General features: G+C 44.5%; 4 protein-coding genes across 7 annotated transcripts; 1 reads left to right on the forward strand and 3 right to left on the reverse strand.

The window, feature by feature from the left end:
* Positions 1-4,468: 4,468 nt before the first annotated feature.
* Positions 4,469-16,841, reverse strand: LOC138770842 (transmembrane protein 87A-like). 3 transcript variants are annotated; one of them, XM_069950097.1, is made up of 9 exons: positions 16,482-16,841; positions 12,553-12,659; positions 11,954-12,012; positions 11,005-11,108; positions 8,755-8,834; positions 7,804-7,865; positions 6,769-6,821; positions 5,314-5,344; positions 4,469-5,098 (listed from the first exon to the last, which is right to left on the reverse strand). In XM_069950097.1, exons 1-9 carry the CDS (start codon positions 16,538-16,540, stop codon positions 5,057-5,059), a joined length of 597 nt encoding a protein of 198 aa, XP_069806198.1. In that variant the 5' UTR covers positions 16,541-16,841; the 3' UTR covers positions 4,469-5,056. The 3 variants fall into 3 exon arrangements, with proteins under 3 accessions (XP_069806198.1, XP_069806199.1, XP_069806200.1); XM_069950098.1 differs by lacking the exon at positions 16,482-16,841 and adding an exon at positions 14,837-14,971 and having other exon boundaries at positions 12,553-12,650; XM_069950099.1 differs by lacking the exon at positions 16,482-16,841 and adding an exon at positions 14,863-14,968.
* A 2,544-nt stretch (positions 16,842-19,385) lies between these two features.
* LOC138770582 (uncharacterized) lies at positions 19,386-72,082 on the forward strand. Its single transcript, XM_069949686.1, has 4 exons — positions 19,386-19,720; positions 21,003-21,279; positions 71,790-71,889; positions 71,981-72,082. The coding sequence occupies exons 1-4, from the start codon at positions 19,465-19,467 to the stop codon at positions 72,080-72,082; spliced, it is 735 nt and encodes a 244-aa protein (XP_069805787.1). The 5' UTR covers positions 19,386-19,464.
* A 19,886-nt stretch (positions 72,083-91,968) lies between these two features.
* On the reverse strand, positions 91,969-107,499 carry LOC138770583 (ribosome biogenesis protein BOP1 homolog). The gene is made up of 14 exons (XM_069949687.1): positions 107,382-107,499; positions 101,355-101,376; positions 101,248-101,266; positions 101,076-101,117; positions 100,499-100,534; positions 99,364-99,402; positions 98,349-98,399; positions 93,702-93,749; positions 93,455-93,502; positions 93,206-93,253; positions 92,782-92,832; positions 92,500-92,532; positions 92,195-92,222; positions 91,969-92,055 (listed from the first exon to the last, which is right to left on the reverse strand). Exons 1-14 carry the CDS (start codon positions 107,463-107,465, stop codon positions 91,969-91,971), a joined length of 636 nt encoding a protein of 211 aa, XP_069805788.1. The 5' UTR covers positions 107,466-107,499.
* Positions 107,500-114,205: 6,706 nt separating this feature from the next.
* LOC138770996 (transmembrane protein 87A-like) lies at positions 114,206-130,306 on the reverse strand. Of its 2 annotated transcripts, none has more exons than XM_069950378.1 (11): positions 130,095-130,306; positions 127,276-127,369; positions 125,132-125,202; positions 122,911-123,017; positions 122,312-122,370; positions 121,369-121,472; positions 118,498-118,577; positions 117,548-117,609; positions 116,519-116,571; positions 115,069-115,099; positions 114,206-114,850 (listed from the first exon to the last, which is right to left on the reverse strand). In XM_069950378.1, the coding sequence occupies exons 1-11, from the start codon at positions 130,112-130,114 to the stop codon at positions 114,809-114,811; spliced, it is 723 nt and encodes a 240-aa protein (XP_069806479.1). In that variant the 5' UTR covers positions 130,115-130,306; the 3' UTR covers positions 114,206-114,808. The 2 variants fall into 2 exon arrangements, with proteins under 2 accessions (XP_069806479.1, XP_069806478.1); XM_069950377.1 differs by lacking the exon at positions 125,132-125,202 and adding an exon at positions 126,679-126,752 and having other exon boundaries at positions 130,095-130,305.
* Between the last annotated feature and the right edge of the window lie 13,873 nt (positions 130,307-144,179).

Raw genomic sequence — 144,179 nt, forward strand, 5'->3', positions numbered from 1 at the left:
CATTACTAATGGCTACAGGGCTCCATATTACTGGGGAAGGGGCATTACTAATGGCTACAGGGCTCCATATTACTGGGGAACCGGGGCATTACTAATGGCTACAGGGCTCCATATTACTGGGGAATGGGGGCATTACTAATGGCTACAGGGGTCCATATTACTGGGGAATGGGGGCATTACTAATGGCTACAGGGCTCCATATTACTGGGAAATCGGGGCATTACTAATGGCTACAGGGGGCACTATTACTGGGGAAGGGGCATTACTAATGGCTACAGGGGGCACTATTACTGGGGAAGGGGCATTACTAATGGCTACAGGGGTCCATATTACTGGGGAAGGGGCATTACTAATGGCTACAGGGCTCCATATTACTGGGGAAGGGGCATTACTAATGGCTACAGGGGTCCATATTACTGGGGAAGGGGCGTTACTAATGGCTACAGGGCTCCATATTACTGGGGAAGGGGCATTACTAATGGCTACAGGGGTCCATATTACTGGGGAAGGGGCGTTACTAATGGCTACAGGGCTCCATATTACTGGGGAAGGGGCATTACTAATGGCTACAGGGGGCACTTATATTTGAGAAGGATGCATAATAACTGGGACATACAGGTCAGTCACATTGTTATTGTGGGATCTGATCTGGGAAGGAGCTGCTGACAGAGCCTATGGCTGCTGTGGGATCTTAGTCCTTGGGGGTAAATCTTATCACTTGGGGGGTAACTCTTCTTCCTTCTTTAATACCTGACCCTCTGCATTTCTTTCCTTCTGCCTAAATTTCCTGTCTATTCCTATTTTAAGGATTCTCCTTAAAAAACTGTTAGCATCATCTCAAACTATACTGTCTGTAGCTGTATTCCAGTTTTTCTCCTAGCATTCGATGCCAGTATTCAGCAGGACCCTCTTAGATGATTCTATACTGATGTTCCAGTATTTTCTTAAACGGGTTGTCCAGCAAAAATCTTTTTCTTTGATATCATATAGATTTGTAATTTACCTCTATCAAAAAAAATCTCAAGACTTCTCATACTTATTAGCTGCTGTATGTCCTGCAGGAAATGTTTTATTTTCAGACTGACGCAGTGCTCTCTGCTGAACTCTGTGGCCAAGACAGGAACTGTCCAGAGCAGGAGAGGGTTTTCTATGGGGATTCCTAGAAAACCGAGACAGAGTTCCTGTCTTGGCCAGAGAGGACAGTAGAGAGCACTGTGTCAGTCTGAAAACAAAACATTTCCTGCAGGACATACAGCAGCTAATAAGTATGCAAAGACTTGAGATTTTTTAATACAAGTAAATTACATAACTTTATGATATCAGTTGATTTTCGCTGTATAACCCCTTTAAATCTTTAGAAATAGTGCCACACAATTCTGCCTGTCATCAGGGCCCACTTATATACTTATATAGCACATTTCTAATGCTCACCTAGATGGTTGTATGGCCTTACTCTAATATTCCCATAGGCCCAACCAGATGATCACAAAGCACAGCTCCAACAATCACATAGGCCGAAGTAGAGGGCTAAATAGCACAGTTCCAACTTTCATCTCAGCATTCATAGATAGTTATAGTTACTGTTCCAGTGTTAACCTAGACCCACTTTCATGATTATACAGCTCAGCTCCAATATTCGCCCAGGCCCACCCAGGTGAACATATAGCACAGCCCCAACAATCACCTAGACCCCTTCAGATAATTATAAACCACTCTTACAATGTTCACCCAGGCCCACCCAGTGTACTTCTCCTCCCCTGGACCATTTATTTCCCAAATATTGCCCTCTCAAAAGGTGAGAGCTCCCTGCAATACCTTTTTTTCCCACCAGAATAGACACAATTTCTTTCCAATATTTTCTGTTGGGCACATGTCCAGAAGAGATGTAACATATATAATCCGTCTCCCCCCTTGTAGTGTTTGTATTCTAATAATACAGTCACTCTGTGCAACCTCAGGGTACGTTCACACTTCATTAAAATGAACACAGCATCAAATCTGCGGTGGATCCTGTAGGTGTGAACGCACCCTTAGGGTACGTTAACACTTACCGGGTCCGCAGCTGATTTTCTGCTGCGGATCCGCAGCAGATTTAATTTAAATAACTGAGCACAGCATCAAATCTGCTGCAGATCCTGTAGGTGTGAACGCACCATTAAAGAGTCTTTTATCCTCAGTTTTGTCAGCATGTTTCAATTGAAAATATTTTAATCTGTGACCCCAATTTTGATCTTAAATCACTAATTGCTTAAACGGCTTAAAGTTCCTTCCAGAATCCCTGATTTGATCTTTTCCGAAACTCCTGAAAATTGTGATTATTCAAAATTTCTGTGAATTCTAAACTTCCATGAATCCTGCATATTCTTTTTGTTTCCTGCCAGAGTTTGTGAGTAAGGAGACCGGACCAATCCTTCCCCTTCCATATTTTTCTTACTCCTCCTCATTTTAATTTGCCGAAAAACATTTTGTCTCGTTTCTTAGAAAAACTTTTCATCCTTTCTGAATCTTTGCTGGTAATAAAGTAAACTACTTGGCACACTAAGGGTGCTCTCACACATGGGTATTATTGGGCGTTTTTTATGCCCCCCCAACAAAACTTCACAAAAAGCGCCAGTGGCGTTCTTGCCTTTAAGTGTGAAAGTGTCTTTGAGACTTGAACATGGACTTCAATGCTGAAGCTTGTGTTCTGGTCAAAACCCCGCTTGCTGGAGCGGGTGGCAGACACGGCACACAAAGTTGGTGGGGAGGTTGGTTGGGGACCAGGGGATGGTTAACCTACCCCCAGTCTTAACCCATGCTCTAATGATCAGTGGCTGAGCACTGCCTTACCCACTGATTGGCTGAAATGATGCTGGAACATGATAATCTCAGCCAGTCAATGTTCCGGCTGCAGACCCTGTTTTGGTGGCTTAATCTTTGAAGAGGCAGAGCCTACCACAGTTGTATCTCAGTGTGCCGGGCTCTGGTGAAGAAGAGACGAGACATCAGGATGAGCATCAATAGGGCCCCCTTCTTCTCCCAGCACTGAACCCGTCCCAGCAATTAACCCCCTTCCTTGCTGGGGTGGGTACATTATGACATCAATGTGGCCCCCATGGGGTTATGTGAGGGTGGCATGCATCCTCACTTAACCCCCCGGGGGGCCACATATTTTAGTCTGGCACACAAAGGGTTAGGTGTGGATGCCATGCCATAAAATGGTCAAAGAGGGGTGTATGGAAACATCAGAGATTTCAATCAATAAATTACAAGATATACTCAATCTTTTCCCATTAAGAGACTGATAGATATCAATCTACTCAGCTCCTTCTACTCTATAACATGATGCCGATAGCTTGGGTAGCATTTTCATGGTGACTGGTTCCTTTTAAACCCTGATATAGGCAGGGTGTAATAGGTGGTCAGTAATGTGATAGTACACTGCAATACAGTGGTCCTATATCCCCCAAATGGTATAGGTCAGAATAATTATAGTGGATAAAAGACATTCACAATGTACATATTTAAGTTATTTTATATTAATTAAAAAAAAGACAAAAAGCACAAACATATCAAAACAGCAAATGACAAAAAAAAAAAAAAGTTTGAGAATTGTGTGGAAACTGTTTACTCTGTAGGCCATACAGGCTTACATTCTGGAAAACCCCAAGCACTTCATAAATTGGATGTCTCTTGGCCTCCAGTGTATGTGATGTACCTGTAAACTATACTATGACAACCAAAGTATAACGGTAGCATGTTGCATTTAACCATTGTAGGGATGTAAGTGGAGTGCCCTATACCACTGTGACAGAAACTCAACACGGTATCTCAGTATGTGCAGTGTCCGATGTGTGGGTCCTATTTGTTGAAGTCTAAAATGTGCTTTGTGCACATCTGCACAGCATGTTTCTCTGGTACACCATGATCATCATAGGCCAGAACTCTCTCAAACAAAGCATTTCTGCTCATGGCAACCAGAGTGCAAATATAATTTTTAAAAAGTTTGGTTTTGATAGGCAGGGGTCTCAGTGCCTGGACCCCAACTGATCATAACTTTCTTAAAAGTTTTTTTATATTTGCACCGTGACATTGGTTGCTCTGGGTAACAGGGCCATTAAACCAGTCCCTTTAGCAACCAATCATATCACAGCAATTAGTTTTTTTCACCCATGTCAGTGTACCCTGCCGAGCTGCATTATATCTTCATGCACAAACAAGCTTTTGGGGCGGGTTCAGACTACGGAATTCTTGCGGATAAATTCTGCGGAATTCCGGCGGATAAATTCTGCGGAATTCCGCCACTTGAACTCGCTCGTGGCCGCGCGCCTTTCCGCCAGCCCCATAGACACCATTCTATGGGCCGGCTGATTCCGCTATCCGCCGAAAGAATTGACGTGTCAAACGGCCCACAGAATGGTGTCTATGGAACCGGTGGAAAGGCGCGCGGCCGTGACCGTGTACAGGCAACGGTATTCCGCAGAATTTATCCCCGAGAATTCCGTAGTCTGAACCCATCCTTATAGTCCGAGTAAACACCCAGCTGTCAGGATTACAATGATTCTTTGGATGCTGAAGGAAACGGTTAAAAGTAAAATTGTAAGCATGAGTTTTGTAAACTGAATAACCCAGAAAAAGAATAAAAATGTACAAATACCCCACATAAAAGATCACCCAAAAAATCAGCTAGCCGCCTATACACAATGATAGTGCGGCAAGTCTTAGATTTTTTTCTCTCCCTCTTCTTTTAAATTAAATCAAGAACACATGTAACTAAAGTGCAAGTTCTGTAAAGACTTGTCGGTTCCAGTCCAGACATCACTCTTGTCCACACCGGAGATTTTAAAGGATTTTCACTTGCAAGACATTGGGCGAGGATCTTGTTTCTTGCTCCAGAGAACAGTGTTATATAGATGGGGCAGCCGCTTTGACCTTGTTAAAATAATCAGGATTTGAAAGGTGAAGGATTAGTTCCGAGGGAAGTCTTTTCCTTCAATAGTGGCCAGCTATTCTGTAATATCCAGTATGCTGTCCCATCCAGCAACCCGTCTGTTGCGTCTAACATCATTCCATGTCTTCACTCCATCTTAGACCTTTCAAAATGCGTGATCATCCTCTCCTAATAAAAAAAAAAAATAGACTTTGTGAATTTTTTTTAAAAGTTCCTCAAACTTATTTTGAGCCTAACAAGTTGAATATGAATAAGTAGAAATGAGTTACAGGATGATTCGTTTCAGTTCCCTATGGTAAGGGCGGGATGTCTCTCAAAAGCCGAGCACATGACTGCCATGAGTTCTGCTTTTGCAGCCAGATATATAAATGGAAGATACTGACCTCGTCTGAATCCAATAACGCGGGGAGAGCTCTGCAAGTAAAGCACAAAACAGTCATTCACAAGAGGTTACACTGGATTCCTACTGGTACACTTCTGCACAACTATCTGCTTTGTGCATCGGAGTTCGTGAAGCTATCCCCCAGGGAATATGGATCTATTCTACAGTACATTACAAGTCATGCAGATCTCGGTTTGCTTTAAAGGGGTAGTGCGGCGCTAAACAATTATTCACAAAATAACACATTACAAAGTTATACAACTTTGTAATGTATGTTATGTATGTGAATGGCCCCCTTCCCCGTGTTTCCCCCCACCCACGCTAGACCCGGAAGTGTGGTGCATTATACTCACCACATCTCGTGTCGACCCCCGTCCGCCATCTTGGGACAATGACAGTCTTCGGGAGGCCGGCCGAACCGCTCCATCCATCCCTCATGCTGGCCCCCCTATGCTGCGTCATCAGCAGCTCAGCCGCGATTGGCTGAGAATAACTGTGCTCAGCCAATCGCGGCTGAGCACAGTTATGATGCGGCAGAGGGGGGTCGGCATGAGGGACGGATGGAGTGGTTCGGTTGGCCTCTCGAAGATGACATCATTGTCCCAAGATGCCAGACGAGGGTCGACACGAGATGCGGTGAGTATAATACACCACACTCCCGGGTCTCGCGTGGGTGGGGGGGGAAACACGGGGAAGGGGGCCATTCACATACATAACATACATTACAAAGTTGTATAACTTTGTAATGTGTGTTATTTTGTGAATAATTGTTTAGCGCCGCACTATGCCTTTAAAGAGTATTATATAATCCTATAAAATAAACAAACTCAATCAGGATGGCTCCACTGCTTGTAATGTTTAAAGAGGACCTGTCACCCGGGAGGACAACGCCGAGCCCCAGATACCTCCCCTTTCCTGCAAGTCTCGCTCTTGGACCTGGTCCTCGGACGGAGATATCAGCGCCCCAAGCCGTGCACGCGCTGTATGCTAATTACCTGAGATGAGTCCGATGCCCGTAGAGAATGAACGGAGCCGACATACTCTATGGGCATCGGACTCATCTCTGCTGAGCGCACACATGGCTTTTGACGGCGAGATCTCCGTCGCGGGACTGGGTCCAGGAGCAAGACTTGCAGGAAAGGGTAAGTATCTGGGGCTCCACCAGGGGGTCGGGCGGGCTCGGCACAGTCATCCCAGCTGACAGGTTCCCAGTTTTCCAGGACTGGATCCAGCTTTTTCCTGCACACTGTGGTCAATTCTTCATGGGAGTGCCAGAGACAGCAGAGTATTGTACTCAGCTCTCCTACAGAATTAATGGGGCACCAGTGTGCATGCATCACTGCCGCTCTTTTCTTGGGGGGAGGCTCTACAGAATGGATGTTAAAAGTTCATCTAACGCAGGCAAAGCTGGAAACACGTATCAACCTTACATTTATTGTAAACTAGAAATACTCACACATCAGTAACAGATGAAGGTATGTTCTCTTCTACCCACTTCAAATCCTCCTCCTATAGAAAACACAAGGGATTCTTAAACTGAAATATCATTTCACAAGGCAGTGTAAACCCTTTCAGATCATTAAAGTGGCTCTGATACTATGACCACAGGTCATGCTACATCACCCAGCACACTTCCGAAACATATTCAAGTAGCCGTGTCTCTGCCCGGTATAACCTGCAAACTTACATTTATAAAGTCCTGCGCTCTATGTAAATGAGGCCCAACTAGTCATTGGGGTGTCTTCCTTTCAGCAAGTAGTCATGGCCACCAGATGTGTCAGCGCTGTAATCACGCTCCCCTAGGAGTTATTCAAAGAGCTGTAATCTCCATGATGTCACCAAGAGATGAGCCTTCGCGCCTGGGTGACGAGAAAGCCCGCCTTTCAGTGACGTCATGGAGATCACATCGATTTAAATCGTGTCCAGAGGGGCGTGATTACAGCGCTGACACGCCTGGTGACCGTGACTACTTGCTGAAAGGAAGACACCCAGTTGGGCCTTAGTTACATAAAGTGTGGGCCAGTTTACATGGCGCAAAAGCAGCAGAACTCTCCTCTGCGGAATCCCGCCTGCCTCAGTCTCACACAGTGTGTCAATAGGTGAGCTCGCTCGCCTGCCTCCGCTTTTGTAATTTACGCTCAAAAAATTGAAAGGTAAATTCTTTGAGCAAAAAGCAAAGGAATCGGAGATGCGCAAGCTTTCCCATAGGCGCTGCTTTTGCTCTGTGTGAACTGGCAGGGACTTGGGCTACATGATTATGTTTCAGAAGTGTGCTGAGTGATGTAGCAGCACGTTAGCATTATAGGTATTTTTGAATGCTATTTTTGAGTGATCCTTGACTGAACCACACACACACACACACACACACACACACACACACACACAGTACAGCTCCGTGACAAAACCTATGAACATTTTTTACAACTGATCAAAGTTTTTCCTATTTTGGCTCTTGATGGTTTCTCTTGATTCAAGCGTCATGCGTACTTACAGCTTTAGTAACCTTCACATTTCCATTTGTTTCTGGCTTGGAGCTTCTCATTTTCATTCCTTCTATAGAATACAAAAAAAACAACGGTGTCAATGGCAGGGATTTATCTTTGTTCTTGGCTAATCAGAGGCAGTAAATTACTTAGGACCCAAAAAATATGGGAGAGTCTTAAACCGCCACAAAGTCAGTTTATATATTTTAATCTTATGCAATTTATCAAAATAATTTAAAAAAAAGTAAGTTTGCATCTTTTCATTCATACAGAGTAAAGTCAGCAAAAACCTTTATATATCAGACCTCAAAAGTGACATGTAACAGATCTGACATTCATGCGGCAGGTCACTTTATTTTATGTGTCACCCACTTTACTGCATATGGAATTTCCAGGTCTATTGGGCTGATATGGTTCCCTGAACAGCTGTATACAATTCCTGCAGCAGCCACGGCATGCCCCCAAGAAAGAACTTTAATCCCCCGGGCGCGTGACAGGCAGCGGCGGGGAAGTAGTCATCTGGGCTGCTCCCCGTCCGTATCTAGTCACCACTCTCTGCCTGTCAGCACGCTCCGAGGGGATGAATGACAGGCCTTTACTGGCCTCTCTGCCTGTAAATCATCCCTCCGAGCGCCCTGACAAGCAGAGCGGTGGCTAGATATGGGCTGGGAGCCGCCCAGATGACTACTTCCCCACCACTGCCTGTCACGCGTCCGGGGGATTAAAGTCCTTTTTTCGGGTATACAGCTACTGCTGCAGCCGTAAGTACTGCGGCTGCTGCAGGAGCTGTATACAGCAGTTCAGGGAACCATATCATCCTGACTGGACTGATTGGTTCCCTTTAAAGTAGTTCACATTGAGAACAGAAAAAATATGCAAACCAGCAGCTAAGTTAGTGACCATATAAGCAAGAACATATATAGCAAATTATGACTGTTCAGATATACATTAAGTCATACCGAAGCTCTCTTTTAGCATAGGTTCTTTTTGTTCATCATCTTCATCATCATCTTCTTCATTAAGTGGTGAAAAGGCAAACCTTGAGGAAAGGGAAAACAGTCATGAGGAATACAGTCTACTATACAGCCACAGAGAATTTCTAGAAAACACTAAAAACACACCAACTTCTACAAACTGGAAAAAAGTGACTGTGTAGGGGTAAGGAAACTTGGTAAAAGAGAGGATACCCAAACATGGATGATATTAGTCATTGTGGAGGAAGGGGTGTGTTAGCCTTTAAACACCTACAGGTGATATCCAATGTTCAGAATCCAAACTCTTCAGCAACAAAGAAATGCCTATTAGACGAAAACCGCACAGTGCAACTGGTAACACCCAATTAAAGGGGATATTCAGGCTTTAAAAAACATGGCCGCCTTCTTCCAAAAACACCAACTGTCCTGTGCTCAGGTTGGGTGTGGGTTTTGCAGCTCAGTTCCACTGAAGTGAACGTAGCTGAATTGTAATACCACACACAACCTGAGGACAGGGCTGGTGCTGTTTTTACAGGGGTAAAATGCACCTAAGACTTAACTGTATTGAGCAGCCGACAGTGTCTTCTTTGGCTAGTCTCCCTGAGTTCAGTGATATGTTTGCCGTATTGGTCTAATAGGCATTGCTCCCACCTAGCCAGGATCCTACGCCGCACTGATGAGGGGAAACTCCCCGAAACAGCCGTCTGTGGATGGATACCTGGCTTTGATATTTTCCAGGTCATATCATCAGACTAATAACTGAGTTGTACTTTGACTGAAGGGGCCACTTAATATGGTGGTTTGGTGGTCTCCCTACAGGAGCCACCCCTTTGCCAGGTCCTTCCCTGGAGGGATATCTGGCTAGTCCCATGTTTTGAGACTCTTAACTGAGCCTCTGCAGACTATTTTGCATATTGATGTTTCCCAGGGGGCAATGCACCTAGGATTTCACTGTATTGAGTGCTTTAAAACAGCAGTCTCTTAACCCCTTAACGACATCGGGCGTAAATTTACGCCCTGATGCCGGTAAGGGAGTTCAGAGCGGGGCCGCGCGGCGACCCCGCTCTGAACCGCGGCGGTCCCGGGTGCCACTTGTAGCCCGGGACCGCTGGTATTAGCGGGCACGGTCCGATCGCCGTGCCCGCTAATACAGTAAGACCGATAGAAAGAGCACATCATGGCGCAAAAAATGACACCTCACACAGCCCCATAGACCAAAGGATAAAAGCGCTATAAGCCTGGGAATGGAGCGGTTTTAAGTGACGTATAATTGTTGACAATGGTTTAAATTTTTTACAGGCCATCAGATACAAAGTTATACATGTTATATATCGTTTTAATCGTAACGACTTGAGGAACATATATAACAAGTCAGTTTTACCCCAGGGCGAATGGCGTAAAAACACATTTCCCCCAAATAAACGAAATGCGTTTTTTTTTTTTTTCAATTTCACCACACTTTGAATTTTTTTCTGGTTTCGCAGTGCACTTTATGCAAAAATTCAGCCTGTCATTGCAAAGTACAATTAGTGACGCAAAAAATAAGGGCTCATGTGGGTCTCTAGGTGGAAAAATGCAAGTGCTATGGCCTTTTAAGCACAAGGAGGAAAAACCGAAAACACAAAAATCGAAATTGGCTCTGTCCTTAAGGGGTTAAACAGTGTCCTCTTTGGCTGATCTCCCTGAGATCAGTGATCTGTTTGCAGTTTTTGCAAGTAGGTTGCTACATTGTTTTCTAATTCTGGATAACCCCTTTAAAAATGTAAAATCTAGCCATTCTGAGGTTATTGGGAGAATATAAGGATGCAAACATTTATTATTTTAATGACTGAGTACTTTAGTACTTGGAGCAAACCTTCAGCAGATGTGGATGGTAAATTAAAGTGAAAGTAAACCTGCCTAGGATAAACATATTTATTCTTAGATAAAAACTCGATGGACCACAAGGCCTTTTATGCCCAAAATGCAGAAAAGGTGCAAATCCTGCCACTATGCTGAAAGAACGATTCTACATGGATTCAGTGCTCATTCTGCATAGGCGCAAAATATCTCCAGTGTGAACACTACCCTAAAGTTATGCAACATTATGTATGCCCTCAAAGGTAAACAGGCTGAAGAGATTTTTTTTTTTTACTAGAATATTTACTAAAACAGACACCTGATAGGTCTACAAACAGTTCATTTTTTTAACCTCCCGTTTCCTTTTCCTGCAGTCTGTCATTTGGTCATACACACCTCTGATTGTTTGCCGACGGCCTCCACAGAACCATGATAACAAACAAGATCATAGAGAACAACAGGCGCCAAATGGCATCATCCACCCACAGCTCCCGCCAATCCTGCCCAAAAATATATATACACATTACAAATTGCAACTTTAATTATACAATATTTATCCATCTCTACAAACAATGGAGCAAAAGTCACAAAACTATAAATGCTGACATTTGTATTACAGCAGGTTAGTAAGGCTACCTCTGCGTACTATACTTAATAGGGGCCTAGTGATAGTTCATGTATGAACGCTCTATGCCCACTAGAGTGTCTCTCTGATCAGTTACATACAGCGTTGTATTGCAACCCCCATAGGTTTACATCAAACATAAAGTGTCACTGTCATTAGGAAAAAGATGTCAAAAATTCTGATCAGTTAGTGTCTGAGTGGGGAAAGGGCGAGGTTATGCGCTTCACTACATGGCTCATTGTGATTTTGTCTCACTGCATAAGACAAGATTCAAAAGGTTAATAACGGAGTGTGCAGTGAGATGGAGCTCATAGCGAGCTGAAGAGTGAAGCGCACAACCATGTGCTTCTCCCAGCTCATTTCAGAAACTGGTGAGGGTCTGAACACTCATACATCAAGGGACTAACACTTTGATACGTATCTTCGACACGTCAAACGTTTTTTTTTTCTTTAAAGGACAGGGACATTTTAATATTAGATAACATTAGCAAGTTTACCTTACGCAGCATTACGCCTTCAGATCTGATTGCATAGTGCCGGGGTTAAGCGACAACTGACAAGGTGAATAGTAACCCAATAATCAATTTAGTCAAAGAAATAACAGTATCAATTGAGGTCTGCTTCAGCATTGCTACTTAAAGAGGACCTGTCAGCTATTAGTCATACACTACCGAAATTATATAATCCTTTTACACGCCTATCATTAGCATCAAAACTCACCGACTGACAGTCGACAAAGCGGAACTTCATTGTGGTCCAGATGATAAATATGATTGATGCTAAAAGAGAAATAGAAAAAGTTCACTGCTGATCTGAACTCTTGAGCTGCATTCACACGTCCGTGATATATTATATTGTCCGTAAGCTGACTATCCATCACAGACTCACCTCTGGACCTCTTACGGAAGTCTCGGCATCATATATTTATTCTTATCCCGGGAGCTCCAAAACAGTTAAAGCTCCATTCCCCTGTATTGACAGCTGTGTCAGTTCAGCAGCATAGAACTTAAGCTGTTACAGAGCTCCCGGCATCATCATAAATTATGATGCCGAGAGTTCTGTAAGAGGTCAACACTACAACCCCGTCAACAGTTTTCCATGCAAAGTAATGCGGTCAGTTACTAACTGTGCAGGGAATTATAACTAGGCTGCTAATCAGTCCCTTACATTCTGTAGACTTGCAATGGACTGCCATTTATTATAATGCATACAGTAACCAAATGGCCCCCTTTTTCAGTCACGTTTTCAGACACTATGAGCAGGATCTCGGTTCTCTCTGTGGTTCCATACATTAGCAATAAGCAGATGAACACACATACCTACTACAGCCAGGATCAGGGTGTTTGTGAAGTGTCTGTACAGAGACAGCTTGACCACGTTCCTTCTCAGCGTCAGCAGCTTCATGGTCTGAGTTAGGCTTATGAAGATGTGCCAGTAGGTTAAGGAAATGCAGAAACATTTGTGCTAGTGACATTTCTAAAGAGCTGGCTATTCTAACATAAGAGGGCGCTATAGTTTACTTTTGCAAAATTGTCTGGTCAATGTATGAGCAATTAAAGGAGTCTAGCTGTATTCTCCTGCTGGATCTGATGGTGCATAGAGAGACACAACATGCTGGGCAGGAGTATGTAACAGCCCTCGAACATTCATCTCTATAGGCCCAGTGTTAGATCAGGTGGGAGAGTACATAGAGAGAAACCCTTTAAGTTCAGACAATGAGCCAGTAGCACCATAGACAGCAACACTGACATCTGCTGTAGAAGCATGACAATGTTCTTAGTTATTTACTATGTTAAAGGGGTACTCCAGAGAGAAACTTTTTAAAAGCGACTTTGTACCCACAATCTGCCCCCTCCAAACCACTTGTACCATTGGAAAGCTGCTTTTAAGATCTGTCCTGGGGTCCCGTTCGGCAGGTGATGCAGTTATTGTCCAAAAAAAAAACACAACTTTTAAACTTGCAGTCCTGTGTCAAATTGGAGTGGCCTAGAGTGTGTGCGCCCTAGGCCTGTGACACCTCCCCAGCCTCTTCACCATTAGATATGCCCCAGGGCAGGATTTCTCCCATTCATAATTTGACTGAACACTGCACATGTGCTGGATTGTTAAGGGCCATGTGCAGTGTTCAGACAAGTGATGAATAGGAGAAATCCTACCCAGGGGCGTTCCTAATGGGGAGGAGAGACAGAGGCGGTGCAGGTGGAGGGCATGGGCTCTCTAGGCAATGCCAGTTTCCCACAGGGCTGCAAGTTTAAGGATAGCTTACCACATACTGTATCGCAGAATATTTGATGGTGGGGATCCACAGCAGATTTGATCTAAATAACTGAATACAGCATCAAATCTGCTGTGGATCCTGTACATGTAAACTGCACCCTAAAAGTTGTTCTTTAGAATAATAACTGTATCACCTGCCGAACGGACCCCAGGACAGATCTTGGATTAAAAGCAGCTATTTGACGGTACAAGCGATTGGGGAGGGTCAGATTGTGGGTACAGAGTCGCTTTAAAACACTGGTATAATAAATATATATTACTTTGTAACATAACTTCATTAAAATAGGTGTTACTTTTTTGTTTATACATTGACGTCTATTAAGTGGCAGCAGTAAGCGGTGACATTGGCAGTGACAGCGATGGTGACACAGAACAGCACCTCATCCCCCCTGTACACTGTATGTTCGTATCAAAGTATGCAGTACAGGGGGTGGGCATACTGTATACAGCGGGATTTGCTAGGCAGATCGTTATAGTTTTTCATAGTTATTCATGTAAATCTTTGCTAATTCTTGGCCGAGTAGTCAAGTGGGCGGTCCTACTCAGTGACTGACAGCAATCCGTGTGCAAGTTTGCATATAAAAAGAGCTGTCACTCACTCTTTCACCATTATTTAACCTATGATGAATAAATTGACAATAGTGTCTAACCATTCCCCCACTGTCAAAGGGGTGTGTCTTACATGGCCAGCAGCGATTGGATGTCCGAGAGTATGTAGTTATGCATTCGCGCAGATGAATAAGAAAAAGGCTTCTAAGCATGTGCAGTGACCTTTATAGAGATCGCTGTACACGGAGGAGGAGCAGCAGCTATTGTATATAACTATCTATATACAGGTCTTCTCTCACTGTACTCCTGTCTATAATGTCTATATACTGGTGTCACCTCCAGTACTCCAGTCTAAGATATGGAGGGCACTGCTGGGAAATTATCTGTACAGAACAGGAAGTCTCATTAGTTATAGGCCTAGTGGCCAAAATGAAAATTGCAATATTTCAGGATAAAGGGAAAAATGTAAAAAAAATTACCAAAAATTCTTCAAAAACATTTTGAACTTAAAAAAAAATACATCATTTTCTGATGACACGGGTAAAAGTATAAAATACCTGTAACAAAAAAAAAAATAAAAAAAATCTGCAGACGTACATCTAATGCATGGAACTAAAAATAAAGAGATGATATACTGTAAAATATATAAAAGGCGATTTGTCAGATCACCTGCTCATCCATGCTGTGCCCACTGCCTTTATGCTATACTGACCTCAAGGTGCAAAAAAATAAATAAAAATAAATAAATAAAAATAAATAAAAGCAACTTTGGGATACAAAACAAAAACCATCAAAGGAAGGATATCCACCAGCACAAGGCAGTATCAAGAAAAGCCAGAGGAATGAAAGCCAGGGAGGACAGATCAGACTGCGCCTAAACCGGGAGGGGAGGACAGAAGTAAGAACAATGGAGAGACATACAGATACTCTACACTGCTTTATAGCTGGAAAAGAGGGGAAAAAAAAAAAAAAAACAGCAAAACAGCAGCGGATTGTGAAAGTGCAGTCACCCAATGAGCAGAAGTGGTTTATAAAAATATGTGACATAACAGAGCAAATATATAGGTAAAATAGTGAACATGAGGGTAAAATGAGGCACTGAAAACATAACTATACACATACACAAAGCACAAAAGGCAGATGTGTTCTCAAATAGAAGCCTTCTAGTGTGTTGCAGGATGTGTTATATCCCAACATATGTTAATATTCAGTTATCACATGGGAAGATTATTGGCTGAACAGGCCAATATCAGTTTCCCTCCAATTGTTGACAGCTTATACATTATACAGTATATACACACACATATAATATAAAATATATATATATATAAATATATATATATATATATATATTATACATACACACACACTACATATCTACATTCTAGCTATATATACACACACACCCCTACACCTGCCATACCACACTGCTTTAAGAGCAGAGTGGTGGTCGGTAGACTAGATACTGTCAACAATGAGAGGGAAAGCAGTATATCAGGAGTAAAGTAACGTATTTACAAAAATATTTAACTTAATCAGTCCTACAAGCATAACTATACTTGGTGAAATGGGAATAACCCTTTAACTTGGCCTCCAAATCCCCTAGAATTTGATTGATGATCTGGGGCAAGTGCTGGAAAAGCAATTCCAGTCCATGGAGGCCGCATCACCGAGACTTTTACATTGATGGCTTATTGTCAGGACAGGCCACTAAAGGGGGTTATCCAGGATTCTTTCTTGCCTAAACAGCACCACACGTCCTCATGTTGTGTGTGGTCTTACACCTCAGCTCCATTTACGTCAATAGAACTGAGCTGCAAAACCCACAACCAGATTAAAGAGTGGCGCCGATTCTGGAAGAGAGCTGCCATGTTTTTCTATGTCTGGACAACCCATTTAGTGGCTGATAAGCACAGTGTCGACACCCCGGCAAATCAGCCAATCGAACATAGTCAAGGGTGGCGTAAGCAACGGGCTGCTTCCATTATATAAAGACTGTGCAGGGGTTACCTCATAGGCTGTAATCTCTCACTCCTCACGTCTGACTTGATAGTTACATGTTTATGTAGATAACGTCTGATTCTGTCTATGTATGCACCCACAGAAGTGCTATGGAATATGTTGGCGCTATATAAATAGAATTACATTTATCATCACAGCTCAGCTCCCAATGAAGTAAACGGGAACTGAGCTTTAGTAATCCAGAGTGGCCATTCATAATGTACAGCGCAGACTCTTTCCAATAGCGGTTATTGTGTATGCTACCGAACCGGTAATCAGAGGGGGTGCCAGCTGTTAGCAGCCCGCTAGCCAGAAACTGATCAGACATTGCAGAAAAGGCCAGGTTGATGTCTAACAGCAGATGGTGCACATTAATGAAATGGTAAAGCCGCAACACAAGTAATACATCAACTTAAAGGATATCCAAAAAAGAATACAGGCATCAATAAATGACAGGCTGAGATTTGCAATGAGTGCCATTGTATAGAGGTAATGCTGGAGCAGAGAGAGGCAGATGACAATGTGTTAATGTTATGGGCCAGGCTACATGCAGATAGTAGTGATGACACAGCACACGCCACTTATCACACACTAAATGTTAGCAGAAAAGGAGAATGAAAACAGATTATTCAAATTACTGTGTATTTTATCACTCTGCATCTATTCTATTACTGGATCTTCAATGAGGTTCTAGTCTTCCCTTTAGCATATGATGTACACCAGTACTGCTCATTGGTGAAGCATGTCAGTAACACATGAAGTCTTCAGGATTCACTCACAAGCAGATCACAGTGCCACAGCATTCAGCACATTCTTAAAGGGATTATCCAGGATTAGAAAAAAAACACAGCTACTTTCTTGCAAAAACAGCACCACCCCTGTCCTCAAGTTGTGTGTGGTATTACTATTCAGCTCCATTCACTTAAATGAAACTGAGCTACAAAACACCCAAGCTGAGAATAGGTGAGGTGCAGCCATGTTTTTCTAAGCCTGGATAACCCCCTTTCATATACTTACCCCTGTCTGTTACACGTAGAACTCCTTCCATCCCGGAAAAGAGGAGATACAGTGCTCCAGCCATGACAACCTTGTGCAGCGTAGCCCCAAGCCTGGGTCTAAAAGGAAAAAAGTGAAATAATTCAAATTTTAGGATAACCGAAGAACGGCATTGCATCACAAATCAGAATCATGAAACAGACAGGCACAGTTGGGATTCAGCATACCCATTAAAATCAATGCTTTCCATACATAGAACAGAGCCTCCAACACAGATGTGAACAGGGAGAATGAATATATTTACAATATACTGTATATATATACTGAGGATTACACCCAGCATAAAGGGCAGGAGAAGTGGTACTGTGGACTGTATATATATATATATATATATATATATATATACATACACACACACAGTGGTTGCTTGGTTTAAGAGTAACTTGGTTTAAGAGCTCACAGTTTTTCAAAATTGTGAGTTGGTTTAAGAGCATTGCTTTGGTTTAAGAGCTCCCTGTACTGGGTGGGAGGGGGAGTGGGGGAGGGGCATGGTCTGCATAGCGGGGTCTACAGCCCTGTACTCTGACCCAGGAAGTCTCCCTCACCTTCCAAATCATAGCAGATCCACTTCAGGCTGGGGCTCACATCAGGGGACAGGACGGTGGAGGTAATCTCTCCATAGCTGTAACCCCTCTCTCTTCCCAGACATAGAGTGCTGCATGTATGTGCCTGCTCATTCCTTCATGCTCTCTGCAGTCTCTGTCCGCCCTTGTGTTTCCCATCCTCTCCATTACTGCACAGGAACTTATAATATCACAGATTCTGCTGTTTCTGAATGTTTGCTTCATTTGTATTACATGTTATTCACCCAGCATACAGGACAGAAGAAGTGGTACTGTGCACTGTGTGTATATATACTGAGGGTTACACCCAGCATACAGGACAGGAGAAGTGGTACTGTGCACTGTGTGTATATATACTGAGGGTTACACCCAGCATACAGGACAGGAGAAGTGGTACTGTGCACTGTATATATACTGAGGGTTACACCCAGCATACAGGGCAGGAGAAGTGGTACTGTGCACTGTATATATACTGAGGGTTACACCCAGCATACAGGACAGGGGAAGTGGTACTGTGCACTGTGTGTATATATACTGAGGGTTACACCCAGCATAAAGGACAGGAGAAGTGGTACTGTGCACTGTATATATACTGAGGGTTACACCCAGCATACAGGGCAGGAGAAGTGGTACTGTGCACTGTATATATATATAACATCAGTATGTATGCCCTGGGCAGTGGGGGGGGCCCGCTAGGCTGAGGCTCATAGTCTAAGCCTGGCGGGCCCCTGTGTTGCCCGGGGCCCCGGTGCAGCCGTAGCGGCTGCACAAGTGATATGTCCGTCACTGAGTATGAGGGAAGCCAGACGGCCTCTGGTGTGATACACTCAGATTAGTTGCTGTATTTAACTCTCCTATGTAACACACAGCACTACACTATTGTATATTAGTGTGTGGTGTTGGGTGTGGGCACAGTTATTTGGTGTGCGACGATACCAGCAGCCCAGGGGGTTAGTATATGTGATGTTGGGTATTGTGCACAGATGAGGTTAGGAGGGTTATTAGTGTGGTTGTGGTTTGCACATGTGGCTGTTATTACACTGATGTGTATGGGGAGAATGAGGCTGGAGCAGCTAATACCTGGGTGGACTTGTATATACTGTCTATACACCCTACAGCTATACGGTATTTATACTATTGTTGTTATTATAATTGTTGTAATAATTTGTTTGTAAGTAAAAGATTTACAGAAACACACAGCACAGCCCCCCATCATTGTGTATATATAAATAGGGGGTCAGTAAGAAGAACAGTCTCAGTAAAATGGGATTAATTGGCAGAAAAAAATCTTTATATATCTTAATATAAAACTTCTAACAAAAATGCCTGATTTTAATAACTTCATAAAATACATGAGAACAGCGGGTAACCAAATTCTATTGGCCTATTTCTGCTTCGGCCATTTAAACAATAAGATACACAGATTATGTAACATGATACCGAGACAGAACCTCTTTATTTTTATGTAGAACAAATCAATTTTTTTCTTTTCCAATAATAGAATATCTATCTATCTATACACATTATCCACATATTGTATGTGCATTTCTTTCCTCACTCACAAGACTATGGAACTCTGTTGATCACTGACATCACAAAGGAAAGCTGATGACATCACAAAGGAAAGGCTATGACATCACACAGACATTGTACACTTAGCTGCACAGGTAACATTCCATCAGTTGATAACTGCCGCTCAGCAGAGATACATGGGAGGGATCGCTCTCACTTACTGATATCATCACTTGGATTGGATCATCGATATAGATTTGACCACAACTTAAAATGAAGGCAAAAAACAAGAGGAATCATCTAGAAGGAGACACAGAAGAGAAGGAGAAGAATTATGGAGAGGACGAGAGGAGAGACAAGGACAGAGGAGATGATGATGATGATGACGGTCAGGAGCAGCCAACTACAACCAAGAAGCCAAGAAAGAACCGTGTCTTAGCCTGCCTGCAAAGTGCCTGGGCCCGGATGACATGTAAGAAGAGGAAATCTTCCAGCCACAGCATCATCATCCCTCTGATGGACGCCACAGGTAGGACCAACAACTGGAATTGTACATGCATCCTTAGGGCTCCATAGAACACACACAGTGGGGCTGATTAATGGGAATAGCGCCCCCACACAGTAGTTACCCCCTCCAGTAGTGGCTGTAAGCTGCATGGTGTCCTGTGAACCACTCACCTTTGTTGTCCCCACCCCATTAGGTAATTTTAGTATTTGGGGTCTTGTTGATCAGTTTTACTCGTCTTCCTAGGGACGCGTGAGGCAGGCGGCCATCTTTTATATCCCAGGAATATAAACTGAAGCTGCTGTCCATGGGAGTTTATCGTCCTTTTTCACTTTTACTGTGGGATGTGTGGATGTTTTTCATGCCCCACGTTCACCATACAGGATAAAGAACATTGGGGGAGATTTATCAAACATGGTGGAAAGTGATACTGTCTCAGTGGCCCCTAGCAACCAATCAGATTCCACTTTCCATTCCCAACAGACTCAGCTAGTACAATATACTGCAATACTATAATAATATATGTATAATAAAAGTAATGTATTGCAGTGTAAATTCATTGTGGTTTTCTCGGTCACAAAAGGGCATTAAAGCGGCAGTACATGGCATATGGCCAGAAACTAGGGACTGAATTTCACACCCATTTGTAATGTTTTCCGCTTTCCTTCTCTGTAGCATCACTAACCCCATCACCCACTTGTAGACGTAGGAACCTCTGAACCACCTGTGTAGTGTGTGGACCCTCTGTGAGCCTTCTGTAGTATTAGGATTCCCTGTGCTCCATCTACAGTATTAGGACACCCTATCTGCCCCCCCTGTAATATGAGGAGCCATTGTGCCTCCTCTGTAACATAAGAACTTTCTGTAACCCTATACCACTAATATATATCTCTGGGAGGTATAATAACCCCTCTGTGCCCCCTTTATAGCACTGGGACCTGTTTTGCCCCCTCTGTGTTATTAGGATGTACCTGTATTATAACAATGCCTCTGTGTCCCCTCTTTAGTACTAGGGCCCCTCTTTGATATTTGGATCCACTATACCTTCTGTGTAGTAGTAAAGCTGTCTCTGCCCCCTCTGTAATAATAGGATGCTTCGGAGCCCCCTCTGTACTATACAATCTCCTCTGTGCCCCCTTTGTAGTATTATGACATGCTGCGTCCCCTCAGTGGAATTAGGACCCCTCTTTGCCTCCTCTGTAGTATTATTACCTCTCTGTGTCCACTCTGTAATAATAAGCCTGCTATATGCCCTATATGACCTCTTTCTATTAATTCACACATCTATTCTTTTCCTTTGTAACAGATAGCCGTATACAGGAAGCCTTACTGCAGGAGCACCAACTACTGTGTGACCAGTACCACAACCTGGATGACCTGAGGGCCCTATACTACGCTGAACAAGAAGCCACGTTAGAGGACTACCAACGATGGTGTGATCAAACCAACAACATGGATGACATATGTGCCTTGCACTATGTGGGCCAAATAGCCATGGAAGAAGAATATCAGGAATTGTGTGACCGGATTCATAGCGTGGAGTTCCTGTATGCCCAGCACTATATGGCACGATATGAAGAGAAGCATCAACAGGAGACCAAAGAGGAAGGACCGAAGAAGGACCACGACGGACCGAAGAAGGACCACGACGGACCGAAAAAGGACCACGAAGCCAAGAAAAGTGCCAAGATCCCGTTCTTAGCCCAACTGCAAACATGTTGGGAATGGATCATTAATTCAAAATGGAGAGGAACATCTAAACTGAATGAAGAACGTTCCTTTGAAATGCCAGGACCCAGTAACATCAGGAATCCGTCATCCAAAGAAGACCCTGACAACTCTAAAGAGACCACACCTGTTACAGTCCCCCTAACATTGGACTGCTTCACCTTCTACAATTTACTGGGAGAAGGAACCTTCGGTAAAGTCCTCTTGGCAAAAGACATCATCCGCAGTGAATGTGTTGCCATTAAAGTGACAGAGAAGAGGCATGTCAGCTTTAAAGAACGCCATATCCTGCAACTAACTCATGAAAGCCCATACTTGATCCATGGCTTGGCCGCCTTTCACACACCGAACTTTGCCTGTTATGTGATGGAACTGGCCACCGGAGGGGACCTGTTTGAATTTGTCAAAAAGCACTCGCCTCTTGATACCGACACAGTAAAGTTCATCACAGCCGAAGTGGTATGTGGCACAGAGTTCCTGCACAGAAGAAATATTATCCATCGGGACCTGAAGCCAGAAAATATACTTCTCACCAGAGAAGGCCACATAAAAATAACAGATTTCGGCTTTGCTGTGACAAATGCATATAGCCTGACCAGAACTGTGTGCGGAGGTACACCAGGATATGCAGCCCCAGAGATGATAAAACGCCAGCTACATGGGAGAGGAGTCGACTATTTCGCCATTGGCGTCATCCTCTACAATCTCTTGACCTTCAAGCGTCCATTTTATGGAAGAGACCAGACCGAAACAGAAATCTCTGTCCTGTTTCATACTCCAGACTACCCAAAGTCCCTTACTGACGACGCAGTTAACATCTTAAAAAGCCTGCTGCGTAAAGACCAGTTTGAGCGGCTGGGAGTCAAAGAGGACATCAGGAGCCATCCATTCTTCTCGGATATCAATTGGGAGGACGTGGAAGCCGGGAGAATTGTTCCACCAGCAATCATGATGACATCTTCTGTTGACCTCAATGCTGAAGAACCTATGAAATTTGCTGAACCACCAAATGTCATCAAATCTGAAGATCAGCAAATGTTTAATAAGTTCAGCTTTGTGTGCCCGGAGTGGTCAAATCAATATCATCCTGTCATTACTGACAAAGAAGATGCTGATAATGATGATGACGATATCTACATGTAGAGCATCACCTCTACTCATCTCTGCTCCAATCTAAATTTTAAATTAAATTAACTTAACTTAAATCTTAACTGGACTTAAATCTAAATTAGACCAGACTTAAACCAACTAAGCCAACTAGACTTAAACTTAACTAAAATTCTGGTTAAGCACAAGCTACGTAAGACTTTGTAGAGCTTGTGGGAGGGTGGGAGGGCTCCCTCTTTGTGCCTTCACCTTGACGTGGTGAGGGAGCTTGCGTGCCTTAGTGATCCATTGAGCTAAGCTGGCTGGAGTTAATGCTCCTGGTGGGGTCTCCCGTGCTAGAAAGGTCAATGGGGAGAGGCCAGACTAAGTAAGGCACCCAGTACAAAGGGCTCTAAATCTACTTTTCTCTCTCATAAAAACGCAATAGATAGATATCAGAATAACCAGACAAGTGCAGCGCTTGAAGGAGAGCAACTCAGAAGGCGACTAAAGTCTTATCCAGGCTTAGAAAAACATGTCCGCTTTCTTCCAGAAACAGCACCTCTCCTGTCCTCAGTTTGGCTCAGGTTTAGCAGCTCGGTTCTATTGAAGTGAATGGAGCTCAATTGTAGTACCACACACAACCGGAGGACAGGGCTGGTGCTGTTTTTGCAAGAAAGTAGCTGTGTTTATTCTTATCCTGGATAACCCCTAAGTTAGAGTAGGTATGGAACATAGTGTACGGGACTCATCCAGACCTAGGGGTGACTGTTGCCTATCTGACCCGCTTCTTATTATTTTTTGGACTACACATGGTGATCGTTTCATTAATCTACCCTTTGTTCATATTAATTATTTTTCTTGATGTCATATGTCATAGGGATACTGCTTAGGCAGCTTTGTTAAACCCATATGGTCCGGGGTCAGAGTGGTTGTTAGACCTTGCTGGTACGCCGGCGGGTCCTATGTTGACATTTTAAGTGTTTTTAATGTAGGGTAGTGTTTGGGGTTTGTCTCCCTTATTGCTTTACCCCTGCATAGTTTATGGTATTTTTCTGTATATTCTGTTATTGTCTCAATAAAGTTTCATTATGATGTGCTACCTTTTTGTGCATATGCTTTTGTCTTTTTGGGGAGTTGTCTGTTACTTATATGCATTGGTTTAGCACTCCTTACTTTTAGCGGTGCCCACTATTCCTATATAGAAAATACACAATGTCACACAACACCTAGGATGGAGCCAACTATCACTTCTCACATTCATTTGTAAATTACACTATGAACAATACAAGAAAAATAAAATAGCTAGGATTTACCTAATGACATGATCATGTGTGTACTACTACTATATAAGCACATATATGACCAATAATACCGCCATACAGTGGTCAGATACAATGTCTACATAGGATCTGTACAACACTACAACTATACAAGCACTTATATATGCAAAAATATTGCCATACAGTGGTCAGATACCAGCTATAGGATCTGTACACTACCACTATACAAGCACATATATGACCAATAATACCGCCATACAGTTGTCAGATACAATGTCTACACAGGATCTGTACAACACTACCACTATACAAGCACCATATATCCAAAAGTACCGCTATACAGTGGTCAGATACAATGTCTACATAGGATCTGTACACTAAAATTATAATAGCACTCATATAGTCAATAATAGTTAGTGTATGATACCAATGTGGTGATATATCTAAGCTCAACTAAGTAAAATTCTCTAGAGAAAATGTTTTCTTTAAATTTACTAGTGTCAGAAAGTTATATAGATTTGTAATTTACTTCTATTTAAATATTTCCTGTCTTCCAGTACTTAGCAGCTCCTGTATGTCCTGCAGGAAGTGGTATATTGTTTCCAGTCTGTGCTGCCACCTCTGTCCATGTCAGGAACTGTCCAGAGCAGTAGCAAATCCACATAGAAAACCTCTCATGCTCTCTAGGCTTGAAAGAATACACCACTTCCTGCAGGACATACAACAGATGATAAGTACTGAAAGACTTGAGATTTTTTTAGCCTCTTAAAGACAGAACCCAAAATGGCCTTAAGGACCGGACCAAATTTCAGGAATATGACGTGTGTCACTTTATCCATTAATAACTTCAGGATGCTGTTACCTATCTGGCTCATTCGATACTTACAGCCTATCTTTATGAAAACCCCAAAATAACGTGAAAAATTGCATTTTTTCTAACTTAGAAATTTTGTGCTAAGGACAATGGTTATGCCACATAAATTAGATATTAAATAGCATAAGCAATATGTCTACTTTATGTTGGCGGCATTTATTAAACTTACTTTCAATTTTTGAAGACAATAGAAAGCTTCAAAGTTTAGCAGCATTTTCACAAGAGTTTTAAAATCAGATTTTTCAAGGGACCAGTTGACGCTTAAAGTGTATGTGAGGGGACTGTATGTTATGAAGCCCCACATTTCAGAAACTGCACCCCCCCCCCCCCCCAAACTGTGCAAAAGCACATCCAGAAAGTGTCTTAACCCTTTAGGTCACAGAAATAAAGGCTAAGTGTGTAAGAAAATTGAAAATTTAATTATAATCCAATATCTTTCATAATTATAAACCTATTAGCAGAGAAATGCACCCCAATATTTATTGCCGTTTCTGCAGTTTATAGAAATACCCCACATGTGGCCCTATTGCGATATTTGACACAACCACAAGCCTCAGATACAAAGGAGCGCCTAGTGAATTTCAACGCCTCCGTTATATTTCGTCATTTCAAGGATTTCAAGGGCCATGTCGCATTTACAAAGCGCTCGTGCTGCCAAAACACTGGACACCCCCCACAAGTGACCCCATTCTGGGAACTACACCCCTCAAGGAATCTAACAAGGGGTGCAGTGAGGACATGGACCCCACTAGCACAAATGTGGAACAATGTGACGTGTAAGTGAAAAGTTACATTTTTTCACTTTCACTGCACAAATGTGCCCGTCACCAGTGGGGTCCATATCCTCACTGTACCCCTTGTTAGATTCCTTGAGGGGTGTAGTTTCCAGAATGGGGTCACTTGTGGGGGGTTTCTACTGTCTTGGCAACACAGAGCCCTTTTAAATACAACAAGGCCCTTGAAAATCCATTACAGCCAAATCCAGCCTCCAAAAGCACGTCTTGCAGCCGCATGGCGCCTTATGTGCACATGTGGGGTATTTCCATACTCGGGGGAAATTGCTCTACACATTGTGGTTTTTTTTAATCTTTAAACCCCTTGTGAAAATGAAAAAATCAAGACTAAATCAATGATTTAGTGTAAAAATGTAAACATTTTTACACTAAATGTTGGTCTAGCCTTGATTTTTTTCATTACCAAAAGGGGTTAAAAGAGAATACAAATGCAAAACGTGTGGGGTAATTACCCATGGGTAATGTCCACATGTGGATATATTGTGCCTTATTGGCACAGGGCAAGCCACCAAAGGGACAGAGCGCCATTTAGAGGCTGGAATGGAGGAGGGAGGCCATGTCGCAATTACAAAGCTCCTGTACTGCCAGGACACTGGGAACGGCCACAAGTGACCCCATTCTGGAAACTACACCCTTCAAGGAATTTAACAAGGGGTGCAGTGAGAATATGGACCCCACTGGTGATGGGCACATTTGTAGAACATGTGCTGTGAAAGTGTAAAATACAATTTTTTTCCTTTTCACGGCACAAATGTGCCCGTCACCAGGGGGCCATATCCCGGCTGCACCCCTTGTTAGATTCCTTATGGGGTGTAGTTTCCAGAATGGGGTCACTTGTGGGGGGTTTCTACTCTCCTGGCAGCACAAGGACTTTGTAATTGCATCATGGCAAGCTTCTAATGGGAATGGCGGCCATGCCTATTTAGTTGGGGAAAAGGGACAATTTTTAATTTATTTGGGGGTATTAGGCCAATTATTAGTTTATAAGTAGAAAGGCAAATCAGCTCACCATGTGTGCAATAGTCAGTGGTGCTGGTCCTCAATTACGTCTGGAACAGGTGGAAGGAAACAGAGATCCGGGCCATTTTCCGGTGGCAATAGGTAAAAAGTGGAAGTCCACAGCTCCAAGTAAAATGTAAAGTCTTTATTAGAAATCCTCTTAAAATCCAAACATAACAATAAAAAACACGCCGACGCGTTTCAGGACACTGGTCCCTTAATCATGGCAAATTTATACTGAATATTACAAGCTTTTATAAGAGGATATGACCAGTATGTTACAAGCAGGGCCGTATTTACCACTAGGCACCCGTGGTCCGGTGCCTAGGGCGGCGCCCTGTTGGGGGCGGCACCCGCAGGACACATTTCTTTTTTTATTTAATTTTTTTTTTTTTTTTACCCCCTCCTTTTTTCTTATGATCGGTCAGCCGGGGGATCAGTCGGGCGCGGCAGGAACAGAGGCAGGCTGGGAAGGAAGGTCCCCCTATGCAGGGCCGGCGTGAGCTTCCGGCACAGACTGTCACACAGGCCGGAAGCTCACAGTGCAGCCCCGCGATGCCCGAACTTCCCTGCTCAGCAGCGGCGTGATGACGTCACACGCACGCTGCTGAGCAGGGAACTTTGGGCATCGCGGGGCTGCAATGTGAGCTTCTGGCCTGTGTGACTGTCTGTGCCGGAAGCTCACGCCGGCCCTGCATAGGGGGACCTTCCTTCCCAGCCTGCCTCTGTTCCTGCCGGCTGGCTGACCCCCCGCTCCCCCCCCCCCCCCCGGTCGGTCCCTCTGCCTCCCCCCCCGCTGGTCCCTCTGCCTCCCCCCCGCTGGTCCCTCTGCCCCCCCCCCCCGACTGGTCCCTCTGCCCCCCCCCCCGGCTGGTCCCTCTGCCTCCCCCCCCGGCTGGTCCCTCTGCCTCCCCCCCCCCGGCTGGTCCCTCTGCCTCCCCCCCCCGCTGGTCCCTCTGCATCCCCCCCAGCCGGTCCCTCTGCCCTCCCCCCCCCCTCTGGTCCCTCTGCATCCCCCCCAGCTGGTCCCTCTGCATCCCCCCCCGCTGGTCCCTCTGCATCCCCCCCAGCTGGTCCCTCTGCCCCCGCCCCAGCTGGTCCCTCTGCCCCACCCCAGCTGGTCCCTCTGCCCCCGCCCCAGCTGGTCCCTCTGCCGCCCCCCCCCCCCTGCTGGTCCCTCTGCCGCCCCCCCCCCCTGCTGGTCCCTCTGCCGCCCCCCCCCCCCCGGCTGGTCCCTCTTCCCCCCCGGCTGTTCCCTCTGCCCCCCCGGCTGCTCCCCTGCCGCCCCAGCTGCCCTCCCATCTTCTCCCCCTGCTCCCCCTGTTACCTGCCACCCCTAGTTGCTCCCCCTGTCGCCCCAGCTGCTCCCCCTGTTACCCAGCTTCTCCCCCTTTCCCTGCCACCCCTAGTTGCTCCCCCTCCCCGTTGCCCCATCTGCTCCCCCTGTTACCCAGCTTCTCCGCCTTTACCTGCCACCACTAGTTGCTCCCCCTCCCCCTGTCACCCCAGCTTCTCCCCCTGTTACCCAGCTTCTCCGCCTTTCCCTGCCACCCCTAGCTACTCCCCCTCCCCCTGTCGCCCCAGCTTCTCCCCCTGTTCCCCAGCTTCTCCCCCTTCCCCTGTCACCTCAGCTTATCCCCCTCTCCCTGCCACCCCATCTGCCACCCCATCTTCTCCCCCTGTCGCCCCAGCTTCTCCCCATTGCCCCAGCTGCCTTCATCGCCCCAGCTGCTCCCCCTGTTCCCCAGCTTCTCCTGCTCCCCCTGTCACTCCAGCTACTCCCCAGCTTCTCCCCCTCCCCCTATCACCCCAGCTGTTCCTCCTGCCATCCCCAGCTGCCTCCTTTCCCCAGTTACCCCCAGCTGCCTCCCTTCCCCAGTCACCCTGCTCTGCCCGCCTGCAGACGAGTTGTGGTCGGAGAAGTCATCATGATGCTGCACCAGATGGAGAAGAAAGAAAAAAGTGAGCGACGGCAATCGGAGAAGACGTCACCTGTGAGTCATTAGTAACTGCACTGTAATCACTTCTATTGTGTGCAGAGCCTGTGTACCATTGGGGTCTAAATGGGTCAGTGTATGGTTTGCGGTAGTGTACTGACAGCCCTGCGGTCACTACAGTACACTAGCACAAACTTTTAAACTAGAATGCAACTACAACAGCTGCAGGTACTAAAACTCCCAGCATATCCTGAGGGCTGCAGACTTTCAGTACATGCTGGGAGTTGTAGTGCCTGCAGCTGTTGTAGTTGGGTCCTATACACTAGGTGCTTTGTGGGAGATCAGAATACATAGATCTGTGGGGGCTCAGTGCAGGGAAGTTTGGTCTTAAACCCACAAAGGGCCAGCAGCCCAAACAAACCGGGATGACCCCGACTAACTAATAAAACGTAACTTTTATTATATTAAATAATGAAAAAATAATCAGGTGAGAAATAAGGCTTAAAAACACTACTCCACAGTCAGAACTGTATGTATATGAATCCACTGACAGTGGTAATAGTTAGTGTCTATGTTGGCTGCAGTCCAACAAGAACAATGTGACCGTGGTAGTAGCACTTAAAAACTGATCACCGCCTCCACAACTAGTTTCGCTCCTAAACGGAGCGTCTTCAGGTGTAGGGCTAATGGCCTGAAGACGCTCCGTTTAGGAGCGAAACTAGTTGTGGAGGCGGTGATCAGTTTTTAAGTGCTACTACCACGGTCACATTGTTCTTGTTGGACTGCAGCCAACATAGACACTAACTATTACCACTGTGATGTTCTGGGGTCACTTCCCTACACTGAGCCCCCACAGATCTATGTATTCTGATCTCCCACAAAGCATCCAGTGTATGATGCACCTAGGACCCAACTACAACAGCTGCAGGCACTACAACTCCCAGCATGTACTGAGTCTGCAGCCCTCTGGATATGCTGGGAGTTGTAGTGCCTGCAGCTGTTCTAGTTGGGTCCTAGGTGCATTATACGACATATAGGAATACATAGATCTGTGGGGGCTCAGTGCAGGGAAGTGACCCCAGAACATCACTAATAGGGGATAGGGAGTAGATGTTTTTGTTCTATCCCCTATTAGTGATGTTCTGGGGTCACTTCCCTGCACTGAGCCCCCACAGATCTATGTATTCTGATCTTCCACCAAGCCTCCTAGGACCTAACTACAACAGCTGCATGCACTACAACTCCCAGCATGTACTGACAGTCTGCAACCCTCAGGATATGCTAGGAGTTGTATTACAGTGTAGACAGATGTATTGCTGGACCCTCAGGGCTGATGGTTGTCACCCACAGATTGCAGCCACCAGGAGACTCTGCACACAGTGATTTATTAAAGGGTTGTCCTCTCAGAGACTACAACTCCCAGCATACCCTGAGAGCTGTATAAATGGAGGGTGTTCTGAGATTTGTCACAGATACAGATAAATCCAGGAAAGGAGCGGGTCAGCATGTCGCGTTTCACTGGTTCTATATTGGTGGGCCCCGGGTGCCCCAGTCCGACACTGGACAGAAGCGGTCCCCAAATTAAGTCCCCGCCCTCCTTCCTCCATCACGTCTGATGATGAGAAGAGCGGGCATCAAGCAAAAGGGTACCCCAGTACTACTGACAGTCGGGGGGTGCCGCTCAGTAGTACTGGGTGCTGGAGTGCCGGCCTGCCAGCTGTGCCAGGGTATACACCATGCATGTAACCTGCCAGTGCCGAGGGGAAGGGGGCACTAGTTCGCCGGGGGAGGGGGGGGGGGCGCCTCGGCATGCAAAGTGCCTAGGGCAGCATGAACTCTAAATACAGGCCTGTTACAAGGGATACGCCCCCCAAAAGGGAGGAGAAAAACATCACATCACATGATGCTAACAGGTGTGTGCTAATAGTTGAATTAAACACATTTTTACAACTTAACATATACAATATAAAAATATACAAAAGTAAATTACAAATGCAAAAAAAAAAAAAAAAAAAAATTGCAAAAAAAAAAAAAAATTATATAAAAAATAGTCTAATAAATGAAGGAGAGATCATTTCTGTAATTAAGACCCTGGGGAATGCGTGTACATAACGGCAAGATCCAAAACGCCTCTCGCTTTCTCAGTGTGTGAACAAGGTCCCCTCCTCTCAAGGGTGGACGGACTTGCTCGATAGCACACATGGACAGACTACTGCACACGCCCCCATGCACTTCAGCAAAATGCTTGGACAAACCAGACATAGACTTGCTGGATGTGCGGGTACGTACAGAAACCGCATCAGAAAGATGTTCAGCAAATCTGGTTTTGAGCTTACGTTTTGTGGAACCCACATATTGCAATCGACATTGTCTACATTCCGCCAGATAGATCACAAAGGTAGAATTGCAATTGAGAAAGGATTTAATGGGGTAAGAAATGCCGGTTGCAATAGAACAAAAAACAGACTGATTAGTAATAAAACGACATAAGGGACAACGAGATAAAGCACACTTATGGCAGCCTAGAATATGTAACCATGTTTGGCTGACTGGCTTGCTCTCTGGAAGTACACTCGGCGAAAGTACATTGCCCAAAGTAACCCCTCTACGAGCTACACATTTAATCCCTGTATTTAATCTACAGAAATATTATTTATAATATTATTGTGTACCCCTTCTCTATGCCTGCGTTTCAGGCGCCAATGTTTTTTGCTCAACATCTATGCAGATCTACTGGTCTGATTACTTACCATGTTGATACCATATCGTTATCAGTCTAAATATCCATGCAGTCGCACTGGTTTGAGTATTTACCAGGTCGATATCCAGATCGCACTGTTATATGCTTTGGACCTCTGTCCTCGATCCCTTCTCTGATTTCTATCTCATTTTTCTATTTCTATAACTGATTTCTATCTCATTTTAAAATTACCGTACTTCTCTGAACCTTATCCCATTGTATACCACATATCGTCGTTAGTAAGGATTGGACCCATCATCTATGGATATAACAATAATTTATTTACTCATTCTTTATTATTATTATTATTATTTACCATTATTATTACTTATTATTTATTTTTATTATTTATTAGTATTTATTATTTTGTTTGGTCCTACCAATATGCGCCGCACTGCAACATGTTGCTTTCCCTGATATATTGATGGTGGATGTTGATTGGGTTTTAGCATCTTACATCTCCAATATTTCTTTTCTGAGACGTGTAGCTATCATACTATATACCTTGCTGTTTACGCATGATCGATTGATTGCTTTATAATAGCACATCGTGTCGCTTGGTCTTATACCGCACGATTGTTTGCTTTATAATAGCACGCCGTGCCGCTTGGTATTATACCGCATGATTATACCGCACGATTGCCTGCTTTATAATAGCACGCCGTGCTGCTCTGTATTATACCGCACTGTGTGGATGTTGCCATATCTCAGCATTTCCCACCACCGATAATGCTCTATTGTGATTGTACTTCTTACTTGCTTTATAATAGCACGCCGTGTCGCTTTGTATTATACCGCACTGTGTGGATGTTGCCATATCTTACCATTTCCCACCACCGACAATGCTCTATTGTGTTCGCACTTCTTACTTACAGCAATGTCTCTCTGTTTCTCTGAGATCGCAGGTGTCTTACAGCAGGTCTCTCTATATGATATGTGGTATATGCCTATGATATGTGGTATATGCCTATGGGATTTACTATGTGCGATTATTTTATTTATTTATTAATTTTTTATTTATTTATTAATTTTTTATGCATAGCATGTTGTGGGACTTTAATTAATTTTGGTTTCATTTACTTTTTTGTATTGGTTATTCCTATATGTGCACTAACAACGTTATGTGCGCATGCGCGCCTACTTTACTTGGACTATGTATCCTATGAGATTTTAGGTTGTGCGCGTGCGCGAGCACTTTATGGGATTCAAACTACGCATGCGCGTACATTCTATTATGGCACCGTATGTCTCGTTTCTGGTCACGGTCGCCATTTTGTTGAAGCTTCCAATTGACCTCTTGTGATCATCTGTCCATCTCTACTGCGCATGGGCAGCCGTCACAAGATGGCGCCGACCACCGACATGATCTGGATTCTCCTGCACATGGTATGACATGTAATTAGAACTGTAATTATACCCACATGTGTTATATGTATATATAGTATGCCCCTCACTCTACTACTTACATCCCTGAGGAAGCCGCTGGGCGGCGGAACGCGTGGGGTGATTGTTCCCCTCTGACCCACTATTGTATTATATCGGACTGCATTTGGTGATCTATCTCATTATTTTTCGCTCATGTGTATATTATTGTACCTATGTTGCATTTCACAGGGACTCTGCTTAGGCAGCCTTGCTAGACTTCTATACGGCATGTGGGGAGGACACACTGCCCCACTGATGGTGTGATGATGTGGGGAGGACACACTGCCCCCCTGATGGGGTGATGATGTGGGGAGGACACACTGCCCCCCTAATGGGGTGATGATGTGGGGAGGACACACTGCCCCCTTGATGGTGTGATGATGTGGAGAGGACACACTGCCCCCTTGATGGTGTGATGATGTGGGGAGGATACACTGCCCCCCTGATGGTGCGATGATGTAGGAGACATAGGGAAATTCGTACCCGTAGTAGGGATACATGGAACACTAACGGCTCAGTGATATGTACATCCTGCAGCCACATGTGTTGTCTCTCATGGCTTCCAGCTGCCGGATGATGCTCCCCACACACAAAGTTTTAACAGCACCATGTCTTCCAGATTGTGTCACGTGTAGAGGGAGAAAAGTACAAGGAAAACGGTGCCTCGTGTAATTCTGCTGGTGTAATATAGGATATGAGAAAGGTATAGATGGACTCTCACCTTGTTGCCCCTTGGGCTTTATGCATGTAACCCCAGGTAGATGGGGCGGCTTGTATTGTACAGAGAGGGCTGCCGGCCGAACAATCCAAATGACGCAAAGTTACCACAAGTGGGGGCCAATGCCTCGATCAGGAACAAAGAAAAAAAAAGGAATGTGGATATGATCCTGGCGCTGCCACGCCATTCTCCAAGGAAGGTGGTTAGGTAGAAGTCAGTAATAAGGCTTAATTGGAAATCAAGTAGCATTAGTTTAAAGGGAACCTGTCACCCTGGGAAAGCGGGCCCAATCAGTCCCACCCCTAGGGTGTCCCAGAGCCCCCAAACTTACACCCTCCTGCCAGTCTCACACCCGCCGCTGATAAATCTCTGCCGCTCCGCTGCACACTGCTTATACAAATGAGCAGAAAGGGGTCCGGTTTGTGATTTCCTATGGGTATCGGACTCATCTCTGCTCATTTGCAGTGATTTCCCAGTGACCGGACCGGCAGAAGGGGGTAAGTATTGGGGGGGGGGGCTTTGTCCAGAGGTGGGGAGGGTTTGGCCTGTTCTCCCAGGGTGACTGGTTCCCTTTAAGAATGTGAAAACAATAGCAATAACGCGTTTTGGGAGTATAGCTTTCACTTCATCAGATTGCAATCCTAAAGATGGTAACAAACATTTAGAAACAGCTGAATATGTCGTGTTTTATGGTACTGTACAGTATAGCAATCAGCACGTAGAGTATAATGTATAAAATGTGCATAAGAATGAAACTACAGCAGCAGTTTGTAGATACAGGATGGAACTGCAGATCCCAATATTGCAGTAGCGTAGTACAACAGGCTAGAATAGAGAAGCAGGGCTGCTGTCAGAGGTCTGTGTGGTCACATGACAGCAGTGGGGAGAGGGGGGGTGTTAAGCATGGACCAATCAGGAAGTCAGAATCAGAGAGCTGTGCATGAGGACAGTGACAGAAACTTTATATACAGCAGTGTGAATGGCTGAGTGTAAGGGCAGACAGATTATATCAGAAATGGAGAGGATGGGAAACACAAGGGCTGATAGAGCATGCTGGGAACGTAAAGGAATGAGCAGGGCAGATGTGGACAAATCAGTGCAACACTCTCTGTCTGGGGAGAGAGGGGTTACCTCCACAGTGGTAGGCTGTCAGTGGTAGGGTCGACATTAGCCCCCAATAAATCCGAACAACTGGTGGGGCCCCCTTCTCAAGTTTATCCTGCCCTCCCAGATAACACATAACATTTTATATTAGTGTTACCCTCAAGTTTTTCCTCGCCTGAGTGCTGGAGGGTGACTTTTTGTGAGTCGGGGGTCTTTTCTATTGTCATAATCTTAAATAAAATTACGATCATTTTACACCTAATTACAGTGTGTTGTGTCTTTATTTTGCTTCTTTTGTGTCACTTATTTTGCTTTGGAGTTTGAGGTCTATCACATATTGCAAAGTCATAAAACCACACATCTGCCCACTGCAGAAAAACCGCCATGATACCATCTCTGGTTGTAGACCGGTCGATAGGTCTCTATGAGACCACTATGCAAACGGGAAATTCAAAGAAAAGGATCCGGACTTTGAGCCCATTTGCTTTAATACCCTTGTGGACAGTGCCCAATGGAAGAGGCTATATCTGCCATATAGTATTGGTGCAACGGTTAATTTACACTATAGAAGCCAAGTAAGTAACTTCAAATAAAAATGCCCCCTTCCTTAGTTACTGATGCCCCCTGTAGTTAGATACGCCTCCTATAGCTCAAGGGAAAGCTTCTTGTAGCCAAATATGCCCCATGCAACCAAGTATGCTTCCTGTAGACATATACTATGCCCTCTGAAGCCAGACATGGCCCTTATAGCCAGATATGCCACTTGTAGCCAGGTATGTTCACTGTATTCAGATATGCCCACTGCAGCAACAAATAGCCCTTGCAGCCAGGTATACCGCCCGCAGCCAAATATTGCCAATTATAGCAAAGTATGCCCTCCCCTCAGCAACCAGATATAAAGATATGCCCTGATGTAGCCGGATATAAAGATATGCATTACCCCATGTAGCCAGATATGCTTCTAGCCAGGTATACCCCCTGCAGATATACTGTATGCCCCTTGTAACCAGGTGTACCCTCTGCAGACATATTCCCCTTGTGGAAAGGTACAAAGAAAGCACAGGCATCAGGCCTATGTGCATCAAAATTTTAGCCTATATTTAAGTCTTAATAAATATCCCAAAGCAGCAGAGATTAATTTGCAAGACGGAGCGGAGTGGAGTTTGTTATCGGACAGTAAGGTCCTACATAGAGTCAGGCCACTTCTCTGCATAGATGTAGTGGTGAGATCAGGGCAGCTGACCCTGCTGATGCGGTGACTTACCAGTGCAGAATTCCATATACAGCAGAACAGGAGCCAAAATCCCCACACCTGGGCCACAGGACATCACCTGGCAGCTGAATTGTAGCCACTTACACAGATAGACGGACAGGCAGATGGGGCCACAAGGGAAATAAGCTGCCTATTCTCACCTACCACACTTCCATGAGGGTCCTCCGTCACGTCTTCATGCTCTGGCCGTTACTTCTGAGACGTCTATCTCTCAGCTCTGAGCCCTCTCAGCCAATCACTGACTGAGGTGGAACAACACTGCGGCCAGTGATTGGCTGAGTGACCTATCACTACCGAGACAAATCTGTCTGGGAAGTAGCAGCCGGAGCAACAGAAGAAAGACCTGAAGAAGTCACAGGAGGACTGCCGGGGAGCGTGTTGGGTGAGAACACCTTTCCAACACGCTCCTCCAGCAAACAACTGCATGGGGCCACATGAAACCTTGGTGACTGGGGCGGACTGGGGGTGACTGGATCTTTATCTCCTTCAGCATAATCCCCCTCGTGTGGGCACCTCATTATACCACCAGTATATACAGTGCGGTGTGAGACTGGTGGTATAATGAGGAGCCCACATAAGTGATTATCCTGAAGGAGATAACGCTATATACATTGGTATGAGAGGCTAGTATACTGGGAGACTGGTAATCAGAGCTGTGTATACAGTTTATATTAGTCACAGCTCTAATCACTGGCCAACAAATTTTCAAAAGTTGTTTGATTCCGAAACAAAATTAGCCATTTCTTAATGATTTTTATGTGCTGAATTCAAATATGACAAGGAAAAATGTGAATTGGCTCTAGTTTCTATGATATGGAAGAGTTCTCATGTTACTATTTTGTGAATTGTATAGAATACAGTATAATAGCCGACAGATTTATTACTTCTGCAATCATAAGGAAGCAAGTTTACTGGTCATAAACTTTTGAAATATAGTCATAGGAAACTTAGTTCTATCTGAAATCAACTACAATTTACAGGCAGATGTAAGAATTTTTACAAATTAATTATGTTTATTGAACTCTGGAATGTAGGTCCTTATTCAATGGCTTCTCAGTGCATTTACACGTCTTTTGTATTCATACATGGGATTGTCTCTGATAACTGTCCAACAGTAATCTGCAAGCATTGATGGGTTCCATTGAGGCTAGGTTCACACTGCGTTTTTGCAATCTGTTTTTTGCACAAAACAAAAAAACAAAAAACTGATGCATTTGTGTGCATCTGTTTTGATCCATTTTTCCATTGGCAAAAAAAAAAAAAAAGTATACATTTTTATAACGGACACAAAAACGTAGCTGACACTACTTTTCTGTCCGTCAAAAAAAAACTGATCTGTTTTGATCCGATTTTTTTTTTTTTTTTTTTTTTTTTTAATGGAAGAACGGATGCACACCATTGCAAAAAAAAACGATTTAAAAAAAATGCAGTGTGAATCTAGCCTTCCCCTTTTTTCCATATTGGTCATTCTAAGATGATGCAATATACCAGTTGATGATGCAATGCTGATGATGCAAACTTTTCTCAGTATTGTATCACAGGCTGTGAGAAATATAGAAAGTATGTCTATATCTTGAAAATTAAGAGCCAGTTTCAAAATTTGAACATCATTTTCGATTTCGGCACCCCAACATTACGTTAGAATCAACTGTTTTCATATCGGAACCTTTTTGGCCGTTGACCAGTGTTATATATATATTAGTCTCTTAGCCTCTCACACCAATCTATAGCTTTACTTCCTTCACCATAACCCCCCCTCATGTGGGCTCCTCATGATTACCTGGCTCCCTGCAGCACACGGCCATCTTCATTTCCCTCAGGCTCTTCTAGCCTCTTCTTCTAGGAGTGAGCTTCCTGCCAGGCCCTGTAGCTGGGAGGAGAGAGCGGCATCTAGTGGCTGGAGGCCGAATATACAGCCTACAGCCAACACTGTTCACACAATAGTTCCAATAGACAACCAAATCTATAACAAGGTCTCTGCCTTAGGCTGGGTTCACACTGCATTTTTGCAATCCGTTTAATGTATACGTTTTATGGGGAGAAATAAAAAAAATAAAAAAAAAGGGATGCAATTGTATGTTATCCGTCTTTCCATTGACTTCCATTATAAAAAAAACGTATTGAAACGGATGCGTTTTTTTCAACTGATACAAAAGTAGTGTTGACTAAGTTTTTCTATCCATTAAAAAAAAAACACTAAAAACGGATACGTTGAACGGATTGCAAAAACTCAGTGTGAACCCAGCCTCATATTGTTAATAAACCCTCATATCACCTGTCCAAAATATTATAATTACACAAGGCAACAATTTAAGAATATTTAACAGATTTTATTAACATGATTAAAAAAAATCTCCAACTTCATTATCCAGTGCCAAAGGATCCAGTATTACAGACAACCACAAGCCACAGTATCTATGTCATATAGTAACTAAATGGTAACAGTAAGCACATAAGCTGTAATCATGTAGTGTATCTCCATGGCCTCCTAAATCCGGTGAGCATCAATATGTGACCATTGTGAGATAATATATGACATAGATACTGTGGCTTGTGGTTGTCTGTAATACTGGATCCTTTTGCACTGGATAATGAAGTTGGAGATTTATTTTAATCATGTTAATAAAATCTGTTCAATATTCTTGAATTGTAGCCTTGTAGTGTGTAATTCCAGCCAATACTGGCAGGTTTATCTTTAACTAGAAGCCTGTGCTTAGGCTTACAGTTTGCATTGGGGCTCATTACGGGGACAGAGCTTGCTGGAACATACATTGATTTGTCGAGACTGCGCCATCAAATGTGCAACTATGTACTGTGGGAGATGAGCTCTGTAGAGCAGCGCAGACAGCAGGAACATCAGTCAGAGACAGTGACACAAACTAGGATAAAACAGAGACGTCCCTGTTTGTTTATTGAAGCCAAAAGAAATTCAGCCTTATATACAGGCCCAAAATAAGATAAATCCTGCTCGTCTGAGCTCTAACTAACACAGCAAATCCTGGCTATACAGGGGACGTGCTACCAGTCACCCAACATAAAACAACACAAGTTGGTACAATACCGGTGTGGCTGAGAGTCCCAGCAGAAGCTTTAGCAGCCCTGACCCTCCCCACTGCCAGGAGAGACCTCCATGCACAGCCGCACTCTGCGCACTCTGTGCCTCCTCTTATCAGGCAGTGATCAGTGGCCTCCAGCACCTGGGCTGACTTGGGCCAGACACAAAAACCTGGACTGGCCAGAAAGGGAATGACAGGCCCCACTACCAACCTGCCTGTCATTCCATAAATATCCAGGCCCATTTACTGCCACTACAAAGCAGCCAATAGCAAGTAGTTTGCTATGGGTTTTAGCTTTCCTGGATTCCTCCATATCTCACCCAGCTTTCCCTGGATAAGGTATGGACTTTCTGGAACCTAGTGCTCACGTATGATAGGTATCTCGGGGAGGTATAGCGATTCCTAACCACCATCCCTGTCACTGTCTCACATTACTGTATACACTACATACAGCATATACTATATACAGCATATACTATATACACTACATACAGCATACAGTACAGCACATACTATATACACTACATACAGCATACAGTATAGCACATACTATATACACTACATAGAGCATTCAGTACAGCACATACTATACACACTATACACGATATAAACTACTACTAATGGATCAGTGCTCTATTAAATATACAACACTAATCTCTATGAGAGATCAGTGTAGTTGTATTAGAAGTCCTCCAGGGGGACTTCAAATTAATGTGTATGTTTAAAAAAATAAAATAAATTCCCTCTGCTAAATCACCTCCATTTTCCCATTTTATGAATATTTGATATTGTGATTTGTATAACTTTTAGGGGGCAATACAATACTTTAACCCTTTCCCCCACGAGGACATAACTGTACGTCCACACGCTGTGGGCCGCCGCGGTCCTGGGTGCCTCATGTAGCTCGGGGCCACGGCTATTAGCGGGCACGGTCCGATCGCCGTGCCCGCTAATAAGGTAATCAGATGCAGCTGTCAAGATGACAGCTGCATCCGATTACTGGATCCAGCGCTTCCCTGGTGTCTAGTGGCGGAGATCGCTCCCCCGGGACGTTGTCACGGAGTATTGATCTCCGTCTGTGGTGCCGTCCGGGGTCTCCGCCAAGATGGCGCTGATCCCGGCTCGGCACTCGTTTGCTTTCGGCTGCTGCAGCCAAAAACAAACAAGTGCCTATCTCATTGATCTTTGCTGTATAAGTATATACAGCATAGATCCAGCGGCATATGACATGTCAATTCTTTCGACGGAACGCTTAATCCACCCGTGCACAGAACAGTGTCTATGGCACCGGCGGAAAAGCGCGCCGCCGTGTGCGGGGACGAGCGACGGAATACGCTGCGGGTTATACGCGGCTATTCCGTAGTGTGCACGCACCCTAATACTAGAAGTCCCCCAGGGGGAATAACCCTAACCCCTAGGGGGGCTTCTAGTATAAGTGTAAAAGTTTTAAAAAAAGTGATGTTAATAATAAAAAGCCCCCTCCCCTAATAAAAGTCAGAATCCCCCCCCTTTCCCATGTTATAAATAAAATAATAATAAACATGTTTGCTATCGCCGCTTGCGTAGTCGGCCGAACTATTAATTAATCACATTTTTGGTTGCATCAACTTCAGAAAAATTGTAATAAAAAGCGATTCAAAAAGTCGCATATGCGCGATCAAGGTACCGATAGAAAGAACACATCATGGCATAAAAAATGACATCATCACAGCCCCATAGACCAAAGGATAAAAGCGCTATAAGCCTGGGAATGGAGCGATTATAAGGTCTGGGTTAGCTAACCAATAACAGCTAACTCAGAAGTCACACGACCCCTGCTGGATCAAATACAGTGCTAGAAGACACCAGCTGCCGTCCCCATCTCATCAGCAGCCACTGAGCCCCAGTATCGTGACACCCCCAAACCCCTGTACCCGCATCAGGTAACGGGATCCGACACCTGCCCCCTCCTCCCCAGACAACATCAGCCACAGCCGGACCCTGACCCCCCCCCCTCCCCCATTCATCACCCTCCCAAAATCACCCAACTTCCCTTAGCCCCCCCCTCGGAGCTCATCAGCCGCCTGACACCCTCCCGAAGTCCCCCCCGACCCCCAGCTTATCAGTGGCAACCCGGCATGCCGATGCGCTACCACCCCCACCCTAAAGCGTATCAGTCACAGCCCGGCATCCCGACACCCTCCCTCCTCCCCGGAGTGTATCAGCCACCCGGCATCTCGCTCTCCCCCTCCCCCAGCTCAGCAGTCGTGGCCCAGCATCCTCAGACCCTCACCCAAACCCGCCCCTTCCCCCCTGGAACTCACCGGCCACAGCCACAAGCCCCCCCCCCCCGCTCATCAGCCAGGGGTACAGGCATGCCGACAAGGCCCCCCGCATCTTGTTCAACATTAACCCCTAGACGACCCTGGACGTAGGGTTACGTCATGGAAGTCTGTCCCCAAACGACCCATGACGTAACTCTACGTCCTGGATGTTTCTCCCGCTATGAAGCGTGCTCCGAAACAGAGCGCGCTGCATAGGAGGTGGGGGCCGGCTGCAGTGAGCAGCCGGGACCGCACCGCTAATGACACGCTGCAGCGATCGCGCTGCCGCGTGTCGTTAACCCCTTAAACGCCGCGGCCGCCGCAGCGTTTAAGTGTAAGTGACAAGGGGCCGTTGAAACGGACTGCCGGAGGTCTCTCACCTGCCTCCGTGCGGTCCGATCGGCGATCTGCTACACTGAGCCTGCACAGGCAGGCTCGATGAGCAGATCGCCGATAACACTGATCAATGCTATGCCTATGCATTAGACATCAAAACTAGTGAATGTAAAAGTCCCCCAAAGGGACTTCAAATGTGTAAAAAAAAAAAAAAAGTTCAAAACACTATTACACTACCCCAAAGCCCCTCCCCCAATAAAAGTTGAAATCACCCCCATTTCCTATTATATAAATAAAACATATAAAAATAAATAAATAGATAAGCATATAATATACCGCAGCATGCGTAATTGTCCGATCTATTAAAATATAACAAGCGTCATTGTGATCGGTGAACGGTGTAGCACGAAAAGAGGGAAAAAAGTGCGCAGATTACCGATTTTATGTTACATTATATATTAAAAAAATCAATAAAAAGTCATCAAAACGTCCGATCTTCACAAATATGGTATTAATAAGAACTAGAGATCATGGCGGAAAAAATGACACCCCATACAGCCCCGTAGGTGAAAAAATAAAACCGTTATAAGCGTCACAATAGGCCCATTTTATTAATATTTAATTGCCAAAAAAAAAAGGATTTCATAAAAAAAATACATATATAACATTAGAGAATCTGTGTAACCTGCATATGGTTGTGTTCGGGCTGACCTATAGAGTATTAGTATCATGTTGCTTTTACCATATAGTGCATTACGTAGACACAGGAACCCCCCAAACGTTACCATATTGCATTCTTTTTTTCGATTTCACCTATTTATATCTTCATAAATAATATATTTGGAATTCCATCATACATGTTATGGTAAAATGAAAGACGCCATTACAAAGTACAACTATTCCTGTAAAAAACAAGCACTTACATGGCTTGTAGATAGAAAACTGAAAAACTGGAAAAACGAAAACACTAAGATCAAAATTTGCGCGGTCCACTGGGTCATTTTGGGCCTGGTCCTCAAAGGGTTAAACAACTCACACAGGAGAGAAGTTGTTTTTATGCCCAGAATGTAGAAAATGTAAAGAGAAGCCATTGTCATGTTCAGTATGTAGGAATTGTTTTCAGCAGTCAGACGCTGTTAGACATCAGAGAATTCATACAGGGGAAAGCCATTTTATGTTTAGAATGTGACAGATATTTTAATCAGAAATCAGCTGTTGTGAATCATCAGAGAACTCACAGCAGGGAAGTAGCCATTACTTCCTCTCTCAGTGATATTTACTAACAATTTGTACAAGAAGGAAGAACGACTATTACAGTCCAAGTAAATCTTATAAGAAAGGGAGGAAACTATTTAGAACAAGTCATCTGTATTACCATGGGGGAGGAAGAGGGTCAGAATAACGTATAGTCAATTTTGTCCAACTTTTGAGGGTTTGTCGTTCTTTCAGCAAACTGGCATTTTTCTTCCATAGACTTCAATGGAAGTCTTCAGGTCCACTAAAAAATGCCATATGCATATAGCGCTTTTCAGAGAGGAAAACGGAGCGGAGTACGCTTCATAGCAGGTGGGGGCCAGCTGTAGTGAGCAGCCTGGGCCCTCACCCTTAATGGCAGACTGCAGCGTTCACCCCTTCATTAACCCCTTAAACCGCATTTAAGTGTAAGTGACGGGGGGAGTCCCCTGTCACTTACTGATCAGGACCCCCACAGTGAGACTGTGGGGGTCCCAGTTGTTTTAGCGGACCGCCGGAGGTCTCTTACCCTCCTCCGTGCGGTCCGATCGGCACTCCGCTGGTTAAATCTGCCACAGGGAGGCTTAATCAGCAGAGCTAAATTCCAATATAGACCAAATGTAGCCTGTCCAAAGCCAAAATCTAAAACCTCCGAACACAAGGACAAATTTTCAATAACAAGACCTAATCTTTATAAAGGAATCCATTAAAAATACATAACACACGTATTAAAAGGTGATCTCATAGCCATGCACATGGGCAATCACACCCCACAGGAAATAAGAATTATAAATACATAAAGCGCAATGTAAAGGAATATACAAATAACACCACACCTGTGTCAGTAGTTGCCATTGCACTAACCCTCCAGTAACTGGTATAGTCAAACCAATTGCACAGAGGCCAGTGGCCTAGTAAGCACCGGAGAGGGAGATGAAGTATTAGAAATAACACTACCTGCGAGGTGGATATGTGCCGCTCCTCCAACGCCCGTTTCGGGTCTTGTATTTTCCAGGAGGCTGGCATTTTCCCTTGTCCCTGTCCTTAAATACACCATAGCTAGCCGGAGTTCTGGTGTATAGACGCCTCCCCCTAACCAGTCACATGCTCCGCTTCCCGGTGCAGCAGCACAACCACGTCACGTGACCTGTACGTCACGCCGCGTTGCCAGGGAGCCAAGGACGGTAACCTGGCATGAAGGAAGCGTCACACCGCCTCCGGATAGCTACCGCCCACTCACTGAATACATATAAGTAAATGCATGCAAGAATACCTCTCTATTGCTTCAAACAGACAAAGTGCTAAGTGCTTAAACAAAGCAAAATACCCACAATGCATAATGGCCAATACACGTAAAAATATAATAAATAGTATATATGTTGACATAATTTGTGCAGGAAGCCCATATACATAAAATGCACATGTAAAATATATAAAAAAAACAATAAAGTGCATGATAATAGATGGATGTTAAACTCAATAAAGTGTAAGGCTATGCTCACACTATGTAAGTCTCCGGACGTAGTGCATTCCGTGAATAAGCTGCCGGGGATTTACGTAGTTTGCGTACAATGGAAAGTATACAATCTACGGCCACACAGTTCACACTACGTAAGAACTTACGCGAGGATCGTACGCGGCGCCATAAGAAATGAGCCAGATCATTGTTTGAGGACAAAAATGCCGTAACTTACGCCCGTAGTGTAACATGCGGTCCCGTACGTAGTGGTGATTTCTTCTTTTTTGCAGCTTTTTGTGCCGATCCAAAAGGTTCTGTGGGGTGTCCGGGGCTAGGCGAAGATTCCCAAGTAAAAGACCGCTGTCAGATCGCTACGTAGGGCGCTCGGGAAGCGTAAGTAGACAGCGGGCGTAAGTTCGCACTCCGTACGTAGCCGGCCGCAAGTAGCGCAAATCCCCGGCCGGAGTTTAACACGTATATGTCCGGCCGCGGAAATATGGGGCCGGACATATACGCAGTGTGAACATAGCCTTAGGCCGTATGCACACGTTCAGTATTTTTTTCTGGTCCTAAAACAACCCGTGAGAAATTTTTTTACTACTCACTGCTCTTCAATGCACTTCATCTGTATTTTTTTCGGAAATATGGCTGCCAACATGTTACAATCCGTAAACAATCTGTAACCAATTGATTTCAATGAAAGGATCCGCAAAAAAAAAAATGGGTCCGCACCGGGTCCGCACTAGGACATGTCCTTTTTTTTTCAGGATAGATTTTCATCCATTTCTGCTAGTGATAGTGTGAATAGCCCAATAGACTTCAATGTGCACTAACTTGGATCCGTAAATACGGATCCGTAAATTACGGGACGTGTGCATAAGGCCTTAGTGCTACGGAGTGCACAGTAAAGTGTATACGTGCAAAAGAATGAAAGTGTATGAATAGAATGAGGAAAGAATATGTAAAGTGACCGGGCATCATTGAGCAAAAATGCAAATGACAAAAATATTATAATATGAATGTGCAGTAATAAAAATAAAAGAGTATATCTGAATAGAAGTGATAAATTAATGACAAATTAGAACACAACCATATGAACAACAACATTTCATGAGAACATGATGGACCAAAGTGTCAGTGCTTGAATCAAAGTGGGAAAATCAATGAAATGTGAAAAACAAATGCCCCCCCCTCCACCCAATGCTGCCCCTTACCCCACACCATACCAACCCACCCTCCCCCTTCCACCCAATGCTGCCCCTCCCCCCCACCCAATGCTGACCCTTACCCCACACCATACCAACCCCCCCTCCCCCCCCACACACAAAAATGGAACCCTTCATGTGACAGACAAAACTAATGTTATCAAGAGATTGTAAAACAAGGGGTCTCAAGCACATATAGCAGTGTAATAGGTCAATATACATGTGGAGTAGCAGGAAGTCTCATGCACATAAGGTATGTAAGAAATCAACATCTATTGAAGAGTAACCACACCACCGGCTCCAGGTGGTCAGAATGGACGTTGTTCCTGTAATCCCCCAGGACAGGACTTCTCACAAAAATTCTAAAAACACATAAAAACAACAATTAGTAAAGGAGGCGCAGACCTAGCGGAGGCCCAGCATGACTAGGTTAGCTGGGAGTGTAGTTTAAGGGGTTAAGTGGGGCAGTAAGGGGTTAAGTGTGAGCCAGTTGGGAGGGGGTGAGGGGTTTGAGGAGAAAAGTGCGGGAGTTGCTAGGTGAGTCACTTACCAACGGCCGCGGTGTTATAAGAAGAGGAGGAAGAGGTGGAGCTACAGTTCTTGCCGGACCCGATTCAGCCCGCCCTATTACAGGCTTTTGGTGTTCGGGTGTGGGCTTTGGTTGCTTTCCCTTGTCATGACAGCCTGCGGTAGGGAGGTCTTGCAGGACACGTTCATGTAGTAATTCGGATGGGGACCCATAAGAGGGATGATACTCCCCGCTTGTTTTGGTGGATTGTGGAAAGAAAGTGGTGCAGTGCCAGGTGACAGATTTGTCAGCCCCTGAGTCGGCGCGGTGTGGCTGGGGGGATAGCCAGTAATACTGGTGCTGCTGCAGGGTGCTCTGCCAGACCTCCCTAGACATAATGGATTAACTGAATGTTATTGTTATTATTGTTATTTATTTTAATGTTTGTTAATTTTTGGAAGCACTTTTAATAAAGAGGCTGTTATGGCCAATTTTTCCATAAATGAGATTACACGGACAGGTAGCATAATAAATGACACCTTCCGTGTTGTAAGTAATATGCTGTGTGATCTTGAAAGTTTTATTACCATCGCTGGATACAAAATCCACTGCCCTTACCAGATTCGGGAAAGCCACACGGCAGTGGATTTTGTATCCAGCGATGGTAATAAAACTTTCAAGATCACACAGCATATTACTTGCAACATGCAGTTGTATCTAAGCCTATCATGTGTGATACTGTCTACTGAGCTGGTGTATCTAAGCCTATCATATGTGATACTGTCTACTGAGCTGCTGTATCTAAGCCTATTATGTGCGATACTGTCTGTTGAGCTGGTGTATCTAACATTATCATGTGTAATTCGGTCTGCTGAGCCTATGTATCTAATACTGGCCTTACACAAGAGATATAATCCTGCCCTGACCTGTCAATCTAATATGTATGAACAGGGGCGGACACAGACTGTATAGGGCTCCTGTGCAAAAAATTTGCCTCCCCTCCATAAGCAAACCAAGTAAAAATTTTAAACAGATAAAAATGTCAGTGTACATATATACAGAATGAGAGCAGATACGGGGGATTACACCCAGCATATAATACACTATAACATTCTGTACAAGAAATTATGACAAACTGACAACCTATGATAACCTCTGCCCTACAAAGCCGATCTCTATAGACTCACATTCAGCGTCTTCTGTCACTTTTCTCTCTGTACACTTGGTGAGAAGCTGGAGATTTTCTTAGGGCCAAATATCATACAGTAATGTCCTATATAAAAATGTAAAAAAATAAACAAATAAAAATATTTATCTAACGTCAGTGTCCCTATATACAGAATAAGAGCAGCTACTGAGGATTACACCCAGCATACAGGACAGGAGAAGTGGTACTGTGCACTGTGTATATATATACTAAGGATTATACCCAGCATACAGGACAGGAGAAGTGGTACTGTGCACTGTGTATATATATACTAAGGGTTACACCCAGCATACAGGACAGGAGAAGTGGTACTGTGCACTGTGTATATATATACTAAGGATTATACCCACCATACAACACAGGAGAAGTGGTACTGTGCACTGTGTATATATATACTAAGGATTATACCCACCATACAGGGCAGGAGAAGTGGTACTGTGCACTGTGTATATATATACTAAGGATTATACCCAGCATACAGGACAGGAGAAGTGGTACTGTGCACTGTGTGTATATATATACTGAGGATTACACCCTGCATACAGGACAGGAGAAGTGGTACTGTGCACTGTGTATATATATACTGAGGATTACACCCAGCATACAGGACAGGAGAAGTGGTACTGTGCACTGTGTATATATATATACTGAGGATTACACCCAGCATACAGGACAGGAGAAGTGGTACTGTGCACTGTGTATATATATACTAAGGATTATACCCAGCATACAGGACAGGAGAAGTGGTACTGTGCACTGTGTATATATATACTAAGGATTATACCCAGCATACAGGACAGGAGAAGTGGTACTGTGCACTGTATATATACTGAGGATTACACCCAGCATACAGGACAGGAGAAGTGGTACTGTGCACTGTGTATATTATATATATATATGTATATACACTGAGGATTACACCCAGCATAAAGGACAGGGGAAGTGGTACTGTGTAGTGTGTATATATATATATATATTATATATATATATATACTGATGTTACACTGTAACATTAGTATGTATGCCCTGGGCAGTGGAGGGGCCCGCTAGGCTGAGGCTCATAGTCTAAGCCTGGCGGGCCCCTGTGTTGCCCGGGGCCCCTGTGCAGCCGTAGCGGCTGCACAAGTGATATGTCCGTCACTGAGTATGAGGGAAGCCAGACGGCCTCTGGTGTGATACACTCAGATGAGTTGCTGTATCTAACTCTCCTATGTAACACACAGCACTACACTATTGTATATTAGTGTGTGGTGTTGGGTGTGGGCACAGTTATTTGGTGTGAGATGATACCAGCAGCCCAGGGGGTTAGTATATGTGATGTTGGGTATTGTGCACAGATGAGGTTAGGAGGGTTATTAGTGTGGTTGTGGTTTGCACATGTGGCTGTTATTACACTGATGTGTATGGGGAGAATGAGGCTGGAGCAGCTAATACCTGGGTGGACTTGTATATACTGTCTATACACCCTACAGCTATACGGTATTTATATTATTGTCGTTGTTATTATTGTTGTTGTAATAATTAATTTGTAAGTAAAAGATTTACAGAAACACACAGCACAGCCCCCCATCATTGTGTATATATGAAGAGGGGGTCAGTAAGAAGAACAGTCTCAGTAAAATGGGATTAATTGGCAGAAAAAAAACTCTTTATATATCTTAATATAAAACTTCTAACAAAAATGCCTGATTTTAATAATTTTAATAACTTCACAAAATATATGAGAACAGCGGGTAACCAAATTTTATTGGCCTATTTCTGCTTCGGACATTTATACAGTAAGATACACAGATATTGTAACATGATACCGAGACAGAACCTCTTTATTTTTATGTAGAACAAATCAGTTTTTTCTTTTCCAATAGTAGAATATATATATATATATATATATATATATATATATATATATATATATATATAGTATCTATACACATTATCCGCATATATGTTGGTGCTTTTCTTCCCTCACTCAGAAGACTATGGAACTCTGTTGATCACTGACATCACAAAGGAAAGCTGATGACATCACAAAGGAAAGGCTATGACATCACAAAGGAAAGGCTATGACATCACACAGACATTGTACACTTAGCTGCACAGGTAACATTCCGTCAGTTGATAACTGCCGCTCAGCAGAGATACATGGGAGGAATCGCTCTCACTTACTGCTATCAGCACTTGGATTGGAACATCGATATAGATTTGACCACAACTTAAAATGAAGGCAAAAAACAAGAGGAATCATCTAGAAGGAGACACAGAAGAGAAGGAGAAGAATTATGGAGCGAACGAGAGGAGAGACAAGGACAGAGGAGATGATGATGATGACGGTCAGGAGCAGCCAACTACAACCAAGAAGCCAAGAAAGAACCGTGTCTTAGCCTGCCTGCAAAGTGCCTGGGCCCGGATGACATGTAAGAAGAGGAAATCTTCCAGCCACAGCATCATCATCCCTCTGATGGACGCCACAGGTAGGACCAACAACTGGAATTGTACATGTATCCTTAGGACTCCATAGAACACACACAGTGGGGCTGATTCATGGGAATAGCGCCCCCACACAGTAGTTACCCCCTCCAGTAGTGGCTGTAAGCTGCATGGTGTCCTGTGAACCACTCACCTTTGTTGTCCCCACCCCATTAGGTAATTTTAGTATTTGGGGCCTTGTTGATCAGTTTTACTCGTCTTCCTAGGGATGCGTGAGGCAGGCGGCCATCTTTTATATCCCAGGAATATAAACTGAAGCTGCTGTCCATAGGAGTTTATCGTCCTTTTTCACTTATATTGTGGGATGTGTGGATGTTTTTCGTGCCCCACGTTCACCATACAGGATAAAGAACATTGGGGGAGATTTATCAAACATGGTGGAAAGTGGAACTGTCTCAGTTGCCCCTAGCAACCAATCAGATTCCACTTTCAGTACATGGCATATGGCCAGAAACTAGGGACTGAATTTCACACCCATTTGCAATGTTTTCCGCTTTCCCTCTCTGTAGCACCACTAACCCCATCACTAACCCCATCACCCCATCAGTGGAATTAGGACCCCTCTTTGCCCCCTCTGTAGTATTATTACCTCTCTGTGTCCACTCTGTAATAATAAGCCTGCTATATGCCCTATATGACCTCTTTCTATTAATTCACACATTTATCCTTTTCCTTTGTAACAGATAGCCGTATACAGGAAGCCATACTGCAGGAGCACCAACTACTGTGTGACCAGTACCACAACCTGGATGACCTGAGGGCCCTATACTACGCTGAACAAGAAGCCACATTAGAGGACTACCAACGATGGTGTGACCAAAGCTACAACATGGATGACATATGTGCCTTGCACTATGTGGGCCAAATAGCCATGGAAGAAGAATATCAGGAATTTTGTGACCGGATTCATAGCGTGGAGTTCCTGTATGCCCAGCACTATATGGCACGATATGAAGAGAAGCATCAACAGGAAACCGAAGAGGAAGGACCGAAGAAGGACCACGACGGACCGAAGAAGGACCACGACGGACCGAAGAAGGACCACGAAGCCAAGAAAAGTGGCAAGATCCCGTTCTTAGCCCAACTGCAAACATGTTGGGAATGGATCATTAATTCAAAATGGAGAGGAACATCTAAACTCAATGAAGAACGTTCCTGTGAAATGCCAGGACCCAGTAACATCAGGAATCCGTCATCCAAAGAAGACCCTGACAACTCTAAAGAGACCTCACCTGTTACAGTCCCCCTAACATTGGACTGCTTCACCTTCTACCATTCACTGGGAGAAGGAACCTTCGGTAAAGTCCTCTTGGCAAAAGACATCATCCGCACTGAATTTGTTGCCATTAAAGTGACAGAGAAGAGGCATGTCAGCTTTAAAGAACGCCATATCCTGCAACTAACTCATGAAAGCCCATACTTGATCCATGGCTTGGCCGCCTTTCACACGCCGAACTTTGCCTGTTATGTGATGGAACTGGCCACCGGAGGGGACCTGTTTGAATTTGTCAAAAAGCACTCGCCTCTTGATACCGACACAGTAAAGTTCATCACAGCCGAAGTGGTATGTGGCACAGAGTTCCTGCACAGAAGAAATATTATCCATCGGGACCTGAAGCCAGAAAATATACTTCTCACCAGAGAAGGCCACATAAAAATAACAGATTTTGGCTTTGCTGTGACAAATGCATATAGCCTGACCAGAACTGTGTGCGGAGGTACACCAGGATATGCAGCCCCAGAGATGATAAAACGCCAGCTACATGGGAGAGGAGTCGACTATTTCGCCATTGGCGTCATCCTCTACAATCTCTTGACCTCCAAGCGTCCATTTTATGGAAGAGACCAGACCGAAACAGAAATCTCTGTCCTGTTTCATACTCCAGACTACCCAAAGTCCCTTACTGACGACGCAGTTAACATCTTAAAAAGCCTGCTGCGTAAAGACCAGTTCGAGCGGCTGGGAGTCAAAGAGGACATCAGGAGCCATCCATTCTTCTCGGATATCAATTGGGAGGACGTGGAAGCCGGGAGAATTGTTCCACCAGCAATCATAATGACATCTTCTGTTGACCTCAATGCTGAAGAACCTATGAAATTTGCTGAACCACCAAATGTCATCAAACCTGAAGATCAGCAAATGTTTAATAAGTTCAGCTTTGTGTGCCCGGAGTGGTCAAATCAATATCATCCCGTCATTACTGACAAAGAAGATGCTGATAATGATGATGACGATATCTACATGTAGAGCATCACCTCAACTCATCTCTGCTCCAATCTAAATTTTAACTTAACTTAAGCATCGCACTCAAATCTTAAGTAGACCAGACTTAAACTAAGTAAACCAACCAGACTTAAAATTAACTAAAACCACTAGATTCTGGTTAAGCACAAGCTACGTAAGACTTTGTAGAGCTTGTGGGAGGGTGGGAGGGCTCCCTCTTTGTGCCTTCACCTTGACGTGGTGAGGGAGCTTGCGTGCCTTAGTGATCCATTGAGCTAAGCTGGCTGGAGTTATTGCTCCTGGTGGGGTCTCCCGTGCTAGAAAGGTCAATGGGGAGAGGCCAGACTAAGTAAGGCACCCAGTACAAAGGGCTCTAAATCTACTTCTTTTCTCTCTCATAAAAACTCAATAGATAGATATCAGAATAACCAGACAAGTGCAGCGCTTGAAGGTGAGCGACTCATGTCGGAAGGCGACTAAAGTCTTATCCAGGCTTAGAAAAACATGTCCGCTTTCTTCCAGAAACAGCACCTCTCCTGTCCTCAGTTTGGCTCAGGTTTAGCAGCTCAGTTCTATTGAAGTGAATGGAGCTGAATTGTAGTACCTCACACAACCGGAGGACAGGGCTGGTGCTGTTTTTGCAAGAAAGTAGCAGTGTTTATTCTAATCCTGGATAACCCCTAAGTTAGAGTAGGTATGGAACCTAGTGTACGGGACTCATCCAGACCTAGGAGCTGGACTGGGACTAAATAGCAGGCGCGGCAGTGATATCCCAGCAGCCCTTATTCAATATAATCCCTGCCATATGACAGAAAATACACAATGTCACACAACACCTAGGATGGAGCCAACTATCACTACTCACATACAAGCACATATAAGACCAATAATACCGCCATACAGTGGTCAGACACAATGTCATTTTTCTAACTTTGAAATTTTGTGCTACTAAGGACAATGGTTATGCCACATAAATTATATAAATAGCATAAGCAATAAGTCTACTTTATGTTGGCGGCATTTATTAAACTTGCCTTTAATTTTTTAAGACAATAGAAAGCTTCAAAGTTTAGCAGCATTTTTCCAAATTTTTCAAAATCTTATTTTTCCAAGGAACAGTTCACATTTGAAGTGTATGTGAGGGGACTATGTTATGAAGCCCCACAAAGCACCTCATTTCAGAAACTGCACCCCCCAAACTGCAAAAGCACATCCAGAAAGTGTTTTAACCCTTTAGGTCACAGAAATAAAAGCTAAGTGTGTAAGAAAATTTAAAATTTTAATTTTCTACGCAGAAATTTTATTATAATCCAATATCTTTCATAATTATAAACCTATTACCAGAGAAATGCACCACAATATTTTTTGCCCCCTTTCTGCAATTTATAGAAATACCCCACATGTGGCCCTATTGCGCTATTTGACGCAATCACAAGCCTCAGATACAAATGATTTGGTCATTTTAAGGATTTCAAGGGCCATGTCGCATTTACAAAGCCCTCATGCTGCCAAAACACTGGACACCCCCCACAAGTGACCCCATTCTGGAAACTACAGCCTTTAAGAAATCTAACAAGGGGTGCAGTGAGCATATGGACCCCACTAGCACAAATGTGGAACAATTTGACGTGAAAGTGAAATTTTTTCACTTTCACTGCACAAATGTGCCCCTCATCAAGGGGTCAATATCCTCACTGCACCCCTTGTTAGATTCCTTGAGGGGTGTAGTTTCCATAATGGGATCACTTGTGGGGGGTTTCTACTGTCTTGGCAGCACAAGGGCTTTGTAAATGTGACATGGCGTTCATCATCCATTCTGGCCAAATCCAGCCTCCAAACTCCAAATGGCGCTCCTTCCCTTCGGAGGGTTGCCCTGCGCCCACATGGCGCTTTATGTCCACATGTGGGGTATTTACAGACTATGGGGAAATTGATCTACACATTTTGTGTGTTTTTTTTATTTTAACCCCTTGTGAAAATGACAAATTCAAGGCTAGACCAACATTTCCACATTTGTGCCCGTTACCACTTGACTCTATATGCTCACTACACCCCTTGTTACATTCCCTGAGGAATGTAGTTTCCATAATGGGGTCACTTGTGGAGAGTTTCAACTGTCTTGGCAACACAGGGTCCTTTTAAATACAACATGAATGAATGAAATGCCCTTGAAAATCCATTCCAGCCAAATCCAGCCTCCAAAAGCCAAATGGGGCTCCTTACCTTTGGAGGCTCGTCTTGCAGCCGCATGGCGCCATATGTCCACATGTGGGGTATTTCCGTACTCGGGGGAAATTGCTCTACACATTGTGTTTTTTATTTTATCTTTTAACACCTTGTGAAAAATGAAAAAATCAAGACTAAATCAATGATTTAGTGTAAAAATGTAAACATTTTCACACTAAATGTTGGTCTAGCTTTGATTTTTTTCATTACCACAAGGGGTTAAAAGAGAATACAAATGCAAAACGTGTAGGGTAATTACCCATGGGTAATGTCCACATGTGAATATATTGTGCCATATAAGCACAGGGCAAGCCACCAAAGGGACAGAGCGCCATTTAGAGGCTGGAATGGAGGATGGAGGCCAATGTCGCAATTACAAAGCTCCTGTACTGCCAGGACACTGGGAACCCCCCACAAGTGACCCCATTCTGGAAACTACACCCCTCAAGGAATCTAACAAGGGGTGCAGTGAGCATATGGACCCCACTAGTGACGGGCACATTTGTAGAACATGTGCTGTGAAAGAGAAAAATACATTTTTTTTTTCCTTTTCAAGGCACAAATGTGTCCGTCACAAGGGGGCCATATCCCGGCTGCACCCCTTGTTAGATTCCTTATGGGTGTAGTTTCCAGAATGGGGTCACTTGTGGGGGGTTTCTACTCTCCTGGCAGCACAAGGACTTTGTAATTGCATCATGGCAAGCCTCTAATGGGAATGGCGGCCATGTCTATTTAATTGGGGAAAAGGGACAATTATTAATTTATTTGGGGGTATTAGGCCAATTATTAGTTTATAAGGCTGAAAATGACAGGTGTCCATCAAAATTAACCTATGTTGATCCAGAGGAAGGCAAAAAACCCTCCTTCCCGACTCCATAATGGATATCGAATTAATCCCTGGATCAACATGACCCCTGAAATAGGAATAAGGGAAAGAATTTAGAAAATGTAGAACTCCAATGACATGTGGTACGCCTTGAAGTGATCCTGTATGCAGAGGCCGGGGGGATCAGGACAGGTGTCACACTGGAAAATGGCGTCCTTCCTGAGCCCCTGTTACGCCACACTCTGCGCTTCTTCTGGGGTCTCCCGTTCTCCAGTGTGGGGGACGTCACCTGGAAAATGTTGCCCATGGCTGCTAAATATTAGGGCTTTATTACTGCTTCTGATGTTTTTGGATTGCACCAAAAGCTACAGTAGCTCGGGCAGTGAGGGAGCGGAAGAGGGGGTGCTGGTATAAAAGTTATCCCCGTACAGGTGGTAACCTTTATCCAGTAGTGAGAAGATCAGTTCCCAAACGATCTTCCCACTAACCCGGAGGATGGGGGGGCATCTGGGGGCTGGATTCGCGTGTCCCTTCCTTCATACACTCGGGAGGGTACGTGCACATTGCGGAATGGAGAAGGATAACCCTTTGTGCATTCCGCAGCTGGCACCCACCGGCGGACTCATGCAGGCGCGCGTCTCCGCTCGTGTCACACTCCATTCTATGCACGGGCGGATTCTGCCCTCTGTCCAAAGAATGAACGTGTTCATTCTTTGGACGGAGGACGGAATCCGCCCATGCATAACATGGAGTCTATGACACGGACGGAGACGTGCGCGCCCGCATCAGTACGCCGGAGGGTGCCAGCTGTGGAATGCACAAAGGGTTATCCTTCTCCATTCCGCAGTGTGCACGTACCCTAAATCTGTAAGTGTACCCTAAGGTACTCTCACAGAGTTTGTAGAATTTCACGCCATACCGTGATCTCATTTTTTTATTAGATTTTTTATGAGGTGGTATGAATAAAAAACACAATTTAGCCGCGGTTTTTCACCATTTTTTTGTACGCCGTTTACTATACGTTACATATGACATGTTATCGTTATTCGTCAGGGAGGTACGATTACAGTGATATCCATGTTATATAGCTTTTGTTATAGTTTATGACATTTATGCTTTAAAAAAACTGTTTGTGTCTTGCATATTGTAAAAACAATTTTTACAATTTTTAATGAATTATTAAAAGTTAAGTATTAGTTAGTCCTAAGTGGTCCCCATACGCCGGTGATTTTTCTATATTGTAAAAACAGCAATATTTTTATTTTTTCGCCAATGGAGCTATGTGACGGCTTTTTTTTGCAGCATAAGCTGACGTTTTTAGTGGTGCACCTTTTGAGTACATGTGATGTTTTGCTTTTATCTATATATTTTATGGGGTGGGATTAACAAAATATTTGTCATTTTAATTTGTTTTTTATTAATTTTTTTATGGCGTTAATCGGGCGGGATAATTAATGTAACAGGTTAATAGACGGGGTCATTACGGACACGGCAATACCAAATATATGTATCTCATTTATAGGGGATCATTTATAAAGGGGGATGGGGAATGTGTATAAGTAATTATATATTTATTCATTTAATTTATTTATTCATGTATTTATTTTTGTATTTATTTGTGTATTTGTGTATTTGTGTGTGTGTGTGTACTTTCACTTTTTCAGGTACCTCTATAATACATTACAGCACATGATCCCGGAACGTCATTCTGCGGCAAGGGGTTAATACATATACAATCATCACGGTGTACAAATCATATAACTGCGGTGCAAAGTATAATAGAGTATATACATCAGCTGGAACTCATTCCTGCAAACCACCTCTGCGTGTAGTCAGCGTCTGGGATTGGCGCTACATCCATATACAGCCATACATCACTTCTAGCACCAGATTTTCATCTTATCGGGCGCCATGACAGATAAGGGAAAATGCCCTATCTGTTTCAGTGTCCATTCACACATACAGTTGATGGTTCGATTTCAGGTGAGTATAATGTTATCTGTGGCACCATAAGAATAAAGTAATCTACCGTACCGTACTAAGGGACGGCCTTAGGGTAAATGGCTCCCTGTGCAAACCCTTTTTTTCGGCGCCCCCCCCTTTAAGTTAACATAAAGCTCCTTCAGCCTCCCATGCCTCCAGACAACACCCATCACCCGACCCCCCCCCCCTCCCCAGCCATACACACAACTTCTCCCACAGTCACTCACACGACTACTACCCCAGCTTCCCCCACAACTACCACCCCCAGCCCCCCGAACAACTACCACCCCCAGCCCCTCAACACACAACTACCACCCCCAGCCCCCCACACACAACTATCACTCCAGCCCTCCCCCACACAACTATCACTCCAGCCCTCCCCCACAAAACTACCACCCTCAGCCCTCCCCCACAGCTTCTAACCCCCAGCCCCCCCACACACAACTATCACCCCAGCCCTCCCCCACACAACTATCACCCTCTGCCCTCCCCCACACAACTATCACCCTCTGCCCTCCCCCACACAACTATCACCCTCAGCCCTCCCCCACACAACTATCACTCTAGCCCTCCCACACACAACTATCACCCCAGCCCTCCCCCACAGCTTCTAACCCCCAGCCCTCCCCCACAACTATCAACCCAGCCCCCCCCCCACACAACTATCACCCCAGCCCTCCCCCACACAACTATCACCCCAGCCCTCCCCCACAGCTTCTAACCCCCAGCCCCCCACACACAACTATCACCCCAACCCTCCCCCACAACTATCAACCCAGCCCTCCCCCACACAACTATCACCCCAGCCCTCCCCCACACAACTATCACCCCAGCCCTCCCCCACACAACTATCACTCCAGCCCTCCCCCACACAACTACGACCCTCAGCCCCTCCACACACAACTATCACTCCAGCCCTCCCCCACACAACTATCACCCCAGCCCCTCCCCTACACAACTACGACCCTCAGCCCTCCCCCACACAACTATCACCCCAGGTCTCCCCCACACAACTATCACTCCAGCCCTCCCCCACACAACTATCACCCCCAGCCCCTCCACACACAACTATCACTCCAGCCCTCCCCCACAGCTTCTAACCCCCAGCCCCCCACACACAACTATCACCCCAGCCCTCCCCCACAACTATTACCCCAGCCCTCCCCCACACAACTATCCCTCCAGCCCTCCCCCACACAACTATCACTCCAGCCCTCCCCCACACAACTATCACTCCAGCCCTCCCCCACACAACTATCACCCCCAGCCCCTCCCCCACACAACTACGACCCTCAGCCCTCCCCCACACAACTATCACCCCAGGTCTCCCCCACACAACTATCACTCCAGCCCTCCCCCACACAACTATCACCCCCAGCCCCTCCACACACAACTATCACTCCAGCCCTCCCCCACAGCTTCTAACCCCCAGCCCCCCACACACAACTATCACCCCAGCCCTCCCCCACAACTATTACCCCAGCCCTCCCCCACACAACTATCACCCCAGCCCTCCCCCACACAACTATCACTCCAGCCCTCCCCCACACAACTATCACTCCAGCCCTCCCCCACACAACTATCACCCCCAGCCCCTCCCCCACACAACTACGACCCACAGCCCTCCCCCACACAACTATCACCCCAGGTCTCCCCCACACAACTATCACTCCAGCCCTCCCCCACACAACTATCACCCCCAGCCCCTCCACACACAACTATCACTCCAGCCCTCCCCCACAGCTTCTAACCCCCAGCCCCCCACACACAACTATCACCCCAGCCCTCCCCCACAACTATTACCCCAGCCCTCCCCCACACAACTATCCCTCCAGCCCTCCCCCACACAACTATCACTCCAGCCCTCCCCCACACAACTATCACCCCCAGCCCCTCCCCCACACAACTACGACCCTCAGCCCTCCCCCACACAACTATCACCCCAGCCCTCCCCCACACAACTATCACCCCAACCCTCCCCCACACAATTATCTCCCCCAGCCCTCCCCCCTCACAACTATCACCCCAGCCCCCCCCCCAGCTTCTTACCCCCAGCCCCCCCCACACACACACACAATTATCCCCCCAGCCCCCCCCAACCATCATCCCCAGCCCCCCCCCAACCATCATCCCCAGCCCCCCCCCCACAATTATCCCCCCCCACACACACAATTATCACCCCAGCCCCCCCGCCCACACACAATTATCACCCCCAGCCCCCCCCCCCCCCCCCCCACAACATTCGCCCCCAGCCCCCCCACACACACAACTATCACCCCCAGCCTTCCCCCCACACAACCATCACCCCCGCCGAGAGTTCTCTTACCTGAGGGTTGGCATGGCATGACGTCACCCACACCGCACGTCCCCTTACTGATTGGCTGGACGTGCGGTCAAGGTGACGTCATGCTCTGGCGCCGCGCAGGGCAGGAGAGGAGCTGAACGCTGCAGGAGGAGGGCGGCCAGGGGCGCTCCGGCAGAGAACTGCACTGCACATCTAACTACAAACAGAAGTTAGATGTGCTTAGGGTCGGACTGAGACTGAGATTCAGCCCTGGCATTTATAACTATACAGGTCCACTTGCTGGCTTGCTCAAAAGGTTGCAAATGCATGTTCTGCTCATCTGGGAAAAGGGGGGGGGGGGTCAGGCTGCTCAATTCATTCATTTTACTGTGTTTCTATGCTGTGGTTGGGAAAAAACAATCCATGCATAGTGCACTTTTCTTCTACCTACTGTTTCCCTACATATATACTATACCCTTACTGCATAATGCATATACAAGAATCACACCATCATATGCACACTGAGACACACTGCATATACACATACATGTCAATATGTATCACCAGAAATAGCAGTCCTCATATGCTCGGATCTGCATCTGGCTGATGTGCTCCTTTTTGTAATAGAGAAGAAACATATACACATACACACACATACATATGCACACTGACACACAAACACACACTGCATATACACATCTATATGGACACAGACACACACTACATACACACAGATATACATACATATTCATACGGACATACAAATACATACATACGCACAGTTATATGTGCACACACACTGCATATAGACAGACATCCATATGCACACCAACATAGCCACATATTGGGTATACATACATACATACACATCCATATGCACACATACACTGCATACACACAGACATACATACATATCCATATGCACACATACACTGCATACACACAGACATACATACATATCCATATGCACACTGACAGGGCCGGTTTTAGACAAAATGTGGCCCTGGGCAAAGTTGAAGGTGGGGCCCCAAATGCTAAAACATTGTAGCAGCAATTTAAGGTCCCGATACTTTTTTGTCAGCGGTTGGCGCGCTGCTCGAGGTGGGGTGATCTTCTGTGACCTTAAATAAGACCCCTCTGTGCCCTATATAGTAGATAGGTCCCTCTGTGCCTCCATAGTACATATAGTCGGTATCCCTCTGTAGGTAATTCTTCTGGTAGTTACCTCCACCACCCAGTATGTAGTATCCACCAATATAGGAGACATCTCACTGTAGGTTTTACACCGGTTAGCTAGCCCCCTGATAGTTGCCCCCTCAGCAGATAGCAGCTCCCCTGATAGTTACCCTCCCCCCAGCACATAGCATCTCCCCTGTCCCCCCCCCCCCCAGCACATAGCATCTCCACTGATAGTTAAATGCCCCCCCCGCCCCCAGCACATAGCATCTCCTAGGGCTGGGGTGATGTGGGCAAAAAATAAAATCTCGTTTTTTCTTTTCTCGATTTTTTTTTATTTATTTTTGATGGGTGTAGTAGTATAGGCATAGTGGATAAGGGGTGTAGCAATAGTAGAAGCATATAAGATGAGGGGTGTAGTAGTAGATAAGGGGAGTAGCAGTTTTGGGAGTAGTAGTAGTATCAGGAGTGGAGGTAATAATAGCAATGGTAGTAGAGCAGTATTGGGGGTAGTAGTAGAGCAGTATTGGGGGTAGTAGTAGAGCAGTATTGGGGGTAGTAGTAGAGTAGTATTGGGAGTAATAGTAGTAGAGCAGTATTGGGGGTAGTAGTAGAGCAGTATTGGGGTAGTAGTAGAGCAGTATTAGGGGTAGTAGTAGAGTAGTATTGGGAGTAGTAGTAGTAGAGCAGTATTGGGGGTAGTAGTAGAGCAGTATTGGGGTAGTAGTAGAGCAGTATTAGGAGTAGTATTGGGGGTAGTAGTAGGGCAGTATGGGGGTAGTAGTATAGCAGTATTGGGGGTAGTAGTAGAGCAGTATTGGGGGTAGTAGTAGAGCAGTATTAGGAGTAGTATTGGGGGTAGTAGTAGGGCAGTATGGGGGTAGTAGTAGAGCAGTATTGGGGGTCGTAGTAGAGCAGTATTAGGAGTAGTATTGGGGGTAGTAGTAGAGCAGTATTGGGGGTAGTAGTAGAGCAGTATTAGGAGTAGTAGTAGGGCAGTATTGGGAGTAGTAGTAGAGCAGTATTAGGAGTAGTAGTAGAGCAGTATTGGGAGTAGTAGTAGAGCAGTATTAGGAGTAGTATTGGGGTAGTAGTAGGGCAGTATTTGTGGTAGTAGTAGAGCAGTATTGGGAGTAGTATTGGGGGTAGTAGTAGGGCAGTATTGGGGGTAGTAGAGCAGTATTTGGAGTAGTATTGGGGGTAATAGTAGGGCACTATTGGGGGTAGTAGTAGAGCAGTATTAGGAGTAGTATTGATGGTGGTAGTAGTAGGGCACTATTGGGGGTAGTAGTAGGGCAGTATTAGGAGTAGTATTGAGGGTAGTAGTAGAGCATTATTGGGGTAGTAGTAGAGCAGTATTGGGGTAGTAGTAGAGCAGTATTAGGAGTAGTATTGGGGGTAATAGTAGGGCACTATTGGGGGTAGTAGTAGGGCAGTATTAGGAGTAGTATTGGGGTAATAGTAGGGCACTATTGGGGGTAGTAGTAGAGCAATATTAGGAGTAGTATTGGGGGTAGTAGTAGGGCACTACTGGGGGTAGTAGTAGGGCAGTATTAGGAGTAGAATTGGGGTAGTAGTAAGGCACTATTGGGGGTAGTAGTAGAGCAGTATTAGGAGTAGGATTGATGGTGGTAGTAGTAGGGCACTATTGGGGGTAGTAGTAGAGCAGTATTAGGAGTAGTATTGATGGTGGTAGTAGTAGGGCACTATTGGGGGTAGTAGTAGAGCAGTATTAGGAGTAGTATTGATGGTGGTAGTAGTAGGGCACTATTGGGGGTAGTAGTAGGGCAGTATTAGGAGTAGTATTGGGGGTAGTAGTAGGGCACTATTGGGGGTAATAGTAGAGCAGTATTAGGAGTAGTATTCGGAGTAGTAGAGCAGTATTAGGAGTAGTATTGGGGGTAATAGTAGGGCACTATTGGGGGTAGTAGTAGGGCAGTATTAGGAGTAGTATTGGGGGTAATAGTAGGGCACTATTGGGGGTAATAGTAGAGCAGTATTAGGAGTAGTATTGGGGGTAATAGTAGAGCAGTATTAGGAGTAGTATTGGGGGTAGTAGTAGAGCAGAGGAGAGATATGGGGGTACTTTATCATACAGGATACTGTGTGATTCAGCACCCACCTCCATCATGTACTGCTCAGGGCCTGGTGCCCATAGATACAGAGGGAGGAGGGCCCTGAACAGTATATGGTGGAAGGGGGGACTGCATCATACAACATCCCCTGCCCCCTTCCTGTATACTGTTCGCTAGGCTAGTATATGGGGAGGGGGGTTACTGTTTTATAAAGACACCCGAGGCTCCGCCCACCCGCGGCCGTAAGCACCGCCCCCTGGCCGCAAGTCCCGCCCCCAGTCTCCGTGACCCTCTAACCCCCCCCCCCCCCCGCGCCTCCCCAACCCCCCCCCCCCCCCTCCCCCCTCCCTCTATTTCTTTACCTGGGCTTGCCGTTCCTCCTCTTCTGTAGGGCACAGGCAGCTCTGCAGGAGGGGCGCTCCGTCCTCACAGCTCAGCTCCTTCGTTCATTAGTGGAGCAGGGGAGCTGCTTGTGCTGCTCTGCTTCCTGCTCCACTAATGAAGGAAGGAGCTAGGGGGCCCCTGGGGGATGGGGGCCCTGGGCAAGTGCCTACTTTGCCCCCCCCTAACGCCGGCCCTGCACACTGACACACAAACACACACTGCATATACACATCTATATGGACACAGACACAGTACATATACACAGATATACATACATATTCATACGGACATACAAATACATACATACGCACAGTTATATGTGCACACACACTGCATATAGACAGACATCCATATGCACACCAACATAGCCACATATTGGGTATACATAAATACATACAAATTTATATGCAAACATACACAAATACATACAAATTTATATGCAAACATACATTGCATACACACAGACATACATACATATCCATATGCACACACTGCACATACAAATACATACATATCCATATGCACACATACACACACTGCACATACAAATACATACCAAATCCAACCTCCAAAATCCAAATGGCGCTCTTTCCCTTTGGAGGCTTGCCCTGCACCCACGGACTCGGGGGAAATTGCTCTACACATATTGTGTGTTTTTTTCTCTTTTAACCCCTTGTGAAAATGATAAATTCAAGACTAAACCAACATTATAGTGTAAAAAATGTAATATTTCATTTTCACGCCACATTGTTCCACATTTGTGCCCGTCACCAGTGGGGTCGATATGCTCACTACACCCCTTGTTACTTTCCCTGAGGGGTGTAGTTTCCATAATGGGGTCACTTGTGGGGGGTTTCAACTGTCTTGGCAACACAGGGGCCTTTTAAATGCAACATGGCCCCTCGAAATCCATTCCAGTCAAATCCAGCCTCAAAAAGCCAAATGGCGCTCCTACCTTTTGGAGGCTTACCCTGCACCCGCATGGCGCTTTATGTCCACATGTGGGGTATTTCCGTACTCAGGGGAAATTGCTCTACACATTTTGTGTTTGTTTTTCTTTTATCTTTTAGCCCCTTGTGAAAATGAAAAAATCATGACAAGATCAATGATTTAGAGCAGTGATTTTCAACCTTTTTTGAGCCGCGGCACACTTTTTATACTTAAAAAATCCCGGGGCACACCACCAACCAAAATGGCACAAAATGACACTAAAACAGTACATTTTATACATATAGTTCACGGAGTTCACTCTTGGGGGTTTTAAATCAGCTTCTTATCACCACAAGAGCTGCTTTTTAAGCCCTCAAGAGTGACATATGCCGGGCAGAGATCCTTTCAATAAATTATTCATTTTAAAAAAAGTGAAATAAAAAAGGATAACCCCCTCATATATACAATCCCATGTAACCTCATACATACAGTGCCATGTATTCCCATATATATATATATATATATATATATATATATATATAACAGTCCCATGAAAACTCATACATACAGTCCCACGTATATGAGCACATAATTATCAGCACCATATACTGTGGTGATGTGCACTGTATAGCCACAGTATATGGTGCTGATAATTATGTGGCTCATATAACTGCAGTATAAAGGGGTACAATGAGAAGTACTATGGCCATGAGGCCAGAGTACAAGTGCCCCCTGCTTTGCCCTCATACAGTAATAATGCCCCCTGCAGTATGCCCCATATAATAATAATGCCCCCTGCAGTATGCCCCCATATAATAATAATAATGCCCCCTGCAGTATGCCCCATATAATAATAATGCCCCCTGCAGTATGCCCCCATATAATAATAATGCCCCCTGCAGTATGCCCCCATATATTAATAATGCCCTCTGCAGTATGCCCCCATATAATAATAATGCCCCCTGCAGTATGCCCCCATATATTAATAATGCCCTCTGCAGTATGCCCCCATATATTAATAATGCCCTCTGCAGTATGCCCCCATATATTAATGCCCCCTGCAGTATGCCCCATATAATGCCCCCTGCAGTATGCCCCCATATAATGCCCCCTGCAGTATGCCCCCATATATTAATGCCCCCTGCAGTATGCCCCATATAATGCCCCCTGCAGTATGCCCCCATATAATGCCCCCTGCAGTATGCCCCCATATATTAATGCCCCCTGCAGTATGCCCCCATATAATGCCCCCTGCAGTATGCCCCCATATAATGCCCCCTGCAGTATGCCCCCATATATTAATGCCCCCTGCAGTATGCCCCCATATATTAATGCCCCCTGCAGTATGCCCCCATATAATGCCCCCTGCAGTATGCCCCCATATATTAATGCCCCCTGCAGTATGCCCCCATATATTAATGCCCCCTGCAGTATGCCCCCATATATTAATGCCCCCTGCAGTATGCCCCCATATATTAATGCCCCCTGCAGTATGCCCCCATATAATGCCCCCTGCAGTATGCCCCCATATAATGCCCCCTGCAGTATGCCCCCATATATTAATGCCCCCTGCAGTATGCCCCCATATATTAATGTCCCCTGCAGTATGCCCCCATATAATGCCCCTTGCAGTATGCCCCCATATAATGCCCCCTGCAGTATGAGAATATGCACCAATAGTTTTAAAAAAAACAAAACAACAAACCATCATACTCACCTAATCGGCGCTGTGTGTTCTCCCTCCTCTTCAGGCTCCGTCCTGTGAGCCGCGGCGACTGAACCTCCGGCAGGCGTGATGACGTCACATCATCACGCCTGCCGGAGAGGTCACGTCCCGGCCTCCCATAGGCTGCTGGCATGAAGTGCCGCGGCCTATGGGAGTCAATGTCAGAGCAGGACGCTGACAGGTCCTGCTCTGACATTGTGCGCGATTGAATGTTTCGCCCGCTCACTGTGTGAGCGGGCGGAACATCAATCCATCGGCATATCCCTAGAAGCTGCGCGGCCGCAGCTTCTAGGGATATTAAAGGGACAGTTTCTAATTTCCGACCGGGATCCCGCGGCACAGCTGGCGGGTTCTCACGGCACACCAGTGTGCCGCGGCACCCCGGTTGGGAAACGCTGATTTAGAGTAAAAAAATTTTAAAAATTACACTAAATGTTGGTCTAGCCTTGATTTTTTTCCATTTCCACAAGGGGTTAAAAAAGAAAATAAACGCAAAACGTGTAGGGTATTTTCCCCTGAGTACGAAAATACCCCACATGTGGGCATAATGTGCCATATGGGCACAGGGCAAGCCACCAAAGGGACAGAGCGCCATTTAGAGTCTGGAATAGAGGATGGAGGCCATGTCGCAATTACAAAGCTCCTGTGCTGCCAGGACAGTAGAAACCCCCCCACAAGTGACCCCATTCTGGAAATTACACCCCATAAGGAATCTAACGAGGGGTACAGTGAGCATATGGACCCCACTGGTGACGGGCACATGTGTAGAACATGTGCCGTGAAAATAAAAAATACCATTTTTTTCATTTTCACGTCTCAAATGTGGCAGTCACCAAGGGGCCATATACCCGCTGCCCCCCTTCTTAGATTCCTCATGGGGTGTAGTTTCCAGAATGGGGTCACTTGTGGGGGGTTTCTACTGCCCTGGCATCACAGAGGGTTTATAATTGCATCATGGCATCCTCTAATGGGAATGGCGGCCATACCTACTTAGCTGGGGAAATGGGACAATTCTAATTTATTTGGGGGTATTAGGCCAATTATTAGTTTATAAGGTTGAAAATGACAGGTGTCCATCAAATTCAACCTGTGTTGATCCAGAGGAAGGCAAAAAACCCTCGTAAGGCAGACGACAGTAGCCTCATCAGTGGGAAAAAATTTGTTCCCGACTCCATAATGGCAATCAGAATAATCCCCGGATCAACGTGACCCCTGAAATAGGAATAAGGGAAGGAATTTAGATAATGTAGAACTCCAATGATGTGTGGTGCGCCTTGAAGCGATCCAGTATGCAGAGGCCGGGGTGATCAGGACAGGTATCACACTGGAAAATGGTGTCCTTCCTGATCCCCCTGTTACGCCACACTCTGCACTTCTTCTGGGGTCTCCTGTGTGTGGGACGTCACCTGGAAAATGTTGCCCTGGTGCGATACGGGGTCCCTCATATCCAGAAGCGCTGAGTCTGCTCCATGACTGCTAAATATTAGGGCTGGTATTACTGCTTCTGATATTTTCGGATCGTGCCGCAAGCTCCAGTAGCTCGGGCAGCGAGGGATCGGAAGAGGGGGTGCTGGTATAAATGTTATCCCCGTACAGGTGGTGACCTTTACCCAGCAGTGGGAAGATCAGTTCCCGAATGATCTCCCCACTAACTCCGAGGATGGGGGGGTATTGTGGGGGCATCTGGGGGCTGGATTTGGGTGTCCCTTCCTTCATACACTCTAAGGGTATGTGCACACTGCGGGATGGTGAAGGATAACCCTTTGTGCATTCCGCAGCTGGCACCCACCAGTGGACTGATGCGGGCGCGCGTCCCCTCTCGTGTCACACTCCATTCTATGCACGGGCGGATTCCGCTCTCCGTCCAACTTATTCATTCTTTGGACGGACGATGGAATCCTCCCGTGCATAACATGGAGTCTATGACACGGGAGGAGACACACGCCTGCATCAGTCCGCCGGCGGGTGCCAGCTGCGGAATGCACAAAGGGTTATCCTTCTCCATTCCGCAGTGTGCACGTATCCTATATCTGTAAGTGTACCCTGAGGTACTCTCACAGAGTTTGTAGAATTTCACACCATACCGTCATCTCTTATTGGGACGCCACTGGCGAGAAAGACGTGTCTGGGAGGCAGCGTACGCTACGCTACCCCCAGATACGTCATTGGAGGATGAGGATGAATGGAGGAACGAAGGATCCCCCCATTCATCCTCACTGGCTGTTTCGGTGTCGGAGGCAATAATAGCGTATGCGTCCGATACCGAAAACACACCGGGGGCCACTTTTATATAGGCATTGGTATATGGGGTATGTAGTGGTGTAGTGTCAAACTTTATTCAATGTAGTGTAGTGTGGTGTAATGTAGTGTTTTTACGTGTTCTTTTTTACAGTAAGTAAAAAAAAAAAAAAACCTACGCCAAAAATAATGTGGTGCTGATAAGTGCCGCACTTATGTGCGGCACTTATCAGCAGACCGTGGCAGTAGGATATAGAAAAAAAACACCCTACGCCAAAAAGGAGTTGCTGATTAGCAGCGCACTTTCGTGCGATGCGGATCAACACTCAGCGGCGATAGGACGTGGACGCCGCAAACCTGGAAGATGCCGATCAGGACCCCGGGACAGGTGAGTAATGTACAAATACCTGCTCTGGACCCCTCTGCTACCTAGCTGAGGGGTCCGAAGCAGGTATTTTTAACTTTTGCTGACTTTGATCGCCGTGAATGGCGATCGGGCCGGTGGCACCGTGACCACCATTACTTTTTGCAGTAATGGCGGTCGGTGGCGTCCTCGCACAGCACCGACCGCCATTTTTTTCCGGGTCACCGATGGCCCGGAAAGGTTCCGATCGCCGCTATTGGCTGATCCGAACTGATAAGCCAATAGCAGCGATCGTTGGCATGAGGGGGGGGGGGGGGTTGACAACCCCCCATGCCGACAGTGAGAGATGGCCTGCAGTGTATTTCTGCAGGCCATCTCGCCCTCTTAAAGGACCCGCGTATCGGTACATCATGGGTCCTTAAGTGACAGTGATCCATGACGTACCGGTACGTCATGGGTCCTTGAGAGGTTAAACCTGGCTGGTTATGGCAATAGGGGGAACCCTCTACTTTTATTTAAAAAAAGAAAGAATTTTAAAAAATGTTTAGCATTCCCCATCACCAGTCAGGTCTAAAAAGCAAGCAGCAGCAGCTTCCACTACTAAGCCTAAAAAAAACTAAAAATAAAACACAACACAATAGAGAAAAGTCTTTTAGTAAAGAAAGAACACCCCCACACCCCTCTTTGAACATTTTATTTATAAAAAAACAAACAAAAAAAAAAACAATGCTGGTCATCGATGTAGTCCAACAAATCCGACGCAATTGTCTGGATCCCGATATCTGGAAAACGATATCTGGCAGATGCTGCTTACAGAATGGCACACAAGGGGTTAATTATGGATGCATGGCATCCACACTTAACCCTTTGTGTGTAAGACTGAACAATGTGGCCCCCAGGGGGTTAAGTAAGGATGCATGCCATCCTCACTTAACCCCATGGGGTCACATTGATGTCACAGTGTGCCCATTGCAGCACGGAAGGGGGTTAACTGCCCCCCTTCCTTGCTGGGATTGGCTCAGTGCTGGGAGGAGAAGATGGGCCCTATTGATACTCACCCCAATGTCTCCTGTTCAGCAGAGCCAGGTACACTGAGCTACAAGTGTGTCAGGCTCTGCCCCTTTAAAGTCAGGACATTTCTGCAACCGCTGACTGGCTGAGATGACGATGCTACCGCATTTATTCAGCCAATCAGCGACTGAAGCAGTGCTCAGCCCCTGATGAATAGGAGATGGGGAGAAGACCCATACCCTGCCCCCCCCCCCCCCCACCAGTATCATCAGTATCTAAAATACAAATATCATGCAGATAAAACCAGTGTTCACCCAGTCCTGTCCGAGCTCCCAGTGCTGTTAGGATGTGCAGCACTGGGGATGGGAGATGGTTCTGCACAGGCTCTGGGCTCTAGTAACAAGTTGTAGCAACAAAAGATTCATAAATAAACAAAAAAACAAGTCTAATGTCTCCCAACCCTGCAAGCCTTCTCTGTGTCCTACACTGTCTGTATCAGAGAGCAGAATATGTAGCAATAAAATGTATCATGTATCATGTTTGTGGGACTGGAGAGACATTGCTACTATACATGATACATCTATTGCTACATATTTTGGGAGACATTTGGGAGACAGGGTTGGGAGACATTAGGTTGGTTTGTTTATTCATGAATCTTATGTTGCTACAACTTGTTACTAGAGCCCAGAGCCTGTGCAGAACCATCTCCCATCCCCAGTGCTGCACATCCTAACAGCACTGGGAGCTCGGACAGGACTGGGTGAACACTGGTTTTATCTGTTGCAGTTCTCATTTAGACCTCTACATGGTATTTGTATTTTATACTGATGATTTAATTACATTTTCCACAAGGGCCCTGTGGATTTATTTTATTTTATTGTATTTTTTTATACATTAGTTTTTATCATGTGTGATTAAACTATAGGAGCCTGTTCATGGTGTCTTTAGGACTGTGTTTTTTCTGGTTATTATAGTTTTCCCCTCTATTCATTTTTAGGGTGTGCAGTTTACCTTGTTACCTCGACACCAGTAAATGTTAGGCATTAGTGAGCTACACTTTTTCCTGTAGCTGTAGTATTGTACATTGTGTAAGTATACAGAAGAGACAGCAGGTGGCGCTAGCTATAATATTGTACATGGTATAAGTATACAGAAGAGACAGCAGGTGGCGCTAGCTGTGATATTGTACACCGTGTAAGTATACAGAAGAGACAGCAGGTGGAGCTACCTAACTCTGTTCCTTTTATCACACAGGTTCCTATATTACACAGCAGGTGGAGCTAGCTGGCTGTATTCCTTACATCACACAGGTTCCTATATTACACAGCAGGTGGAGCTAGCTGGCTGTATTCCTTACATCACACAGGTTCCTATATTACACAGCAGGTGGAGCTAGCTGGCTGTATTCCTTACATCACACAGGTTCCTATATTACACAGCAGGTGGAGCTAGCTGGCTGTATTCCTTACATCACACAGGTTCCTATATTACACAGCAGGTGGAGCTAGCTGGCGGTATTCCTTACATCACACAGGTTCCTATATTACACAGCAGGTGGAGCTAGCTGGCTGTATTCCTTACATCACACAGGTTCCTATATTACACAGCAGGTGGAGCTAGCTGGCTGTATTCCTTACATCACACAGGTTCCTATATTACACAGCAGGTGGAGCTAGCTGGCTGTATTCCTTACATCACACAGGTTCCTATATTACACAGCAGGTGGAGCTAGCTGGCAGTATTCCTTACATCACACAGGTTCCTATATTACACAGCAGGTGGAGCTAGCTGGCGGTATTCCTTACATCACACAGGTTCCTATATTACACAGTAGCTGCTCCTCTTGCTGGGCCCAGTGGTGTGTCTGTCATCCCAGCTACCTGGGAGGCTGAGGCTGTCGGATCACTTGAGTCCAGGAGTTCTGTGCTTCCCTGTGCTATGCTATGCTGATCAGGTGTCTGCACTAAGCTCAGTACCAATATGGCGACTCTGGGGGAGCTCGGAGCTGCCAGGTTGTGTAAGGAGGGGTGACCAGGCCCAGGTCAGAAACACAGCAGGTCAAATCCCCCTGCTGGTCAGTAGTGGGACTGCACCTGTGAGTAGCCGGTGTAGAGCAGCCTGGACAATACAGGGGGACACAGACTTTATACTATTGTGTTTTATTACATGTTATCTGCCTAGTACCTAAGTCGTTATTAGGTATATCCAGGTGTATATAGCAGCAGGGAACGTGAACACAGAAATAAAAGGCAGTTTGAGGGAATTATATTGTGTACAAAGATAGGAGACATTTTCTATACTTCCCCATATTGCTTTTATACACAGCTGGAGCTACATGGAGACAAACATGTCTTACAGGAATTCCTTTATTATGCCCGTGATACTTATTTCCTATGCTCCATAGGACAGGAGCTGGCTCAGTGGGTAAAGAACCAGATCTGATATGGTGGAGCTGCAGGTTCAAACCCTGATGCTAATAGAAGCCTGGTGTGTATTATTCCCTTTGTTGGTTGTTATTTAGAGTCCTGACGCTTTTTAAAAATACATTTCCCTGATATACAAAGTTGTCCTCTTACTAGCTTGCCATACGTTATCTCCATACACCTCAGATTAAAGCTACTTTAGGTGATTTGCACCAGGTCTCCAGCATGAGACCCCGATCACATACCCCTGCCCAATATGGACCGCTCCTTTTAGTAGTCATGACATCAGATGTCGCCACATTGTGAATCCATTATAGAGAAACATTACTGACAGCTGCTTCTCATACATTGTATCACATGTGTCTGTGGCCTGGAGGGTTGGGTGTCCTGCCTGACCAAGTACAGGGTTCTTGGGTTCTAATCCTGGTTGTTGCCTTTCACAGATTAATCTTTCAGTAATTCTTTTAGTTTGACCATGACCCTCACTTATTTCCCTGAGGTCTCTGAGCAGGAGGTGGCTCAGGGGGTTGAGAACCTGGTAGTCCAAGATGTGGTGTTGTGGTCCAAGGTTCAATACCCAGTGCTGCTTTGGTGTTGGCCTCCCTGGTACAATACTGGCTTGGTGTGAGTGACCCAGGTTATTACCCAATGCTGGCTAGGTGTTGGGGAGCTGTGACTCCCAGAAACAACCCTCCCTGCTGGCTTGGCATAGAGACCTGGGTTCAGTGCCCAATGCTTCATGTGTTGGATTCTCAGGTTGACACTCTGTGCTGGCCTGGTGCTAGTGACCCAGACTCAATACCCAATGCTAGGCTGGTGTACCCTGCTGTGCTGCCTTCTTGCTAATAGCAGTGCCATGTCCCTGTATGTTAGGGACTCCATGTACTCTATATAAGAGAGCTGCCCCACTGGGCAGCTCTTTCTCATTTAAGAGAATCTACTAGTTTAAAAGAAAAACTTGTTCTAAGACTAAGAACAACACTCTCATTATTCTTCTCTATAAGAACCCAATAACCAAGGGAGATTAGAACCCAGATCTCCAGCATGAGAGGCAGATCACATACCCCTGAGCTATCACACTGCTCACAGGTAGATTGGTAATCTTAGTGATCATGACATTAGATGTGGCCACATAGTGAGATCAGTATAGAGGAACATTACTGCTTATAGGTGACTGATGTGTAAGATGTGGCTGTGGCCTGGAGGGTTAGGTATTGGGCCTAAGTGCAATGTTCTTGGGTTCTAGTACTGCTCTCCTCTTCATCTTTTATTTTGACCATAACCTTCACATCTTTCTCTTACCCATTTGACCTCTCTGGGCAGGAGCTGGCTCAGGGGGGTAAGAACACTAGCTGCTAATAGACTATACACTGTGGTTATGCTGACATTTACCATCTACAGAAATGATCCTCAAGTTCCAGACCTGAGGATGACTATGCTATGGGAGGAGATGAAAAGTATCTTTTATCTGTATCAAAAGAAGACAAGGAGATGTGGACTCCCTAACCATCCATCATAGGAGCCACCAGTCATGCAATCTTCTGTCCTCATCAGGTAGCTGTTCTGGTAACATCGAGCCCTTATAGAGGATTAATTGGCTAAACCACAAAAGGTGTCCATGCCGTAACCTGGGGTTTCTAGGTGTTGTTAGCAGTGGGCTACGTATAGGGGTACCAAGTAGGCACTGATCACAGTAGCCAGGACTGGTGATGCCCACCCCCTCATATACTAGCACGAGGTTTTCAAAAGGTAGAACCAGTGTGTGTGGGTGCGGAGCAAAAATGAGCAGAGTCCGGCACTTTACCAGGATAACATTTTACTTAAAATCTTCAGTGCAATACAATATAAGATGAAAAGTGCGCAAAAGATAATTACCAAAATGGACGTACAATAATGTCCTTTGTCCTGATGGACAACACAGAGTGCATGGTGCTTGTAGTGTTGGTAGCAAGTGTTACTTAGTTGTAGTAAGGTTCAGGGGTTGTCTTGGGGCCTTGCCTAGTAGTGCAAAACTCTACCAGGACAACTTGTAGTGTGTGACTTGTGGTGAAGAATCACGTACTCACGGTTAGGACGGAGAAGAAGACTGCCTCACGCTAGAAGAGCCCACAGAGTGTCCGGTCTGGTAGTTGGGGTTCGAGTAACAACAACCCCTCAAGGTTCAACAAGTAGGTTGAGCAGGAATCAATGGAGTTCATCGGCATGTGGGGAGGACACACTGCCCCACTGATGGTTTGATGATGTGGGGAGGACACACTGCCCCCCTGATGGTGTGATGATGTGGGGAGGACACACTGCCCCCCTGATGGTGTGATGATGTGGGGAGGACACACTGCCCCACTGATGGTGTGATGATGTGGGGAGGACACACTGCCCCCCTGATGGTGTGATGATGTGGGGAGGACACACTGCCCCACTGATGGGGTGATGATGTGGGGAGGACACACTGCCCCCCTGATGGGGTGATGATGTGGGGAGGACACACTGCCCCCTTGATGGTGTGATGATGTGGGGAGGACACACTGCCCCCTTGATGGTGTGATGATGTGGGGAGGATACACTGCCCCCTGATGGTGCGATGATGTAGGAGACATAAGGAAATTCGTACCCGTAGTAGGGATACATGGAACACTAACGGCTCAGTGATATGTACATCCTGCAGCCACATGTGTTATCTCTCATGGCTTCCAGCTGCCGGACTGATCCTCCCCACACACAAAGTTTTAACAGCACCATGTCTTCCCGATTGTGTCACGTATAGATGGAGAAAAGTACAAGGAGGACGGCGCCTCGTGTAATTCTGCTGGTGTAATATAGGATATGAGAAAGGTATAGATAGACTCTCACCTTGTTGCCCCTTAGGCTTTATGCATGTAACCCCAGGTAGATGGGGCGGCTTGTATTGTACAGAGAGGGCTGCCGGCCGAACAATCCAAATGACGCAAAGTGGGGGCCAATGTCTCGATCAGGAACAAAGAAAAAAAAGGAATGTGGATATGATCCTGGCGCTGCCACGCCATTCTCCAAGGAAGATGGTTAGGTAAAAGTCAGTAATAAGGCTTAATTGGAAATCAAGTAGCATTAGTTTAAAGGGAACCTTTCACCCTGGGAAAGCGGGCCAAACCAATCCCATTCCTGGATAGAACCCCCATACTTACACCCTCCTGCCAGTCTCACACCCGCCGCTGATAAATCTCTGCCGCTCCGCTGCACACTGCTTATACAAATGAGCAGAAATTAGTCCGGTTTGTGATTTCCTATGGGTATCGGACTCATCTCTGCTCATTTGCAGTGATTTCCCAGTGACCGGACCGGCAGAAGGGGGTAAGTATTGGGGGGGGGCTTTGTCCAGAGGTGGGGAGGGTTTGGCCTGTTCTCCCATACATTCTATACATTTTTATAACGGACACAAAAACGTAGCTGACACTACTTTTCTGTCCGTCAAAAAAACTGATCCGTTTTGATCCGATTTTTTTTTTTTTTTTTTTTTTTTTTTATAATGGAAGTCAATGGAAGAACGGATGCACACAAATGCATACTTTTTTTCACCATTTTTTTGCAAAAAAAAAACGATTTAAAAAAAATGCAGTGTGAATCTAGCCTTACCCTTTTTTCCATATTGGTCATTCTAAGATGATGCAATATACCAGTTGATGATGCAATGCTGATGATGCAAACTTTTCTCAGTATTGTATCACAGGCTGTGAGAAATATAGAAAGTATGTCTATATCTTGAAAATTAGAGCCAATTTCAAAATTTGAACATCATTTTCGATTTCGGCACCCCAACATTACGTTAGAATCAACTGTTTTCATATCGGAACCTTTTTGGCCGTTGACCAGTGTTATATATATATTAGTCTCTTAGCCTCTCACACCAATCTGTAGCTTTACTTCCTTCACCATAACCCCCCCTCATGTGGGCTCCTCATGATTACCTGGCTCCCTGCAGCACACGGCCATCTTCATTTCCCTCAGGCTCTTCTAGCCTCTTCTTCTAGGAGTGAGCTTCCTGCCAGGCCCTGTAGCTGGGAGGAGAGAGCGGCATCTAGTGGCTGGAGGCCGAATATACAGCCTACAGCCAACACTGTTCACACAATAGTTCCAATAGACAACCAAATCTATAACAAGGTCTCTGCCTCAGGCTGGGTTCACACTGCATTTTTGCAATCCGTTTAATGTATACGTTTTATGGAGAGAAAAAAAAAAAAAGGGATGCAATTGTATGTTATCCGTTTTTCCATTGACTTCCATTATAAAAAAACGTATTGAAACAGATGCGTTTTTTCAACTGACACAAAAATAGTGTTGACTAAGTTTTTCTATCCATTAAAAATAACCAATAAAAACTGATACGTTGAACGGATTGCAAAAACTCAGTGTGAACCCAGCCTCATATTGTTAATAAACCCTCATATCACCTGTCCAAAATATTACAATTACACAAGGCAACAATTTAAGAATATTTAACAGATTTTATTAACATGATTAAAAAAAATCTCCAACTTCATTATCCAGTGCCAAAGGATCCAGTATTACAGACAACCACAAGCCACAGTATCTATGTCATATAGTAACTAATGGTGACAGTAAGCACATAAGCTGTAATGTCATGTAGTGTATCTCCATGGCCTCCTAAATCCGGTGAGCACCAATATGTGACCATTGTGAGATAATATATGATATAGATACTGTGGCTTGTGGTTGTCTGTAATACTGGATCCTTTTGCACTGGATAATGAAGTTGGAGATTTATTTTAATCATGTTAATAAAATCTGTTCAATATTCTTGAATTGTAGCCTTGTAGTGTGTAATTCCAGCCAATACTGGCAGGTTTATCTTTAACTATAAGCCTGTGCTTAGGCTTACATTTAGCATTGGGGGCCATTACGGGGACAGAGCTTGCTGGAACATACATTGATTTGTCGAGACTGCGCCATCAAATTTGCAACTATGTTCTGTGGGAGATTAGCTCTGTAGAGCAGCGCAGACAGCAGGAACGGCAGTCAGAGACAGTGACACAAACTAGGAGAAAACAGAGACGTCCCTGCTTGTTTATTAAAGCCAAAAGAAATTCAGCCTTACATACAGGCCCAAAATAAGATAAATCCTGCTCGTCTGAGCTCTAACTAACACAGCAAATCCTGGCTATACAGGGGACGTGCTACCAGTCACCCAACATAAAACAACACAAGTTGGTACAATACCGGTGTGGCTGAGAGTCCCAGCAGAAGCTTTAGCAGCCCTGACCCTCCCCACTGCCAGGAGAGACCTCCATGCACAGCCGCACTCTGCACACTCTGTGCCTCCTCTTATCAGGCAGTGATCAGTGGCCTCCAGCACCTGGGCTGACTTGGGACAGACACAAAAACCTGGACTGGCCAGAAAGGGAATGACAGGCCCCACTACCAACCTGCCTGTCATTCCATAAATATCCAGGCCCATTTACAGCCACTACAAAGCAGCCAATAGCAAGTAGTTTGCTATGGGTTTTAGCTTTCCTGGATTCCTCCACATCTCACCCAGCTTTCCCTGGATGAGATAGGGACTTTCTGGAACCTGGTGCTCACGTATGATAGGCATCTCGGGGAGATATAGCGATTCCCAACCACCATCCCTGTCACTGTCTCACATTACTGTATACACTACATATAGCATTTACTATATACAGCATATACTATATACACTACATAGAGCATATACTATATACACTACATACAGCATACAATACACGCATACTATATACACTACATAGAGCATATACTATATACACTACATACAGCATACAGTACCTTCTATATACACTATATACAGCATATACTCTGTACACTACATAGAGCATATACTATATACACTACATACAGCATACAGTACATTCTATATACAGCATATAGTCTATACACTACATACAGCATATACTATATACACTACATACAGCATACAATACACACATACTATATACACTACATACAGCATAAACTATATACACTACATACAGCATACAATACACACTTACTATATACACTACCTAGAGCATATACTGTATACACTACATACATCATATACTATATACACTACATACAGCATAGACTATATACACTACATACAGCATACACTATATACAGATTATACTGCACACACTACATACAGCATAGACTATATACTCTACATAAAGCAAACACATACTATATATACCACATAGAGCATATACTATATACCAGGGGTCCCCAAACTTTTCACACAGGGGGCCAGTTCACTGTCCCTAAGACCATCGGAGGGCCAGACTATAAAAAAACAAACTATAATCAAATCACCGTGCAAAGTGCCACAACCCCCCCCCCCCCCCAAGTAAAAGCATCCCTCTTTCTTTCCACCCCTCTCCTCACTCCCCCTTCATCCCCTCAACCAGCCCCCTACTCCCCCTTCACACCCTCAACCAGCCCCCTCACCCCACTTTCAACTCCCCCCACTTCACCTTCACCCCCTCAAGCAGCACTCAAGCAGGTATGTGGGTTACCCCCTGCATGTAGGATCCCCTGCTGTGCCCCCATATAGTAATAATGTTCCCTGCATTGTCCTCCATATACTAATAATGTCCCCCTGCAATGTCCCCCATATAGTTATATTGTCCCCCATATACTTATAATGTTCCACTGCATTGCTACAAAAAAAATAAAATAATTATACTCACCTAATACTGTCTTCATCTATCCTGGCCTCTTCTCTCCTCTTCAGCCGGTCAGTCGCAGGAGGGATCCCCCAGCAGGTTCAGCGACGTCATCACTGCCCCTGCCGGAGGATCCCTTAGAGATCATTTCCAGGTTACATCCGGGGCGGGGGGGGGGCGGTGGACCGTGCAGCGCCGAGGAGGCAGGCGGCAAGGCAGACATCTCACACTGCTCCGGGATCTGCAGTCTGTCCTCCCCCCCCCCCCCCCGGCAACTGAGCGGAGGGATTCCAAGAGTGCGAGGAGCCTGGCCCGCCCGGGGATGACGACGGCGTTGGCGTGGATGCGGGGCAATGACAGGCAGCAGTGTGGAAGTGCGGCGGGGGCCAGATAAATAGCCTCGGGGGGCCGCATGCGGCCCGCGGGCCGTAGTTTGGGGACCCCTGCTATATACACTACATACAGCATACAGTACAGCACATACTATATTCACTACATGCAGCATAGACTATATACACTACATACAGCACACATACTATATATACCACTTACTATATATACTACATACAGCATACAATACAGCACATACTATATACACTACATACAGCATACAGTACAGCAAATACTATATACACTACATACAGCATACAGTACAGCACATACTCTATACACTACATACAGCATATACTCTACACACTATATACAGCATATACTCTATACACTATATACAGCAAATACTCTACATACAGCATATACTATATACACTACATACAGCATACAGTACAGCACATACTATATTCACTACATACAGCATATACTATATAAACTACTACTAATTGATCAGTGCTCTATTAAATATACTACACTAATCTCTATGAGAGATCAGTGTAGTTGTATTAGAAGTCCTCCGGGGGACTTCTAATTAATGTGTATGTTAAAAAATAAAAAAAAGTTTTTTACTAATAAACAAAAAAAATCCCCTCTGCTAATAAAAGTTTAAATCATCTCTATTTTCCCATTTTATGAATAAAAATAAATAAAAAAAATTTACGTTTGGTATCGTGATTTCTATAACTTTTAGGGGGCAATACAATACTTTAAAGGGGGATTTTGGGGAAAATTCACTTTTCCCCTATCCACAGGGGAAAAGTAGGAGATTGCAGGGGTCCAACCCCTGAACACCCCAGCTATCTCCATATCAAACCTAGCCGACTCTGTTACGAATAGAGGGAAAGGGGAAAAGTGAATTTTCCCGGACTTCTCCTTTGATGTGTATGTACTCTGGTCTGTGTTTTCTTTCTTTGACTAATAAATTGATTGTTCTGGATTGTCTTGCTATACATGGAGAGTGTAACCTTCTTTTTAGGTACACAATGTTATTTTTTTTAGATCATGTGTATTTTAAAGGGGTATTATTGTTTAATAAAATGTAGAGACATATTTACTTGCATTCTGTAATATGCTTCTATTTTCATTTTTGCTCGGTTCCTCAGCTTACCAGGCAAATTCCCCCTCTCAGATGAAGGAATCCTCTTCAGTCTAGGTCCATTTCGACACGCTCCTCTACCTCTCCCCCTCCGTCGGAAACGGGGTCAGGTGATCTGTGGCTTCCACTGACCCCCAGTATCGTGACACCCCCCAAACTTCTGTACCGGCATCAGGTACCGGGATCAGACACCTGCCCCCTCCTCCCCAGACAGCATCAGCCATGGCCGGACCTGGCTCCCCCCAGCTCATCAGCCGGGGCCCGGCATGCCAACCCTCCCAAAATCACCCAACTCCCCCACCCCCCCCCCCCCCCCGAGCTCATCAGCCGACAGACACCCTCCCGAAGTCACAAAATACATGAGAACAGCGGGTGACCAAATTCTATTGGCCAATTTCTGCTTCAGCCACAGTAAGATACACAGATTTTGTAACATAATACCGAGACAGAACGTCTTTATTTTTTTGTAGAGCGAATAATTTTTTTTCTTTTGCAATAGTAGTAGAATAATATATATATATATATATATATATATATATATATATATATATACACACACACTTATTATCCACATATATGTTGGTTTTCTTCCCTTACTCAGAAGACTATGGAACTCTGTTGATCTTTGACATTACAAAGGGAAGGCTGATGACATCACAAAGGAAAGGCTATGACATCACAAAGGAAAGGCTATGACATCACACAGACATTGTACACTTAGCTGCACAGGTAACATTCCGTCAGTTGATAACTGCCGCTCAGCAGAGATACATGGGAGGGATCGCTCTCACTTACTGATATCAGCACTGGGATTGGAACATCGATATAGATTTGACCACAACTTGAAATGAAGGCAAAAAACAAGAGGAATCATCTTGAAGGAGACACAGAAGAGAAGGAGAAGAATTATGGAGAGGACGAGAGGAGAGACAAGGACAGAGGAGATGATGATGATGATGACGGTCAGGAGCAGCCAACTACAACCAAGAAGCCAAGAAAGAACCGTGTCTTAGCCTGCCTGCAAAGTGCCTGGGCCCGGATGACATGTAAGAAGAGGAAATCTTCCAGCCACAGCATCATCATCCCTCTGATGGACGCCACAGGTAGGACCAACAACTGGAATTGTACATGCATCCTTAGGACTCCATAGAACACACACAGTGGGGCTGATTCATGGGAATGGCTGTAAGCTGCATGGTGTCCTGTGAACCACTCACCTTTGTTGTCCCCACCCTATTAGGTAATTTTAGTATTTGGGGCCTTGTTGATCAGTTTTACTCGTCTTCCTAGGGACGCGTGAGGCAGGCGGCCATCTTTTATATCCCAGGAATATAAACTGAAGCTGCTGTCCATAGGAGTTTATCGTCCTTTTTCACTTATATTGTGGGATGTGTGGATGTTTTTCGTGCCCCACGTTCACCATACAGGATAAAGAACATAGGGGGAGATTTATCAAACATGGTGGAAAGTGGAACTGTCTCAGTTGCCCCTAGCAACCAATCAGATTCCGCTTTTCATTCCCAACAGACTCAGCTAGTACAATATACTGCAATACTATAATAATATATGTATAGTAAAAGTAATGTATTGCAGTGTACATTCATTGTGGTTTTCTCGGTCACAAAATGGCATTAAAGCGGCAGTACATGGCATATGGCCAGAAACTAGGGACTGAATTTCACACCCATTTGCAATGTTTCCCGCTTTCCCTCTCTGTAGCATCACTAACCCCATCACCCACTTGTAAATGTAGAAACCTCTGAACCACCTGTGTAGTTTTTTGGACCATCTACAGTATTAGGACACCCTACGTGCCCCCCCCCTGGTAATATGAGGAGCCATTGTGCCTTCTCTGTAACATAAGAACTTTCTGTAACCCTATACCACTAATATATATGTCTGGGAGGTATAATAATCCCTCTGTGCCCCCTTTATAGCATTGGGATCTGTTTTGCCCCCTCTGTGGTATTAGGATGTATCTGTATTATAACAATGCCTCTGTGTCCCCTCTTTAGTACTAGGGCCCCTCTTTGATATTTGGACCCACTATACCTTCTGTGTAGTAGTAAAGCTGTCTCTGCCCCCTCTGTAATAATAGGATGCTTCGGAGCCCCCTCTGTACTATACAATCTCCTCTGTGCCCCCTTTGTAGTATTATGACATGCTGCGTCCCCTTAGTGGAATTAGGACCCCTCTTTGCCCTCTCTGTAGTATTATTACCTCTCTGTGTCCACTCTGTAATAATAAGCCTCCTTTATGCCCTATATGACCTCTTTCTATTAATTCACACATCTATCCTTTTCCTTTGTAACAGATAACAGAACATCAAATGAGAAGGAAAGAGAGGTGCCAGCATGCAGGAAGGATAGCCGTATACAGGAAGCCATACTGCAGGAGCACCAACTACTGTGTGACCAGTACCACAACCTGGATGACCTTAGAGCCCTATACTACGCTGAACAAGAAGCCACGTTAGAGGACTACCAACGATGGTGTGACCAAACCAACAACATGGATGACATATGTGCCTTGCACTATGTGGGCCAAATAGCTATGGAAGAAGAATATCAGAAATTGTATGACTGGATTCATAGCATGGAGTTCCTGTATGCCCAGCACTATATGGCACGATATGAAGAGAAGCATCAACAGGAGACCGAAGAGGAAGGACCGAAGAAGGACGATGATGGACCGAAGAAGGACGACGACGGACAGAAAAAGGACGACGGCGGACAGAAAAAGGACGACGATGGACCGAAGAAGGACGATGACGGACAGAAAAAGGACGACGGCGGACAGAAAAAGGACGAAGATGGACCGAAGAAGGACAACGAAGCCAAGAAAAGTGCCAAGATCCTGTTCTTAGCCCAACTGCAAAAATGTTGGGAATGGATCACTAAGTCAAAATGGAGAGGAACATGTGAACTCAATGAAGAACGTTCCTGTGAAATGCCAGGACCCAGTAACATCAGGAATCCGTCATCCAAAGAAGACCCTGACAACTCTAAAGAGACCTCACCTGTTACAGTCCCCCTAACATTGGACTGCTTCACCTTCTACCATTCACTGGGAGAAGGAACCTTCGGTAAAGTCCTCTTGGCAAAAGACATCATCCGCACTGAATGTGTTGCCATTAAAGTGACAGAGAAGAGGCATGTCAGCTTTAAAGAACGCCATGTCCTCCAACTATCTCATGGAAGCCCATACTTGATGCATGGCTTGGCCGCCTTTCACACACCGAACTTTGCCTGTTATGTGATGGAACTGGCCACCGGAGGGGACCTGTTTGAATTTGTCAAAAACCACTCGTCTCTTGATACCGACACAGTAAAGTTCATCACAGCCGAAGTGGTATGTGGCACAGAGTTCCTGCACAGAAGAAATATTATCCATCGGGACCTGAAGCCAGAAAATATACTTCTCACCAGAGAAGGCCACATAAAAATAACAGATTTCGGCTTTGCTGTGACAAATGCGTATAGCCTGACCAGAACTGTGTGCGGAGGTACACCAGGATATGCAGCCCCAGAGATGATAAAACGCCAGCTACATGGGAGAGGAGTCGACTATTTCGCCATTGGCGTCATCCTCTACAATCTTTTGACCTTCAAGCGTCCATTTTATGGAAGAAACCAGACCGAAACAGAAATCTCTGTCCTGTTTCATACTCCAGACTACCCAAAGTCCCTTACTGACGACGCAGTTACCATCTTAAAAAGCCTGCTGCGTAAAGACCAGTTTGAGCGTCTGGGAGTCAAAGAGGACATCAGGAGTCATCCATTCTTCTCGGATATCAATTGGGAGGACGTGGAAGCCGGGAGAATTGTTCCACCAGCAATTATGATGACATCTTCTGTTGACCTCAATGCTGAAGAACCTATGACATTTGCTGAACCACCAAACGTCATCAAACCTGAAGATCAGCAAATCTTTAATAAGTTCAGCTTTGTGTGCCCGGAGTGGTCAAATCAATATCATCCTGTCATTACTGACAAAGAAGATGCTGATAATGATGATGACGATATCTACATGTAGAGCATCACCTCAACTCATCTCTGCTCCAATCTAAATTTTAACAACTTAATCTTAACTTAACTTAAGCATCGGACTTAAAGCTTAACTAGACAAGACTTAAACCAACTAAAGCAACTAGACTTAAACTTAACTAAAACCACCAGATTCTGGTGAAGCACAAGCTACGTAAGACTTTGTAGAGCTTGTGGGAGGGTGGGAGGGCTCCCTCTTTGTGCCTTCACCTTGACGTGGTGAGGGAGCTTGCGTGCCTTAGTGATCCATTGAGCTAAGCTGGCTGGAGTTATTGCTCCTGGTGGGGTCTCCCGTGCCAGAAAGGTCAATGGGGAGAGGCCAGACTAAGTAAGGCACCCAGTAGAAAGGGCTCTAAATCTACTTCTTTTCTCTCTCATAAAAACTCAGATAGATAGATATCAGAATATCCAGACAAGTGCAGTGCTTTAAGGGGAGCAAATCATGTCAGAAGGCGACTAAAGTGTTATCCAGGCTTAGAAAAACATGTCCGCTTTCTTCCAGAAACAGCACCTCTCCTAAAAATACACAATGTCACACAACACCTAGGATGGAGCCAACTATCACTTCTCACATTCATTTGCAAATTACACTATGAACAATACAAGAAAAACTAGATTTGCATTTCCAGGAAAATACATAGTGCTTGAAAAGAGCGCCCCTTTACCAGTGACTTCCCTATAAGAGTGACTTGGGTCCCATACCTTTAAGAGCGACTTGGGTCCCTTTAAGAGCGACTTGGGTCCCTTTAAGAGTGACTTGGGTCCCGTCCCTTTAAGAGCTACATGGATCCCAGGTCGCTCTTTAAAGGGAATCATTTCGCTCATAAAGGGACCCAAGTCGCTCTTAAAGGGACCCATTTAGCTCTTAAAGGGACATATTTCACTCTTAAAGGGACCCAGGTCGCTCTTAAAGGGACCGATTCTGCTCTTAAAGGGACATATTTCGCTCTTAAAGGGACCCAGGTCGCTCTTAAAGGGACCCAGGTCGCTCTTAAAGGGACCCATTTCGCTCTTAACCCCTTAAGGACAGAGCCAGAAATGGCATTAATGACAGAGACAAATTTTATCAATATGACCTGTGTCACTTTATTCATTAATAACTTCGGGATGCTTTTACCTATATGGCTGATTCTGAGATTGTTTTCTCGTGACATATAGTACTTTACATTTCTGGTAAATTGGAGTCAATACTCATAACGAATCTTTATGAAAAAACCCCAAATAATGTGAAAAAATGTGAAAAACTGCATTTTTCCAACTTTGAAACTTTTTTGCGTTTACAGAAAGTGGTTATACCACATAAATTATATATTAAATAGCATTAGCAACATGTCTACTTTATGTTGGCGGCATTTATTAAACGATCTTTCATTTTTTTAGACAATAGAAAGCTTAAAACATTAGCAGCAAATTTCCAAATTTTCAGTAAAATTTCAAAATCAGATATTTTTAGGGACCTGTTCAGGTTTAAAGTGTATTTGAGGGGCCTGTATGTTAGAAAGCCCCACAAAGCACCCCATTTCAGAAACTGCACCCCCCACACTCTGCAAAAGCATATCCAGAAAGTGTTTTAACCCTTTAGGGGAGTCACAGAAATAAAAGCTAAGTGTGTAAGAAATTAGAAAATTTTAATTTTCTGTGCAGAGATTTTATTGTAATCCAATATTTTTCATAATTATAAACCTATTACCAGAGAAATGCACCCCAATAATTATTGCCCCGTTTCTGCAGTTTATAGAAATACCCCACATGTGGCCCTATTGCGCTATTTGACTCAACCACAAGCCTCAGATACAAAGGAACGCCTAGTGAATTTCAACGCCTCCGTTATATTTCGTCATTTCAAGGATTTCAAGGGCCATATCGCATTTACAAAGCCCTCGTGCTGCCAAAACACTGGACACCCCCCACAAGTGACCCCATTCTGGGAACTACACCTCTCAAGGAATCTAACAAGGGGTGCAGTGAGGATATGGACCCCACTAGCACAAATGTGGAACAATGTGACGTGAAAGTGAAAAGTTTTATTCTTTCACTTTCACTGCACAAATGTGCCCGTCACCAGTGGGGTCCAAATCCTCACTGAACCCCTTGTTAGATTCCTTTAGGGGTGTAGTTTCCAGAATAGGGTCACTTGTGGGGACGAGGACTCTGTAAATGCGACATGGCGTTCATCATCCATTCTAGCCAAATCCAACCTCCAAAATACAAATAGCGCTCCTTCCCTTCGGAGGCTTGCCCTGCACCCACATGGCGCTTTATGTCCACATCTGGTGTATTTACGGACTCGGGGGAAATTGCTCTACACATTGTGTGTTTTTTTTATTTTAACCCCTTGTGAAACTGAAAAATTCAAGGCTAGACCAACATTATAGTGTAAAAAAAATATATATATAAAGTATATTTCATTTTCACGGCACATAGTTCCACATTTGTGCCCGTCACCAGTGGGGTCCATATGCTCACTACACCCATTGTTACATTCCTTGTGGGGTTTAGTTTACATAATGGGGTCACTTGTGGGTGGTCTCAACTATCTTGGCAACACAGGGTCCATTTAAATACAACATGGCCCTCGAAATCCATTCCAGCCAAATCCAGCCTCCAAAAGCCAAATGGGGCTCCTTTCCTTTAGAGGCTCGTCTTGCAGCCACATGGCGCTTTATGTCCACATGCGGGGTATTTCTGTACTCGGGAAATTGCTCTACACATTAGAATTAATGGAACCGCGTCATAGAGGGGAGTGTAGAGTAAAAAGCAATAAAAAGCCAAAAAAATGGGGAGCAATCTCTTTTTCTTAATACCGACTCTATGACATGAAATATTGCATATAATTCTACTCACTTCTCGGAGGGTAGATGGACCTACTCCCCCCCGTTGCCCGAAACACTGATATCACTCCTTGATTTGGCTTCTCTGGAGAACAGTTTCCATATTCTGATGCTCAGACCAGGGCTTTTTGCTGCGAACACTGATATCACTACTTGGTTTGGCTTCTCTGAAGAACACTTACCTTACTCTGATACTCAGATCAGGGCTCTCTGCTGTGAAGGTGGTACACACCCAGTGCTCAGTGGAAGCCGACTCTCGTGTCAATCTTACTGGGGGCGGGTCGGCCGACCTGCAGTGCTTTAGCGCGGCCCGGTACCTCTGGATAGAACGGCACCGTACACGAAAAACGGACCACGGCATCAGCTTCTCCATGATGGCGCCGTTCTATCGGTGTGTTAAATTCAAGAGGATGTACCTGGTGGTACATCCTGTTTAGAATCGCTTGTACTATTTATAGTTATTGTTTTCAGAAAAGTGACCCTGAAATGACAGCAACGCTTTAAAACTAGTTCAGTGAAGCTGCTGCCAGATGTCCAGGCCGCTCTGTACTACCCCTCACTCAGTCTACCCCCTACAACTTACAGCACACACAACCTGACAGACACACTGATGATGATGATCACTCACTGTCAGTCAGTCAGCTGCTGCTGCTGCTGCTCCTCTTCAGTCAGCCATACACCCGGCAGCCATACAGTAGCAGGATCCCTGGGCTCCTCTCATCACATGGCGGCCCCTCCGCCCCTCCTCATACACAACACTATGCAGAGCAGTGGAGGAGCTGAGGGGGCGGAGCTTCAGCGTGCTGTGCATCATGTGACTCCAGGAGGAAGAGAGGAGAGAGCATAACATCCCCGGCCAGGGGCAGCATCAGGTGACTGAGTGGGGCCCCCAGGAACAGGGGGCCCACACCTGCCTGAATGGGCCCAGTAGCCACCGCCCCCCTGCCCCCCCCCCCCAATTTCGCTTCTGATCTATATACATATACACACACGTGCAGTGCCAGATAGGATATATAGTGCAGTACCAGGCTGTTATCCAGCAAAGTATGGTGCTATTATAAAGTCACAGTATGGCGGTATTGGTCAGGTCTGGTACGGCGGTGTTATCCAGTCAGAGTATGGCGGTGTTATCCAGTCACAGTATGGCGGTATTGGTCAGGTCTGGTATGGCGGTGTTATCCAGTCACAGTATGGCGGTATTGGTCAGGTCTAGTATGGCGGTGTTATCCAGTCACAGTATGGCGGTATTGGTCAGGTCTGGCATGGCGGTGTTATCCAGTCACAGTATGGCGGTATTGGTCAGGTCTGGTATGGTGGTATTATCCAGTCACAGTATGACGGTATTGGTCAGGTCTGGTGCGGTGGTGTTATCCAGTCACAGTATGGCGGTATTGGTCAGGTCTGGTATGGCGGTGTTATCCAGTCACAGTATGGCAGTATTGGTCAGGTCTGGTATGGCGGTGTTATCCAGTCACAGTATGGTGGTATTGGTCAGGTCTGGTATGGCAGTGTCATCCAGTCACAGTATGGTGGTATTGGTCAGGTCTGGTATGGCGGTGTTATCCAGTCACAGTATGGCGGTATTGGTCAGGTCTGGTATGGCGGTTTTTCCAGTCACAGTATGGCGGTATTGGTCAGGTCTGGTATGGCGGTTTTTCCAGTCACAGTATGGCGGTATTGGTCAGGTCTGGTATGGCTGTATATGTTAAATGAGCATTGTCTGAAGCTTTTACCTACCAATCATATCACGAGAATCACTACAGGCAATATGCAGATCATTTAATGTGCCAACTTGTTTATATATTTACAAAAAATTTAAAATCACATAGAAAAAAAAAAAGATTTAGCCAATGTATGTGGCCGAAACTACACATTCATTTCTTCCCCAGTAGCTGGGAAGTGGGGGGAGGGGGCCACACCTGCCTGAATGGGCCCAGTAGCCACCACCCCCTGCCCCCCCCCAATTTCGCTTCTGATCTATATACATATACACACACGTGCAGTGCCAGATAGGATATATAGTGCAGTACCAGGCTGTTATCCAGCAAAGTATGGTGCTATTATACAGTCACAGTATGGCGGTATTGGTCAGGTCTGGTACGGCGGTGTTATCCAGTCACAGTATGGCGGTGTTATCCAGTCACAGTATGGCGGTATTGGTCAGGTCTGGTGCGGTGGTGTTATCCAGTCACAGTATGGCGGTATTGGTCAGGTCTGGTATGGCGGTGTTATCCAGTCACAGTATGGCAGTATTGGTCAGGTCTGGTATGGCGGTGTTATACAGTCACAGTATGGTGGTATTGGTCAGGTCTGGTATGGCAGTGTCATCCAGTCACAGTATGGTGGTATTGGTCAGGTCTGGTATGGCGGTGTTATCCAGTCACAGTATGGCGGTATTGGTCAGGTCTGGTATGGCGGTTTTTCCAGTCACAGTATGGCGGTATTGGTCAGGTCTGGTATGGCTGTATATGTTAAATGAGCATTGTCTGAAGCTTTTACCTACCAATCATATGACGAGAATCACTACAGGCAATATGCAGATCATTTAATGTGCCAATTTTAAAATCACGTAGAAAAAAAAAAAAGATTTAGCCAATGTATGTGGCCGAAACTACACATTCATTTCTTCCCCAGTAGCTGGGAAGTGGGGGGGGCCCCTGTTGGAAAGTTTGCTATGGGGCCCAGCCATTTCTAGTTATGCCCCTGATCTGCAGGGGGGTATACCTGGCTACAAGCATATCTGGCTACATGAGGTGGGGCATATCATGCTACATCAGGGCATATCTTCATATCTGGTTGCGAGGGGAGGGCATACTTTGCTATAATTGGCAATATTTGGCTGCAGGAGTTACATCTTGCTACAAGGGGCATACAGTATATCTGCAGGGGTGTATACCTGGCTACAAGGGGCATATATTGCTGCAGTGGGCACATCTGAATATAAGGATGCATATCTGGCTACAAGAAGCATTGCCTTGAGCTATAAGAGACATATCTGGTTACAGGGGGCACTATTATTGTGGAAGGGGCATTATTAATGGCCACAGAGGGCACTATATCTGACTATAGGTGGCATTATTACTGACTACAGGGAGCATTGTTACTGAGAAAGGGGGCATTATTATTTGAAGTTACTTGGCTACTTGGCTTCTGTAATTAGTGTAAACTAACAGTTGCAACAATACTATATAGCATACATACACACATATACACATACAGATAAAGGTGTTCTGTGTCCTAAACAGCCTCCTCCATGGGTCACTGTCCACAAGGGTATTAAAGCAAATGTCCTGATCCTTTTTCATGAATTTCCCATTTGTATAGTGATCTCATAGAGACATATCGGCCGTTCTACAGCCAGCGATGATATGATGGAGGGGTTTCTTCAGTGGGCAGATGGGTAGTTTTATGACTTTGCAATATGTGATAGACCTCAAACTCCGAAGCAAAATAAGTGACACCAAAGAAGCAAAATAAAGACAACACATTGTAATTAGGTGTCAAAAGATTGTAATTTTATTTAAAATAATATGACACCGAAAATGACCCCCAACTCACAAAGAGTCACCCTCCAGCACTCAGGCGAGGAAAAACCCCCTGTGGGGGAAACCTCGAGGGAGCCATGGCTGGAGAGTTGCCCCTCCTCTGGGCTTAGAGGGTAACACTAATATAAAATAATTTCAGAATGTGTATGTTTTATCTGGAAAAAGCAGGATAAACTGGAGAAAGGGGGCCTCACCATGGATTCATTGGGGGCTAATGTCAACCCTACCACTGATAGCATAAGTGGGTGAGTAGCTCTCTCCCTCTTGTCCCATCTGGCACAAATGAATCTTGAAGACAAATTCATCTAATTTGTTTATAGATGTTATTGGTGCCTCCTGCAGACTCTTGTATATCACGCTAGGTGTTAAGGGAGTGTTTTCCTCTAGTTACTGATCTTACAGGGGGTCTTGTCCTTCCCCAATATGAGGCAAATAAATCCTCCTGATGTTACGGGCCCCTAATTTGCCTCTAGATGTTAAAAGGGGTTATCTGGGGAGCTGAAAGGATATTTCCACCATTACCATCATCTCACTTCCAGTTCAGACTCATCTCATTCCAACATCTTCTGACCTGGCAAAGGTCTGAGACAGTAGATCAGGTACTATGGTGTGATCATCACATGTGGGTGAAACTCACCGCCAGCAGTGGTCAATGTACGCGCAATGTTGTGATGACATCGGCAACATTGTTTGTACATTGGCCGCCACTGGTTTCACCCACATGCGATAATCACAACAAAGTACCTGTCCCACTGTCTCAGGCCGCCTCCGTTTTGCCAGGTAAGAAGGTGCTAGTGTGAGAGGAGACCAAACCAGAAGTGAGACGCCGGCGAGGAAGGAAACGCCTTTTTGGTTACCTAGATAACCCCTTTAAGGGCACCTCCTCCAGACCCTCTAGGTGTTGTGAGAGCCTACTCCTCCTATCTCTGATGGTAAAAGGGGGCTCCTCCTTCCCCCATATGTGGTAAATAAATCCTCCTGATGTTATTGGCGCCCCATTTACCACTTGATGTTAAAAGGGGTTATCTGGGGAGCTGAAAAGATATTTCCACCATTACCAGCATCTCACTTCCAGTTCTGACTCATCTCATTCCAACATCTTCTGACCTGGCAAAGGTCTGAGACAGTAGATCAGGTACTATGGTGTGATCATCACATGTGGGTGAAACTCACCGCAAGCAGTGGTCAATGTACGCGCAATGTTGTGATGACATCGGCAACATTGTTTGTACATTGGCCGCCACTGGTTTCACCCGCATGCGACAATCACAACAAAGTACCTGGCCCACTGTCTCAGGCCGCCTCCGTTTTGCCAGGTAAGAAGGTGCTAGTGTGAGAGGAGACCAAACCAGAAGTGAGACGCCGGCGAGGAAGGAAACGCCTTTTTGGTTACCTAGATAACCCCTTTAAGGGCACCTCCTCCAGACCCTCTAGGTGTTGTGAGAGCCTACTCCTCCTATCTCTGATGGTAAAAGGGGGCTCCTCCTTCCCCCATATGTGGTAAATAAATCCTCCTGATGTTATTGGCGCCCCATTTACCACTTGATGTTAAAAGGGGTTATCTGGGGAGCTGAAAAGATATTTCCACCATTACCAGCATCTCACTTCCAGTTCTGACTCATCTCATTCCAACATCTTCTGACCTGGCAAAGGTCTGAGACAGTAGATCAGGTACTATGGTGTGATCACCACATGTGGGTGAAACTCACCGCCAGCAGTGGTCAATGTACGCGCAATGTTGTGATGACATCGGCAACATTGTTTGTACATTGGCCGCCACTGGTTTCACCCGCATGCGACAATCACAACAAAGTACCTGGCCCACTGTCTCAGGCCGCCTCCGTTTTGCCAGGTAAGAAGGTGTTAGTGTGAGAGGAGATCAAACCAGAAGTGAGAAGCCAGGGAGGAAGGAAATGCCTTTTTAGTTTCCTAGATAACCCCTTTAAGGGCACCTCCTCCAGACCCCTCTAGGTGTTGTGAGTGTCTATTCCTCCTATCTCTGATGGTAAAAGGGGGCTCCTCCTCCCCCATGTGTGGTAAATGTATCCTCCGGATGTTATTGGCGCCCCATTTACCACTTGATGTTCCGGACGCCTCCTCCTCCAGACAGCTCCAGATGGTCGGGTGTCTTCTCCTCACTCTGGCGGGCCGGTGTTACCTAGATTGGATATATAACAAGCAATGTGTTAATAATGACAGGTTACATACATAGGCTCCATATGAATATACAGTCAGGATAAAAGTGATCTGAGGTGTGATGGGATTTTGGGTACTCACCTTTACTCCTCCATGGTGGCGCAGCAGCAGCAGATCAGCGCCCGCAGTCTATAAGGGAAAGAGAAAAACCAGCATGACTTTCCTGAGATCAGACCCGTCAGCAGTGATGGGGAATAGACATTACACTGGAGAGAGGGGACTCAGTGCTATCCTAGTGGGTGAGATACAGGCGGCACCATGTCACTTGTATGTCTGTATTATGTACATGAGGCCTTTCGTGGTTATTATATGTGACTGATAATATAATATATAGTGATGACATGAGGATATACAGTGCAGCAATAGAGGAGTGTTATCATGTAAGTGTATCATCCCATATATTTACCTGGATAAGATGGATCTCCTTCTGCTGCTGCTTCTGCCGAGGAGAAATGACCAAGAAATGGAGGGAAATCAATGGTTAGTGTAAGGAAACCAGAATTTCTGAGCACATTATATAGAAACAATGCTCTTTTACCAGCTCTATTCACACCTGCAGTAATATACTGTTCACCATTACACACAATAGAAATTAGACTTCACCTGCAAATAGAGCCCCCCCTCTCTATATACAGGATGGTACATAACAATTCCTTGCTTCACAATGTTATAAGTTTTGTTTCATTACCTGGGGATCTCCATGGCCGTCCCTTTGTCCTCGTCGTCCTCCTCTTCTTCTCTGTGTATAGAACGTAAATCATCTCATATATAAATATATTCTTATATTACACATTAAATATTTTATTGTAAAGAAGGTGATTGCAATAGTAATGTAGTAAGCTGTACACTGCTCTATACAATGACCATATAGTACTGTATATTACGGGTACAGCCAGCTCAAGTATAAAGTGTACGGGGACCTTAACAACTATGTCACAGTGTCAGCAGTTTGTAATGTGAATAAATGCTGTTATAATAAATAGAAAAATATGATTCTCTGTCTAACAACAGCGCTTCCTATCCTGCCCTCCTGCCGCTTCTCTCTATACAGGATGGGAAAAAAATAAACGTGTATTCACAATTTCACAATACTATAAGCTTTGAGCCCTCACCTGGGGATGTCCGCAGCCGCGTCATCTTCCTCATCGGCGCCGATTTCACTGTGTAGAGAACATAAACAAGCTTGTATATATATATATATATATATATATATATATATATATATATATATATATATACACAGTATATATATATATATACATACACACACATCCTGTCTTCCTGCTGCTCCTCTCTCTATACAGTATGGTAAAAAATATAATAAACATGTATTCACAATACTATAAGCTGTGAGCCCTCACCTGGAAATGTCCGCAGCCGCGTCCGCTTCCTCGTCGTCGTCGATTTCACTGTGTAGAGAACATATACTAGTGTGTGTATGTATGTATGTATGTATGTATATATATATATATATATATATATATATATATATATATATATATATATATACACACACACACATCTGGTCTTCCTGCCGCTTCTCTCTCTATACAGTATGGGGAAAAAAATGAATATGTATTCACAATACTATAAGTTTTGAGCCCTCACCTGGGGATGTCCGCAGCCGCATCATCTTCATCCTCTTCGTCAGTCTCACTGTATAGAACATAAACCAGCTTGTGTGTATAAATATATATAGACACTCATTAGGACCGGTGTAAATCCAGCAGGACCTGTACCTACCACGAGGCAGCTGCAGAAATCTACAAGTGCTCCGCAGCAGGTGTAGGTTTCTGCCCTGATTTTTTCCTGTCTTTCAGCATAAACCATGATAAATTAGTAGCAGATGGAGGCCACAGCTTTTTGTGCCCCTTTCCCAGGGCTGCACATATATAAAAGCCCTATACCACTGAACGATTATCGGCCGTATTCGGCCAATATTGGCTGCTACGGCTGATAATCGTCCCATGGAATAGAAAGCAAAGGTCAGCGACATTGTTTAGGTCAGCTGATCGTTGCGTCGTTTGTCTTTCAAACATGTTGGAAAACAAACAAACAGAATAACAGCGATATGCTGCTGTCGCACCATGGAACAGGAGTGGTGGCAGCAGACCGCCACTATCTGCTATGGGCTGCCCGGACGATCTAGCAATCACCCGGGCAGCCGCCCCCCCCCCCCATGCAGCTCCCCGCAGGCCCCCCCCCCCAGACTCACCCGCTCGCTTCTGCCACATGTAATAGCGGTGGCAGCGAGCGGGGAACGAGGAGCAAATGAGCGCTGACAGCTCTCGTTTTCTCCTCTGCATTGCCCCGTGGAATAGGAGCTTAAATCTGCCCCATAGTTTTTGGGGATGTGTAAATATACTTAGGTGACTTTGGGGCGGAAAACACAGATATAAATGAATATTGTCAGTCTATATCATGTAGATGGATGATCGTATCTCCGCTGCTTCTTCATACTTACACGATGGTCTCCAGGCTCGGGATCCAACCGTGCAGCAGGTACTTGTCGTCTCTATAACAGAGAACATAGGGTTGGTTAGGATGATTGTTACTTGGTCCCATTTGAAACTTTCAGAAAATATTATTTATTATGACATCTCAATAAGAACATGACTTCCATCACTGATATTTATTAACCCCTTGTCGTCACTGCCAGCCGTCCCTTAAAGGGTATGTGCACATTGAGGAATAGATAAGGAATTTGAAGCAGGATCCACTCTTAAGGTGCGTTCACACTATGAAATCTGTGCGGATAACCCGCCGCATATTCTGCCGCTTGACCCCCATCACCGTCCGTGTCATCCCCGAAAGAATTGACATGTCATTCTGGGCCACATATGATCGCTTTTTATTCTATGCTTTTATGGGGTGAAGCAAGTTTAAAAAAAAAAAAACATTGTAAAAATGATTTTTTTGATTTTTTTTGCTGTTTTAATGTCGTGTAATTACCTGAATATCCACGGGGCGTCCATCACGGCCATCCTCCACCTATTACATAATTAAAAATAATAATAATTGCATATTATAAAGGGGATATTAGTCAGTCCTCCAAGTGCTGCATGTTGGGGGAGGTTTTATAGAAACGTGTACATTGGAAATCCACTGGCCCAGATTTATTATACCAGATGATCTGACTATAAATGCGCTGTTAGCACTGGGCATTTGGGTTGGAATGTTTTTGTGACAATTTTGCACAAAATCTTGGTTAAACTATGTATTGTAGACATATATATATATATGTCTACATGTATAATGTACATTATGTGAGTTCACCTTTAAAAAAAAAAGTCTTCTTACTTTTTTATATTAAACCAATGGACATTATTTAAAGGGGTTATCCAGCGCTACAAAAACATGGCCACTTTTCCCCCTACTGTTGTCTCCTGTTCTGGTGTGGTTTGCAATTAATCTCCATTTACTTCAATGGAACTGAGTTTCAAAACCCCAACCAAACTGGAGACAACAGTAGCGCTGGATAACCCCTTTAAAATACCCAAGGGGATGTTGCTAGGCCTCAGATTCCTCCTGTGTACCTGTAAGTGTCTTATAGATGTGGCCTAACCTGTAAGGTGCCACTGCTTCCCTAGCTCCAATCCAAAGCCAGGAGTGGATCCGGCAGGTAGGAGACATATAAGCGCTTCCCTTATTGTACCCATTACTTTCAATCCACTTCTGGTTTTGGCTCAAAAACTGCAATGGTAGCTTTCCAAAAAACTGGCATGTGTAAAGCCAGCCTCAAAGAGAAACCAGAGAATCACATGCTCTGCTATGGGGAAAAACACCACAAAATCAGACACAAGAAAAACACATCATTTAAACGAAATGCTGCAAGGTTTGCTAGAAAACAATGGAAGTAACGTAACATTAAAGGGGTAGTTCAGCAAAAAAAAAAAGAAAAGTTCTTTCAAATCAACTGGTGCCAGAAAATGCCAGAGATTTGTAATCTATAAAAAAATCTCAAGTCTGCCATTACTTATCAGCTGCTGTATGTCCTGCATGATGTGCTTACTAGTCTGGAGAGCAGGAGAGGTTTTCTATGGGGATTTGCTGCTGCTCTGGACAGTTCATGACATGGACAGAGGTGGCAGCAGAGAGCCCTGTGTTAGATTGGAAAGAATACACCACTTCATGCAGGACATACAGCAGCTGATAAGTACTGGAAGAGTTGAGATTTTTTAAGTAAATTACAAATCTCTGGCACTCTGTGGCACCTGTTGACTTGAAAGAATTTATCTTTATTTTTCAGCTGAATTACCCCTTTAAAAAAAGAAAGCTCCGAATGCTGTTTTTCATAGGTTTGTTTTTTTAATACGTGATCCCCCTGCGAACATGTCTATGTGACTGATTATATTACTATAATATATTTTATTATGAGATACTTACTCCAAATCCTCCAGACGCTCATCGATGTCGTCGCTGCTGTTGGTGATAGAATAGAGAAGATGGTAAGAACCAAACACACATTAGAGACATCAGTTTTCTGGCAGAACTTCACCAATAAGAAGGGAGTAGAAAGGAAAGTTCAGCAAACAGTTTTTTTCTTTCAAACCAGCTGGTGCCAGAAAAGTGCCAAAGATTTAGAGATTGGTAATTTACTTCCATTAAAAAATTCCAGTTCCTCTATTACTTATCAGCTGCTGAATGTCCTGCAGGAAGTGGTATTCTTTCCAGTCTGGACAGCAGGAAAGGTTTTCTAGGACATACAGCAGCTGATAACTATTGGAGATTTTTTAATAGAAGTAAATTACAAATCTCTGGCACTTTCTGGCAACAGTTGATTTGAAAGATTTTTTTTTGCTGAAATACCCCTTTAAAAAAAAAAAAATAGAAAATCTCCTAACACTGTAACTTTAATAGGCTTGTTGTTTAAGACGAGACTATGAGATACTTACTCCCAATCGTCCGAATCCTCCGCGATGTCTTCAATGTCGCTGCTGTTAGTAATAGAATAGAGAAGATAGTGAAAACCTAAGACACATTAGAGACATCAGTGATGATCGGGGTCTATAGGGGAGGAATTATAGGGTCACAAGTTTTACATTTTTTAGTTTTACATTTAAATAAAATGCTTCAAATTTTGCTAGAAAAAATACAACTAATGTAAAATTAAAGGGATAATTCAGCAAAAAAAGTTTTTCTTTCAAACAGGCCATCAAGGATTTGCTACTGCTCTGGGTAGTTCTTGTCCCAGACTTAGATATCAGAGAGCAACAGACTGGAAAGAATACACCATTTCCTGCAGAACCTACAGCTGCTGAGAAGTACTGGAAATGTTTTTAACAGAAGTGAATTACAAATCTTTGGCACTTTCTTGCTACAGCTAATTTGAAAGATTTTTTTTGCTGAATTACCCCTTTAAAAAAAACTCCTAACACTAATTTTCATAGGCTTGTTGTTTAAGACGAGACTATGAGATACTTACTCCCAATCCTCCTCTGTGTCGTCCTCGCTCCTGTTAGTGATAGAATAGAGAAAATAGTGAAAACCAGACACACATTAGAGACATCAGTTTTCTGGCAGAACTCCGGTGCGGGGGTATTTTTCAGATACGGCCGGGGAGGGGGTGGTTTTGGACGGCGGAGGTAACTTACCTCCCCGGTTCCAGCGCCGGGTTGCGCCACCCTGAACACCCGTCCCGCGCCCGCTTCCTGGTGTGAGCTGCCGCATGAGACGTGACGTCTCCAAGCAGCTCAGCCATTCAGCGGCCGAGGCGGGACTCCGCTACAGTTGCTGAATATGTGAGCTGCTTGGAGACGTCACGTCTCATGCGGCAGCTCACACCAGGAAGCGGCCCGTGGGACGGGTGTACGGGGCGGCGCGATCCGAGACCCGGCGCTGGAACCAGGGAGGTAAGTGACCTCCGCCGTCCATAACCACCCCCTACACGGCCGTATCTAAAAAAAAATACCCACGCGCCGGAGTACCCCTTTAATAAGAGACAATAATGATATTTAGAAACATCTTCACGATGATCTGAGCCTATAGGGGAAGATGCAGTTAAAATAAATAGAAAATATGATTCTTTGAGCCCTCACCTGGGGATGTCCGCAGCCGCGTCATCTTCCGCCTCTTCGTCAGTCTCCCTGTATATAGATCAGAAACCAGCTCGTGTGTTAAATCTGCCCCATAGTTTTTGGGAATATGGGAATATACATATGTGGGTTTTTGGTGGGGAACACAGATATAAATGAATATTGTCAGTCTATATCATGTAGATGGATGATTATATCTCTGCTGCTTCTTCATACTTACACGATGGTCTCCAGGCTCGGGATCCAACGGTGCAGCAGGTACTTGTCGTCTCTGTAACAGAGAACATAGGGTTGGTTAGGAGGATTGGTACTTGGTCCCATTTCAAACTTTCAGAAAATATTATTTATTGTGACAGCTCAATAAGAACATGAAATCCATCACGGATATTTATTAACCCCTTGTCATCACTGCTAGTTTTCCCATTAAGGGGATGTGCACATTGAGGAATAGGCCAGGAATTTAAAGTGGGATCCGCTCTTAGGGTGTGTTCACACTTCAGAATCTGCACGGATAATCTCCAGTGGATTCCGCCACTTGCCCCTGCTCGCACCCTGGGCTTCTCCACCTGTCCCATAGACTCCATTCTATGGTGGGGCGAATTCCGCCATCTGCCCAAAGAATTGACATGTCAATTCTTTGGGCGGATGGCTGAATCCCCCCTGACCATAGAATGGAGTCAATGGAACAGGAGGAGATGCGAGCAGTGGAATCCATGGCAGGTTATCCGTGCGGATTCCATAATGTGAACACACCCTAAATATCCACTTGAAATTCTTCCCATAAAATATGAATAGAGCAATGTTCCATTGTGTTTAATGGGATTTCCGCTCTGTTGTTCACACAGCAGAATTTTCTGCCGCGGATCCGCCTTCCGACATAGAATTGACACGTCAATTTTTTAGGCCGATTCCACCAGGGGAATCCTATAGAAGTCAATGGGGTTTGAATTCCGCTTGAATTCTGCTCCTATTCTGTCACAGCTGAAGTAGAAAACTTTCCTCTTCACTCGCGCTGGAACGCATCTCCACCCGTGCCATAGACTGCGGTCTATGGTCGGTCAGATTCCGTCATCCAACCGAAGAATTGACAAGTCAATTCTTTGGGTGTACGGCGGAATCCACCCGACCATAGAATGGAGTCTATGGCACGGGCAGAGATGTGTGCGAGCGGGGGCGAAAACTATTGTAAAAATGATGTATTTGATTTTTTAGCTGTTTAAATGTCATGTAATTACCTGAATATCCACGGGGCGTCCATCACAGCCATCTTCCACCTATTACATGATAATAAAATAATAATAATTGCATATTATAAAGGGGATATTAGTCAGTCCTCCAGGTGCTGCATGTTGGGGGAGGTTTTATAGAAACATGTACATTGGAAATCCACTGGCCCAGATTTATTATACCAGATGATCTGACTATAATGCGCTGTTAGCACTGGGGATTTGGGATGAGATGTGAAAGTCACCGCCATCAGTGATTTTGTCTACTTGGTGTTTTTCGTCACTTTGGGACCTTGGTGTGTGCTCTAGGTATGGCGTCTTTTCTTTACATATGTGTTGTGTGTTTTGTTAAGGTTTTTGTTTTTCACTTTACAGTTCATGTGATTGAGGTTGGTTTCACACAAGGCAGTTTTTTTTGGAAATCTGCCACTGTAATTTTTGAGCCAAAGTGGATCCGGCAGGTAGGAGACATATAAGCGCTTCCTTTATTGTACCCATTACTTTGATCCACTTCTGGTTTTGGCTCAAAAACTGCAATGGCAGCTTTCCAAAAAACTGCCATGTGTAAATCCAGCGTTAAAGAGAAACCAGAGAATCACATGCTCTGCTATGGGGAAAAACACCACAAAATCAGACACAAGAAAAACACATCATTTAAACCAAATGCTGCAAGGTTTGCTAGAAAACAATGGAAGTAATGTAACATGCCAGAGATTTGTAATCTATGAAAAAATGTCAAGTCTTCCTTTACCTATCAGCTGCTGTATGTCCTGTATGATGTGGTGTATTCTTACTATTCTGGAGAGCAGGAGAGGTTTTCTATAGGGATTTGCTGCTGCTCTGGGCAGTTAATGACATGGACAGAGGTGGCAGCAGAGAGCACTGTGTCAGACTGGAAAGAATACACCACTTCCTGCAGGACATGTTGCAGCTAATAAGTACTGGAAGAGTTGAGATTTTTAAGTAAATTACTAATCTCTGGCACCAGTTGATTTTATTTTTTTTTCTTTTGCTGAATTACCCCTTTAAAAAAAAGAAAGCACCAAACACTAATTTTTGTAAATTTGTTGTTTAAGATGAGACCCCCTGCAAACTTGTATGTGACTGATTATATTACTATAGTATTTTACTGTGAGATACTTACTCCAAATCCTCCAGACGCTCATCGATGTCGTCGCTGCTGTTGGTGATAGAATAGAGAAGATGGTGAGAACCAAACACACATTAGAGACATCAGTTTTCTGGCAGAACCTCACCAATAAGAAGGGAGTAGAAAGGATTGTTCAGCAAACAGTTTTTTCTTTCAAATCAAAAGAAAAGTGCCAGAGATTTAGAGATTTGTAATTTACTTCCATTAAAAAATCCCAAGTCCTCCATTACTTATCAGCTGCTGAATGTCCTTCAGGAAGTGGTATTCTTTCCAGTATGGAAAGCAGGAAAGGTTCTCTATGGGGATTTGCTTCTGTGCAGTTACTGTCCCAGACTTAGATGGCAGCAGAGAGAAACTGTGTGAGACTGGAAAGAATACACCACTTCATGCAGGACATACAGCAGCTGATAAGTATTGGAGATTTTTTTTAATAGAAGTAAATTACAAATCTCTGGCACCAGTTGATTTGAAAGAATTTTTTTTTTTTGCTGAATTACCCCTTAAAAAAAAAAAGCTCATGACACTAATTTTTATAGGCTTGTTGTTTAAAACAAGACTATGAGATACTTACTCCCAATCGTCCGAATCCTCCTCGATGTCGTCGATGTCGCTCCTGTTAGTGATAGAATAGAGAACATAGTGAAAACCAGTTACACATTAGAGACATCAGTGATGATCGGGGTCTATAGGGGAGGAATTATAGGGTCACACAAGTTTTACATCTTCAGTAAAGATTTACTAACCCGAAATCCGATTCTCCATCTAAAGAATAAAAAACAGAAAAGTGTTAGTTTAGAAAATTGCTTTATATATTGTAGAGATACATAGAGATATTATAGACAAAACTCACCCTCGCCGTCATCCAGTCCAGCCTGAAATAGGAAATAGAGAGAGTAAGCAGAGGCCATTGGTATATTGCTGAGCATGAGACCTCCTTCTGTGTCCATCTGACCTATGTGCTTGGATGGGACAGGGCGTAGGTGGGGGCACTATTATAGTGCTCATCCAGGATTAGACACAAAAAGAGGCGGGGTGCTGATTTTAGATATTAAATATAAAAAAATAAAAATAATTAATGTAGAGGCGGCGTGGCAAGACAGGGAGGGGACATGGCCTACTCCTGCGCCTGATTTATCATGATTTACACCAGCTCGCAGGCCTAAATCATGGCAGAAATCAACATCTGCGTAAGGCAGGCCGGATTCACTAAGAGGCGTGCGTCTCTTCGTGAATCTGTTGGGGAAATTGGTTGCAGATCCTAATGTAAGACCGGCGAGGGTCTTCATAAATGTCCCCCAGAGAGTTATAGCAACTGGGAATGTTCCCTGTGATGCACAGCTATTTGACATATTCAGTGTGCTGTCCATGGTGCTAAACACAGAACTGATCCTAAACACAAAGCAACTTTCTGTTGATAACTTTTGAACAACAAGAGAGATATTGCAAACCTGACTGTGGCAATCCATTTCTGAGACAATTCTGCTTTTTTTTTATATGCTACATGACCACCTTCCCATTGGAAAATTTTGCCCTTGATCCAATATGGCGGCCATCAAAATGGTGACGGAATATCAATAAAAAGTACAAATTCCCCAAACCAGCGTCACAGATGAATATAATGCAGGTGGATGAGTAATCGGTGTCTGTGGATAATTTTATTACAATCTCCATCCAGTACATATTGGGGTAATATACCGTCATATTGTGTCACACATACATATACATATACCGTCATATTGTATCACTCTGCTGCATAGAAAACTCTCCTATATGCTGCATACCCTATTTATGGTATAATTTGTAACTTTACTTGTCACTTTTGTTGGGGGGGGGGGGGGGGGGTGATAAATGCGACAAAGATCTAACAAATCAGTCTAAGCTTTTATCTTAGATGTGGGGGGTTATGTGGGTTTTCCAGAATTAGAAAACATTGCTGATTTATTTCAAGAACAGTGCCATGCTGATCCTCAGGTGTTATGTGGTATTACAACTCACTTTTATTCACTTCACCAGAAAATGTGCTGCAATACCACAGAAATACTGAGGACAATAGTGACAATAGAGTTATCAATCTGTAAAGCAACATTAACACACAGAAATAAAACAGCGGCTGATGTTTGACACTGCCAACAACGGACAATGTTTTAACTATTTGGATTGTGTGCCTGTAATCCAAGTAACCATATACGTCTGTGTAATGTTCGACCGTCAGAATGGCCATACAATACAATGTGTGCACAGTGTGAACAACGGCCGTTGATCGCATAGAGTTCAATGCAGTGCATTGTTTTAGGACAAGAATGGCCGTTGTTTTAATTGCCAACAATGGCCGTTCTTGTCATAACAAAAATACATTGTGTGCACGTAGCCTAAAACTGAAACTAGTGTCGGCTTCCCACAGCAACCAATCACAGCTCAGCTCAGGAGAATCTGTCAGGTCCATACCAGGTACAGAGCTGCAGACACCGGCAGAGAGGTGATAGAGAGAGAATACAAGGGAAGCCTGGGTCTTTGCTGACGGCCATTTGCAGAGTTAGGCCCCCTTCACACGTCCGGAAAAACCACCCGGATTTCCTCAGGACGTACCCTCTGACTCCCCCCCAGAACTCAGGACGCACCCTCCGCCCCCCCCCCCCCCCCCCGGACCTCAGGACGCACCAGGTAAAAACAGATTACTGTCAGAAATCCGGATACTTTCCTGATGCCTGATCAGGATTTCCTGACAGTAAAAAAAATAGCATTTTCTATGCGCTCAGTCATTTATTTCCCTAATCTACACAGCAGAAATCTGCAACATAAAATTCACAGCATAAAATCTGCAGCAAACACAGTACATGTGAATGTTCCCTTAGGGTAGCTTTACACCTACCGGATCTGCAGCGGATCTCAAGGACCTCAGCGAGAACCGATGCGGATCCAATACTATTAACCCCTATGATAGCACATCCCGCTGTGAGTATGTGCCTTAACCCCCTGCCGCCCACAACACAGCCCCACCGCCCCCATCCTGCCCCCATCAGCCCCACCGCCCGCATCACTGCCCCCATCAGCCCCGGCGCCTGCATCTCCGGCGGCATCAGCCCCACCGCCCGCAACCCCCATCAGATCCGCCGCCTGTATCCTGCAGCCCGGCGGCGAGAGCATACATTACCTGCTCGGCGGCGTGACTCTAGTGAGGCTCCCGGCTCTGGTCCCACTCAGCCGATTAGCGCACGGCAGCACTGATCGGCTGAGCGGGACCAGAGCCGGGAGCTTCACTGAAGCTGCGCCGCCGAGCAGGTAATGTATGCTCTTTGGGGCGGGCTGCAGGATGCAGGCGGTGGATCTGATGGGGGCAGCGGTGGGGCTGAAGGGGGCAGTGATGCGGCCGGGGCTGATGGGGGCAGTGATACGGCCGGGGATGTGGACGGCGGATTTGATGGGGGCAGTGATACGGCCGGGGATGCGGGTGGCGGGGATGCGTTGTGGGTGGCAGGGGGTTAAAGCACATACTCACAGTGGGATGTCAATACCGCTGCAAGTATGTGCTGTCATAGGGGTCAATGGTACTGGATATGCAGCGGTTCTCACTGCGAATCCGCTGCGGATCTGTAGATATGAAACTACCCTTAAAGACAAAGCAGAATGTGCTACATTTAGGCTGGATTTCCAAAAAACTAAAACCCCATCATTGCTGCATGGTATAGACCAGCCCCCATATGTATACTGCTTGTAGATGAATGGTGGTCTGCTCATTCTGAATGTGCAGGGTAGGAGGATGGAGATAGTAGGGAGCGGCTTTGTCCCTAATAGACCCTATGTCAGGTGCACCAAACTACCCCTGCTCACTCAGGGACCTGGCAGGGCAAAAATGCTGTGTTCACACTGCACACGTGTCAGTCTGGTCTTAGGGCCAGTTCACACTGAGTAAATTTGGAGGAATTCTGTGGGGGAAGCCTCAGTGTCTCCTCTCTCCTCTCTTCTCCACTCTCCGCTTCAAGAATTGACATGCCAATTTTTGAGCAGAGAGCAGAGGTGCGCAAGCCTTCCGATAGAGAAGCTGCTTGACACTGAGGAATTCCGCCGAATTTACTCAGTGTGAAGTGAACTCGCCCTTAGGCCGCCTTCACACGTCCGGAAAAACCATCTGGATTTCCTGATTTCTGTACCTATAGACTTTAATTAGTCACGGACACCCTTCCAGATTTTTCCGGAAGGGTGTCCGTTCTGGAAAAAATATCTGGATTTTATAGGATTTTAATGTCCTATTTTTGTCCGTAATTCCGGCCCGGACGCCCCCATAGAAGTCTATGGGAGCGCCGGAATCACGGCACTTTCCTGATTTAGATCAGGAAAGTGCCCGGGATTACGGATCGATTGAGAGCCCGCCGGCACCCCCGCAGCCCCTGGCACACATCCCCGCCGCCTGATACCACGTCGCGGCGTCCAACGTCCCCCCACCGGACAGCACCGTACCGGACATCAGCTGCACGCCGCCCGATCAGTCCAACCGCCCCCCACCCCCCGCCGGGCGGTCCGACGTGTCCCCCAAACGCCCCCCCCCCCCCCCCCCCCGGACCGGACATCAGCTGCCCGCTGCCCGATCTAGATGCATAAAGAAGGGAGGAACACTCCTGAAATGACCATCCGGCTGCATGGTTGCACATCTATCTGACTCCGGTGATGCAAATGGTGAATCAAGAGCTCCGAGAGGAGTGAAATCGTATCCAGTAACCAGATGCGGTCCGCGTAATGAGCACTTTGGGTGATTTGTATGTTTTTACAACATTATTTGAGTTGTTTTGCAAAAGGAAGGAAAGGATACTTTCAGTAAAGCATTTTTGAAAAAGTTTTTGTTGCAAGCGTGGAGAACTTTGTATCAGACCATGATGGGAGTTGTACTTCTGCAGCCTGTGGCCATCCAGGTTGCAGAACTACAACTCTCATCATGCTCTGCTGGCAGGTCATGATGGGAGTTGTACTGCTGCAGCCTGTGGCCATCCAGGTACACTAGGGCCTGTGAGGGTACCTGTCATGTATGTTGGCATACTAGACCATATTGAGAACACTTTTTTTTTTTCTCATCAGGAAATCCTGATACTTTCCTGATGACATTTGAGGCCTCCTGGTCAGGATTTCCTGACAGTAAAAACTGACACGGACGTGTGAATGGGGCCTTACAGTTTGGGGTCTACAGTATAGCAGCTATTTGCCAGTAAATGTATGTTACACCTAACAATAAATCAGAGGGCATTGTAATATATATATATATTTATTTATTTTTATTTAAAGTAGTACTCCAGTCATCATGCAAAAAATAACATTTATTCTTAGAACATAGCTAGCAGACAATACACAGAACCCTGCTGACATGGTGATTGTGTAATTACATATCAATAAACAGTTGTACCATGCCGGGATTGTTACAGTGCGCTCTCCTCTATTTGCGGCAAATCCGGAGCTCCATGCTGCCTCACACACTGAGAGTGACCGGCACAGTTCCTTACCGCTCAAAGCGCTGTGTCTGGCGGCCGCTATAAAGGATGGCCGGGCTGCTGTGCACTGCGAGGGGTCCATACCTGTGCTGCTTGACAACGTCCCGGCGCTACAGGCAGACGGGGAAGCCTCTAGGGGAATCCCCCCCCCCATTACAGTGTGGAAGAGATGCTGCTGTGCGAGGGGTGGGCTTCCCCATCTGCCCGTAGATCTGTAGAGGGACATTGTGCAGTGTCACCCCCTGTGTATGTCAGCATCTCAGCAGCTGTGTAATGTGGGGAGATTTCACTGCAGGCTTCCCGGTCACCCCCTCTGTGACTCTCCATCTACTGTGGCTCCCCAGCTGTTGCACAGCTACAACTCCCATTATGCCCTGGTGACATTACATGACGGGAGTTGTAGTGATGCCTCTTGGAGAGCTCCAGATTGCAGAACTACAACTCTCATCTTGTACTGTCACCACAACATGACGATGGGGCTTGTAGTTATGCAACCAGGAGAACTCCAAGTTGGGAAACTACAACTCCCATAACGTTTTGTCCCCACAACATGATCATGGGAGTTGTACTTCTGCATCCTGGATGAATAACTACAACTTGTACCATCACCACAACATGAGGATGGGGCTTGTAGTTATGCAACCAGGAGAGCTTCAAGTTGCAGAACTACAAATCCCATATTGTACCATATATATATATAATATTATTATTTTTATTCAACCTTAGAGATCACACAGTAGATCCTGATCCAGTGATAGCATTGTCACATATTACTGCACATCTGGATAAAGTCTTAAGGTGCGTTCACACCTACAGGATCCGCCGCAGATCCGCAGCAGATTTGATCGTGCAGATTTGTTGCTGTGTTCAGTTATTTAAATGAAATCTGCTGCGGATCCGCAGCGGCGAATACGCTGCGGATCCGGTAAGTGTGAACGTGCCCTTAGGCCAGGCCCATGGCTTATGTGTGCTATGTGATTTCCCTCTCTACCTTATAGGAGTATATTCCTTCCTATGTCCGCAGAGGTGCTGGAGATCACATAACACACACAGTGCATGAGCCCGGCCATAGACCACAGCCACCACCCAGCAGTTGTCATGGCCAACTAAGCCCCGCCCCCTGCATGGAACATGGCAAAATGGCAGTTGGGAAATGGTTGAACATGGGGAATAAGTAACAGGGTGTGAGGTATTTATAGCTCCCCATTCTACACATCTCCTCCCATCACCACTGTCTCCTATGGGGGGGGGGGGGGGCACCTATGTGGTCATGTGATCAGGGAGGAGTATCTACAGGTACAGATACTCCTGGACAGGACACCCCACTATGTACACAACCCCATCTCTATACAAGCATCCCACAGTATCCTATCTGCTATACTGGATGGGGAATTCTCACTCACATGTTCCTCGTAGACAACGGGAAAGTCCGTATCCTCCACGAACTGGTCCTCCTCGCCATAGATGATGGTCAGCTCTTCCTCCATATCTCCAAATCTCTTCTATCACCAATCTCGCACAAATCGCCTATGTGTGTGAGAGAATAAAAGATTACATGGAGAAAACTGATTAAAAATAGAAAATAACAAAAAAATACCAGGAGCCAATGGATGTGTGTACTTACAGTCCAACTCCTAATAAAGCTCTGAAGGGTCCGGTTTGTAAACAAATTACATCATGATTTTCAATAATCTTTATTTAAACATCTTGATACAAACACTTGTACTAACCATACAATGAACAGTTGGCCATTGGCAGGGATTATGGTGAATAAAATCTTGGTGTATGCGCTCGGCTGTAGTATTTTATTATGATTTATACTGGTATTTGATAATGTTGCTAAAAAAAAAAAAAAAAAAACATTAAGCAAAAGGTTTCAGTCCCTTCCTATAAGAATAGTTTGTCCCATATAATTACTATAGTATTAATAGTTTTATATAAGGGTAATAAGTGATTATTATTACATATCTGCCGCTACTTTCCCGCCTGCTCTGCCTGTGTAGGGTTCAGGTCTCTTTTGGGGTTTAGTGTTTATGTTCATCTTGACTATTGTGCACAGTTTGCCATAGGCGGCCATTATAACACATATGTGTATGGAGAAGTCCAGTCCCCTACACTCAATACACTTCAGCCTGTGACAATATGGGGCATTGCATCTGGTTACAGGGGCATATCTAACTACTATTGTTATTGTATATGGCTACAGAGAGCCTCTCTAGCTACAAAGGGCATTGTTTCTGGCTTTAGGGGCCACTGTATCTGGGTATAGGAGCCATAATGTATATGGTTAAAGAACACATTGGGCCACATGTATCATCCGGCGAATGGATGATTTTTGGCGGAAAGTGCCGATTTGCGTCTTTTTTTAAGCAAAAATGGCGGATTTGCGGATAAAATATTTGCAAATCGGCACTTTCCGCCGAGTACGCCAGGGGGCGGAAAGGGGGTGGAAAAGGGGCGGAGAGTGGGCGGAACGGAGGGCGCGGACTCAGAGTCCGCGCGATTTATCATCCGTTCCGCCAAAATGTACGCAGAAAACCTACTCCAATCCTCAGCTGGCGTAGGTTTTCGGCGGTGCGCAACGGCGCGCACGGGATTTATGTAGAGGCAGTCCGCCTCTACATAAATCTCCGTAGCGCCGGAGCTGCGGGGGCATTTTTACGTCCGGCGTAAAAAACGCCGGACTTAATAAATGCCTCCCATTGTGTTTGGTTACGGGGGCATTGTATCTGGTTATAGGGGCATTGTATCGGGTTATAGGGGCATTGTATCTGGTTATAGGGGTATTGTATCTGGTTATAGGGGTATTGTATCTGGTTATAGGGGTATTGTATCTGGTTATAGGGGTATTGTATCTGGTTATAGGGGTATTGTATCTGGTTATAGGGGCATTGTATCGGGTTATAGGGGCATTGTATCGGGTTATAGGGGCATTGTATCGGGTTATAGGGGCATTGTATCGGGTTATAGGGGCATTGTATCGGGTTATAGGGGCATTGTATCGGGTTATAGGGGTATTGTATCTGGTTATAGGGGCATTGTATCTGGTTATAGGGGCATTGTATCTGGCTGCAGGAGGGACAGTGTTGGATTGGTGGGAAGTGTAACTTTCTTTCTGTTTGCATGGCATTGTTTTGGGTTATATGGGGCATAGCTGGCTACAGGGGGCATTGCATCTGGTCATAGGGGGCATATCTGGTTAAATGGGGTGTTGTATCTGGCTGTAGGGAGCATTGTATCTAGCTACTGAGGCATTACCACTGGCTATAGGGGGCCTATCTGTCTACAGGGACAACTATCTGGCTGCAGGCGGCATATCTAGCTACAGGGGTATTATTATTTCATTATTGGCAATAGGGGATGTTATTATGAGGGAACGTGGGTTATAGAGCATTGTTACTGGCTGCAAGAGTTTTATTACTTGCTACAGGGTCATTATTACTGACTACTGGTAACATTACCACTGGAAATGGGGGCATTATATCTGGCTACAGGGCTCCATATTACTGGGGAAGGGGCATTACTAATGGCTACAGGGCTCCATATTACTGGGGAAGGGGCATTACTAATGGCTACAGGGATCCATATTACTGGAGAAGGGGCATTACTAATGGCTACAGGGGGCACTATTACTGGGGAAGGGGCATTACTAATGGCTACAGGGGGCACTATTACTGGGGAAGGGGCATTACTAATGGCTACAGGGCTCCATATTACTGGGGAAGGGGCATTACTAATGGCTACAGGGCTCCATATTACTGGGGAAGGGGCATTACTAATGGCTACAGGGCTCCATATTACTGGGGAAGGGGCATTACTAATGGCTACAGGGCTCCATATTACTGGGGAATCGGGGCATTACTAATGGCTACAGGGCTCCATATTACTGGGGAATCGGGGCATTACTAATGGCTACAGGGGGCACTATTACTGGGGAAGGGGCATTACTAATGACTACAGGGCTCCATATTACTGGGGAAGGGGCATTACTAATGACTACAGGGCTCCATATTACTGGGGAAGGGGCATTACTAATGACTACAGGGCTCCATATTACTGGGGAAGGGGCATTACTAATGGCTACAGGGGGCACTATTACTGGGGAAGGGGCATTACTAATGGCTACAGGGGGCACTATTACTGGGGAAGGGGCATTACTAATGGCTACAGGGGTCCATATTACTGGGGAAGGGGCATTACTAATGACTACAGGGCTCCATATTACTGGGGAAGGGGCATTACTAATGGCTACAGGGCTCCATATTACTGGGGAAGGGGCATTACTAATGGCTACAGGGGTCCATATTACTGGGGAAGGGGCATTACTAATGGCTACAGGGGGCACTTATATTTGAGAAGGCTGCATAATAACTGGGACATACAGGTCAGTCACATTGTTATTGTGGGATCTGATCTGGGAAGGAGCTGCTGTGGGATCTTAGTCCTTGGGGGTAAATCTTATCACTTGGGGGTAACTCTTCTTCCTTCTTTAATACCTGACCCTCTGCATTTCTTTCCTTCTGCCTAAATTTCCTGTCTATTCCTATTTTAAGGATTCTCCTTAAAAAAGTGTTAGCATCATCTCAAACTATACTGTCTGTAGCTGTATTCCAGTTTTTCTCCAACATCTCTCCAAGCATTCGATGCCAGTATTCAGCAGGACCCTCTTAGATGATTCTATACTGATGTTCCAGTATTTTCTTAAACGGGTTGTCCAGCAAAAATCTTTTTCTTTGATATCATATAGATTTGTAATTTACCTCTATCAAAAAAATCTCAAGACTTCTCATACTTATTAGCTGCTGTATGTCCTGCAGGAAATGTTTTATTTTCAGACTGACGCAGTGCTCTCTGCTGAACTCTGTGGCCAAGACAGGAACTGTCCAGAGCAGGAGAGGGTTTTCTATGGGGATTCCTAGAAAACCGAGACAGAGTTCCTGTCTTGGCCAGAGAGGACAGTAGAGAGCACTGTGTCAGTCTGAAAACAAAACATTTCCTGCAGGACATACAGCAGCTAATAAGTATGGGAAGACTTGAGATTTTTTAATACAAGTAAATTACATAACTTTATGATATCAGTTGATTTTCGCTGTATAACCCCTTTAAATCTTTAGAAATAGTGCCACACAATTCTGCCTGTCATCAGGGCCCACTTATATACTTATATAGCACAGTTCTAATGCTCACCTAGGTCCACCTAGATGGTTGTATGGCCTTACTCTAATATTCCCATAGGCCCAACCAGATGATCACAAAGCACAGCTCCAACAATCACATAGGCCGAAGTAGAGGGCTAAATAGCACAGTTCCAACTTTCATCTCAGCATTCATAGATAGTTATAGTTACTGTTCCAGTGTTAACCTAGACCCACTTTCATGATTATACAGCTCAGCTCCAATATTCGCCCAGGCCCACCCAGGTGAACATATAGCACAGCCCCAACAATCACCTAGACCCCTTCAGATAATTATAAACCACTCTTACAATGTTCACCCAGGCCCACCCAGTGTACTTCTCCTCCCCTGGACCATTTATTTCCCGAATATTGCCCTCTCAAAAGGTGAGAGCTCCCTGCAATACCTTTTTTTTCCCACCAGAATAGACACAATTTCTTTCCAATATTTTCTGTTGGGCACATGTCCAGAAGAGATGTAACATATATAATCCGTCTCCCCCCTTGTAGTGTTTGTATTCTAATAATACAGTCACTCTGTGCAACCTCAGGGTACGTTCACACTTCATTAAAATGAACACAGCATCAAATCTGCTGCGGATCCTGTAGGTGTGAACGCACCCTTAGGGTACGTTAACACTTGCCGGGTCCGCAGCTGATTTTCTGCTGCCGATCCGCAGCAGATTTCATTTAAATAACTGAGCACAGCATTAAATCTGCTGCAGATCCTGTAGGTGTGAACGCACCATTAAAGAGTCTTTTATCCTCAGTTTTGTCAGCATGTTTCAATTGAAAATATTTTAATCTGTGACCCCAATTTTGATCTTAAATCACTAATTGCTTAAACGGCTTAAAGTTCCTTCCAGAATCCCTGATTTGATCTTTTCCAAAACTCCTGAAAATTGTGATTATTAAAAATTTCTGTGAATTCTAAACTTCCATGAATCCTGCATATTCTTTTTGTTTCCTGCCAGAGTTTGTGAGTAAGGAGACCGGACCAATCCTTCCCCTTCCATATTTTTCTTACTCCTCCTCATTTTAATTTGCCGAAAAACATTTTGTCTCGTTTCTTAGAAAAACTTTTCATCCTTTCTGAATCTTTGCTGGTAATAAAGTAAACTACTTGGCACACTAAGGGTGCTCTCACACATGGGTATTATTGGGCGTTTTTTATGCCCCCCCAACAAAACTTCACAAAAAGCGCCAGTGGCGTTCTTGCCTTTAAGTGTGAAAGTGTCTTTGAGACTCGAACATGGACTTCAATGCTGAAGTTTGTGTTCTGGTCAAAACCCCCCTTGCTGGAGCGGGTGGCAGACACGGCACACAGAGTTGGTGGGGAGGTTGGTTGGGGACCAGGGGATGGTTAACCTACCCCCAGTCTTAACCCATGCTCTAATGATCAGTGGCTGAGCACTGCCTTACCCACTGATTGGCTGAAATGATGCTGGAACATGATAATCTCAGCCAGTCAATGTTCCGGCTGCAGACCCTGTTTTAGAGGCTTAATCTTTGAAGAGGCAGAGCCTACCACAGTTGTATCTCAGTGTGCCGGGCTCTGGTGAAGAAGAGACGAGACATCAGGATGAGCATCAATAGGGCCCCCTTCTTCTCCCAGCACTGAACCCGTCCCAGCAATTAACCCCCTTCCTTGCTGGGGTGGGTACATTATGACATCAATGTGGCCCCCATGGGGTTATGTGAGGGTGGCATGCATCCTCACTTAACCCCCTGGGGGCCACATATTTTAGTCTGGCACACAAAGGGTTAGGTGTAGATGCCATGCCATAAAATGGTCAAAGAGGGGTGTATGGAAACATCAGAGATTTCAATCAATAAATTACAAGATATACTCAATCTTTTACCATTAAGAGACTGATAGATATCAATCTACTCAGCTCCTTCTACTCTATAACATGATGCCGATAGCTTGGGTAGCATTTTCATGGTGACTGGTTCCTTTTAAACCCTGATATAGGCAGGGTGTAATAGGTGGTCAGTAATGTGATAGTACACTGCAATACAGTGGTCCTATATCCCCCAAATGGTATAGGTCAGAATAATTATAGTGGATAAAAGACATTCACAATGTACATATTTAAGTTATTTTATATTAATTAAAAAAAAGACAAAAAGCACAAACATCAAAACAGCAAATGACAAAAAAAAACAAGTTTGAGAATTGTGTGGAAACTGTTTACTCTGTAGGCCATACAGGCTTACATTCTGGAAAACCCCAAGCACTTCATAAATTGGATGTCTCTTGGCCTCCAGTGTATGTGATGTACCTGTAAACTATACTATGACAACCAAAGTATAACGGTAGCATGTTGCATTTAACCATTGTAGGGATGTAAGTGGAGTGCCCTATACCACTGTGACAGAAACTCAACACGGTATCTCAGTATGTGCAGTGTCCGATGTGTGGGTCCTATTTGTTGAAGTCTAAAATGTGCTTTGTGCACGTCTGCACAGCAGGTTTCTCTGGTACACCATGATCATCATAGGCCAGAACTCTCTCAAACAAAGCATTTCTGCTCATGGCAACCAGAGTGCAAATATAATTTTTAAAAAGTTTGGTTTTGATAGGCGGGGGTCTCAGTGCCTGGACCCCAACTGATCACAACTGATCATAACTTTCTTAAAGTTTTTTTATATTTGCACCGTGACATTGGTTGCTCTGGGTAACAGGGCCATTAAACCAGTCCCTTTAGCAACCAATCATATCACAGCAATTTGTTTTTTTCACCCATGTCAGTGTACCCTGCCGAGCTGCATTATATCTTCATGCACAAACAAGCTTTTGGGGCGGGTTCAGACTACGGAATTCTTGCGGATAAATTCTGCGGAATTCCGGCGGATAAATTCTGCGGAATTCCGCCACTTGAACTCGCTCGCGGCCGCGCGCCTTTCCGCCAGCCCCATAGACACCATTCTATGGGCCGGCTGATTAAGCTATCCGCCGAAAGAATTGACGTGTCAGACGGCCCACAGAATGGTGTCTATGGAACCGGTGGAAAGGCGCGCGGCCGTGACCGTGTACAGGCAATGGTATTCCGCAGAATTTATCCCCGAGAATTCCGTAGTCTGAACCCACCCTTATAGTCCGAGTAAACACCCAGCTGTCAGGATTACAATGATTCTTTGGATGCTGAAGGAAACGGTTAAAAGTAAAATTGTAAGCATGAGTTTTGTAAACTGAATAACCCAGAAAAAGAATAAAAATGTACAAATACCCCACATAAAGGATCACCCAAAAAATCAGCTAGCCGCCTATACACAATGATAGTGCGGCAAGTCTTAGATTTTTTTTTCTCTCTCTCTTCTTTTAAATTAAATTCAAGAACACATGTAACTAAAGTGCAAGTTCTGTAAAGACTTGTCGGTTCCAGTCCAGACATCACTCTTGTCCACACCGGAGATTTTAAAGGATTTTCACTTGCAAGACATTGGGCGAGGACCTTGTTTCTTGCTCCAGAGAACAGTGTTATATAGATGGGGCAGCCGCTTTGACCTTGTTAAAATAATCAGGATTTGAAAGGTGAAGGATTAGTTCCGAGGGAAGTCTTTTCCTTCAGTAGTGGCCAGCTATTCTGTAATATCCAGTATGCTGTCCCATCCAGCAACCCGTCTGTTGCGTCTAACATCATTCCATGTCTTCACTCCATCTTAGACCTTTCAAAATGCGTGATCATCCTCTCCTAATAAAAAGAAAAAATAATAGACTTTGTGAATTTTTTTTAAAAGTTCCTCAAACTTATTTTGAGCCTAACAAGTTGAATATGAATAAGTAGAAATGAGTTACAGGATGATTCGTTTCAGTTCCCTATGGTAGGGGCGGGATGTCTCTCAAAAGCCGAGCACATGACTGCCATGAGTTCTGCTTTTGCAGCCAGATATATAAATGGAAGATACTGACCTCGTCTGAATCCAATAACGCGGGGAGAGCTCTGCAAGTAAAGCACAAAACAGTCATTCACAAGAGGTTACACTGGATTCCTACTGGTACACTTCTGCACATCTGCTTTGTGCATCGGAGTTCGTGAAGCTATCCCCCAGGGAATATGGATCTATTCTACAGTACATTACAAGTCATGCAGATCTCGGTTTGCTTTAAAGGGGTAGTGCGGCGCTAAACAATTATTCACAAAATAACACATTACAAAGTTATACAACTTTGTAATGTATGTTATGTATGTGAATGGCCCCCTTCCCCGTGTTTCCCCCCACCCACGCTAGACCCGGAAGTGTGGTGCATTATACTCACCACATCTCGTGTCGACCCCCGTCCGCCATCTTGGGACAATGACAGTCTTCGGGAGGCCGGCCGAACCGCTCCATCCGTCCCTCATGCTGGCCCCCCTATGCTGCGTCATCAGCAGCTCAGCCGCGATTGGCTGAGAATAACTGTGCTCAGCCAATCGCGGCTGAGCACAGGTTATGATGCGGCAGAGGGGGGTCGGCATGAGGGACGGATGGAGTGGTTCGGTCGGCCTCTCGAAGATGACATCATTGTCCCAAGATGCCAGACGAGGGTTGACACGAGATGCGGTGAGTATAATACACCACACTTCCGGGTCTAGCGTGGGTGGGGGGAAACACGGGGAAGGGGGCCATTCACATACATAACATACATTACAAAGTTGTATAACTGTGTAATGTGTGTTATTTTGTGAATAATTGTTTAGCGCCGCACTATGCCTTTAAAGAGTATTATATAATCCTATAAAATAAACAAACTCAGTCAGGATGGCTCCACTGCTTGTAATGTTTAAAGAGGACCTGTCACCCGGGAGGACAACGCCGAGCCCCAGATACCTCCCCTTTCCTGCAAGTCTCGCTCTTGGACCCGGACCTCGGACGGAGATATCAGCGCCCCAAGCCGTGCACACGCTGTATGCTAATTACCTGAGATGAGTCCGATGCCCATAGAGAATGACTGGAGCCGTCATACTCTATGGGCATCGGACTCATCTCTGCTGAGCGCACACATGGCTTTTGACGGCGAGATCTCCGTGGCGGGACTGGGTCCAGGAGCAAGACTTGCAGGAAAGGGTAAGTATCTGGGGCTCCACCAGGGGGTCGGGCAGGTTCGGCACAGTCATCCCAGCTGACAGGTTTCCAGTTTTCCAGGACTGGATACAGCTTTTTCCTGCACACTGTGGTCAATTCTTCATGGGAGTGCCAGAGACAGCAGAGTATTGTACTCAGCTCTCCTACAGAATTAATGGGGCACCAGTGTGCATGAATCACTGCCGCTCTTTTCTTGGGGGGAGGCTCTACAGGATGGATGTTAAAAGTTCATCTAACGCAGGCAAAGCTGGAAACACGTATCAACTTTACATTTATTGTAAACTAGAAATACTCACACATCAGTAACAGATGAAGGTATGTTCTCTTCTACCCACTTCAAATCCTCCTCCTATAGAAAACACAAGGGATTCTTAAACTGAAATATCATTTCACAAGGCAGTGTAAACCCTTTCAGATCATTAAAGTGGCTCTGATACTATGACCACAGGTCATGCTACATCACCCAGCACACTTCCGAAACATATTCAAGTAGCCGTGTCTCTGCCCGGTATAACCATGCAAACTTACATTTATAAAGTCCTGCGCTCTATGTAAATGAGGCCCAACTAGTCATTGGGGTGTCTTCCTTTCAGCAAGTAGTCATGGCCACCAGATGTGTCAGCGCTGTAATCATGCTCCCCTAGGAGTTATTCAAAGAGCTGTAATCTCCATGATGTCACCAAGAGATGAGCCTTCGCGCCTGGGTGACGAGAAAGCCCGCCTTTCAGTGACGTCATGGAGATCACATCGATTTGAATCATGTCCAGAGGGGCGTGATTACAGCGCTGACACGCCTGGTGACCGTGACTACTTGCTGAAAGGAAGACACCCAGTTGGGCCTTAGTTACATAAAGTGTGGGCCAGTTTACATGGCGCAAAAGCAGCAGAACTCTCCTCTGCGGAATCCCGCCTGCCTCAGTCTCACACAGTGTGTCAATAGGTGAGCTCGCTCGCCTGCCTCCGCTTTTGTCATTTACGCTCAAAAAATTGAAAGGTAAATTCTTTGAGCAAAAAGCAACGGAATCGGAGATGCGCAAGCTCTCCCATAGGCGCTGCTTTTGCTCTGTGTGAACTGGCAGGGACTTGGGCTACATGATTATGTTTCAGAAGTGTGCTGAGTGATGTAGCAGCACGTTAGCATTATAGGTATTTTTGAGTGATCCTTGACTGAACCACACACACACACACACACACACACACACACACACACACACACACAGTACAGCTCCGTGACAAAACCTATGAACATTTTTTACAACTGATCAAAGTTTTTCCTATTTTGGCTCTTGATGGTTTCTCTTGATTCAAGCGTCATGCGTACTTACAGCTTTAGTAACCTTCACATTTCCATTTGTTTCTGGCTTGGAGCTTCTCATTTTCATTCCTTCTATAGAATACAAAAAAAAAAAAAAAAACAACAACGGTGTCAATGGCAGGGATTTATCTTTGTTCTTGGCTAATCAGAGGCAGTAAATTACTTAGGACCCAAAAAATATGTGAGAGTCTTAAACCGCCACAAAGTCAGTTTATATATTTTAATCTTATGCAATTTATCAAAATAATTAAAAAAAAAGTAAGTATGCATCTTTTCATTCATACAGAGTAAAGTCAGCAAAAACCTTTATATATCAGACCTCAAAAGTGACATGTAACAGATCTGACATTCATGCGGCAGGTCACTTTATTTTATGTGTCACCCACTTTACTGCATATGGAATTTCCAGGTCTATAGGGCTGATATGGTTCCCTGAACAGCTGTATACAGCTCCTGCAGCAGCCACGGCATGCCCCCAAGAAAGAACTTTAATCCCCCGGGCGCGTGACAGGCAGCGGCGGGGAAGTAGTCATCTGGGCTGCTCCCCGTCCGTATCTAGTCACCGCTCTCTGCCTGTCAGCACGCTCCGAGGGGATGAATGACAGGCCTTTACTGGCCTCTCTGCCTGTAAATCATCCCTCCGAGCGCCCTGACAAGCAGAGAGCGGTGGCTAGATATGGGCTGGGAGCCGCCCAGATGACTACTTCCCCACCACTGCCTGTCACGCGTCCGGGGGATTAAAGTCCTTTTTTCGGGTATACAGCTACTGCTGCGGCTGCTGCAGGAGCTGTATCCAGCAGTTCAGGGAACCATATCATCCTGACTGGACTGATTGGTTCCCTTTAAAGTAGTTCACATTGAGAACAGAAAAAATATGGAAACCAGCAGCTAAGTTAGTGACCATATAAGCAAGGACATATATAGCAAATTATGACTGTTCAGATATACATTAAGTCATACCGAAGCTCTCTTTTAGCATAGGTTCTTTTTGTTCATCATCTTCATCATCATCTTCTTCATTAAGTGGTGAAAAGGCAAACCTTGAGGAAAGGGAAAACAGTCATGAGGAATACAGTCTACTATACAGCCACAGAGAATTTCTAGAAAACACTAAAAACACACCAACTTCTGCAATCTGGAAAAAAGTGACTGTGTAGGGGTAAGGAAACTTGGTAAAAGAGAGGATACCCAAACATGGATGATATTAGTAATTGTGGAGGAAGGGGTGTGTTAGCCTTTAAACACCTACAGGTGATATCCAATGTTCAGAATCCAAACTCTTCAGCAACAAAGAAATGCCTATTAGACGAAAACCGCACAGTGCAACTGGTAACACCCAATTAAAGGGGATATTCAGGCTTTAAAAAACATGGCCGCCTTCTTCCAAAAACACCAACTGTCCTGTGCTCAGGTTGGGTGTGGGTTTTGCAGCTTAGTTCCACTGAAGTGAATGTAGCTGAATTGTAATACCACACACAACCTGAGGACAGGGCTGGTGCTGTTTTTACAGGGGTAAAATGCACCTAAGACTTAACTGTATTGAGCAGCCGACAGTGTCTTCTTTGGCTAGTCTCCCTGAGCTCAGTGATCTGTTTGCCGTATTTGTCTAATAGGCATTGCTCCCACCTAGCCAGGATCCTACGCCGCACTGATGAGGGGAAACTCCCCGAAACAGCCGTCTGTGGATGGATACCTGGCTTTGATATTTTCCAGGTCATATCATCAGACTAATAACTGAGTTGTACTTTGACTGAAGGGGCCACTTAATATGGTGGTTTGGTGGTCTCCCTACAGGAGCCACCCCTTTGCCAGGTCCTTCCCTGGAGGGATATCTGGCTAGTCCCATGTTTTGAGACTCTTAACTGAGCCTCTGCAGACTATTTTGCATATTGATGTTTCCCAGGGGGCAATGCACCTAGGATTTCACTGTATTGAGTGCTTTAAAACAGCAGTCCTTTAACCCCTTAACGACATCGGGCGTAAATTTACGCCCTGATGCCGGTAAGGGAGTTCAGAGCGGGGCCGCGCGGCGACCCCGCTCTGAACCGCGGCGGTCCCGGGTGCCACTTGTAGCCCGGGACCGCTGGTATTAGCAGGCACGGTCCGATCGCCGTGCCCGCTAATACAGTAATCAGATGCAGCTGTCAAACATGACAGCTGCATCCGATTACCGGACGCAGCATCATCCCTGGTGTCTAGTGGGGAGATCGCTCCTCCGGGATGTTATCCCAGAGGAGCGATCTCCGTAACTGAAGCCGGCCGGGGACCGCTCCAAGATGGCGCCGTCCCCGGCTCGGCACTCGTTTGTTTCCGTCTGCAGCAGCCGAAAGCAAACGAGTGCCTATCTCATGGATCTCTGCAGCATATCTATGCTGCAGAGATCTCAATGAGAGATCAAAGCACTTATACTAGAAGTCCCCCAGGGGGAATAACCCTAACCCCAGGGGGGCTTCTAGTATAAGTGTAAAAGTAAAAAAAAGTGTCATTATTAGTAAAAAGCCCCCTCCCCTAATAAAAGTCTGAATCACCCCCCTTTTCCCAGGTTATAAATAAAAGTAAATAAATAAACATGTTTGCGATCACTGCGTGCGTAATCGCCCAAACTATTAATTAATCACATTCCTGATCTCGCACGGTAAACGGCGTAAGCGCAAAAAAATCCCAAAGTGCAAAATTGCGTATTTTTGGTCGCATCAAATCCAGAAAAATTGTAATAAAAAGCGATCAAAAAGTCATATATGCGCAATCAAGGTACCGATAGAAAGAACATATCATGGCGCAAAAAATGACACCTCACACAGCCCCATAGACCAAAGGATAAAAGCGCTATAAGCCTGGGAATGGAGCGGTTTTAAGTGACGTATAATTGTTGACAATGGTTTAAATTTTTTACAGGCCATCAGATACAAAGTTATACATGTTATATATCGTTTTAATCGTAACGACTTGAGGAACATATATAACAAGTCAGTTTTACCCCAGGGCGAATGGCGTAAAAACACATTTCCCCCAAATAAACAAAATGCGGGGTTTTTTTTTTCAATTTCACCACACTTTGAATTTTTTTCTGGTTTCGCAGTGTACTTTATGCAAAAATTCAGCCTGTCATTGCAAAGTACAATTAGTGACGCAAAAAATAAGGGCTCATGTGGGTCTCTAGGTGGAAAAATGCAAATGCTATGGCCTTTTAAGCACAAGGAGGAAAAACCGAAAACACAAAAATCGAAATTGGCTCTGTCCTTAAGGGGTTAAACAGTGTCCTCTTTGGCTGATCTCCCTGAGATCAGTGATCTGTTTGCAGTTTTTACAAGTAGGTTTATTACATTGTTTTCTAATTCTGGATAACCCCTTTAAAAAGGTAAAATCTAGCCATTCTGAGGTTATTGGGAGAATATAAGGATGTAAACATTTATTATTTTAATGACTGAGTACTTTAATACTTGGATAAAACCTTCAGCAGATGTGGATGGTAAATTAAAGTGAAAGTAAACCTGCCTAGGATAAACATATTTATTCTTAGATAAAAACTCGATGGACCACAAGGCCTTTTATGCCCAAAATGCAGAAAAGGTGCAAATCCTGCCACTATGCTGAAAGAACGATTCTACATGGATTCAGTGCTCATTCTGCATAGGCGCAAAATATCTCCAGTGTGAACACTACCCTAAAGTTATGCAACATTATGTATGCCCTCAAAAGGTAAACAGGCTAAAGAGATTTTTTTTTTTACTAGAATATTTACTAAAACGGACACCTGATAGGTCTACAAACAGTTCATTTTTATAACCTCCCGTTTCCTATCCCTGCAGTCTGTCATTTGGTCATACACACCTCTGATTGTTTGCCGACGGCCTCCACAGAACCATGATAACAAACAAGATCATAGAGAACAACAGGCGCCAAATGGCATCATCCACCCACAGCTCCCGCCAATCCTGCCCAAAAATATATATACACATTACAAATTGCAACTTTAATTATACAATATTTATCCATCTCTATAAACAATGGAGCAAAAGTCACAAAACTATAAATGCTGACATTTGTATTACAGCAGGTTAGTAAGGCTACCTCTGCGTACTATACTTAATAGGGGCCTAGTGATAGTTCATGTATGAACGCTCTATGCCCACTAGAGTTTCTCTCTGATCAGTTACATACAGCGTTGTATTGCAACCCCCATAGGTTTACATCAAACAAAGTGTCACTGTCATTAGGAAAAAGATGTCAAAAATTCTGATCAGTCAGTGTCTGAGTGGGGAAAGGGCGAGGTTATGCGCTTCACTACATGGCTCATTGTGATTTTGTCTCACTGCATAAGACAAGATTCAAAAGGTTAATAACGGAGTGTGCAGTGAGATGGAGCTCATAGCGAGCTGAAGAGCTAAGCGCACAACCATGTGCTTCTCCCAGCTCATTTCAGAAACTGGTGAGGGTCTGAACACTCATACATCAAGGGACTAACACTTTGTAAGTCTCTTCGACACGTCAAACGTTTTTTTCTTTAAAGGACAGGGACATTTTAATATTAGATAACATTAGCAAGTTTACCTTACGCAGCATTACGCCTTCAGATCTGATTGCATAGTGCCGGGGTTAAGCGACAACTGACAAGGTGAATAGTAACCCAATAATCAATTTAGTCAAAGAAATAACAGTATCAATTGAGGTCTGCTTCAGCATTGCTACTTAAAGAGGACCTGCCAGCTATTAGTCATACACCACCGAAATTATATAATCCTTTTACACGCCTACCATTAGCGTCAAAACTCACCGACTGACAGTCGACAAAGCGGAACTTCATTGTGGTCCAGATGATAAAAATGATTGATGCTAAAAGAGAAATAGAAAAAGTTCACTGCTGATCTGAACTCTTGAGCTGCATTCACACGTCCGTGATATATTATATTGTCCGTAAGCTGACTATCCATCACAGACTCACCTCTGGACCTCTTACGGAAGTCTCGGCATCATATAATTATTCTTATCCCGGGAGCTCCAAAACAGTTAAAGCTCCATTCCCCTGTATTGACAGCTGTGTCAGTTCAGCAGCATAGAACTTAAGCTGTTACAGAGCTCCCGGCATCATCATAAATTATGAGGCCGAGAGTTCTGTAAGAGGTCAACACTACAACCCCGTCAACAGTTTTCCATGCAAAGTAATGCGGTCGGTTACTAACTGTGCAGGGAATTATAACTAGGCTGCTAATCAGTCCCTTACATTCTGTAGACTTGCAATGGACTGCCATTTATTATAATGCATACAGTAACCAAATGGCCCCCTTTTTCAGTCACGTTTTCAGACACTATGAGCAGGATCTCGGTTCTCTCTGTGGTTCCATACATTAGCAATAAGCAGATGAACACACATACCTACTACAGCCAGGATCAGGGTGTTTGTGAAGTGTCTGTACAGAGACAGCTTGACCACGTTCCTTCTCAGCGTCAGCAGCTTCATGGTCTGAGTTAGGCTTATGAAGATGTGCCAGTAGGTTAAGGAAATGCAGAAACATTTGTGCTAGTGACATTTCTAAAGAGCTGGCTATTCTAACATAAGAGGGCGCTATAGTTTACTTTTGCTAAATTGTCTGGTCAATGAGCAATTAGAGGAGTCTAGCTGTATTCTCCTGCTGGATCTGATGGTGCATAGAGAGACACAACATGCTGGGCAGGAGTATGTAACAGCCCTCTAACATTCATCTCTATAGGCCCAGTGTTAGATCAGGTGGGAGAGTACATAGAGAGAAACCCTTTAAGTTCAGACAATGAGCCAGTAGCACCATAGACAGCAACACTGACATCTGCTGTAGAAGCATGACAATGTTCTTAGTTATTTACTATGTTAAAGGGGTACTCCAGAGAGAAACTTTTTAAAAGCGAATTTGTACCCACAATCTGCCCCCTCCAAACCGCTTGTACCATTGGAAAACTGCTTTTAAGATCTGTCCTGGGGTCCGTTCGGCAGGTGATGCAGTTACTGTCCGAAAAAACACAACTTTTAAACTTGCAGCCCTGTGTCAAATTGGAGTGGCCTAGAGTGTGTGCGCCCTAGGCCTGTGACACCTCCCCAGCCTCTTCACCATTAGATATGCCCCAGGGCAGGATTTCTCCCATTCATAATTTGACTGAACACTGCACATGTGCTGGATTGTTAAGGGCCATGTGCAGTGTTCAGACAAGTGATGAATAGGAGAAATCCTACCCAGGGGCGTTCCTAATGGGGAGGAGAGACAGAGGCGGTGCAGGTGGAGGGCATGGGCTCTCTAGGCAATGCCAGTTTCCCACAGGGCTGCAAGTTTAAGGGTAGCTTACCACATAGTGTATCGCAGAATATTTGATGGTGGGGATCCACAGCAGATTTGATCTAAATAACTGAATACAGCATCAAATCTGCTGTGGATCCTGTACATGTAAACGCACCCTAAAAGTTGTTTTTTAGAATAATAACTGTATCACCTGCCAAACGGACCCCAGGACAGATCTTGGATTAAAAGCAGCTATTTGACGGTACAAGCGATTGGGGAGGGTCAGATTGTGGGTACAGAGTCGCTTTAAAACACTGGTATAATAAATATATATTACTTTGTAACATAACTTCATTAAAATAGGTGTTACTTTTTTGTTTATACATTGACGTCTATTAAGTGGCAGCAGTAAGCGGTGACATTGGCAGTGACAGCGATGGTGACACAGAACAGCGCCTCATCCCCCCTGTACACTGTATGTTCGTATCAAAGTATGCAGTACGGGGGGTGGGCATACTGTATACAGCGGGATTTGCTAGGCAGATCGTTATAGTTTTGCATAGTTATTCATGTAAATCTTTGCTAATTCTTGGCCGAGTAGTCAAGTGGGCGGTCCTACTCAGTGACTGACAGCAATCCGTGTGCAAGTTTGCATATAAAAAGAGCTGTCACTCACTCTTTCACCATTATTTAACCTATGATGAATAAATTGACAATAGTGTCTAACCATTCCCCCACTGTCAAAGGGGTGTGTCTTACATGGCCAGCAGCGATTGGATGTCCGAGAGTATGTAGTTATGCATTCGCGCAGATGAATAAGAAAAAGGCTTCTAAGCATGTGCAGTGACCTTTATAGAGATCGCTGTACACGGAGGGGGAGCAGCAGCTATTGTATATAACTATCTATATACAGGTCTTCTCTCACTGTACTCCTGTCTATAATGCCTACATACTGGTGTCACCTCCAGTCTAAGATATGGAGGGCACTGCTGGGAAATTATCTGTACAGAACAGGAAGTCTCATTAGTTATAGGCCTAGTGGCCAAAATGAAAACTGCAATATTTCAGGATAAAAAAGGGAAAAATAAAAAAAAATTACCAAAAATTCTTTAAAAACATTTTTAACTTAAAAAAATACATCATTTTCTGATGACACGGGTAAAAGTATAAAATACACTGATGATACACTGTAAAATATATGAATGGCGATTTGTCAGATCACCTGCTCATCCATGCTGTGCCCACTGCCTTTATGCTACACTGACCTAAAGGTGCAAAAATAAATAAATAAATAAAATAAAAATAAAAGCAACTTTGGGATACAAAACAAAAACCATCAAAGGAAGGATATCCACCAGCACAAGGCAGTATCAAGAAAAGCCAGAGGAATGAAAGCCAGGGAGGACAGATCAGACTGCGCCTAAACCGGGAGGGGAGGACAGAAGTAAGAACAATGGAGAGACATACAGATACTCTACACTGCTTTATAGCTGGAAAAGAGGGGGAAAAAAGCAGCGGATCGTGAAAGTGCCAGTCACCCAATGAGCAGAAGTGGTTTATAAAAATATGTGACATAACAGAGCAAATATATAGGTAAAATAGTGAACATGAGGGTAAAATGAGGCATGAAAACATAACCATACACATACACTCTAAAGCACAAAAGGCAGATGCGTTCTCGTATAGAAGCCTTCTAGTGTGTTGCAGGATGTGTTGCATTCCAACATATGCTAATATTCAGTTATCACATGCGGGGATTATTGGCTGAACAGGCCAATATCAGTTTCCCTCCTATTGTTGACAATATATATATATATATATATATATATATATATACACACACACACTACATATCTACATTCTAACTATACATACACACACACCCCTACACCTGCCATACCACACTGCTTTTAGAGCAGAGTGGTGGTCGGTAGCCTAGACGCTGTCAACAATGGGAGGGAAAGAGCAGCATATCAGAAGTAAAGTAACTTATTTACAAAAATATTTAACTTAATCAGTCCTACAAGCATAACTATACTTGGTGAAATGGGAATACCCCTTTAACTTGGCCTCCAAATCCCCTAGAATTTGATTGATGATCTGGGGCAAGTGCTGGAAAGCAATTCCAGTCCATGGAGGCCGCATCACCGAGACTTTTACATTGATGGCTTATTGTCAGGACAGGCCACTAAATGGGTTATCCAGGATTCTTTCTTGCCTAAACAGCACCACACATCCTCATGTTGTGTGTGGCCTCAGCTCCATTTACTTCAATAGAACTGAGCTGCAAAACCCACAACCAGATTAAAGACAAGAGTGGCGCCGTTTCTGGAAGAGAGCTGCCATGTTTTTCTATGTCTGGACAACCCATTTAGTGGCTGATAAGCACAGTGTCGACACCCCGGCAAATCAGCCAATCGAACAGTCAAGGGTGGCGTAAGCAACGGGCTGCTTCCATTATATAAAGACTGTGCAGGGGTTACCTCATAGGCTGTAATCTCTCACTCCTCACGTCTGACTTGATAGTTACATGTTTATGTAGATAACGTCTGATTCTGTCTATATATGTACCCACAGAAGTGCTATGGAATATGTTGGCGCTATATAAATAGAATTACATTTATCATCACAGCTCAGCTCCCAATGAAGTAAACGGGAACTGAGCTTCATTAATCCAGAGTGGCCATTCATAATGTACAGAGCCGACTCTATCCAATAGCGTCTATTGTGTATGCTACCGAACCGGTAATCGGAGGGGGTGCCAGCTGTTAGCAGCCCGCTAGCCAGAAACTGATCAGACATTGCAGAAAAGGCCAGGTTGATGTCTTAACAGCAGATGGTGCACATTAATGAAATGGTAAAGCCGCAACACAAGTATTACATCAACTTAAAGGATATCCAAAAAAGAATACAGGCATCAATAAATGACAGGCTGAGATTTGCAATGAGTGCCATTGTATAGAGGTAATGCTGGAGCAGAGAGAGGCAGATGACAATGTGTTAATGTTATGGGCCAGGCTACATGCAGATAGTAGTGATGACACAGCACACGCCACTTATCACACACTAAATGTTAGCAGAAAAGGAGAATGAAAACAGATTATTCAAATTACTGTGTATTTTATCACTCTGCATCTATTCTATTACTGGATCTTCAATGAGGTTCTAGTCTTCCCTTTAGCATATGATGTACACCAGTACTGCTCATTGGTGAAGCATGTCAGTAACACATGAAGTCTTCAGGATTCACTCACAAGCAGATCACAGTGCCACAGGATTCAGCACATTCTTAAAGGGATTATCCAGGATTAGAAAAAAAAACACAGCTACTTTCTTGCAAAAACAGCACCACCCCTGTCCTCAAGTTGTGTGTGGTATTACTATTCAGCTCCATTCACTTAAATGAAACTGAGCTACAAAACACCCAAGCTGAGAATAGGTGAGGTGCAGCCATGTTTTTCTAAGCCTGGATAACCCCCTTTCATATACTTACCCCTGTTACACGTAGAACTCCTTCCATCCCAGAAAAGAGGAGATACAGTGCTCCAGCCATGACAACCTTGTGCAGCGTAGCCCCAAGCCTGGGTCTAAAAGGAAAAAAGTGAAATAATTCAAATTTTAGGATAACCGAAGAACGGCATTGCATCACAAATCAGAATCATGAAACAGACAGGCACAGTTGGGATTCAGCATACCCATTAAAATCAATGCTTTCCATACATAGAACAGAGCCTCCAACACAGATGTGAACAGGGAGAATGTATATATTTACAATATACTGTATATATATACTGAGGATTACACCCAGCATAAAGGGCAGGAGAAGTGGTACTGTGCACTGTATATATAGATATATATATATATATATATATATATATATATATATATATACACACACACACACACAGTGGTTGCTTGGTTTAAGAGTAACTTGGTTTAAGAGCGTTTTGGTTTAAGAGCTCACAGTTTTTCAAAATTGTGACTTGGTTTAAGAGCATTGCTTTGGTTTAAGAGCTCCCTGTACTGGGTGGGAGGGGGAGTGGGGGAGGGACATGGTCTGCATAGCGGGGTCTACAGCCCTGTACTCTGACCCAGGAAGTCTCCCTCACCTTCCAAATCATAGCAGATCCACTTCAGGCTGGGGCTCACATCAGGGGACAGGACGGTGGAGGTAATCTCTCCATAGCTGTAACCCCTCTCTCTTCCCAGACATAGAGTGCTGCATGTATGTGCCTGCTCATTCCTTCATGCTCTCTGCAGTCTCTGTCCGCCCTTGTGTTTCCCATCCTCTTCATTACTGCACAGGAACTTATAATATCACAGATTCTGCTGTTTCTGAATGTTTGCTTCATTTGTTTTCCATGTTATTCACCCAGCATACAGGACAGAAGAAGTGGTACTGTGCACTGTGTGTATATATATATACTAAGGGTTACACCCAGCATACAGGACAGGAGAAGTGGTACTGTGCACTGTATATATACTGAGGGTTACACCCAGCATACAGGACAGGAGAAGTGGTACTGTGCACTGTATATATACTGAGGGTTACACCCAGCATACATGGCAGGAGAAGTGGTACTGTGCACTGTATATATACTGAGGATTACACCCAGCATACATGGCAGGAGAAGTGGTACTGTGCAGTGTGTATATATATATATATATATATATATATATATATATATATATATATATATATATATATATATATATATATATATATATATATATATATACTGATGTTACACTGTAACATTAGTACGTATGCCCTGGGCAGTGGGGGGGCCCGCTAGGCTGAGGCTCATAGTCTAAGCCTGGCGGGCCCCTGTGTTTCCCGGGGCCCCTGTGCAGCCGTAGCGGCTGCACAAGTGATATGTCCGTCACTGAGTATGAGGGAAGCCAGACGGCCTCTGGTGTGATACACTCAGATGAGTTGCTGTATCTAACTCTCCTATGTAACACACAGCACTACACTATTGTATATTAGTGTGTGGTGTTGGGTGTGGGCACAGTTATTTGGTGTGCGACGATACCAGCAGCCCAGGGGGTTAGTATATGTGATGTTGGGTATTGTGCACAGATGAGGTTAGGAGGGTTATTAGTGTGGTTGTGGTTTGCACATGTGGCTGTTATTACACTGATGTGTATGGGGAGAATGAGGCTGGAGCAGCTAATACCTGGGTGGACTTGTATATATTGTCTCTACACCCTACAGCTATACGGTATTTATACTATTGTTGTTATTATAATTGTTGTAATAATTTGTTTGTAAGTAAAAGATTTACAGAGACTCACAGCGCAGCCCCCCATCATTGTGTATATATAAATAGGGGGTCAGTAAGAAGAACAGTCTCAGTAAAATGGGATTAATTGGCAGAAAAAAATCTTTATATATCTTAATATAAAACTTCTAACAAAAATGCCTGATTTTTAAAATTTTTAATAACTTCATAAAATACATGAGAACAGCGGGTAACCAAATTCTATTGGCCTATTTCTGCTTCGGCCATTTATACAATAAGATACACAGATTATGTAACATGATACCGAGACAGAAACTCTTTATTTTTATGTAGAACAAATCAATTTTTTTCTTTTCCAATAATAGAATATCTATCTATCTATCTATCTATCTATACACATTATCCACATATTGTTGGTGCATTTCTTTCCTCACTCACAAGACTATGGAACTCTGTTGATCACTGACATCACAAAGGAAAGCTGATGACATCACAAAGGAAAGGCTATGACATCACACAGACATTGTACACTTAGCTGCACAGGTAACATTCCGTCAGTTGATAACTGCCGCTCAGCAGAGATACATGGGAGGGATCGCTCTCACTTACTGATATCATCACTTGGATTGGATCATCGATATAGATTTGACCACAACTTAAAATGAAGGCAAAAAACAAGAGGAATCATCTTGAAGGAGACACAGAAGAGAAGGAGAAGAATTATGGAGAGGACGAGAGGAGAGACAAGGACAGAGGAGATGATGATGATGATGACGGTCAGGAGCAGCCAACTACAACCAAGAAGCCAAGAAAGAACCGTGTCTTAGCCTGCCTGCAAAGTGCCTGGGCCCGGATGACATGTAAGAAGAGGAAATCTTCCAGCCACAGCATCATCATCCCTCTGATGGACGCCACAGGTAGGACCAACAACTGGAATTGTACATGCATCCTTAGGACTCCATAGAACACACACAGTGGGGCTGATTCATGGGAATAGCGCCCCCACACAGTAGTTACCCCCTCCAGTAGTGGCTGTAAGCTGCATGGTGTCCTGTGAACCACTCACCTTTGTTGTCCCCACCCCATTAGGTAATTTTAGTATTTGGGGCCTTGTTGATCGGTTTTACTCGTCTTCCTAGGGATGCGTGAGGCAGGCGGCCATCTTTTATATCCCAGGAATATAAACTGAAGCTGCTGTCCATGGGAGTTTATCATCATTTTTCACTTTTATTGTGGGATGTGTGGATGTTTTCGTGCCCCACGTTCACCATACAGGATAAAGAACATTGGGGGAGATTTATCAAACATGGTGGGAAGTGATACTGTCTCAGTTGCCCCTAGCAACCAATCAGATTCCACTTTCCATTCCCAACAGACTCAGCTAGTACAATATACTGCAATACTATGATAAATGTATAGTAAAAGTAATGTATTGCAGTGTACATTCATTGTGGTTTCCTCGGTGACAAAATGGCATTAAAACGGCAGTACATGGCATATGGCCAGAAATTAGGGACGGAATTTCACACCTATTTGCAATGTTTCCCGCTTTCCCTCTCTGTAACATCACTAACCCCATCCCCCCCTGGGAGGTATAATGACCCCTCTGTGCCCCCTTTATAGCACTTGGACCTGTTTTGCCCCCTCTGTGTTATTAGGATGTACCTGTATTATAACAATGCCTCTGTGTCCCCTCTTTAGTACTAGGGCCCCTCTTTGATATTTGGATCCACTATACCTTCTGTGTAGTAGTAAAGCTGTCTCTGCCCCCACTGTAATAATAGGATGCTTCGGAGCCCCCTCTGTCCTATACAATCTCCTCTGTGCCCCCTTTGTAGTATTATGACATGCTGCGTCCCCTCAGTGGAATTAGGACCCCTCTTTGCCCCCTCTGTAGTATTATTACCTCTCTGTGTCCACTCTGTAATAATAAGCCTCCTATATGCCCTATATGACCTCTTTCTATTAATTCACATCTATCCTTTTCCTTTGTAACAGTTAGCCGTATACAGGAAGCCATACTGCAGGAGCACCAACTACTGTGTGACCAGTACCACAACCTGGATGACTTGAGGGCCCTATACTACGCTGAACAAGAAGCCACGTTAGAGAACTACCAACGATGGTATGACCAAAGCTACAACATGGATGACATATGTGCCTTGCACTATGTGGGCCAAATAGCCATGGAAGAAGAATATCAGGAATTGTGTGACCGGATTCATAGCATGGAGGTCCTGTATGCCCAGCACTATATGGCACGATATGAAGAGAAGCATCAACAGGAGACCGAAGAGGAAGGACCGAAGAAGGACCACGACGGACCGAAGAAGGACCACGACGGACCGAAGAAGGACCACGAAGCCAAGAAAAGTGCCAAGATCCCGTTCTTAGCCCAACTGCAAAAATGTTGGGAATGGATCATTAATTCAAAATGGAGAGGAACATCTAAACTCAATGAAGAACGTTCCTGTGAAATGCCAGGACCCAGTAACATCAGGAATCCATCATCCAAAGAAGACCCTGACAACTCTAAAGAGACCTCACCTGTTACAGTCCCCCTAACATTGGACTGCTTCACCTTCTACCATTCACTGGGAGAAGGAACCTTCGGTAAAGTCCTCTTGGCAAAAGACATCATCCGCAGTGAATGTGTTGCCATTAAAGTGACAGAGAAGAGGCATGTCAGCTTTAAAGAACGCCATATCCTGCAACTATCTCATGAAAGCCCATACTTGATCCATGGCTTGGCCGCCTTTCACACGCCGAACTTTGCCTGTTATGTGATGGAACTGGCCACCGGAGGGGACCTGTTTGAATTTGTCAAAAAGCACTCGCCTCTTGATACCGACACAGTAAAGTTCATCACAGCCGAAGTGGTATGTGGCACAGAGTTCCTGCACAGAAGAAATATTATCCATCGGGACCTGAAGCCAGAAAATATACTTCTCACCAGAGAAGGACAAATAAAAATAACAGATTTCGGCTTTGCTGTGACAAATGCGTATAGCCTGACCAGAACTGTGTGCGGAGGTACACCAGGATATGCAGCCCCAGAGATGATAAAACGCCAGCTACATGGGAGAGGAGTCGACTATTTCGCCATTGGCGTCATCCTCTACAATCTCTTGACCTTCAAGCGTCCATTTTATGGAAGAGACCAGACCGAAACAGAAATCTCTGTCCTGTTTCATACTCCAGACTACCCAAAGTCCCTTACTGACGACGCAGTTACCATCTTAAAAAGCCTGCTGCGTAAAGACCAGTTCGAGCGGCTGGGAGTCAAAGAGGACATCAGGAGCCATCCATTCTTCTCGGATATCAATTGGGAGGACGTGGAAGCCGGGAGAATTGTTCCACCACCAATCATGATAACATCCTCTGTTGACCTCAATGCTGAAGAACCTATGAAATTTGCTGAACCACCAAATGTCATCAAACCTGAAGATCAGCAAATGTTTAATAAGTTCAGCTTTGTGTGCCCGGAGTGGTCAAATCAATATCATCCCGTCATTACTGACAAAGAAGATGCTGATAATGATGATGACGATATCTACATGTAGAGCATCACCTCAACTGATCTCTGCTCCAATCTAAATTTTAAATTAACTTAACTTAAATCTTAACTGGACTTAAATCTAAACTAGACCAGACTTAAACCAACTAAGCCAACTAGACTTAAACTTAACTAAAATTCTGGTTAAGCACAAGCTACGTAAGACTTTGTAGAGCTTGTGGGAGGGTGGGAGGGCTCCCTCTTTGTGCCTTCACCTTGACGTGGTGAGGGAGCTTGCGTGCCTTAGTGATCCATTGAGCTAAGCTGGCTGGAGTTATTGCTCCTGGTGGGGTCTCCCGTGCTAGAAAGGTCAATGGGGAGAGGCCAGACTAAGAAAGGCACCCAGTACAAAGGGCTCTAAATCTACTTTTCTCTCTCATAAAAACGCAATAAATAGATATCAGAATAACCAGACAAGTGCAGTGCTTGAAGGTGAGCGACTCATGTCAGAAGGCGACTAAAGTCTTATCCAGGCTTAGAAAAACATGTCCGCTTTCTTCCAGAAACAGCACCTCTCCTGTCCTCAGTTTGGCTCAGGTTTAGCAGTAGTGAATTGTAGTACCACACACAACCTGAGGACAAAGCTGGTGCTGTTTTTGCAAGAAAGTAGCTGTGTTTATTCTTATCCTGGATAACCCCTAAGTTAGAGTAGGTATGGAACCTAGTGTACGGGACTCATCCAGACCTAGGAGCAGGGCTGGACGGGAACTAAATAGCAGGTGCGGCAGTGATATCCCAGCAGCCCATATTCAATATAATCCCTGCCATATGACAGAAAATACACAATCATATAAAAATCAAACTGGGACAGCACTGGAAAAAATGGAAAAAAATGATAAGAATATTTAGATGGAGTGCACGTCTCACCGCACAGGACCCTTCCGTTCGGCTTCAATCCAATAGTAAATGTAGGAGACAGCACTTCTTGTGAAAAAACGTGATTTTTTATTCACATCAGACACGACGTTTCGGCTGGTACGCTTGAGAAAGGCTGAAGTACCAGTCGAAACGTCGCGTCTGATGTGAATAAAAAATCACGTTTTTTCACAAGAAGTGCTGTCTCCTACATTTACTATTAGAAAATACACAATGTCACACAACACCTAGGATGGAGCCAACTATCACTTCTCACATTCATTTGTAAATTACACTATGAACAATACAAGAAAAATAAAATAGCTAGGATTTACCTAATGACATGATCATGTGTGTACTACTACTATACAAGCACATATATGACCAATAATACCGCCATACAGTGGTCAGATACAATGTCTACATAGGATCTGTACAACACTACCACTATACAAGCACTTATATATGCAAAAATATTGCCATACAGTGGTCAGATACCAGCTATAGGATCTGTACACTACCACTATACAAGCACATATATGACCAATAATACCGCCATACAGTGGTCAGATACAATGTCTACACAGGATCTGTACAACACTACCACTATACAAGCACCATATATCCAAAAGTACCGCTATACAGTGGTCAGATACAATGTCTACGTAGGATCTGTACACTAATATTATAATAGCACTCATATAGTCAGGCCCGGACTGGTAATCTGGCAAGCTGGGCAAATGCCTGCTGGGCTGGCCGGATTACCAGTCCGTGGGCCGCCCGGGTTACATAATTAAAAAAAAAAATCACTGCTGCGGCCCGCCACCACAGCCCGCTTCTCTCTGCCCAGCAGCTTGACCCGCCCCTGCCCGCTGCCATGCTCCTCCAATCCACGTGGGGCCGATGCGGCCGACCGCAGCGGCCCCTCGTTGGTTGGAAGAGCACATCAGGAGCGGGCAGGGGCGGGCCAGCCGGGCCGAGGTGAGCAGGCTGCGGTGGCGGGAGGGGGCTGCGGTGGTGTGTCTCCACCCCGTCTGATCCTCCCCCAAATGCCTAGGCCGCAGACGTGCCGCGCGCAGGCACGTCTGCAGCCACCTCCACCAGGCCCCCAGCGGTGACGTCACTTCCCTGACGCACCGCTGAGGACCTGGAGGAGACAGAAGAGAGGAGCCGCCGCCGCCGTCGTCGTGGACCGGAGATCAAGACTGAGGACGAAGCTGCTGGGGAGCGTGGTGAGGTGAGAATGTTTTTCTTTATTTTAAACCCCTCACATGTAGCCAGAAATGCAGGGGGGAGGGGGAATGCAGGGGGTCTAATCTGTAGGGGGGGGGGGGGCTATTCTATATTGGGGGGGAGATGCAGGGGGGCTATTCTATATGGGGGGGAGATGCAGGGGGGCTATTCTATATGGGGGGGGATGCAGGCAGGCTATTCTATATGGGAGGGGGATGCACAGGGGCTATTCTATATAGGGAGGATGCAGGCGGGCTATTCTATATGGAGGGGATGCAGGGGCTATTCTATATGGGGGGATGCACAGAGGGGCTATTCTATGGGGGGGATTATTCTATATGGGGGGATGTACATGTACAGCAGGGGGCGTTATTCTATATGGAAGGATGCACAGAGGGGCTATTCTATAGGGGGGGGTGCACGGGGGGATTATTTTATATGGGGGGATGTACAGTGGGAAACTATTCTATATGTGGGGGAGGGATGTACAGCAGGGGAGGCTATTCTATGGGGGATGTTCATCAGCAGTAGATTATACTATATGGGGAGGAAGTACCGGGGGGGGGCTATTCTATATGGAAAGATGTGCAGCGGGGGGCTATTCTATATGGGAGTGATGTACATGTACAGCAGGGGGGCTATTCTATATGGGAGAGATGTACATGTACAGCAGGGGGGCTATTCTCTATGGGGGGATGTTCATCAGCAGTAGATTATACTATATGGGGAGGAAATACCGGGGGGGGGGGGGCTATTCTATATGGAAAGATGTACAGCAGGGGGGCTATTCTCTTTGGGGGGATGTATAGATGAGGATGTTGCTGGAGCAAGAAGCCTAAAATGTCTGTCTGGCAGATCCCGTGGAGAGGAGTTATGGCCAGAGAAGCCTTCATGATGGCCGGAGCCGGATGGAGAAGAAAAGGAAAAGTAGACGTCTCTTCATGCAGAGAAGACGACTACTGTGAGTCACAGGATGTAACTGCACTATAATCACTTATAAGGTCCGCAGAACCTTTATACAGCTGGGATTTACCTCTGTATCAGGGGTGTCACACTCCAGCCTTCCAGATGTTGCAAAACTTCAATTGCCGTCATGCTTTATGGTGCGTTTACACAGGCAGATTTATCTGACAGATTTTGGAAGCCAAAGCCAGGAATGGATTTGAAAAGAAGAGATAACTCAGTCTTTCCTTTATGACCCGTTCCATTTTAATGGTCTGTTCCTGGCTTTGGCTTAAAAAATCTGTCAGATAAATCTGCCTGTGTAAACGCACCATCAGCTGTCCAGGCATGATGGGATTTGTAGTTCTGAAACAGCTGGAGGGATGGAGTGTGACACCTGTGTTCTATTGTCAGCATGCCCGGATTGGTAATCTGGCGGACCGGGCAAACGCCCGCTGGGCCGCCAGGGTCACCAATCCGTGGGCTGCCAGTCCTGCTGCATAATTGGACTGGCGGCCCTCTGCAGCGGCCGTGAACAGTGCGGCCGGCTGCCGCGCTGTTCACTCAGCCGCTCTGCCAGCCCCAATGTCAGTCCCCGCAGCCCCCGCACTGACTGAGGGGTTGCTCTGCCCCTTTAAAATCCTGTGTAGTAGACGTGCTGCACGCAGGCACGTCTACTACAGCCAATCCCTGGCGGCTGACGTCACTTCCTGGACGCGCCGCAGAGGATCCTGGAGGGCAGAGGAGAAGAAGCTGCCGGGAGCTGGAACAGGAGGAGTAAGAAGACGCCGCCGCTGCTGCTGGGAACGATGTGACAGGTGAATATGCGCTTTTTTGTTTTGTCTTTGTTTCACACGGGGGCTGGACAACAAAGGGGGTGGCAAATGGGGATGTTAAATATTTTTTATATGGCGATGTAGCAAAGGGGGGAGGCTATTACTAAAGGAGGGGGGAATTTTCTATATAGGGACGTTGCAAAGGGAGGGGAACTATTCTATATGGGAATATTATAAAGTAGGGGGACTTTTTTGGGGGGAGGGGATGTTACAAAAGGGGGGGGGGTTGCTATTCTATATGCAGATGTTACAAAAGAGGGGCCTATTTATGGAGATGATACAAAGATACAAAGGGGGGGGACTATTCTATACGACTATGTTACCGGGGGGGGGGGGGCTGATTCTTTATGGAGATGATACAAAGGGGGGGGGGACTATTCTATATGAGGATGTTACAAGAGGGGGGGGCTAATTCTTTATGGAGATGATACAAGGGGGGGGGGGGCTATTCTATACGACTATGTTACCGGGGGGGGGGGGGGGGGGGGGGGGCTGATTCTTTATGGAAATGCTGCAAGCATGCTTAATACGATTTTATAAGGATGTTACAAAGGGAGGGGGCTGATTCTATATGGGGATGTTACAAAGGGGAGGACTACTATTTGGAAGCACAAACTGGGATTAACTGGTTATATGGGGGCACAAAGGAAGCAAAGGTTACTGTGTAAAGAAATACTCTTGGAGAGTTTGAATATAGATGTGGATGATTCTGGAGTAAGGAGCCTAAAATCTTTGTCCGGTAGATCCTGCAGAAAGAAGTCACGGAGAAGTCTTCATGATAGCCAAGCAAGAAAAAGCAACCAACTTCTGCAAAAATACCATTAGCAATTCATGCAGAGAAGACGCCTCCGGTGAGTCACTGGATGAAATTGCACTATAGTCACTCCATTTATAATAATTCTTTTCATTACCAGCTGTAGTGTCACAGCAACAGCCACAGCCTCACCATGTATGTCATTCAGTTAGAGCAGGGAGGGGCGGGGCAGGAGTTGCAGCTGTGGATTGGCTCCTCCTCTTTGACACTTTAGCTGGTAATGAAAAGGAGGATTATAAAAGTTTACACTGGAATAAAGGTCCTGTCACTTATACTGTATTTCCCCCGCACCTGGTATAGACTTCACAGATTCCCTTTAAGGGCACGTACATACCTAATCCACAGTGGATTTAATGCTGCTGTAATACATAAATATGCAACATCAAATCCAAATCAGATTATGTTGTGTCTTAATTTTTATGCGTTGATGATGGGGTTCACATATTTAAGGAAGTTGTGAGGAACATGGCGAATTGAAGCAGAATTCATTGCAGCGTATAAATTATACTGTTATCTATAATATATCAGGGAGGATACGCTTTGTGGGCTGCTAGAGTTTGAGTGCCAGGGCTGAATTTTAGTCCCAGTCCGGCCCTGATTGTCAGTGCTTTGGGAGAATATTGGTCTTTATATAGTGGCTGTTATTTGGTGACAGTATAGTGGTATCCAGTCACTGTATGGTGAGGCTAGTGAGCATGGTGTGATGGTATAGTGGTATTATCCAGTCACTGTATGGTGAGGCTAGTGAGCATGGTGTGATGGTATTACTCGTATTATTGGTAATATTAGTGTTTAATATAGTGAGTCACAGTATAGTGGTGTTAGTCATTGTGTGGTGGTAATGCCCGTGCTCATGGTGTGGTGGTAATGGCCGTGCTCATGGTGTGGTGATATTATTTGTTACTTATATACTGGTAGTATTGAAAAGAGAAGTGTGGACAGCGCTCCATAGTGTGAAGTCTGATGGCAAATGTGCACAAAAACAGGCGAGTAATTGGAGACTCTCACCTGTAATGGTTGTGCATATGGAAGGCACAACACTCAGTAACGCATGTGTGTGGACTGCAGCCACTCCCAGAGACCAATCCGGTAAGTAAATAGTCAGATCCTCCACTCCAAAACTCTGGGTCTATTCAGGCCCAGATCCAAGATAGGCAAGATAAAAGTAGATAGGACTATAAAAATTTATTAAAATAATGACACAACGCGTTTCGAAGTCGTGCTGACTTCTTTCTCAAGTGTCTTATACAAACTGTTTTCCAAGATCCATAAAAAGGGTTGCACATGCTCAGAAGGAGCTGTGGCACAGATGGTCTCTAATTGCAGACACAAGTAACGCCCATCAGTAGGTGGAACATTGTATCTCTTGGTTAACATATACACAATACACACCCAACAAAAAATATATATATATATATAAAAAATATATATATAAATACACATATATATATACAGAAACATAAAGTGTACATAAAAACATCGCATAAGAAATTCATATACACATAATTAAATAAATATGAATGTGTGTTTGTTTCTATTATTAAAAAGTGGCCTATCTAGTATTTTCAATAGTCTCATTCAATCCTTGTGGGGATAGAGTAGATAGTTTAAAGATCCAGTATGATTCGCGATTGATCAATTGTCGATATCTCCTCGGATGGTTTTCAGGGATCTGTTCTAGTATAATAAGTGTTATATCTGTCGGGTCACTTTTATGATAAATGGAATAATGTTTAGATACACTATGCAGGAGAAATGCATTTTTTATATTGAATCTATGCTTATTCATGCGTGACCGCACTGTCTGAACAGTGCGGCCCACATATTGCAAACCACAACTGCATTCTAGCAAATATACAACAAATTGGGTAGCGCAAGTAAGTAGGTTGCGTATTGTGAATGATTCACTAGTAATATTGGATTTGAAAGTATTTACTGGGTTCGGTGACATCCATTCACAGCAAAGACAACGATTATGTCTACATCGCATGGATCCCGTGTCATCTGTATTAGGTTGTGTGAGATCATCAACTGATATTCTGCGTAGTCTACCTGGGGCTACATGGCCCCTTAAAGTTTTTGTTCTTCGAAAAATAATATTAGGTTTTTTTGGTATTACAGATTTAAGTATTGGGTCATTGCACAAAATAGACCAATTTTTTTGCAGATGTTCTTTAATTATTGATGCTCCACAGTTGTATTCTGTTACAAAAGCATAACTGAGGGGGTTCTTGTCCGTAAATTTATTCTTATGTTTATCTTTATCTTGCATATTATCTAAAATGTCCTTTTGTGTGATATTCTTATTTTTATTGTACGCTTTTTTCAAGATTTTTTCTGGATAGCCTTTATTTACAAATCTGTTTTTTAATATATTCGCCTGCTGTATATAGTCTTCTTTGTTACTGCAGTTTTTCCTTATGCGTTGGTACTGCCCAAATGGCACGTTTTTTAGCCATTGGGGTAGGTGGCAGCTGGTGAAGTCAAGAAAACTATTCACATCGACACTTTTAAAGTGGGTTTTTGTAATAATTTTATCTTCACTCTTCATTAGTGTCAGATCCAAAAAATCTATATTCTCCGTACTGAAGTTCAATGTAAATTTGATTCCCCAATTATTGCAATTCAGTTCATTCACAAAGATCTGTGCATCTTTTTCTGTTCCCGTCCATATGAAGAACAGGTCGTCGATAAAACGACGATAATAGGTAACATAATTGGTGTAATACTGGGACTGTGTGATGACACTCGCCTCAAAGCGCCCCATGAATAAGTTGGCAAAACTTGGGGCGAAGCGAGTGCCCATCGCACAGCCCTTAACTTGTTGAAATATATGGTCTTCAAAAGAAAAAATATTGTGATTTAAAATAAATTCCATACCATCATAAATAAATTGTTTGTATCTTTTCCAGTTCAGTGTCGGATTCTAAATAATACAAAACCGCTGTGAGCCCCAAATTAATATCAATGTTGGAGTATAGTGAAGTGACATCTAAAGTGATGAAAGAAAAATTGAGTGATGAAAAAGATTGTAACTCATAAATTAACTGTGATGAATCCTTTAAAAAAGATGGTAATTCACATACATATTTCTGCAAATAAAGATCTATATAGTGAGATAAATTAGATGTTAGGGACCCTATACCCGAAATAATAGGACGTCCAGGTGGGTTGCTCAAACTTTTGTGAATTTTGGGTAGATAATAAAAATACGCTAAATTAACATCAGACACCAACAAAAATTGTTTTTCTTTTTTGTTTAAAATACGTGATTCAATTGCACCCTCAATCATCTCCATATAAAGCCTTTTGTGTTCCAAGGAGGGGTCAGAATGTAATCGTTCATAGTAAGATATATCCGAGAGTATTCTATATGCTTCTTTTAGATAATCATTTCTGTCTAATATTACTGTCCCCCCCCCTTTATCCGCGGACCGGATAACCAGGTTTGAGTCTTTACTCAGGAGTTTTAAAGCATAACGTTCACCCCTCGTTAAATTATCTGAAATGTCTTTAGTGATGATTTCTTTCTCTATATTCCTAAGATCGTTTTGCATCATAGATGAAAATGTTTCTAGACGGTGGCCTTTACTTTGTAATGGATAAAAATTAGTCTTATTTTTTACATCAACATGTTTAAAAATGTTGTTATCCTCCGTGTCATTGACTCCCGTTCGTTCACCTTCATTCTTTTCTTTGATCAGAAAATGGCGCTTGAGCGTTAACTTTCTAACATATTCATTGATATCAAGAAAAATATTGAAACTATTAGGATATGAGACGGGGCAGAAAGAAAGTCCCTTACTAAGCAATTTATTTTCATTAGAGTTCAGTGTATGGCTAGATAAATTAAAAATACGTACAGTTTGTTCCTTCGGAGTAGAACTTTGAATACTTGTAGATTGGATTATTTCCCTCTTTTGTTGTTTCGTTCTTTTCCCTCCTCTGCAGCCTCTAGATATGTTTTTCTTTTTTCTCCTCCTCTTCCTATGCTTATTTTCCCTTCTTGTATTTGTGTCGATGTGTAATCTTTCTGAATCTTTTGGAAATATCGTGTTATCGCTTGGGTTTTCGGACTCCGTGTCCGTAGTATCTGAGTCACTGGATCCACTGATGTGGAACGGGAGTCTAAAAAAGACCCTACTACTGAGGTATCAGTGTTGTATCCACCCACTGCTCCCAAAGTAGATCCAGTGGGTGTATCAATGATGGAACTGTCATATATGTATGAATTATCACATATCGACAAGTTACTAAGTGTAATGACCTCAAGATCTTTCTCTTGGTTGGTATCCGTATTTGAAATGGTGGTGAGCTTATGTGTTTCATTCACACCACTCCCGGTATCGGTCGATATGTGTGCTGTTTCATGTGAATATGTTCCAGCTGATGTTATATCCCTATTCACATTATCACAAATGTCGGTGCGTTTATGTGTACTTTCATCTAACTGTACACAGGTGGGTCTTTTGTCCTCAATTTGGTTATTTGTATTAGATAACACTAAGGTATTGTGTTTTATGGCTGGACTAACCGAACCAAATGGTGCCTCCCCAGTTATGCGAGGTGCATTAGTTCCAAGTTTTTTCTCAGGATTTAATTCATAAGAGTTGTTGTTATTTCTATTTGAGTAAAAATAGAAGTTTTACGAACTCAAATAGAAATAACAACAACTCTTATGAATTAAATCCTGAGAAAAAACTTGGAACTAATGCACCTCGCATAACTGGGGAGGCACCATTTGGTTCGGTTAGTCCAGCCATAAAACACAATACCTTAGTGTTATCTAATACAAATAACCAAATTGAGGACAAAAGACCCACCTGTGTACAGTTAGATGAAAGTACACATAAACGCACCGACATTTGTGATAATGTGAATAGGGATATAACATCAGCTGGAACATATTCACATGAAACAGCACACATATCGACCGATACCGGGAGTGGTGTGAATGAAACACATAAGCTCACCACCATTTCAAATACGGATACCAACCAAGAGAAAGATCTTGAGGTCATTACACTTAGTAACTTGTCGATATGTGATAATTCATACATATATGACAGTTCCATCATTGATACACCCACTGGATCTACTTTGGGAGCAGTGGGTGGATACAACACTGATACCTCAGTAGTAGGGTCTTTTTTAGACTCCCGTTCCACATCAGTGGATCCAGTGACTCAGATACTACGGACACGGAGTCCGAAAACCCAAGCGATAACACGATATTTCCAAAAGATTCAGAAAGATTACACATCGACACAAATACAAGAAGGGAAAATAAGCATAGGAAGAGGAGGAGAAAAAAGAAAAACATATCTAGAGGCTGCAGAGGAGGGAAAAGAACGAAACAACAAAAGAGGGAAATAATCCAATCTACAAGTATTCAAAGTTCTACTCCGAAGGAACAAACTGTACGTATTTTTAATTTATCTAGCCATACACTGAACTCTAATGAAAATAAATTGCTTAGTAAGGGACTTTCTTTCTGCCCCGTCTCATATCCTAATAGTTTCAATATTTTTCTTGATATCAATGAATATGTTAGAAAGTTAACGCTCAAGCGCCATTTTCTGATCAAAGAAAAGAATGAAGGTGAACGAACGGGAGTCAATGACACGGAGGATAACAACATTTTTAAACATGTTGATGTAAAAAATAAGACTAATTTTTATCCATTACAAAGTAAAGGCCACCGTCTAGAAACATTTTCATCTATGATGCAAAACGATCTTAGGAATATAGAGAAAGAAATCATCACTAAAGACATTTCAGATAATTTAACGAGGGGTGAACGTTATGCTTTAAAACTCCTGAGTAAAGACTCAAACCTGGTTATCCGGTCCGCGGATAAAGGGGGGGGGACAGTAATATTAGACAGAAATGATTATCTAAAAGAAGCATATAGAATACTCTCGGATATATCTTACTATGAACGATTACATTCTGACCCCTCCTTGGAACACAAAAGGCTTTATATGGAGATGATTGAGGGTGCAATTGAATCACGTATTTTAAACAAAAAAGAAAAACAATTTTTGTTGGTGTCTGATGTTAATTTAGCGTATTTTTATTATCTACCCAAAATTCACAAAAGTTTGAGCAACCCACCTGGACGTCCTATTATTTCGGGTATAGGGTCCCTAACATCTAATTTATCTCACTATATAGATCTTTATTTGCAGAAATATGTATGTGAATTACCATCTTTTTTAAAGGATTCATCACAGTTAATTTATGAGTTACAATCTTTTTCATCACTCAATTTTTCTTTCATCACTTTAGATGTCACTTCACTATACTCCAACATTGATATTAATTTGGGGCTCACAGCGGTTTTGTATTATTTAGAATCCGACACTGAACTGGAAAAGATACAAACAATTTATTTATGATGGTATGGAATTTATTTTAAATCACAATATTTTTTCTTTTGAAGACCATATATTTCAACAAGTTAAGGGCTGTGCGATGGGCACTCGCTTCGCCCCAAGTTTTGCCAACTTATTCATGGGGCGCTTTGAGGCGAGTGTCATCACACAGTCCCAGTATTACACCAATTATGTTACCTATTATCGTCGTTTTATCGACGACCTGTTCTTCATATGGACGGGAACAGAAAAAGATGCACAGATCTTTGTGAATGAACTGAATTGCAATAATTGGGGAATCAAATTTACATTGAACTTCAGTACGGAGAATATAGATTTTTTGGATCTGACACTAATGAAGAGTGAAGATAAAATTATTACAAAAACCCACTTTAAAAGTGTCGATGTGAATAGTTTTCTTGACTTCACCAGCTGCCACCTACCCCAATGGCTAAAAAACGTGCCATTTGGGCAGTACCAACGCATAAGGAAAAACTGCAGTAACAAAGAAGACTATATACAGCAGGCGAATATATTA

The sequence above is a fragment of the Dendropsophus ebraccatus genome, chromosome 13, assembly GCF_027789765.1.
Source record: "Dendropsophus ebraccatus isolate aDenEbr1 chromosome 13, aDenEbr1.pat, whole genome shotgun sequence".
NCBI lineage: Eukaryota > Metazoa > Chordata > Amphibia > Anura > Hylidae > Dendropsophus > Dendropsophus ebraccatus.

What these genes read in the sequence shown, in the direction of transcription:
- LOC138770842 (XM_069950097.1), bottom strand. Translation starts at nt 16,540, where the DNA reads ATGGCACTCATTGCAAATCTCAGCCTGTCATTTATTGATGCCTGTATT. An exon ending in GCCTGTATTCTTTTTTGGAT is followed by an intron (nt 12,660 to 16,481) that starts ATCCTTTAAGTT and finishes CTACTGGCACAT; the next exon opens with CTTCATAAGCCTAACTCAGA. An exon ending in TATGCTAAAAGAGAGCTTCG is followed by an intron (nt 7,866 to 8,754) that starts GTATGACTTAAT and finishes TGTATTCTATAG; the next exon opens with AAGGAATGAAAATGAGAAGC.
- LOC138770583 (XM_069949687.1), bottom strand. Translation starts at nt 107,465, where the DNA reads ATGGAGGAAGAGCTGACCATCATCTATGGCGAGGAGGACCAGTTCGTG. An exon ending in GAGGATTCGGACGATTGGGA is followed by an intron (nt 100,535 to 101,075) that starts GTAAGTATCTCA and finishes TATCACCAACAG; the next exon opens with CAGCGACGACATCGATGAGC. An exon ending in GCGGCTGCGGACATCCCCAG is followed by an intron (nt 92,833 to 93,205) that starts GTGAGGGCTCAA and finishes TTCTATACACAG; the next exon opens with AGAAGAAGAGGAGGACGACG.
- LOC138770582 (XM_069949686.1), top strand. Translation starts at nt 19,465, where the DNA reads ATGAAGGCAAAAAACAAGAGGAATCATCTAGAAGGAGACACAGAAGAG. An exon ending in CCCTCTGATGGACGCCACAG is followed by an intron (nt 19,721 to 21,002) that starts GTAGGACCAACA and finishes CCTTTGTAACAG; the next exon opens with ATAGCCGTATACAGGAAGCC. An exon ending in ATGGCACGATATGAAGAGAA is followed by an intron (nt 21,280 to 71,789) that starts GCATCAACAGGA and finishes TAATTCTTTTAG; the next exon opens with TTTGACCATGACCCTCACTT.
- LOC138770996 (XM_069950377.1), bottom strand. Translation starts at nt 130,114, where the DNA reads ATGGGGTGGGGACAACAAAG. An exon ending in GAGTTCTACGTGTAACAGGG is followed by an intron (nt 126,753 to 127,275) that starts GTAAGTATATGA and finishes TCTCTGCTCCAG; the next exon opens with CATTACCTCTATACAATGGC. An exon ending in ATGTGAAGGTTACTAAAGCT is followed by an intron (nt 116,572 to 117,547) that starts GTAAGTACGCAT and finishes TGTTTTCTATAG; the next exon opens with GAGGAGGATTTGAAGTGGGT.